The 126,619-nt window shown below is 43.8% G+C and overlaps 2 protein-coding genes and 1 pseudogene across 4 annotated transcripts; 1 reads left to right on the plus strand and 2 right to left on the minus strand.

The window, feature by feature from the left end:
• The first annotated feature begins 9,452 nt into the window (after window positions 1-9,452).
• On the plus strand, window positions 9,453-56,035 carry ZBTB44 (zinc finger and BTB domain containing 44). Of its 2 annotated transcripts, none has more exons than XM_080930233.1 (6): window positions 9,453-9,933; window positions 29,314-30,386; window positions 43,056-43,140; window positions 45,237-45,400; window positions 47,425-47,725; window positions 49,480-56,035. In XM_080930233.1, the coding sequence occupies exons 2-6, from the start codon at window positions 29,369-29,371 to the stop codon at window positions 49,760-49,762; spliced, it is 1,851 nt and encodes a 616-aa protein (XP_080786359.1). In that variant the 5' UTR covers window positions 9,453-9,933; window positions 29,314-29,368; the 3' UTR covers window positions 49,763-56,035. The 2 variants fall into 2 exon arrangements, with proteins under 2 accessions (XP_080786359.1, XP_080786360.1); XM_080930234.1 differs by having other exon boundaries at window positions 47,425-47,508; window positions 49,480-49,606.
• A 12,649-nt stretch (window positions 56,036-68,684) lies between these two features.
• Window positions 68,685-108,234, minus strand: ST14 (ST14 transmembrane serine protease matriptase). Its single transcript, XM_080929681.1, has 19 exons — window positions 107,991-108,234; window positions 84,287-84,446; window positions 83,853-83,980; window positions 83,638-83,708; window positions 82,420-82,577; window positions 82,192-82,227; window positions 81,708-81,948; window positions 79,675-79,814; window positions 78,928-79,025; window positions 77,331-77,440; window positions 77,088-77,218; window positions 74,585-74,689; window positions 74,148-74,258; window positions 73,933-74,046; window positions 73,019-73,141; window positions 72,205-72,391; window positions 70,432-70,706; window positions 69,487-69,623; window positions 68,685-69,224 (listed from the first exon to the last, which is right to left on the minus strand). Exons 1-19 carry the CDS (start codon window positions 108,069-108,071, stop codon window positions 69,063-69,065), a joined length of 2,568 nt encoding a protein of 855 aa, XP_080785807.1. The 5' UTR covers window positions 108,072-108,234; the 3' UTR covers window positions 68,685-69,062.
• Window positions 108,235-115,727: 7,493 nt separating this feature from the next.
• On the minus strand, window positions 115,728-116,217 carry LOC308430550 (small ribosomal subunit protein eS10-like; annotated as a pseudogene). Its single transcript has one exon. The product of its transcript is annotated as a small ribosomal subunit protein eS10-like (transcript).
• Window positions 116,218-126,619: the final 10,402 nt, after the last annotated feature.

The raw sequence follows: 126,619 nt of genomic DNA on the forward strand, positions 1-126,619 counted from the left end.
AAAAAACCAGCCTCCAAAAGAGACTAAATTTTTTTCCAGTTTCCTCCATCCCTTAGAGGGTCTTTTTCTCTATGTGCCTGCTTCCTGTGTGTGTTCTCTCATCCCCAGCAAATACCTTTCTTCAACAACTGATTCCAACTGCTGCTACGGGCAGCGTTACTTTTCTCCACTGCTACCTGTCACACTCCAGATTTTTTTTCTGCCTTTTAATTCTTTAACTGGCAGAGAAAACAAACCCAGTCAAGACCCCTAAACTGTATCACAAGGAAGGAAGGGTCCTCACGAGGCTCTCGTGAAAGCTAATAAATTTTACAAACCTCATGTGCCCCTATAAACCACACAAGCCTTGTGAACATTTCCCCCTCTCTTAATGAGAGAATGTCAATGGGTCCAGTGTCATGAGAGTTTCCTGTGGATAATCATATTACTCTGATTCAAGTTGATCATGTCAAACCCAGAGGAAATATGTATATATTACATCTTTTTTTTCTGGTTCTTTCTACCCCAGCTTCTTGAGCCTTAGAGGTAAGGATATAGGGATTACATAGGGATCATCTCAGAAATTATAAGTTTCCACAATCATCATGGAAATAAACTCCTATTACCTGCAGCTGTCAAGAGGGGTAATCTATAGGTATTAAACCCAGATGTTTAGAAAGTTTATGGGGACATCACATAGATTTAATAAAGCAACAGCAGCAGCCTCTCCATCCCTCCACCATTTTCCTAGCCATAATTTTTTACCTGCAGTTGTAATATGAAACATGAACTCTCCCCTGTGGAGTGCGCTTTAAGTCCAACCAAAAGACAGTCGGTTGCACCCACAGCAGTCATGGCACATTTAGCCAGGCATGGTGATAGTATAACATGCTGAGTCCATAGATGAGCGGGACCTTTAGTAATAATTCTATCCCAGCAGCCTGCATAGTACCTTCAGGTGCTATGCTAGCCAATAGAAGGAAGCTTCCAGCACAATCCTAGTCTTGATTTCTCTGTGCTTACAAGCATATTATATGGGGTCTTCAGAAATATAAACTTTCCGTTAGCTCTAGTGTATAACCAAGAGCATGGGCAATAGCTTGTAATGCGGTGTGGGTAGAGATCAGGGGCTTCCCTATACAAGGACATATAAAGGGGCAGCCCACTCTGTCACTGGCACCAATAACCTTATGGCTTTTAGAGCGCTCTGTTACATTCACACAGGGTGCCTTTGTTAACTTGTTTTTACTGTTCTCCTGAATGTTGTTCCAAGGCTGCAATACACTTAAGAGTTAGCATTATATAACGATACCTTTCTACAGTGGGTGGACAGGATATAGGAAGCACAAATGCCATTATTTCAAGCAAGTGCAAATAAGTCTTGGGACCTAGTGGCTAACAGGTTGCTAAAAACAAGTTAAGAAGGTCCAATATAGCATCAGAATACCTATCAGACCACTTGCGTCATGAATCCCATCCAGAGTGGTGCTTAATGCACTGCCGTGGATGAGGACCACACCTTTATTTAGATGAGACTGAGCATGCTCAGGGAAGTACAGCCACAAACATTCTTTGTTTACCTTTTTATAGTCCAGTTTACCTCCAGGAGCTGCCTGGTTTCTTTGCCAATCATAATTAGCTACAGAAAGGGTATGGTCTGTGCCTCATTTCACCCAAGCATGAATGCTCACTTCACTAGTTTATATACCCAAGTGAAAACTTCCAGTACTGTATGGAAGATGTATCTGAGCAGTTTGTGCACACTATGTACATTTTCACACCGATGAGAGATGTACACAGCACACTAATCTTTTCTACATGTACTGCTATCTTTCCACCAAACCTGCTGCTTTGGTGGGTGCTGTGGGTAAAGCTATGTCCAACATCTAAAGCCTTCACAATAGCAAGGAACCAGTGAATCCTATCCAAGTGAGGGTCTCTGGTTACTCTATACACCCTTCAGCTACTAGTAACTCATTAAGGGAGCAGATAGGATGGTTACCAAGCCACAAAGTCTTCTCCCTCAGTGGCTGGTACAGTGGGGATCATCTCTGCTTTTTAGTGATTCATCTTTTCAGTGATCTGACGAGGCTTCAAGGTCTTCCAGAGGTTCATAAACACACCATTCATCTTTTTATTCCCTCCTCCAATTGTTATCAAGGAACTCCAACAGATCTATTTTCTGATTTCCCTTAAACGCTTAAACTTGCCACTCTCTGGTTGTAAAAAAAATAAAAATAAAATGGAAACTGAACACTTTCATTCCTTCCTCTTTCTTAGCCACATTTCCTGCTAATAAGGACAATGCCTCCTGTATATCTATTTCCAGGTCAAGTTCCTGGAGATGGGCCAATTCCCTCTGGATAGACAGCTAAGCCTCAGTTTCATATCTCATCATCTGCAACAGGGATCATGGAAATGCAATTAGATGTGTCGGCACACTATTCTATATTGCATAGACGAAGGACACTACCCCATCCTGTACCTATCTGTGAGTCTGTCTGTTCCTTTTACATCCAAGGTATCATGATAATTTTCCCAGGGAAACTGTTCACTTACATAGAATGGGCACTAACAGACCAAAGACAGGTTCTCATCCAAGTCCAGACTGGGGACAGCGATTATATTGGTATTACCTGTGGAAGCATGGGTGGTGAAGGCAACAGTACTAGCAGGATGTCCCCTGGGCAAATATGGGCTGCTACATCCCTGAATAGTCCCTTCCTCAACTTAAGACAAACTGTACTATCAAGGAGTTCCCAACCCCCAGTCAACCTTTCACCTACTCTATAACCTTGGACAGTGAAGGGACTTTATGAAGATCTCATGAAGATTCATGAGCCCTCTGAGCTCCATTAAATACACTCTATGAACTTCCCCTCCTTCCAAAAAAGAACATTAATCTGTCCAAACTCTAGAGGGCCACCCCTGGGAGATCACAGCTATACAAGATGAAGATGGTCTCATACAATCTGGAGGAAACAGAGGGAAGACTCTTCTGTTGCTTTTAGGATTACTTTGCCCAAGGCTTTTGGAAGCAAGCATTGCCCCAAGCTAATTTCTTACATAACATATGGTGACTTCAGAAACTTTGAACCAAAAAGCAAAACAAAACAAAAAGCCAAACATGTGATTTTTACAGTTTCTAAGGTGATTAAATTTGTCTGTCTTGGGTTGAAAAATGACATGCAATTATACCTCGTTAACAGAGATTTAGGACATAGTGCTCACCACAGTAGCTGGCCACATCTCTTCATTGTTTCACAACGAGGATGTAGGGTTTCTGTTTTATATGGAGAAACTGTACTATGTTAGACAAGAGAATTTCTAAAATGAGAGGCATGAACAAAATATGCACACACAGAGAGGTAAGGTAGCATATAACTTTACTAACAGCTTATAGACATTTAAAAATATATATTTTACTTTAGCCCAGGGTTTAATACTAGCCTGGGTAGCAAAGTAATGCCCCATTTAAAAAAGTAAAATAAAGAAGGAGGAAGGGGACAGGAAGGAGGAAAGAAGTATGTGTGCTGTGCTCTCTATGAAATTATCTGCTTGGTAGGAGCCTCCTTCTGGAAGCTGCACTTTGCACCCTCATATTTGGAATGGAAGCTATACAAATTGATGGTACCTCAGCTGCCTTGAGCTCAGTTGATTGATCCAGAGATAAGGATCCAAAGGGACTAAGCCTGGAAACCTACGAGTGTGAGAGTATGAACTTGTCCACGCATATACATTTATGTGGTGAGTTCCTGTGGATTACAGCACATCAGGATTATATTATCTTGGATTCTGGGGACAAATTACCTATATTTAATCTTATTTTGATACTTAATATCCCAAGATCTTGGGAAAATGTCCTAACCTGTCTTCAGTTTCCTTATCTGTCAAATAGATAACTATACTATATATTCCATGTGTTTACAGAGCATAGAAAAGCATCTTGCATATGCACCTACCCACATATTTGTGAATATACATGCTAATAACATATACCCACAACAGGAACACACCTACTGACACATACAATAAGATAAGGAAGGGGGGAATCAGAGAAGGATTTCTAGATGGAGAAGGTTGTAAGTTTAATTTTTCAAACCCTAATTTTAATGATGGTTCTTAAACATTTTAATCTCCTTTAAGCTCGTCCTCCACTAGAGGCATTGGAAAAGAAAGGATATGGGGGAAGTTTATCGGAAAGGATATGGACATGTTTAGAAATGGTTCTTTGGAGTAACTCCCATCTGTGCTGTCTGGAAATCAGCAGTTCAGTTCACAGGTCCACAGTGGCAGCTTGATCCATTCCCAAACACTTCACAGAAGTCCAGTTTGGTAGAGTCAGGACAGCAAACTCGAATCAGCAGTGACATGACCTAGCAGAGACAGCCAGGCCTCAGCCTTGGCTGGAGTCTGCAGCGGGAAGGACCAGCAGGAATATCAGGAGAACTTCTCAGCTGTGCCTCTCAGTGAAGTGCAAGATCAGTGAAGACTTGAGACCAGCAAGCATTGCACAACTAGCTCTATGAGCAAGCCTAGCTCAGCCTCTAGCATCATCCACTGAGTCCTTTTTATACGCCCTCCAAACATCATGAGTCCTCCTTGGGTAAATCTTGCCTCAGCAGGTGTGTCTGTCTCAGCTGACATCACTCTGCCAATCAACCTGAGTCTGCTGAAGCAGCAAGGAACTGCAGCACACCACCAGAACTTTTTTTGTTTGTTTATTTGTTTTGTTTTGTTTTTGCTGTGTTTTCTCCATGGAGTCCCAACAAATGGAGCTCAACCACAAAACTTAAGGCACACCAATAATACACGTGTGTCAGCAAAGAATCCTTCCTCTTTCCTCACACTTCCTTTCATGTGCTTACTTTAGCAGAATATCCTTTCACCCGTGACTGCCTCAATAAAAACGTTCCTTCACTTGTCTGCCTTAGCAAAACACCCTTCAACACAACTGATTATCCAAAGAACCCTTAAGTTTCCACTTCAGAAGGCTCATGTACAAATGCCCTGAGACAGGAAAGATTTTGATGATGGAGATGAAAATGGGCCAGTATGAATGGGCTATGTGGTCTGTAAGGAGTCTGGAACAGATTAGTAGGTCCTGACAACTTAGGTAGTTCAGACCAAGGACTTTGAGTTAGTGTAATAGTAGTTGCGAGAAAGAAGTGGGCAAAGATGAAGGATATTTGGCAATAGGGGAAGAATCAAGCCCTTGGCCTCCTTTCCTACTTAGACTATTAGATAATCAACTAACAAAAGAGGAGCAATTTCCTTCGTAACTAATAAAATAAGACTAATAGAATTATATCACCACTTAAAAACCCTTAATAAATGAGTTGATATAGAATGACTCATCAGTGACTGCTAACATTACAAAGAGAAAGACAAGCACACATTTGTGTGTTGCCTAATGGAAAAGTGCACAGCCGCCTATGAAGTAATCGTGCCCTGAATCGAAATTGAATCTGATAAAACATCAAGATCACACTACTGATTCACACAAAAGTACAGGAGGGAAAGGAGCCTGTTATATGTCTCAAAGGTCAAATTTTACATTGTGGCAAAAAACACAGCATAGTCACTTACACCCAAAAGAGGCAAATAAAGTAGAGGCCTTAAACTCATACCAACCAAGAACAGTATAACTCAGCAAACTGGAAAAATAATGTATGTGAATGTGGGTGAGCAGTGGTTGCTCAGAACTGGAGAGCTGAGGCAGAGAGAACAGTAGCTAACAGGTCTGGATTTCCTTCTGGGTGATGAGAAAGTTTAAAAATTGACTATGGTCATAGTTGCACAACTCTGAAATATTAAGAATCTCTGAATAGTACACCTTAAATGTATGGATTATGTGGTAAGTTGTATTTTAATAAAACTGATAGACATAAATTATATATATATTATATATACAGCATATAGAATTTGTGTTATTATTATCTGGTATGATCTGAAGATGATAAGCAATCTTTCAGTTTTGAATGATCGAGTTTAGTAAGTATATAGCGCACAAAAGCAAGAATAAATAGAATAGCAAGTAGCAGACAGAATCCAAACATCATCCAGTTGGGCACTCCAAACATCCAGCAGAAACTGACTGGGAAAGGCCCATGGAGTCAGCCAGCTAGAGTTCCTGACTGACAAAGTAAAGTGTCCCTCCAGGTGAAGCTTCCCAGTGAAAGAACAGATAGCAGTAGAAAGGTAACATCATCCACTGGACTTTTAACACCATCTGGCTAAAACCGACTGGACCAGCTGAAGCAAGCAGCTGAACTTCCAGTTTCCTAGTCCCACCTCAGGCATTTTAATGCCATGGGATAGACAATAGTAACCTCTGTTAGAAATAGTTTACCTTAGAGCTGTTTTCAAAGTCATGGTGTTTTTTACTCTTGGGTTGTTAGGCTGTTTTCTTCTCCTGGTGTTACAGAGGTACATGTGCTAGGATGGCTGCCCATCCACAGACAAGGGGCCTTGGAGGATACTATGAGAAAAACATGCTTGCATCTTAAACAGGGGATGGGAAGGCAACTGCATTTCCAGAGCCAGCTTCTCAATGAGCCCAAACAGCATATGACAATTCACACATATTATGTATAATACAGTTATGGCTCAAATATATCTTACATTATTCAATGTATAATATAATAGAACTATCAAAATATAAAATTATAAAACTATCAAATATGTAAAAGAAGAGATCTGAAGATGTAGGAAAAAATATCCAAAGAATGGAATATTTCTATTCAGAGGAAATAATGTTATTCAAGAAAGACTGCCTTGTTTCTTGAAAGAGACAAGGACGGACCCAGACAGTAGTGTTAGGAAAGCCACAGTCAGAGCTTGGGACTTTACCTGAGAACAATAGAAACAGTTGGCTATTGAATGACATGGTTGCTAAGCATTACAATCCTGGCTTCCACTTGGACAGTGAAGAGAAAGGGTAACCAGGTAAGAATTATTACAACTGGGTACCGTCTTGTTATATTTTAGGATAGTGGCAGTTGGAATGAGCGTTTTTAATAGGGATTATCCAATTGGGTTGGTTTGCAGTATGGTAGGAAAGTGGCAACATTGACCTAACTAAGTGGAACACGAGAGACTGGCACGTTTCATGGTAAGGAAAGAGACTGGTTTTGGTTTACATAGTTGGAAGGAGCTAATGAAGAAGGAAGGCTGAATTTAATGGGCTATCATTGAAATAATTCCAGTCAGACTAGAAACCTTTCTGATGAGTATAAAGCATTCTTTCTGTGAAATATGTTTTGGTCTAAATAACTAAGTTTACATGTTAAGAGTCTAACATGAGAAAGTACCATCTTTTGCCAGAAATGAGTTTCCCAAACAGCTCATGGATAAAATAATCCCTTCTGGAATTTGAATTCCTCAGAATCATCTACACTGGGTTAATAATTAAGAGTTCCTCATACTGTCTAGTTTGTTTGTTTCACCTGTGTACAGGATTCTGATTTCACAAAATCCTCCCAGCAGAATTATTCAACCTGATGTCAAAGAAAGGTCTACCTATTCTAGCAACCCATGGGCAAGTCTCTGCTAGCTTAGGAAGAAAAAAGGTAGGAGGCTAAGAGGCCACAGAAACCGATCCTGCCCAAAACCAAAATACAGAAGAGGGTTCCAGCAATAACTAAGCTTTTCATTTTCTCTCACACCCTCTTCAAGCATCTAGAACGTTGCCTTTAAGAGATCAACAGCAACAGCTTAATAAATTCTTCAGACCTAGGGTGAAATGAGATGGGGGGATAACATTTTTAGAGACAAAATGAGCAATAGACAGAGTTTAAGAGAAGAAAGGAGAGGAGACAAAAGAATGAAAGCTCCCCCCCCCCGTGTGTGTGTGTGTGTGTGTGTGTGTACACGCATGCACACACTCCTGAGTTCTGCCTGTTCTATGAACATTACCTACCACCTCTGTCCCTTGAGTCACAATTAGAAATGTCCAATTGAATGCTCTTTTATTGACTGTCCTATTAAATGGACTGTCTACTTTATTCTTTATTCCCACTAGATTCTTCTCAAGTTGTTTCCATGACATGTTTTCAGTACATACTCCACCAACGGCCTTTAGCTCAGGCACCTCCCTGGTTAGTAAGATTCTTCAAATCTCAGTGTAAAGCCAGGTCCAATTTATTTTCTGATTTTGCTTATCACTGAAATAGAGTAATAAAAACATGATAGAATAATATTAAGAAGCCTATAGATTAGGTTGTCAAAGATTAAATACCTTCGAATACTTGAAAGCTTGTTGGAGCATAGACTTTGATTTTGTTGCCTTTATTTTGAAAGATTTCATTGCTTAGGGTGCTCTGGTCAGTGGCGGCCAAGGGTCTACTGACCTGGGAGGTCAGCCTACCTTGCACAAAGAAGTCTTCCGGTTTAAAAGCTGGAGGTATAGGTACACAGCATGTGTATGCAAAGGTCCAGTCCCCACCCCCACCCCGATTTGCCCAGTCTTGTCTGGCATCCTGCCCTCCTCCACTCTTCTGGGGCGCAACCTCACCTGCCTCCATGAGTAGCCAGCCCCTCCATCCTCAATCACCAAGTTTGATTCCGCGAGGTCTGAGGAAGCCACTGCTTAGGGTGTTTACCTAGCCTAAAGGCTGGTTTTGCGGCAACCAAAACTCAGACAGTAACCCTCTAGACAGTAACAGTCATTTTGGGGTGATCCGCACATTCCCTTCCCCAAGGGCAGCGAAGAGACTGTGTACTAGAATGGGGCTCACGGTTGGGTAAGGAATAGCTCACAGTTGCTTTAGATTTTAGAAGCCAGTTTGTGTTGGGACAAGGAGAAAGACATGGGAGCCAATTTTTTTTTTTTTTTTTTTTTTTCTGGTCATCTCAGAACTTCCTGCCATGGTAATCAGAAAAATGCTGGGGCAACCTCAAAGTTGATGGCGAGGATGCTAGTTAGATGTGCCAAGGCGCTCTGTAGTAACCCTTGCAAGGGATGGCTGCCCATCGTGGAGAAAGCAGGGGAACTCGCCAAGTTCTCAGAGGCCTTTGTGACCACGCCCTGATAGGCCTCAGTTTCCAAGTGTAAAAAATGGCCACACCACCCAAATTCCTTTTCCGACAGAGAAAGGCTGGAGTGCTTCCCTGCTACACAAACCACCAAAGACAGTTTCTTTCGGTTTTTAGCTCCAAGAAAAACAAATCGTCCTAACGCTTGCTTCCTTCGGCGCAGGATCAGACCACGGCTACAGGAGGACAAACTGGACAGGCCTCATGGCGCTTATGCATATGAAGCACACAGACAAGTGCACACACTGGGTCAAAGCCCGCTGTGCTCCACTGTCTGGCATGCACCACGAGCTAAGGACAGCTCGCACTACGCTTGCGCAATAGCCGCGCACTGCCTTCAGCCCGGCCCCGCCCCTCCCCTTCCCGAGCCCGGCCGTCCGCGCAGAGCATTGTGGGACACAAACAAAGTGCCCCCAAACAGGCTGGAGTGAAACGAGCGGCTACTACGGCGCCGGCCCGCACGCGCGCTGCGGCGGCTCCCTCCCAGCCTTCCCTCCTCTCCCCTCAGTCCCTTTCCCCTTCCCCACCCCGCCGGGCCAGCGCGAGCCGTCGCCCGCCCTAGGCAAACCGCCCCCAACGGCCGCCCGCGCGCAGCGGGCTGGGCCCCTCGCTCCTCCCCTCAGGCCCACGGGCGCCGGGCGCTCTTCTCCTCGCGCCTCGCACTCTCGCACCTCGCGTGCACGCGGGTGAGCGGCGCCGCCATGCGCGCCCAGTCCCAGGCTGCACACTGGCCTAGGCGCGGCGGCCCGAGATAGGGTCCCCTGAGCCTCCCGGGGGAGGAGAGGAGCCAGCCGCGCGCTCCGCCCCCTCCTCCCCGGGTTGCCGCCGCTACCGCCACCGCCACCTCGCCGCCCCAGCCTGGCGGGGAAGAGGAGGAGCAGTTGCAGGCCTCCGGGCCCCCCTCGCCGCCGCCCGCAGGTAATGGAGAGAAGAGGGCCAGAGGGGAGACGGTGGGCCAGCCCGGCGACTGACACCACTTGTCACCCACCTGGACGCGGGAGGGAAAGGAAACCAGGTTTGTCAACCTGGTTCGTGCCGGGAGACACCCACAGGGTTCCCCCTCATTGGCAATTAATCCTTGGAGGGGGACTGGCCTGGGTCCCAGCGGACCTGAAGCAGTCACCCATATCTTCCAGGGAACCATATCTGCGAGAAAATCCGCGCGACAACAAATGCTATGCTGGCGGGGTGTTTATTATCCGCTCACCTGGTCTACCCGAGAGCCCTAGACCTGTTTATTCCTTGCTCTCCTAGGCTGCCCCACTCCCCCGCATTGGAATGGTACTTTTCTTAAATGAGGAAGAGGATGCAAACACTTCTTCCCCTCCCACCTACCTGATCAGTCTGTATCTAGTCTTTTTATTGTCGACCTCAGAGAAAGCAAAGGGTTACCTGCAAGTGAAATGACAACTAAGTTATAACTGATTAAAGGAAATTGCATCTGTTTGATTTTTGAAAACCTTAACCAGAATCTATTGCAAACCGCGATGTTTATGTACTTCCGCGGAACTTAGACAAATTAAGACCAAAACTACTTTTTAAAGCATATAAGCATACTAATCTGTTCAATGTAGGTTTGGTTTTTTTTTTTTTTCGGAAAAATTCTCAACTTCCGATTATTAGTATTTTTTGCAGAGATAAGTTAATACAAAAAGCGAACTATACAATATAACAGATACTAGAGCCTGGATACAGGTTTGATATTTCCTTTTGCCTGTTTGGTAATTCTTGATTTAAAAAGTACTACATAGATCTTGGGATTTTTTTGTTCCTTTCTATTTAATTTTCAGTCGATTTCTAATATTCATTTATGTCTTTGTAGTTCACCCCGTGGAATGTAAAATGGAGTGTTTTCTTAATACATTTGTATTTTATGATGATTGTATTTATTAATTACAAAAACTATGTTAACTTGCTTTGTGCAGCAGTGCTTTTGCTTTGTTAAATCTGTATTCTTAGTCTCAGAACCTGATGATATAGTTACTTTTGAATTTTATAGAATTGACAGAAACTTAGTAATATTAATTGTTACTTGCTCTAGGTTACCCAAGTAGTAACTGGACAATTGAGCCCTGAAACAGTTCCTAGGTAACGTGTCATTTTCTGCTGTACTTCTCAGTAGTAATATAATTTATTTTATGACCTGAAAGTTTTCAGTTTCACAGAAGTTGTCAGGGAAAATACAGTGAACATATCTATCAGATTAGTGTTTTTCTCCATATTGTTGTCAGGTTTTTGTTGTTGTTGTTGTCATCGTTGCTTCTGTTGCTGTTGTTGAAATCCTTCTAAGTGCTGGATGGAATGAGATTTTTTTTTTCCCACCATGTTTAATTTTTCCCCCTCCCCATCAAGGCTTCTCTGTGTAGCCCTGGCTGTCCTAGAACTCACTCTGTAGACAGGCTGGCATTTAACTCACAGATAGCACTTGCCTCTGTCTCCCAAGCACTGGGAATAAAGGCATGTGTTGTGGCCACCACCACCACCAGGCTCCATGTTTGAGTCTTAAATATTTCCTAAAAATACCAAGTCAAATTAACAATGTGCATTAAAATTTGTGTATGCAAATTTACTCAGTAGTCCCAAAGTGTTTCCACAGCTGTAGTCAGTCAAGATTCTTGTGTTGCATTTAGTGATTAAGTACGCTTAGTCATACTTTTTGTTTAAAAGGGTGGCACCCAGACCACTTCTCCCTTTTCTGAGCACTTAACTGACCAGACCAACTGTTCTGTAGAATATGGCTACATTTGAACTTTGACATTGTCCTATGAATGTCAATTCATTTGGTTCTAGACCTGTCCAACTGCTGGTACATGGTGGTATCCAAAGACAAGGATATCTATGAATACAGCCCAACACAGAGTTGTAAACTGAAAATACTAGTTTTCGTGTGTGTGTGTGTGTGTGTGTGTGTGTGTGTGTGTGTGTGTGTGCGTGTGTGTGTGTGTGCGCGCGCGCTCATAACTTCATGGATTGCACAATTTCTTTGAAAACTTTGTAGATGATAGTGACATTTTGTCTAATGATTGGACATCTCTGGAACAAAGAATTAGTTTAAGTGAAACCATTTTTGGCAAGAATATGTACGTCATATTGCATATATTAGAATGTTATAGTTTCGTGATCCCACAGGGTTGATGTTAAATATGACTGCTTGGTTCTAGTGGTGACTACAAGGTCTTTTGTGGAGGTGTGGTTTGAGAGTTTGATTATATGTGGCCTTAAGGTAGTAACTCTGATGAGAAGCAAATAACTTGTTTCTAATTATACTTTGCTTAGTGGTTTTTAGCTCTTAATCAGTTACTTTATTTAAGTTCCCTGAAAAAGATTTTTCTTTATTGGGTATTATGCTGATGTATCTCTATTAGAACTTTAGTTCTAAAGTTCTTCCTAAAAATGCAGATTAAATGCTTGATCAGTTTATTGATTTTTAAAGACATGGGGAGATTGCATTATGAACATAGTTCTACCCCAGAGTTTTGATTTACTCATTTTATAACCAATTAGGATCCTTTTTGAGTGCCACATTGTTCCCACTTTTGGAGCTGAGAATCCTTTCAAACTGGCTGCAATGTTTTTTGACACTTAGGCAGGTTGTCCACCATCTTGGATCGCTTTCTCCTCAACTGCTTTTTTGGTACCATTTGGAAAGGGCTATTGTTCATCCAGGGAGTCTTGGTTATTTCAGTGAAAAATGCTACATACAAACGAGAATCTGAAAGTTAGGCACAGTCATTTCTACCAGTATTACTGTTTCTTGAAAGGCTAGAACTAAGAATTTAATTACTTAGACAGGGTCTCACTATGTATAGTCCTGGCTGCTCTGGAACTCAAAGAAATCCTCCTACTTCTGCTTCTCCAGTGCTGGGATTAAAGGTGTGGGCCACCACACCCAGCCATTTTGCATTTGTTTAATCCTGAGTTAGTTCATAGCTTGATACAACCAATTGAAAATTAACAGGACAGACTTTTTCACCTTAGATTCTTCTTTTGTCAAAAAAGCGAAGATCTTTCTAACAAGAATATGTTTATTTTGTTCTGCTCTACTTATGTCATTTTTTTAAATTGCAGTACCAATACTACTGATATTTATTAAAGGTGAAGATTTATTTAAGGAATTCTTTTTAAGATTTAAGAATTTTTATGTGTATAGGTGTTTTGCCTGCATGTGTCTATGTGCCACATGTGGACCTGGTGCCCTCAGAAACCTGAAGAGTGTGTTCGAATCATGGAACTAAAGTTACAGTTGTTTGGTGAGCTGCCATATTGGGTACTGGGTTCTCAAACGAATGTTACAAAAACTATGGCTTTAAAGACCATTCAAGGGCCAGAGAGATAACTCAGTGTTTAAAAACATTGGCTGCTCTTCCAGAAGTTCTGAGTTCAATTCCCAGCAACCCATGATGGTTCACAACCATCTGTAATGAGATATGATGCCCTCTTCTGGTGTGACTGAAGACTGCGGTGTACTCACATACATGAAATAAATAATTTTTTTTTTAATTAAGGAATTTCACTTGAGGGCCTTAGTTGAGGTCCCCAGTACTATCTTCCCACCCCCTGCGGAAAATATCTTGGCCCAAGTACCAGAGTTACAGCAGTAGAGAAGCCACATAGTAGTACTTTTAAGTATGACAATTACATTCAAGGCAGGGCAGTGGTGGCACATGCCTTTAACCTCAGCACTTAGGAAGCAGAGACAGACAGATTCAAGGCCAGCCTGGTCTACAGAGTGAAACAAGAACTACACAGAGAAACCGTGTCTTAAACAAAAATAAATAAAAACACATTTACAGTTACATCCAGATTCCTTTGGCTTATCTTTGAAAATTTGCAGAGAAGTACTTTTGAAGCTTGTTTTTGCAGATGTCATAATTTAAGTAACAATTTATGAAAGAAAAACTGCAACTCTTACTTGAAAAAACCCCTGTTTTATGGGCTGGGTATTGGCTTCCTGGTAAAGTGCCTGCTGTAGCAAGCATGCAAACCTGAGTTTAGATCCCTAGTGCCAGTGCATGGAGAGTTGGGAGCCCTGGAGTTTGTGCATGGGTAGAGGTAGCAGGATTCCCGAGACATGGTAGACAGCCAGTCCTGCTCGTAGATGGTCTCCAGGAAAGTGATAATGGTAGACAGGAAACTTTGACCTTACTTACACTCCTACCCAATCATCTTTAAAGCTGAATGTGATTGATAGAGGTTTTATGAATATTTGCTTTTATACTATACAATAAAACTGGCATCTATATGCTGTCTGCAGATATAAAGGCCACTTGGACACATAATTAGTGACAATAGCATATTTTATTTGGATTAGGCAAATTTACTAAAAAGTCATAATTATGTGATCTGAAATACTGTGCTCACATAGTTTTCAGAGAGTGCAGTGATTGTCTAAAGTAGGTCTGTGTGGCCATGCAGCAACTACAGCCTATTGTGGTATAAAGATAGTGATTGCTAGTGTCTGTATACCCTTCCTGTATACCCAGCTACATTAAAATTTTTGTGAATCATCTCAATTAAAAGCTCATTTTAACCCTTAGATTTTATTTTGCAAGTGAAAAAAAAAACATTCTAGATATCAATTATTTTCTAGAGAATTAAGTGGTATGTCTTAGATGTCACAGCTAGTGAGTGGCATACTCAGGTTTTATATTCAAATGTATTTTCAAAGTTAGTTCTTACGTACTTTCTGCATCTCACTACTAAGTGTAACAAGCCCTGACAGTGAGCTTATTTTCAGTCACTATACATAAAGAACTACATGACTCACATTTTAGATACACACACACACACACACACACACACACACACACACACACACACACACACATACACATGAGAGGGGAGTCTGGTTACAGGGTCAGGTCCAAGTTAGTTATCTAGGTTATCTAGATCTTGGGGATGAACAAGAAAGTAAGGGTTGAAGCTTAATATTGATTTGTTTTCGTGTCAAGTTGACAAAGAGTCGATTGTACTGGCTGGTTTTGTGTCAACTTGACACAAGCTGGAAAATCATTTTTCATATATGTAATAGTTATAAGGGCATTGCAATTATTTTTAGGAAGTTAATTAAGAATCTCTTAAGTAATGAGGAAAACTCCCTTTACAAGTTTAGGATGGGGCTAGAGATGGGTTGGTGGTTAAGAGCCCTCTTAACCCCTGCTGCTTGAGAACTTGGGTTTAATTCCTACCACCTATGGCAGGTGGCTCACAACCACTTGTAACTATATTCACATGCTCATATTCTCCTTCCCCCAGTATAATTTTGGTCCTGACTTTCTCTGGTGATGAACAGTGATATTGAGTGTAAGCTGAATAAACCCTTTCCTCCCCAACTTGCTTCTTGGGTCATGATGTTTTGTGCAGGAATAGAAACCCTGACTAAGACAAATTGGTACCAGCATAGTGGGGTATTCCCGTGACAACCTGACCATGTTTTGGGGAGGACTGTGGAAGGACTTTGGAACTTTGAGCTAGAAGAGCCATTGGCATATTAAGAGCTCTGTGGGATGTTCAGTAGGAGTTTGGAAGATAATGTTGAGAACAGTGCAGAAGATGGTAGGCCTGGCTTGGGAAATTTCAGAGGGAAGATTAAAGACTCTTTGATCAGGGCTATTGCTGTTTTGGTTGTGAAGATTCTGTGGTTTTGGTTAGCTGGGGCTGAAGAATCAGCTGTGATTAACAAGATGCTAGAGCTACTAAAGCAAAACCTTTGCATTACTGGGACTATTGATACTGGTCAGCTGGAGCTAAGAAGTGGGTGGTGATTAAGAAGAGATCAGCATCATTGAGGTGAAATCTTCTGGGAACTGTTTTCTGAGAACACAAAGAGGATGTGTTCCAGAGATAGCCAAGGTTGTGGCTGGACTTGGTAATGTGTAAGAGTCACCCAGGTGGTACTGGTTTTGAAGGAATGAAGGGGTCGTGGAGAGCAGCTGAGGCTCGGCACTGTAAGAGGCCATGGAAAGCTATTGGTGAAAGTCCCATCCTCAGTTAGTGCCCCAGGACTGACAGTGGTGTTTTGGAGATGCCAGTACCATGAGATGACCACCAAGAACAGCAGCGGCAGTGGAGAACAGGCAGCTGGAGCCTAAAAGACAAAGTGTGTGCTACAAAGGCAGAGCTGGAGAAGTGACTCAAGCCCTTGGAGGAGACCAGAAGTTCGTAAGTGGATTCCCAGACACTGGATGGTTAGAGATTGGTTTTGCTTTGACTGTGACTGTGCCCTGATATCTTTCCCTCTTGAGGGAAGAAGAGGAGCCCACAGTTTAGAGACTTTGAATTGTTAAAAAGACTTTGATTTTTTTTTTTTTAAAGAGACTGAATATTTTAAAGGTATTACAATTTTAAAATGTAAGAATTGGTAAAGACTGTGGGACTCTTAAGGTTATCTAGATCTTGGGGATGAACAAGAAAGTAAGGGTTGAAGCTTAATATTGATTTGTTTGCATGTCAAGTTGACAAGGGGTCAATTGTACTGGCTGGTTTTATGTCAACTTGACACAGGCTGGAGTTATCACAGAGAAAGGAGCCTCAGTTGGGGAAAAGCCCCCATGAAATCCAGCTGTAAGGCATTTTCTCAACTAGTGATCAAGTGGGGAGGGTCCAGCCCATTGTGGATGGTGCCATCCCTGGGCTGGTAGACCTGGGTTCTATAAGAAAGCAGGCTGAGCAAGTTATGGGAAGCAAGCCAGTAAGTAACATCCCTCCATGGCCTCTGCATCAGCTCCTACTTCTTGACCTGCTTGAGTTCCAGGTGATGAACAGCAATGTGGAAGTATAAGTTGAATAAACCTTTTCCTCCCCAACTTGCTTCTTGGTCATGATATTTTGTGCAGGAGTAGAAACCCTGACTAGGACAGGTAGGTTGATGGTATTAATGCTGGTTTCATTGTGTAGTATATATAGACTCTTTTGGCTCTCACTATGTAACCACAAACTCCTGGCAGTCCTACCTCAGTTTTCCCAGTGTTGAGATTGCAGGTGTTATACCACTGCTTAGTTTAGTCAATAGTGACTGCATGTATGTTTGTCTTTAAAAATACAAACAGGGGCCTCTTCCAGCAGCTGATGGAAACAGATGGCAGAGAGCCACAGGCGGAATGGGCCACAGTACAGGCAGGAGATGGGGGTGCAGAGGTGTCTTGTGGAAGAGTAGGGGATAGAGTTGAGCAAGCTGGAGGGGTCCAGAGCACCACAGAAAACCTGAGCCCATGGGGGGGGGGGCTCACAAAATCTGAACCACCAACCAAAGAGTGTACAGGGGCTAGACCTAGGCCCCCTACACATTTGAAACAGATGTGCTTTAGTCTTCATGTGGGTCTCCTAACAATTGGAGCAGGGGCTATCTCTTACTCTATTGCCTGTCATTGATCCCCTTTAACTAGCCAGACTGACAACTAGTCAGGCCTTAGTGGAAGACAATGGAGGAATATATACAAATACAAAGAAACACTAAATTTGAATTATATTCTTGTTTGAATGCTACATTAACTTCTTTACTTAACATTAGTGCCTTAGATGCTCTAGGCACTTGTTATTAGTGACTATTGTTACTGTTTTCAACAAAAGAATCATTTCTTACATTTATGAAATGTAACTCAGAAAGCCTTAGGTCATTCTTGCTACCAGTTTTGATCTCTGATTTCAACTGAGTTGTCAATGGCTCCTTGCCATCCTTCTGGTTTGGGTGGGTGGGTGGGAGGGTTGGTTGGTTGGTTGGTTTGGTTGGAGACAGTCTCACTCTAGACCATGCTGACATGCAGTACTCCTATTTATCTTAGACCACTTGTGTGCATTGTACCTGTGGAAATCAGAAGTGGATATTAGATGTCCTGGACAGTTGTGAGCTACCATATGGACGCTGTGAATTGTACCTGGATTTTAACTGTTAAGAGTTAACTGGATCTTAAGAGTTAAGAGCTCTTAACTGCTGAGCCATCCCTTTGTCCTAATTTTTGAGACAGGTTCTCTCACTTGATCTACAGCTCACCAGTATATCTAAGCCATCTGGCCAATGAAATGCATGCCACCAACCTTGCTTTTATCTGGGTTCTGGGATCCAGACTTTGGTCCTCATCCTTTCACTTTACCAACTGAGTCATCTTTGGGTCCCCCTGTGTATTATCTTTGCCCATTGTAGTTTTGTTTCTAACTCTATTGCTTTTTATGCTTTTATTAGTTCTTCAGTACTGTCCACTGCCTGCGTTAGGAACAAAAACAAAAAGACTTTGCTTTATATCTTTGCTCTATCATTATTTGATTATATTAATCACTCTTTGAAGTATACAGTCTGCTTGGCTTCTGGAATGTCACAGTACCCTGGTTATTAATTATAACTTTTGCCAGGTTTTCCTTCTGTTATGTCTACCCTCACTACTAAACTATCTTTGACCTGTTTATCTGAAGGTAATGAAAAGAAGAAAATGAAAAAAAAAAAATGTACAAGTTTTGAGCCAGACATGATGGCATGTGCCTTTATCTAAACACTTGGGAAGCAGAAGCAGATCTCTATGAGTTTGAGGCTAACCTGGTCCACATAGTGAGTTCTAGGCCAACCAAGGACTACATAGTGAGACCTTGTTCCAGAAAATAAGATAAGTTCTTTTTTTTTTTTTTTTTTTTTTTTTTTTTTTTTTTTTTTTTTTTTTTTAATGAAAACTTCTGCTGGTATTCTGATAGGTCCACCATACCAATCTTAAATTGTATTATTTCAAATAGGAGTACCTCATTGTCTTATCAGTTGTACCACACTAAAGCAGTTAGAGAATGGTCTTAAAGGAATCCATGCTGGGAACATTTATATGGTTGATTATAATTATCTGTGGAGAGGACAGAGCTGGTAAACTATATTGGTGTTGTGTTACATCCATAATCCAGATACAACTGTCTCAGGAGTTCTGTTCAGGGAAAGATGGCAATAGCCTAGTAATAAAATTAGGGTGGAATTTAATTAAAAGACAAAAGTTCTGAGTTTGATTTGTTTCACAGTGATGTCATAGGTTTTTAAGATGTGGATAAATTGAAAACATATCATGTGGTGGTTTGAAAGAGAAATGGTCCCCATGTGTTTGAATGCCTAGTCCCAGTTAGAAATGTGTAGGAGGGGTTAGGAGGTATGGCCTTGTGGAGGAGGTATGTCACTGAAGGTAGATTTCTTTCTGAGGTTACAAAAGTCCATGTCAGGTCTGGCTACTATCCTTACCCACCACCCCCAACCCCTACCCCATGCAACTTTCAAATGAGACCCCAGCACTCAGCTACTGCTCCAGCATTTTGCCTGCTGCCATTATGCTCCCTCCATGATGATCATGGAGTAACCCTCTGAGACTGTAAACAAGCCCCCAATTAAATATGTCCTTTTGTAAGTTGTCTTGGTCATGGTGTTTCTTCATAGCAGTAGGACAGTGACTAAGACACATTATAAATGGAAAGTGACACAGAAAGAAGGCATTGTGCTAATGTGGGGTAGAAAGAGCAAAAGAATAGAATTTAACCTAGTGAGAATGTTTGAGTACAAATTCCAAAAAGGATGCCGGAAGTTGAGAACTAGAAATGTATAAGTTGTATTTAAAGAATAAGGACCCAGAGATGGTTTTACGGAAGTAGAGTTCATATTCATATAAGGAAGGAGAAGTGGATGCCTAAAAGCATCTAAAAGAAGATTGGAGCTGATAGCTTATATGTAGTGAAAAAAAAAAACCTATCATCAAATATAAATTGCTGTTACTGTTCTTGTGATGTTTCTATTGTTCATTTTTCTTTTTTTGCAGTGTGTGCATGTTTCATGTACATGAGTGCTTTAGGCAAGCATGTGGAGGTCTGAGGATAACTTGTCAGAAGTTGGGTCTCTACTGTATGCGTAGGACCTGAAAGTCTGATCTATGGTCATCGGGCTTCCTTACAGGTTCCTTTATCCACTGAGCCATCTTGCCAGCCCTCATTTCTTCTGAGTCTCTATTTCCTTGCTGGTATAGTTAGAAATAATAATTTGTGTTAAGAATCTTGTATCTTGAGCAGTGGTGGCACATGCCTTTAATCCCTGTACTGGGGAAGCAGAGTCAGGTCAGCCTGGTCTACTAAGTGAGTTCTAGGACAGCTTGAACACACACACACCCTCCCACCCCCTCACCCCCAACAGCCAAAAAAAGGATCTTATATCTTAAAAACAGTTTTAAATGTTTCAGTTTATAGAAGCGCTGAAAAGCACTAAGTCCTAATAGTTGTTTAGTAAGTGTCTGTACTCCGTTGATTGTCTTATTTAAATAACAGTAGAGAATTTAAGTTTGAGAAAATTCACAATTGAGATACCAGTTGGTTGGAGGGTGTTCTTGTTTTGAGACTGGTGTAGTTCTGGTTATCCTGAAAGGTGTATGAAATGGCCTTGAACTGTCTGCCTCTCATTTGTTGTGCAGGGATTAAGGGCATGAACCATTTAAAGTAGCCACTGTTCTGAATATGTAGTGAAATGTTAGAATTTGATCTTTGTGTGGATTTCAGTCAAGTGACCAAGCCTACTCAGTAAGTCAGTGGGGTTCTCCAGTGGCGAAGATGATTAGACAATTCTGCAGCAGGACCCCCAACCAGTTCCAAGCTTGAAAGGCGGGTTTAATTTTTCCTAGTCTGTTTTTATACCATGGTAATTACATGCAAGTAATAATAAGGTCAGTTCTAGGTTAAGGGAACCATCAAGACAATTAAAAAAAAAAAAAAAGTCAGGGAAGGAGCAAGGCAATAAACAAAATCCTGAGATTACTGTTTCTAAGGGTTTGTGAAGATGACCAGGATTATTTGAGCCTATTTCCTTGTGCTAGGCCAAAGTTAAATCTTGCCTGAAGCCTACTTCTTTCTTCTATCCTAAAATCAGATTCCTGACTAAACTTACTTCCCTGTCCTGGCCCAATGTCACATTCCTGCCTGGAGTATCCCTACTTCCTTGTCCTGGCCCAAGATCAAATTCTTGCCAACGGACCCCAAAAGCTCTCCAAAGGCTATAGGAATGCATGGTTCTTCAAAGCACCTATCCTAAAGTCTAATTTGAGCAGAGCTCATTAATGGGCAAAAGCATTTGTGATATATATCCACACAACACTGTAAATTACTAAATGTTAGAAAGCAGGGAAAGTTTGATGAGCTGTAATATGGAACAATTATGCAGGTGACTACTTGAAAAACCTGAATTATAAACTCAGAGGCAGAAACTAGAAGAGTGTCTTCTAGGAGCCAGGTGAAAGGAGGACCAAATTGTTTCTTAATGGGTAATGTTCCAATTCGAAATGGTGAAAATGTTTTGGAGTTTTGGATGGTGATTATTGTCTCCCAGTGTAAATGTATTTAATGCCACTGTAATATAGACCTATCTTTATGGTCTACATTTAAGTGCTCTTGAAGGATAAGCTACCGCACCAGTCCCAGAGGAGATTTTTCTTTTTTTTCATTACTTCTTCTTCAGTCACACTGCTTTTTACTAGTCTATTGATCAAATTTGTCTGACTGGTCTTGGTTGCATGAGCCATTCAATATTCTTTTTTTTTCTTTTTTTTTTTTTTTTAGATTTTCCAGGTGTTTGGAATTTAAGTTTTTTAAGTTTTATTTAAAAAAATAATTGGAATCCATTGTAATGTTTCCCTTTTCACCTCTGAATTGTAATTAGAGTCTTCTCTTTTAGTGGTTAGCTTGGCTATGTTGATCTTGTTAATCTTTCTGGAACATTTACTCATTTATTTATTTGTTTATTTATTAGTATTGTTGTTCTCAGGATAGGGTCTCTTCATAGCTTTGGCTGTCTTGGAACTCACTATGTAAACCAGACGGACCTCAAACATTACACAGATCTGGCTGCCTCTGCCTCCCTAGTGCTAGGATAAAGAACCCATCTCTTTAATTGGTTTATAATTTCTTCCTCGTTTCAACTTCATCAATATTGCCCTGATCTTGATTTGAGTTGTTTTTTTTTTTTTTTTTTTTTTTTTTTTTTTTAAATTCATGTGTTTTTAGGCCCTTGTAACACAAGATTATTTATTTGGAACCACTCTGTTTTTTTAAAAAAATATTTTATCCTGGGGCAGGGAGGGGCACACAGTTGCTTTGTTGTGTGTGTAGAGGCCCAAGGACAGTACGTAGACTTGTTTCTCCTCTTCCACCTTTATGTGGGTGGGTTTGGGAGACAAAAATCAGTTATCAGACTTAGCAACAAGTGTTTTACTTACAGATCCTCCATCTCTTTACCCATGAACCATTTTGGTAGACACCTGGGCTTTATGGTTTGTTTGTTTGTTTTTAATGTAGTCACTTATAGTTATGGGTTTCCTTCTGTAGAACAGTTTTCATGGGATCCTAAAGGTATTAGTTATCATTTACATTTATGTCTAAGCATTTTGAATATACCTCCCTCTCAAAGTATAAGCCAAAATAAATCCTCTCTTAAGTTGCTTCTTATTAGGCATTTTGTACAGCAAGGAAAGAAATTACTAGTATAGAACAAGAATTACTAGTTTATCACAGTGTTGATGTGATAAACCTGACCATGTGATTCTTGGAACTGGTTTGCAGCAGGAATGTGGAAGAATTTGGGATTTGGGACTAGAAAAATGCTAGAATGCAGAAGATAATGGGCCATTCTGTTTGGAGTTGAAGAAATTAGAATGCTAAGAGAAATATAAGTGTAGACATCCATCCAGCACATGAAATTTAGGAGAGGAACAAGGTCACTATTGGGAAGTGGGCCAGACGCCATTCAGGTTATATTAGTGCTTGAGAGGGGCAGAGTGGAGATCATGCCTTCTCTGTGACTGTGGCCTGAAATTTTTAGTGAGGCTGAATTTTACAGTAGTGGGTTTCAGGTATTTGGTAGAGTTAATTTCACTGCAATAGTAGTATGCAGAGTATGTGGCATGGTTACTTGCTCACTGATCCTACTCAGGTCTGTAATTATACTGTTACTTGGGATTTCATCTAAGTCATGGATGACAATACCATGGGATTAGTAATTTAGTTCTCCTTGTTTTTCATATTACTGTGTTAGGATTATTTCATTGACCAGAATTTTTATTAGTTGTATTTCTTCAGTTGAAATGTTTGCAATGTTCAAATTGGGATAGATTGTAGAAGAGTTGAGACATATATGGTTCAGAAGTTATAATCTCAACCAAGGGCCCAGAGTGCTTGGTGCTTCCTGTACATATTCTCCCAAAGTAGAATTTTAACTTCAGGGACAACCACAGCTCTTAACTCTTCCCATTATCTAGTTGCCATACAACCCGGGGAACAACAGTAATCCCCGGAAAACAAAGACAGTTGGAGGCTAAAGGAAAAGGATAGTATGGTGTATGATAGGACTTTAGTTACTGAGATTCATAGAGGGAGAGGCTCAATGTGGGAATAGGGTAGATCAACTTTGAAAAAAATCAAAGCAGGAGAAAAGCTTGGAGAGGAAGCTTAAGATTATGTTCTGATCCACAGATTTTAAAAATTGTTAAAATTATGGGAGTTTTTTGGTTCGAGGCATAAGAAAGAAGTTAGGAATACCAAAGTTTATGAGTTGCACATAGGAATAAAGATGCCCAACTTTATAGATAGAACTGGATAGAACAGTCCTAAAACCTATCCAAGCAATTTTAAACTAAAGCAAGACTATTATGAGATATGTGAAGTTTAAAATATCTTAAAAACAAATGTAAGAATACTAAACCAAGAGATAAAATATAATAATAGATTACTTTTTTTTCCAACAGTGTTCTTAGTTGGGGGATGAGTTTTGAGTCATGAAGGTGTTCCACTTTCAATTTCAATTCAAACTTATAAAACCAGATTTGGGGTATGTACTGCATGGGAATTTAGACCAGTTAAGCTTTCTGGCACAGCTGTACTGTGTTGAGTGTGAGATTCTGTTTCATCCTTGGTGCTCTCTGAATGATGATGTTAGGGCTGGGCGTGAGCAAGAGCTCTTGATGGCTTTAAGGACCAGCTTTGCAGAGTAGCTCACTTCAGTCCCAGCTTCTACAACCAGGGAAGGCAGCTATGTAGAGCCCAGGGCCCCAGCCAGCTCTTGGCTCTACTGCAGTTCTGCCCTTGAGTATTATATAATGCTGGCCTGGGGGGTGGGGTGGGGGTGGGGTGTTAAGTCCTCAGGGACTTTTTTTTTTTTAAGATTTATTTATTTTATTTATATATGAGTACACTGTTGTTGTCTTCAGACACTTCAGAAGAGAGCATCTTATTACAGATGGTTGTGAACCCACTATGTGGTTGCTTGGGAATTGAACTCGGGACCTCTGGAAAAGCAGTCAGTGCTCTTAACCACTCTCCAGCCTTCAGGGACTTTTCTTAATCTTCCACCTTGGCTCCAGTTTCTTGGGTGTTCAGCTTCACAACATCAGTAGATGCTCAGCCTTTGTTCATGAAGCTGACTCCACAGGCTTGTTATGTGTAGAGGAAAAGCACTATCCCAGCTGTTCACTGCCCACATTGGAGCCTCTTGGTTCAGTTGATTCCCAGCCATTCTTGCCTGCATTCATTTCATGGAGATCTCACCTGACCTAACAAATTAATTTATAGGTACTGTTTCTTATAGGAATAAAGATTATTGTGTTTTATCTTGACTGTTTCTTTCATTGAGTATTATTGGTGGTATTTCGAATCCGCCATCTTACCCATAAATTCTGTGCTTGAATTTATTTTAGTTCAGATTATTGGTCTGAATATTGATAGGGATTTATCATTGAGAATTTAATATCAATGACTATTGTTTGAATGTGCAAAATAGTGTTGATAGTTACCCATTCTGTTGTTATAATGAGATGCCTTTTTTTATTTTACACTTTTTAAAAAAGATATGTTTATTTTATGTGTTCTGCTTACACGTATCTGTGTGTATACCACATGCCTGTCTGGTTCCCAAGAAAATCAGAAGAAGGTATTTGATCCCTTGAAACTAGAGTTAGAGATGGTTTTAAGCTACAGTGTGGGTTCTGGGAACTGAACCTGGGTCCTCTCTAAAAACGACAAGTGTTCTTGATTGCCATTTCGACAGCCCAGGGTGAGTCTTGTAGACAGGGATGTGAGAACATAAATCCACCAATCTGGAACTAGAGTGTTTTTATGTAGTTCATGCTTTTATGCCTTTTTGGTTAGTTTTGTAGTACAGAATGGAGTAACTTGTGATAACAAAGGGCAGGGAATTTCTACAGTGAATAAAAAAAGTTCAGGGCAGATGGTAGAGATAGTCAAAGTCATAATCTCAGCAAAAGAAATGACTACCACATAGCTGGAGATACAGAGCTCTTATACACTGAGCCAGGAGAAAAACAAGAGTAAAGGAAGGATTATTTAAAATTTAAACATTATAGTCATAGTTTTTATATTTTGTTATTTCATGTGTGTGGACATACTGTGTGTGCACTAAATGCATACAGGAGCCCAGAAGAGGACATCTGATCCTAGGGAACTGGAGTTACTGAAAATGTGAGCTGTCATTTGGGTCCTGGGGACCAAACCCAGGTTTTCTGGAAGTACAACCAGTACTTGTAACAGCTGAGAAATCACTCCAACCCACTCAGCAGTTTTAAGTACAAGGTTAAGTTTCTTGCAGGTGTACTTAGTCTTAGAGATGCCCCTGATGATATTTGTTCCAGGCTAGAGTTAGAGCATTCTGAATAGTCAGATCCATGGGCAGACTACTGAAATACTTAGAGTAATGCCCAAGTAGAAAGTCTCTTAAGACCTTTCCTGCACTTTCAGACATATGGGCATTTTACCTTTTTGAATGAGTAAGAAAGAGGTTGACCTGAGATATTCTTGAGGACTGACAAGCCTTCCGATAATAGAGCAGTTTTGACTGAAAGTTTATAGTTTAATTCATAGTTTGAGAAGTGGATAAGGGGAATATGGAGATTGTGAAGAGATATACACCCTACATAGAAGAATTATGAAGTCTGATGTTTACTTTGTTGACTGGAAGGAAGGATATGTCTTCTTGTAAGGAACGGCAGAATCATTCCTTATTAACTTCTGCTGTTGGTTTTTCCTAATCCTTTAGCCATACTCAGGAATGGCAAAAAGGAAGTGAATAGCAAGGCTCTCAGTAGCTGGTGATAAAAGAGCAACTTTCCTTCCTTGCTTGCTTGTTTGTTTTTAATCAATCCTGTTATTTTGCAGTGTTTCTAAAGCTTGATTCTTGGTGTTCTGTGCAATAGACAACTGCAGCCTGGCTTGATGTTTGGGCAGCTTCAATTAAAAGTCCCCTTCTAGGGCTGGAGAGGTGGCTCAGCTGTTAAGAACACTGACTGCTCTTCCAGAGGTTCTGAGTTAATTTCCCAGCAACCACATTGTGGCTTACAATCATCTAAAATGAGATCTGATGCCCTCTTCTGGTGTGTCTGAAGACAGCAACAGTGTTCTCACATACATAAAATAAATCTTTGGGGAAAAAAGTTCTCTTCTAGATTGCTGTATGTTAATACAGGATGTGGAAGGCATGTTAGGAGTCAGTATAGAAAGTTAAATCTTCTACCTTTTTCTAAGATGTGAGCTCTAGTTAAAGGCATTAAGTTATGTCTTATGGGCAGATGTTGTTTGAGGTTATGTGTATACCTACAAAAACTAAAAAACCTATGTCCAAACACAACAGGTATGTAACACCGTATTGTAAATTTATTATACATTCTAGCCAGCCTGTATAAAAGACACACAATCCAAACATTTTATTTACAAGCTATAAGCCTAGACTGGGCAGGGTTTGGAGCTATTCTAACTTACATCCCAGACATACAGTCTTTGTTACTTGTTACTTGCAGTTTCTCTTGGCCAATTGCTCATGGTCCATCCCCTCTCATTGAGGCTTCCTCCTCTTTCCCTGTCCTTTCTTCTTTCTCTCTTCTCTACCTACCTGAGACCTTTGGCCAAGTAACTGAAAACCGGCCTACCTCTATCTATTGCCCAAGCACCAGCTTTAGCCTTTATTGATCAATTAACTTGGGGAGTAAGATTCACACAACAAATGCTGATATACATGAGAATCTGCTTGTCTTGGAGCAAGCATATCTTGGAGTACAGAATTTAGCATTTGGTTACAAACAACCTCAGACCAATCCCCTACACCATATTCTTAATCAAAATTAGAAACAGAAAAAGATAATTCAGTGGCAAAGTGCTTGTTAAGCAAGCATGGGGATCTGAGTTCCACTTACCAACACCCACATAAAATGTTGGTCATGGTGTTATGTCCCTGTGATCTCAGAGCTGAGTATACAGAGAAATGAGGATTCCAAGGAGCTAGTTGTAGTTTCTGGACCTTTTAGAATTGGAAGAGACTACTACTATTCCAACTACTGCATTTCTCTGTTGCTAGTTACTATCTGAAGCATATTTGATTGTCCTCAGTACTCTGTGATAAAGGTTCTATTATCCCTGTTGTACTACTGCAAAAATTAAAGTACAAAGGTCAAAGTGGATAATCACTGCATGATGTAATCAAAATGCCAGTCCAGTATTGTGGTTCCATCCTATATTTTTAATCACTCCACCCTTGCTGCTGTGTACCATTGAAAAATAGTGGTATATTTCCTCTTCGTGGCTGGTTTTAAAAATCAGACTCGTCCTTTAGAGCTCTCCCAAGTATAATAGGCCCAAGATAAAGAGAAAACATGCTCCTACTTTTTAAGTTGAGCCATCAAGAGTGATTACTTTGATGGAAATCCTGTGGTTGAGGGCAATCACTTTTTTTTCCTTTTAAGAAAGAAGAACTGAATGGCATTTGGAATTCAAAACCTACTGATTATTGACAAAACTGCTTTTCTAATTTCTAGCTCTTTGTGAAAAAATGGGGGTAACACCAGGTTGGAAACGTTTTCCACTCCCTCCTTGAGAAAATAGCCTTGTACTTACTTGGAAAATAGCCCTGTATGTCCTTGGCCCATACAGTACCAGAACATCCACCCAGATCATGTTTGAAGTGTTCTCTTTTTAGCATTCTGTTACACGTTTTCAAACTATCATGTTTATTTTCTTAAATTTTTATTCAATGCCTGTGTGTCATGCAGATTGTCCCTGGGTCATGAGTGTCATTTGCTCTGAAGTAATACTGCTCTCAACCTCATGACTAAAATCAAAGCAGTCACTCTTGATGGCCCAGCTTTGAAACAATTGGCCAGTTTACTGACATAGAGCAGTGACTTGTTTGTGTGAGAGGAAATTATCAAATCATTTGGTGCCTAGATCATTCCTAACTATATTATCTCTTTGCGATTACTTTGTGGTTTTGTTTGTTTAAGTTTGTGTTTGGGAGTATTGTTTTGAGTTTTTGAGATAGAATCTTGCTATATACCTCTGGTGGGGCTGGAACTCATATATGTCAGGCTGGCCTTGAATTTTCCTAATGCTACTGCCTCCAAAATGTTAGCTAGGATCACAAGCATGTACTACTTCGTCTGTCTGCCTGTGATTACTTGTATTTAAAAATATGTGGAGCAGGGTTTCTTTGGATGTTGTCTTAATTGACTTTCTTCTTTAATCCATATAGCAGAATAAGTATTCCTAGAACAGGTTCAAATTTGGTCAAGGTCATTGTTTCTATGGCATTATTTCTCTTCTTAGCACAAAGTCCATTTCATGTTATCCTTTATCATAACAAAAACGGGGAACAGTTTTGTCTCCTGTCATTAGATTATTCAGTCTTTTTTTAAATCTTGAAATTTTTTCTTTATCACTTCTCATTTCCCCCTATACATTTATCTGAATAAAATATTTGTTAGAATTATTATATAATGCTTGCCTAACAATATATGCTGTATGTTTTCATTTAGAAGCAGGAATAATTATATACCTACTGACCAAGGTATCTTTGACAGTCAAAAGATTATCATGTATTAAATATTTACAGTAGTTTCTGGCACATAGAAGACTCTATAATTGTCATTTAACTGTTGTCGTAAATGCCTCTCATTAACATAGTAATTTATAGGCCACTGGTTGATGGTTTGGAGAATGTATTTTTATTATTAGAGAGTGACATTTTGTTTATATGACACAGGATCTTACCCTATATCCCAAGCTGGCCTCAGACTTACTTTATAGCACAGGAGGTCCTTGAACTTTGCCTCAACCTTCGTACTACTAAGATTATAGGAATTTGACATCACAACAGAGCAGAAAATTATTTTTAATACATTCTATACCTGAAGTTTTTCTCTCACAGTATATCATTTTAGGCTTTTTATTTGGCACAGTGCCTACATGAAAATAGTATAAATAGTTCATTTCAACTATTAAGCTGTCATTTGATGTTTTGTTTTCTGTATTTTTTAGGATAATTCTGATTTATCGCATCCTTGAAGAGCATCAATAGAAGAGGGGGAAAAAGATGGGTGTGAAGACATTTACTCACAGCTCCTCTTCCCACAGCCAGGAAATGCTGGGAAAACTAAATATGCTACGAAATGATGGACATTTTTGTGATATCACTATTCGTGTCCAGGACAAAATCTTCCGGGCTCACAAGGTGGTCCTAGCAGCTTGCAGTGATTTCTTTCGAACCAAACTTGTGGGCCAAACAGAGGATGAGAACAAAAATGTGTTGGATCTGCATCATGTTACAGTGACTGGCTTTATACCTCTGTTAGAGTATGCTTACACAGCCACTCTGTCAATTAACACGGAAAATATTATTGATGTTCTAGCAGCAGCCAGCTATATGCAAATGTTTAGTGTTGCTAGTACATGCTCAGAGTTCATGAAGTCAAGTATTTTGTGGAATACACCTAATACCCAACCAGAAAAGGGTCTAGATGCTGGACAAGAAAATAGTTCCAACTGCAATTTTACTTCTCGAGATGGAAGCATTTCTCCGGTGTCTTCAGAGTGCAGTGCTGTGGAAAGGACCATTCCTGTCTGTCGAGAGTCCCGGAGGAAACGCAAAAGCTACGTTGTTATGTCTCCTGAGAGTCCTGTAAAATGTAGCACACAAACAAGTTCCCCCCAGGTATTGAATTCTTCGGCTTCCTATGCAGAAAATAGAAACCAGCCAGTTGATTCTTCTTTAGCATTTCCATGGACTTTCCCTTTTGGAATTGATCGAAGGATTCAGCCTGAGAAAGCAAAGCAGGCAGAAAATACCCGGACTTTAGAGTTGCCTGGCCCATCCGAGGCAGGTAGGAGAATGGCTGACTATGTGACTTGTGAGAGCACAAAAGCTGCCTTGCCTCTAGGTACAGAAGAAGATGTCCGGGTCAAAGTAGAGAGACTAAGTGACGAGGAGGTCCATGAGGAAGTGTCCCAGCCTGTTAGTGCATCTCAGAGCTCACTGAGTGATCAGCAGACCGTGCCAGGAAGTGAGCCAGTTCAAGAGGACCTTCTGATTAGTCCACAGTCTTCCTCCATAGGTATAATGCTTTCTGTATTTTTTATGGTCAATTTAAACATTGAAGTTTTTATTTTATGGGCTCAGTCCTGTAGAAATAATTTTTTAAATGGAGTTAAAGCAAAATTGAGTTTGTTTGTTTTTGGAGCTGGGTTTCAGTGAATAGCCATGGCTGGCCTGGAACTCACAGAGGTCCAACCTGCCTCTCCTTACAGAGTACTGAAATTAAAGGCAGGAGCAATCATACCTGGCTAATGGTTAGGAATTATTATATATAATATATAATATTAGCACTATAAATTTTATGTGTTTAACAAGTTACACATTGAGAAAGAACAAAGTTCAATAGGATATAAGTGACAAATGTAGAAATAAAAATTATGAATTATCCTTTGTTTAAAGAGACAGGGTCTTGAATTCTAGTCCAGGTTGGCCTTGAACTAGTGATCCTCTTGCCTCAGACTCCTGGTTGCTGGGATAGCTAGAATATACCACCACACCCAGCTATGAATACTTTCAACACAAAAAGAAGACTTTGAAAATCTACTTTAAAAAGCTAGGCATTTCTTTAGTGATATGAGCTGTAATCCTAACACTAGCCAGGAGAATAGTAGCACACTTCCATTCTCCACTACATACTCAAGGTCTGAACTGTATTAGATCCTGGGGGATGGGGGGGAACTTACTTGTTTGTTCTTTGTTAAATGGGTAAGGGTATTTGCTGACATGTCTGAGAACCTAAGTTTGAGCCCTAGAACCTCTCTGATTAAAAAGAGAGAGAGAGGTCTTACAGGCTTTTTCTCCCTCTCTCAAAATTAATATATAAATGTAAAACAAAAACAAAAATATGTATTGAAAACTTAAACAGTGTGCCAAACATTCTATGTAAAGCGAAGATACTGTTCTTATAATACAGTGCTGTGTAAGGAGAAGGCATTCTGTTGTTCTTATAACAAAGAGGATACTCCCCAAATAGAGAAGCAAATATGTCAATAAGTTACTACAAAAAACTAGTAAAGATCCCGAGCCATACAAGTTAAAAGTATTGTTATAGTGATAATTAATCTAGTGCAAAGTCATATACAAAAAAAAAAAAAAAAAAACAGGAAGTCTAAAGGAGCTGGTAAGAACAAATTGTGGAGACCCTTGAACACTAGTTCCATTCAACTGCAGGTGATAGATCCCTTCAAGCAGGATCTTATTTTTAATTACATGAACAGGAAGTCTAGAATTGGTAATGTGGATCTACAATGTAATCAGTGTTTTAGGCTCCTTGTATATAATTTCCCATATTTATCAGTTTATCTGTAGGCTTATTTGCTTTGTGATTAAAAAAAGGTTCACTTCATCTTGAGATTTAGGTTCTAGAAAAGGATAGTGCTTATAATCAGAAATGCACTATTAAGGTTTCCCAGAGGCTCTTTAAAAACTCGTGTTGGTCTATACCACATGATCTTTCTTAGCCACAGAGAATCTGAGAAAATGATTATTTGTTGAGTACATGAGTGCTTTGAACAGAATCAGGCAGAGTGGTGCTAGGTTTAGTACCATGTGCCCTAACTCCAGTACCAGGAAGGCCGGTGCAGGTAGATGGATCTCTGAGTGTGAGATACATAGTAAGACCATATCTCAAAAATAACACCAACAATAATAAAACTTAGTGGATAAAACATAGTGAACTATGCTTGCATTACCTACCATAGATATAGGCTAATCTTAAAAAGCCTGTCTTAAAGAGTTTTAAAGTGTGCAGATACTTGAGGAGAATTAGTTTGCTTTTGGTATTGGTATGCAAGAGATATGGCTCAAAAACCTGTTAGAGCAAGAGACTAAAACTTTTTTAATTATAATATTTCATAAATAATAAACCAGTACAACTTAGTAATATGGACTATGTGCAGTGAGAAAAAGGGATTTAAATACTCAGGATAAAATAACTGTTTCTATTGTATTCACAGTTTCTGAGTAACAAGATTTCACTTCATAGCATATCGTCTGAATTGTCTTACAGTTGATAATCTGTGCTGTTATTTTTTTCTTTCTTAAAGGCATAAAATTTGATAATTATAAAATGGATAGAATTTTTTTGTCTAAATACAGTAACTGCAATATGAATATTGGTGAGAGAAGGTAGGAGCCTCATTTTAAATGTAATCAGCAAGACCATTTATATGTAGATTTTGCTTGAATCTGACCAAGCAATGTCAGGCCACAAATCAAAAGGTGGGATTGGTGATGTTTACCTATTTAGGACTTTACAAAACTGTGTGAGAACCAAAACCCTTGAAAGATTCCTATATTTATGGGTGGGAAGTGACTTAAAAAAAAAAAAAAGTAAAGATCTTTCTAAAGGTTAAAAGACCAAGAACATAGTAGCTTTGTTAATTTCTTGTGTTTTAACTCACTGTTGAGTTTCCAGGGCTGCTACAACAAAGTACCACAAACTTGGTAATTTAAAGCAGTTCAAATTTATTTTCTCACAGTTTAGAAGGAAAAAACTCCAAATTAAGGTGCCAAAAGATCTTTGTTCCCTTTAAAGGTTTGCGGGTAGGAGGAATCCTTCCTTTCTTCAAGTTCTGACAGTTGCCAACCATCATTTACATTTCTATACATTACAAGTTTATTATTATTCTATCTTAACATGACATTCTTTGTGTGTCCAGATCTGTCCCTAAATCTGTCCTTATGAAGATAACAGTCATGGCCATACAGGACCTCACCTAGTCTTATATAATGACATTTTAACTGAATATATCTACAAAGATCCCATTTGCAAATAAGGTCTTATCTTTAATCACTAAGGTAGGACATCAGCTTTTGGGGAACAGTTTTATATACTTAAGTTTGACTCAAAATTTTTTAGAAATTTGAATTAATATAACTAATAAATAATTTAATGTGCACAGATCATAGCTATTTTGAGTTTTTAGTCTTAAAACTGTCTTAGTGCCTTCTAAATAATATTTGAAAATTTAGAAATCAAAATATTTAACTAAATATCTTAAACTACACTGAAATTTTCATTTTTTACTTCCAAGTATATTTTCTTAGTTAATATTTTGCCTTACAATCTTACTAAATATGGTTATATAGAGAACTTACGAATATAAAATAGGCAAAGCTTTTAAGTTATGTAAAAGTTTTTACCTGCACAATTGTGGATTCTATAGCATGAATATAGGAATATCTGATCTGAATATCTCAATACTTGAAGTGGATTTTTTTTTGCCTTCATATCAAGTGTACTAATTACTCATCTACAGATTTCTACATTAAAATAAATTTATAATGAACAAAAAAGTAAATTCCTCAGATGTTGAGGTACTCGATAAATGTTCTATTTTTGGTACTTTGTTCTCTGTATTTCAGAAGAGCATTTCTACAAACATTTTATTTTACTTAAATTCCTTAAAGAAGATACCAAAGTGATAGCTTGTCATTTTACTGCCTGATAAACTTGATACCTAATATAGTCACTCAAGTGAATTTTTGTTCCCATTTTTGCCAATTTACTTAGTAAAAGCTTATAAAATCTTAATACCTTGCACATGGGATAAATCGGAGCAATAATTAATAATAAATCTAAAGAAAAATACCATTATCTTATTATCCAGAAAGATAAGGCTGGGGCTGGAGAGGTAGTTCAGGATTAAGAATGCTTCCTAGGGGACTCACAGCCTGCCTGCAGAGAGCTGAGCACCCAGGATCACTCTTGCTCCTGAGCCCACAGATGAGACCCAACTTTCTCTCCACTGACTATCTAGAGAGGGACTGCTAGGAATTTGCAGGGTGCAGGAATCACAGTGCTGTCTGGAACCAGATCCTTCCCATCTCCATCTGCTCCCAGAGATAGGGCCATCCCGCTGCCTTTGGGACCCACATCCTGCCTTCAGCAACAAGATCAAGTAGGGTCACAGATAACAAGATGACAAGAGGCAAGTGCAAGAACCTAAGCAACAGAAATAAAGAGAAAATACAAAAATCACTCAAAGAGCTACAGGACAACACAACCAAACAGGTGAAGGAATTGAACAAAACCATACAGAATCTAAAAAACGGAAATAGAAACAATAAAGAAATCACAAAGAGAGACAATCCTGGAAACAGAAAACCTAGAAAAGAGATCAGGAGCCATAGATGCAAGCATCACCAACAGAATACAAGAGACAGAACATCTCAGGTGCAGAAGATACCATAGAAAACATTGACACAATCTTCAGAGAAAATGCAAAAAGCTCCTAAACACAAAACATCCAGGAAATGCAAGACACAATGAGAAGACCAAACCTAAGATTACTAGGTGTAGAAGAGAGCAAAAATTCCTAACTAAAAGGCCCAGTAAATATCTTCAACAAAATTATAGAAGAAAATTTCCCTAACCTAAAGAAATGACCATGAACATACAAGAAGCCTACAGAACTCCAAATAGATTGGACCAGAAAAGAAATTTCTCCAGACAGATAATAGTCAAAACAAATGTACAAAACAAAGAATATTAAAAGCAATAAGGGGGAAAAGTCAAGTAACATATAAAGGCAGAAGATGAAATGATCTCCCATGCTCATGGATTGGCAGGATTAATACAGTTAAAAATGGCCATCTTGCCAAAAGTAATCTATAGATTCAATGCAATCCCTATCAAAATTCAAACTCAGTTCTTTATAGAGTTAGAGCAATTTGGAATAACAAAAAAACCCAGGATAATGAAAACTATAAAAGAACTTCTGGGTCAATCACCATCCCTGACCTCAAGCTGTATTATAGAGTAATAGTGATTAAAAATTGCATGGTATTAGTACAGAAACAGGCAGGTAGATCAGTGGAATAGAACTGAAGACCCAGAAATGAAACCATACACCTATGGTCACTTGATCTTTGGCAAAGGAACTAAAAACATTCATTGCAATAAAGACAGCCTCTTCAACAAATGTTTCTGGTTCAACTGACAGTCAGCATGCAGAATGCAAATCAATCCATTCTTACCTCCAAGTACAAAGTTCAAGTCCAACTGGATCAAAGATCTCCACATAAAACCAGGTACACTGAAATTAATAGAATAGAACAGAAAGTGGGGAAGAACTGAGAACACATAAGCACAGGAAAAATTTTCCTGAACAGAACACCAGTGGCTCATGCTCTAAGATCAAGAATCGACAAATGGGACTTCATAAAATTGCAAAGCTTCTGTAAAACAAAGGACGCTGTCAAGAGGACATAATGACAACCAACAGATTGGGAAAAGATCTTTACCAGTCCTACATCTGATAGAGGGCTAGTATCTAATATATACAAAGAACTCAAGAAGTTAGACTCTAGAGAATCAAATAATCCTGTTAAAAAATGGGGTCCAGAGCTAAACAGAATTCTCAACTGAGGAATATCAAATGGCTGAGAAGCACCTAAAGAATTGTTCAACATCCTTAATCATCAGGGAAATGCAAATCAAGACAACCCTGAGATTCTACCTCACACAAGCCAGAATGGCTAAGATCAAAACCTTGGCTTACAGCAGATGCTGGCAAGGATGTGGAATAAGAGGAACACTCCTCCACTGTTGGTAGTATTGCAAGCTGGTACAACCACTCTGGAAATCAGTCTGGCGGAAAATTGGACAAAGTACTACCTGAGGATCCAGCTATACCACTTCTGGGTATATACCCAAAAGACACTCCAACATATAAGGATACATGTTCCACCATTTATTTATAATTTATCTTCCAGGCAAGGGCAGTTTGCATCCCCAAAAGGGTTTTCAGTCTTCTGTATTCTCAAAGAGCAAATGCATGGCAGCTAGAGAATCTCTTAGACTCTTTCTGTTGGAGTTCTATCACCAAAGACCAGCTGCAGTGATTCATTGGTCCTTTGCAACAAGGGAGATCACACCACAACACTTTTAGAGTTTGGGTGTTTGGTAAGATGGTACATATGTAACAGCAGAGGATTTAAGCCTGAGGTAAGTGATTTTAGGGAGTGTTTCAGGAAGCAGAGTTTGCTTAGTGCTGTGGATACCAGGAAGCAAGCATAATTTTATGACTGAACTCAATAAATATCTTCTAGAAGTGCAGACTAAAATGAGTCTACAGTGTACATGACTTACTGGCTAAGAAAGGAGAAGGATATAGATATTTCTGTGACTGTAGAGTCACCTTGTTCTGCTTCAAGGTACACTTTTTCTCCTCGTTCTTGCATTTAATAAGAATCACAGAGTAACTCTGATGTCGATACCTTGTGAAGTTATGTCTAAAAATACTATGGGCTAGCTAAGGGCACTAGGCCTACTCCTGAGAGGATCTGGTCTGGTCCTGAGAGTTAAAGCTGCTTGGTTTTCTTTTTTTCCTTTGCTCATTTTAACAGTAGGCAGTGAATGTAGGGATTTGCAAACACAAAAGTTTTCTACCACTAGATCTTCAGCCCTCTGGTCCTTAACACACTGTTCTAAAGTCCTCTGAATTTATCAAATAACAATAATGTCACAGGATACAGCAGCTTCACTGTAACAGTTTGCCAGATAACCTTACCTACACTGCTAACATAAGGTGAATCCATGTTCTCATTTCAGTTTAAGAATTAATATTGCCTCTCATCACAAAGTACACAGTACATGTATGTATGCATATGTATATGTGTGTGTGTGTGACTTACAGAATGATTATAATAGGCTACAACAGAGTTCAAGAAGTCTCAGAAGTAGACTGATTGAAATGGACTTAGAGTCCATACTGATAAAATAAGAAACCAAAACAGCCATAGGAAACATTCTACTTCCACAGTCTAGAGACTTGAATGTAGAAACACAGAGTTGAGTCCACTGTAAGGTGAAAAGGCACAATTAGAACTGGATGGTTTAAATGGGACCAGGTGGATGGGCAGTCAGATAGGCTCTCAACTGTGGGGAGAACCAAACCAGGCTAAAGCCCTAGGGCAATCAGGGAGGAGGTGCCTGCCCTGTCCTTGATACACAGATGAGTTGTAGTGTCCATGTAGGGATGTGCCAGGCGAATACCACTTTATGGGCTATAAGTGAAGGAGCTTATGACCCCCCCTTTTTTTTATTTGCTATGTCTGATGAGTTCTTGATGCAATAGAAGTTATATTTTAAGCCAGTATTTATGTCAAGAGGGTGGGTTGATTTTAAAAGCCAGATCTTACCAAATCAACCTAATTGTGGCCAAAAATCAATTTTACTGTCTCAAGCGTAGGAGAGTCTGTCCAAGATTCTCAGCTGTGGTCACTGGTTTCTAAGAGGGAAGTGGAACCCAGGGCCTTTTGCAGATTTGACTCTACCACTGAATGCTATACCTCCAACCCAGAAATTGTATCAAAATTATAATTTAATAATATAAGAAACATTGCCAATAAATAATTTGTATAGCTTGCTGTTAAGTCATCTTATTTAGATTCTAGTTTATATAATTACTTGTTTGTGATTGGTGGAAAAAAACTATCAGGAGAAATTTTATGAAATTTATTTTTTGTTCATAGTTATATAAATAATATTTTCATACATATTCTAAAACTTTCACAATATAGATGGAGTTTTGAAGTGTTTCATTTTACACTTGATAGCTATACATAAGAATAAATTATTTTTTGCATGTTTACTATCTGTTGAATTATGGATTTAATGACCAAGATATAAGTGATTTTATTGTGTTGAAGTAGCCTTTGTTATTTCAGAAGTAGTTTTTACTCTATATGTGTTGTATGTATCATGTATGCATGTGTCTGTACAGACCTGAAGAGCATCACATTTAGACCTATAATTACAGGCTGTTGTGATCCAGCATGGATGTTGGTAACTGAACTCAGGTTCTCTGGAAGAGCAGGAAGCAAATCTTAACAGCTGAGCCATCTCTCCAGCACCTTGACCAGCTTTTTAAATAAGCTATTGACATTCTAGAAACCAAGATGCCACCCCCTCCTAGGAGTGTAACCTATCTAATGAAGCAAAGCCTGCCCTTATCATACCTGGTTTTGCCTTTGTTTTGCAAGTTTCTGCCTATAAACATCAATGCCATCTTCACTTATGGTCAGGGGCTTTTCCAGTTCTTGCCAAGACAAATGGAAATGTTTCTATTTAATTCGCCCTTCTTCTTCTCCTCCTCCTCCTCCTCCCTCCTCCCTCCTTCTTTCTTCCTTCTTCTTCTTCCTCCTCCTCCTCCTCCCTCCCTCCCTCTCCCTCCCTCTCCCTCTCCCCCCTCTCCCTCTCTCTCCTTTTAGTTTGGTTGAGGGGTGGGGGAATTTGGTTTTTGAGACAGGGTCACTGTAGAACTCACTTTTTAGACCAGTCTAGCCTCAAACGCATTCATACAGAACCACCTGCTATTAAGACCATTACTGTGAACCTTACCACCAACCAAGAGTAATATACTTCATAGTTCCTAAGAGGCCTATTGCCAAGAAATCCCAACTGGTAGGAATATAGCCAGTTAGAAGTGCTGATGTCCAGAACTCAAAAGCTTTGGACTCTGCCTCTAGTACCTGCTTGAGCATCACAGGTCTGTTTCTTGGCTACTATTCTTCATGTGATCTCTGACTTTGCTTTCTGTGTTGTAGTATCTACTCTAGGATTTTGTCACAGTGACCCAAATGGCTTCTCTTTTTTTTTTTTTTTCCCTGCTTCAATATTTTTATTTTTTTTATGTAATATTAGTTTTTTTTTTACTTTATTTTAAAAAACAAAGATAAAAGAAAAAAATTTTAAACATTTTTTGAATAAATGTATACAAATACAATTGTGTCAGTGCTTGGCTTTTTTTTTTTTTTTTTCTTTTTTTTAAGGTTTGATACTCTGCATTAAGGTCTTACTAGTTACAATGAGCAAAAAGTACATGTAAAACAGGGTGTAACCCGGAATTAGTCAATGTTTTCTTGGTGTGTAAGGATTGAGCATGACTTTTTGTTTTGTTTTCTTTTCTTTTCTTTTTTTCTTGAACTTCACACAGTCTGTGAGTTGTTTCTGGGGCAGTCCGAGCCTCTGGGGTTAGCATCCCACTATCAGTGATTGCATATTATGTCTGTTCTTTTGTGGCTTCTCATTTTTAACTCTCAGCAGCAGTCTTCCAAATAACCTACTGTTGATCATAAAAGAATACCTGGACATAAGAAACTGCTGTACAAGAATCATGAAAGCCTGTGTCTGCCAAGACAGAACCTCTCTTGCTGTATGCACACCACACCTCCATTGTGTATAGAAACTGTACATTAGGCTATTGTTGTTCTGAAATGGGAAGTTGAAGCAGCTCCACTTTAAGGCTTTAGCATTTGAGTTTTGATCCTTGAGGAAGTAGTGAGAAACATCAAGTTAGACAGCATGCCTATTGTTCTTTTCTGGAAGAAGTTGTTTTTAAAGCTTTCTCTAGAAGTTTTTCTAGTTCTCTAGAAATTCCTCCTGTGTCCTTTCTGCTGTGCCTTTTTTTCCCGTTCTCCATGAGAGATTAAGTGAGATTCTCTGTGTATAATTTACTGCTCTCCAATCACTGTTCGAACTTGTTAACTGTGTCGAGTAAGTATATTTGTTAGAAACTATTCAATTGCTTTCTGGTCCCTTCTACTCCAGGTTTTTGTCATCTTTTCCTTGTCAGTGTGTCTCTGTTGCTGTTAAGAGTTAAAAATTAGTAAATTTTTCAGTTGGGCATAAAAACAACATGCCTATACTTCCAGCACTTAAGAGGTGGAGGCAGGAGGCTCACAAGTTAAAGGCTAACCTTTGCTACTTAAGGAATTTAAGACCAGGAGGAGCCAGATGAGATCCCTGTGGCAAACAGACCCACACTGAAAGGGCCTCATTAAAAAAAGCACAACTAGTAATGGACTCCCCGTGGGGGCGTGAGTGTGGAGGACTTTCCCAACAGAGGGAAGGGGACAGAAACTAGATTTTTTTTTATGTATATTGAGTACACTGTAGCTGTCTTCAGACACCAGAAGAGGGCATCAGATGGTTGTGAGCCACCATGTGGTTGCTGGGAATTGAACTCAGGACCTCTGGAAGAGTAGTCAGTGCTCTTAACCACTGAGCCATCTCTCCAACCCCCAGGAACCAGATGTCTATACAAGCAAGCGAAGGTTTTTCAGTCTTAGAGAGGTTGGTCACTTTAGAAGATTGGGTCACTAGAACTAAACCTGCTGCTTGTCCTTGAAATCCAGACTATGTAACAGTCATTTTTGGCAGTGGACAGACTAAAAAGAAAGGGAACTCAGTAAAGCATTTGCCAGAGTTCAGATAACAGCACCCACATAAAACTATCCAAGCATCAAGACATATATGTAATTGCTTAGAAGACAGGACACTCTCCCCTCAACACCTCCAGAGCAAGTTGGCTAGCTACACTAGTTAAATTGGTATGTTCTAGTTTCAAGTGAGTTCAGTATATAATAGAATGCATTAAAGGAGGAGTGAGGTGTCTGCCTCTGGCCTACACACGAATTTACATGTATATCCAAGAGGAAGGTGGGGCACTTCCTGAAAAGTGATCACCCACTAGATCATTTGCACATACATCTTGGTTATACAACAAGTGGACAAGCCAAGTAATCACAAGTCACATGGAGAAGCAAGCATAAACCTTTGGGAGAGAGATTTACTTCAACCCCAGTAAATTGGTCTCTTATAAATGATTTTAAAAGACAGAAAACAAGGCCACAAACAAAAGGGGTAAGAAGGAAACAAGGCAACAGAGACACACTGACAAGGAAAAGATGACAAAAACCTGGAGTAGAAGGGACCAGAAAGCAATTGAATAGTTTCTAACAAATATACTTACTCAACACAGTTAACAAGTTCGAACAGTGATTGGAGAGCAGTAAATTATACACAAAGAAGTAACAGCAAATTTAGAAGAAAAATTCTAGCTAAAAACAAAATCTCAGTGAATATTTGGCAGCAGATTGGGTTTAGCAAAAAAAAAAAAAAAAAAAACTAAAGTCAAAAACTCATTTTAATATTTTGTTAAAGAGACAGGAAAAATAGAGACTATATTAGAGAAGGTAGGGTGTGGGCAAAATATATAAGGGAGAGAACATCAGAACCCTGTGGGATGTTGTCCAAAGAAAAGTAACTTTCATTCTAGATTGTTACATACAGAGAGTTCAATAGGGAAAATGAAGGCTCAGCGTGTAGCCCAATTGTAGAGTGCTTGCCTAGCAGACAAGTTTAGTTGCCAGTGCTACAGAAAACCAGGCATGGTGGCCTACTCTGTAATCCCAGTACTCAGAAGGTACAGGGAGAAATATAAGTCAAGGGCAGCCCAGGATACAGAAGGGTCAAGTATCCAAAAGATGAAAAGTTGTGATGCTCCTGCCTTCACCTTCTCAGGGCTTGGGTACAAGTCTGTGCCACTACCTACTACCAACTCAAACACTAACGTGAAGATGTTTTCAGATGGGCAGTTTTGTTTTTTTTTTTTTAAGTAAGTCTCATATTTAAGAACAAAGAGGCAAAATGCATGAAGAAATATAAATCAGCATTAGTTACACAACAGAGCAGTAATATCTGCAGGCCTAACCAAACAAAATACCAGAAAATTTGCTGTAGAAGGAAAGCAGGAAAGGGAGTTCAGGCTGTCGGCCATCCTTGTGTTATGTGGAAAGTTGTGAAGGTTTTTGTTAAAAGGAGCTGGAAGGAGTTGCTAAGGAACAGAACCAGGGCTTTCAGCATGCTAGGCATTTGATTTACCAACAAGCTACATCCCCAGCCCAAGGTATAAGAAATGACTAAGATAACCAGGCAGTACAAGCAGTGGGAAGTACATAATTGCCAATCCAATAGAGTAGGAATTTGAATTTTGCACATGTGCATTGTTACTTCTGTAAGAGCATTCTCAGCAGCAGTCCATAGAAAAATCCTACACTTCCCTCATGAGGGAATAGGTAATAAGTATTCTGTAACCGTGAAAACAAATATAACAATATGAATATGCCTACAGTATATGAAGAAGCAGCAAGAATATATACAGTATACAAATAAGTATGAATGCATAATTCAAGTTTATAACTAGACAACGCTAAACTGGAGTTAGGGCCACCATGTGAGTATTGGGAATTGAACCCAGGTCTTCTGGAAGAATAGCCAGTGAGTGATCTTAACTACAGAGCCATCTCTCAGACCCAACCCTTGACCTTTAAATTGTCTGTAAAAATTGCAACAATAAAGTAACTCTTAAAAGATACAAACCAACAATGCTTTTTAAAATAAGTATCAGTAACATTTAATTTTATGTGGATTTCAGTATGCATTTAAATTGTTCTGCTTATTTCCCATGGTTCCTATGAAAGAAATTTACCTGAGAATTTTAAATATTGAAGCTACATTTATTAAATCATCCTGCTGAACCTGTGTGGTTTACTTTTAATCAAAAATAAAATATAACCATGTGGTTTATAGCCAGGTGGTGATGGCGGCACACAATTTTAATCCTAGTACTTGGGAGAAGGCAGGTGGATCTCTGAGTTCAGGACTAGTCTGGTCTACAGAGTGAGTTCCAGGACAGCCAAGGCTACACAGAGAAACCCTGTCTCAACAAAACAAGTTGTGTGTGTGTGTGTGTGTGTGTGTGTGTGTAAAACATTACTACATTTAATAAGATGTGAGCACTAGGTAAATTAGAGGATTGGATATGTGACTTGCAGTTAACAGCTTGGATTATTTGCACCAAACATTAACAGCTGTCCCTTTTAAAAATTCTTTTTTCAGGCTCCGTAGATGAAGGAGTCACTGAAGGACTGCCTACACTTCAGAGCACTTCTAGCACCAATGCTCATGCAGATGACGATGACAGGTTAGTGCCAACATAGAAGTGTGTCCTTTCCTTATGAAGACTGTGTTAATAGCTCTCAATTCAAACTTGTGTAAGAAATTGATTGAAACTTAAATTACAATTTTGTACGTTTCCAAGACTGCCTAGTCTCCTGACCTTATACGGAATGACTGCTCTCGTTTGCCCAGTATAGTTCTAGATGCCATACGTGGTTTCCAGGGTCTTCATTCAGCCTCTAAGCTCTACATTATGCTTTTTGCTTCATCATTTCTCACTTGATCACCCTGAATCTAATCCTTATGTTTTTTCAATTCTGTATTCAGAACCCCTAGTTCACTTTTCCCTGCACTACTACTATGCTGGTTTACATCACTGCCATCTTTCTCCTTACTGCTCTAGTAGTTTGGAAATAATTGGCCCCTGATTTTTTTTCTTCCACTTCTTAAGTCCATTCTCCATGTACTACCAGATCATTATAGTTTTTACTTGAAATCTAAATTCCTGCCAGGCAGTGCTGGCACACACCTTTAATTCCAGCAGTTGAGAGGCAGAGGCAGGTGGATATCCTGATCTAAAGAGTGAGTTCCAGGACAGCAGAATTATACAGAGAAACCCCGTCTCAAATAACAAACAAACAGAATCTAAATTCATTACTTTTTGTTCTACTAAACTCTCATAGTCCTTAAAGTGCTCCATCCATATTTGTTCCTTTTTGGGCCTTTCTGTTTCATAATCTTTGCTTAAGATGTTTTCTCCCCTCATCTCTACTCACTCTTTTAACTCCTAAATTTTCTTTTATAATTTAATGTGTATGGGTGTTTAGCCTGCATATGTGTTTATGTACCATGTACCACATCTCTCCCTGGTGCCGGCAGAAGCTATTAGAAGGCATTAGATCCCCTGGAACTGGAGTTTCATATGGTTGTGAGGTACTGTGTGGATGCTGGGACTCAAACCCAGGTCTTGGAAGAACATCCAGTTCTCTTCACAGCTGAGCTTTCTCCAGCCCCCTCTGACTCTGACCTTCAGATCACTGACTTGCTGTCAGTTGTTGAGGAGGCCTTCACTGTCTACCAACCGAAACCAGCGCTCAGTTACTGTGGGGTCTTCCTAATTTAATTCTCTACTCTCCCTCTCTGCTCTTTTTCCCAATTTATTGTTTGTCTCTCACTACTGAATATAAATTCCACTAGAAGAATTGCTACTCAGAGTGCAGAATAGTCTTAACACCTGTACTTGCTGAAAACATGAAAGAGTCAAAAAACAAAGATGTTATTTTTGAGTAGATAACCCTGAAAGATTATGAACCAAAATCACTTGAATAAATTAGTAAAAGCATAAATAAGCATAAGTACCCTTATTCCTCAATTTAATTTTTTAAATAGTAATTAAGTTCTCTGTTCTTTATTAAATACTTTGCTAAGTCATAGAAGTATAGAAATGAAATAAATAGCCTTTTCTCTTGAGCTCCATGAGTTTTCAGGGAAGTAAAGAGGTTGAAGGTAGATAGGGTAATCTGCTGGGGGTTTGCCACTATCTATAGGAAGTTACCTACTTAAGCAATAGACCAATTCAGGCTTGCAGGAAGAGGAGGTGATTATAAAATGAGTAGATACAACCTAAGCAAAGAAAGTAGGTTCACAGTAGAAGTTCAGTAGGTGAAAACACAGCATATAAGCACACTAGAGGAATTATTTAGTATAAAGTGTATTTTGAGGCGTAGTGAGTGTGACCAGAAATTAGACTGGAAGGATAAAGTTCATATATGAGTAGTATTGGACACTTGCAGGGGTTGAAATTTTATTCTAACGAATACGGTTGTTGCAAGATTTTAAAGGGGAAATGATAAGGGTCTAATTTAAAACACTAGAAGAAAGGAGAGAATTCAAGAGATTGAAGGGTAAAGTAAAACAGCTTATGATATTGTGTTTTATGTCCACACTAAAAGATGCTGACATTCTGGACAATCACATTGCTTTATAAATTTTTCTAAATAAAAATCTGTTTTTAAAAGTCTTTGTTGTTTCATCCTTTGTTCATTTAAGAGTTGGGCTACAAAAATGTGTATTCAACTTAAACATCAGAGCCTCATTGCCTTCTTTGATTTATTTTTTTAGATTGGAAAATGTTCAGTATCCCTATCAACTCTACATTGCTCCTTCTACCAGCAGTACAGAACGACCAAGTCCAAATGGTCCAGACAGACCTTTTCAATGTCCAACCTGTGGGGTTCGCTTCACCCGTATTCAGAATCTAAAACAGCACATGCTTATCCACTCAGGTAATCTTTCCTTCCATGTGTGGTATAATGGGTTTGTGCCAAACAGTTTACTTTGCAATCCTGATTAAAATAGAAAGTAAAGACTTTGTGCCAGGCATAGTGACACATGCCTTTAATCCCACAACTGGACTGAGGCAGGAAGATTTAGAATTTGAGGCCAGCCTGGACTGTATAATGGACTCCATTCCATATAAGCAAGGGAAAGGAGTTTAGGGAGTGGGAAAAAGAAGTCGAGGCTGAATGGGATTAGGGAGATGCATGTGCAGCCCTGAAAGGTCAGATGAGACCAAATTGGCTGATTATGGTCTCTTTTTAAAATGTTGGGAAACTAGAATATTTTACCACAGATATCTAGTATTCTGATTAAAACTTAGAGGCAGTTGTGTATGGTAAATGTATAAGTTAACAGATACTGGATATATTAGGTATATGTTTCACAAGTGCAAATAGAGTAAAAATTATACATAGGTAATTCTTCGAATTTATCTGTAAGTTTGAAATTTTTATCAAATTTAAAAACCTGCTTAAAGGATTTCATAATTTGTTTTAATTCTATCAGTATCTGCTTTTGGTTAGTCATCTTTGTAGTATTTTCTGGATAGGAAAAAATATGTTAGATGGATATGTCAGCGACCTGAAGGCTGAGAGGGCGACTGCTGCTGTCAGCTGCATCTCGTTCCTCCCGCTGCCACCCCCTGCCATCTCCTCAAGTCCACAGGTTGGCTTGTGTTCCCCAGTGTTAGCCTCCTTCCTCCCAAATTGTGATAGTTATTATAATGAAACTGTTAATATCTTTATAACTCCCTTATTAATATCTAATAATATTAAATACTCAAGCTAATTATCATTTAATGAGCCCATCATGAGTGTTACATACATACATTTCCGTCTAAAATAGCATTTTAGTTTTTCTGTTGCTGTAGTAAAATATCCAGAAATTAGTAGCTTAAAGGAAAAAGTGTTTGTTTGGCTCACAATTTCCAGTCACAATAAATCCATCATGGCAAGGAAGTCATAGGCGCAGAAACCTGAAAGGATCAGCCATATCAATCCAGTCAAGAGCGGAGAGCAGTGAATAATGCATGCATGGTAGTATTCTTGCCCTCTTGCTGATATAGTCCAAAATTCCTGCTGAGGGAAAGATCCCACGGGCAATTAATGTAATCTTCCCACATCAGATAACTTTAATAAAGATAAACCCAGAGGCCCATCTTCCAGGTTATTCTACATTTTGTTAAATTGACAACACTAACCATCACAGACAGGTGATGGTTACACTTTGAGTGTAAACCTCTCTAGAAATTTGATTCAGTGGAAGGACCCTTGCCTAGTGTGCACAGGCTCTAAAGTTTATCCCAGTTCCCCAGACAAATGACATAAGTGATGTTCTAGTTTCCTCTCCACTGCTGTGATAATATTTAGCGAGGAATGGGTTTATTTCATCGTCCAGGTCACAGTCCATTATTTAGGGAAATGTGAGCACAGACTGACATGAAGACCATGGAGGAATGCTGCTTGCTGGGTCACTCACAGGCTCCTGCTTACCAACTTTTCTCATGTTGCCCAGAACCGCCTGCTCTGGAGAGTGGTATACTGCCTGTAGTGGGCTGGACTTCCTACACCAGTTCACAGCCCAGACAATCCCTAACAGGTGTGGGCTAATCTGATCTCAGAGTTGAGTCTCCATTCTGATATGATTCTAGGCTTTTGTCATGCCGACAGTTAAAGCTAATTAGGATAATTAGGTTTTGAAGTCTGGAAAGTACATCATTTAGAAGAACCTTCAGAAAATATATATATTCAATATATATTAATTACCTCATTGCCTCGTCCCTATCTTGTCCCTTTTTAAAGCAGTAGTGACTTCAAATATTCTGGACCACCTGTGAAATAATATGGAGTCTGTTTTTAATTGGCATTTTTTTCTTAATTAATTGTTATAAAATTGTTATTCAGAAATGTGTGATTTTATGACCTCCTAGTCTATTATTTTTCAGATGGTATTTTGCTGTTTTGTTTTATAGGAATTAAACCATTTCAGTGTGACTGCTGTGGAAAAAAGTTTACCAGGGCTTACTCGCTAAAGATGCATCGCCTAAAGCATGAAGGTAAACGCTGTTTCCGGTGCCAGATATGTAGTGCCACTTTCACTTCCTTCGGGGAGTATAAACACCACATGAGGGTTTCCCGGCACATTATCCGCAAGCCTCGGATTTACGAGTGCAAAACATGTGGCGCCATGTTCACCAACTCTGGAAATTTAATCGTGCACCTGAGGAGTCTGAACCATGAAGCATCAGAGCTAGCAAACTACTTCCAGAGCAGGTGAGGTGCACAGCGAAAACCCCATCAGGAAAAACTGCTTTCTAAACTCTTCCTGCTTTTAGGGCAGCCTGCTGTGTTTTTATCAGGTTGCCAGCTAATTAGTCACATCCATTTTAAATTGCCACTATGCATACTCTGATCTCCTGATCTGGTAAAATTTTGGTAGGTGTCCTAAGTTATAAAGTCATACTATATCATTGATACTTAAAATATTTCCTACAAAATAAATAGCAAAAATATCCCACAGAAGACTATTTGTCCTCTTTGGGTTTTTGTTTTTATGAAGTTAAATAAATTTTTATACACTATATATCATATATATAAAATCCTAATAAGATTTAACTAGATCTTATTACCAGATACACCATGTCACATGTATCTTAGTAGAGTACAGGTCAGCCTATAAATGTTAGCAGGGTTCTCTTTAAAATTTATGTATTTTAAGTTTAGTGGTGCATGCCTTTAATCCCAGGGACAGGCAGATCTCTGAGTTTCAGGCCAGCCTGGTCTACAAGACATCCAAAGCTATACAGAGAAACCATATCTGGAAAAACTAAATAAATAATAGTCTTATGTATAGGAGTACCCATATATCAGAAAACATGGTTTGATACCTGTTACCATGGATGTGATTAGATACAGTAAGTCTTCTGTTTTCTTAATTTAGCGCCCTGGCTTTTTAGCATTAATGATTCATTATAATAATATATTTGTGATTCATAGGTTATCCAAGTAAATACAATTCTATTTCTAGCTCTGCTGCTGATTGAGCATGTCAAGTATCATTTGAAATTTGGCTGAAGATAAAACACAAGTTTAACAGGATAGTATCTCAGTCCTCCTGTAAATAAAACTCTATTATGTTTGGTTGTTAATACTTCATTAGAATTCCCCCTCTGTAGGAATCCTTAGTTTCTCAAAAACTAAAATCCTTCTAAGCCCTTACAGTTTAAACTAATTTTTTAGCATCTTTTCAATTCTAAACTATTCATATATAGACTTTATTTTTCCCTCCAGACTAGGTATTCATTTTATTTAATCAGTTCTGATTCTGAATATATGGTTATGTCACAAAAGCTAAATATAGTTGTTGAGGAATTAAATAGTCCTGTTTCACCACCTGTGTGTCTTTCCCATATAGGGCCCTGTATCTTATAGTACTCTTCTAAACCCTGAAGACTTTTTAGGGAATACAGCACAAGACATTAAATTACTTTGCAGTCTTTGTCTATTAATACTGAATATTCCAAATATTAAGTGGTCACTCCAAATGTAATAAGAGACTTTTTCTAAATTCTTACTAAAATGTATTACTGTTTCCATACTTAGTAAGGTGAATACTTAATTTCTACATCTTTCAACTTCACATAGTAGAACGTGTGTAAAGTCAAGTATGCATAAAGACTCAGCGTCTTAGCTAACCTCTGTGGAGGTAGAAATACAGACATAGGTTTATAAAAACCTCTTGAAATGCCACTTACACTATGTACAGACTCCTATATGTAGATCCAGAAAGGCCTTTGAAGTGCCCAGAGAATCACTGGAAGTGATCATTAATCTTTTCTATTGCCCATAGGGAGATGGAATCCACTTTGGTTCTACTGAATGGCTTCAGTTGATATTTGGGAAAGCTAATTTATTAACCTCATTGAATAATTAGTGAAATGAAAAGTCCCAGTCTTGTTTTATAGATGCTATCTCTTTATTATAGTTTGAAATTTAATTTTGTATTTTATCCTTTGCTTCTCATTTAGTGATTTCTTAGTACCGGACTACTTAAACCAGGAGCAAGAAGAGACCCTTGTTCAGTATGATCTTGGAGAACATACTTTTGAAAGCAACTCTTCTGTTCAAATGCCTGTGATTTCACAGGTCTCTTCAACCCAGAATTGTGAAAGCACTTTCCCCCTGGGGTCTCTTGGTGGGCTTGCAGAAAAGGAGGAGGAACTGCAAGAGCAGCCAAAGACCAGTACTCATGATGAGGCTCCCAGAGGTGACCCCCCCAAGGCAGAGCTGTCTTCTATAACTATTGAGTGATTCTGTGATCAGCCTGGGTTTTGGTTTTTTGGAAAGTGCCTGTGCTTGGTCTCATATGTTTAAATTTAATTTAATTTTTTAAAGAAGGGTTCCCTTTGTAAAACCTGAAACTGGAGGGTTCTTTGTTTTTTCATAGCTGAGAGATTGCTTCTGTATGTACACAGTAAGGTAACACTGAAACAAAACATAAACTTTGAGACTTAAGGAAAAACAGCTGACTTAGAGCATGGCAGTTCTTCCTCCCGTTGCTAAAAGTGGGGCAGCAGCAGATACAAAAGAAATCAGGTTGTTGTTGACAGATAAGAGGGCTAATGAGAAGTTACTAAACAATTTGACAATGCCTAAGTAAATGTGTACTCCTAGATGCAGGGTGTTATAAGCCCTGTAGTTTTGGAAGAATTTATGGTAATATTTTTTTTTCAAATGAAGGTAAATAACTTCTGAAATCCAGTATATTCTTATTTAAGCCATTTTGAATTTTCATGGTGAAAATGAGTATCAGGCAGGCATCTTCTGTACCTTTATAGTACCACTCCAAAGGCTAAGAGGTGTGATCGGGAAGAGTCAGGCTGTGTACGAAAAGGCAGGGTGCAGAACAAGGTACGTATACCCAGCTGGGCAGGAACTCTCTTCAGACCGTTTCTCTGGCCATTGAATGCTAGCTGGCTAACTAGGACATTCCTCAGATAAGTGTCTTCGTGTCCCATCAACAGCACTTTCACTTGCATATACTCTTGTGCTGCCATATAAAAGAAAAATAGTGAAGATATTCTATATTTTATATATAGGTTTATGTATTGTTGGGGATGTTGATGCTGTGCTGTTTTGGACACAATAAAAATTCTGTTTTGAGGCTACATTCTTAACCCAATTAAGATTGTTTACAAAATCACATATGATAATATAATGTCCTTAATTCCAAAATATTTTGAGGTATTGCCAAGTTTGTTAAAAACGGCTGTCATAGTTTTCACGGGATGTAAGCAATAATGTGAACGCTGAGAAAAGGCTGTCAGTGATCATCTGTGACTCAGAAACTGGAGGAAGGTTGTTAAGACTAGAATCTAAAAGCTTTGCTACTCAGATGATAACATTTATATGATACTCTAGATTGGGATATACTTTTTTATGGGCTGCCAGTAAAGCCTCTTTGATCAGAAATATTCATGAATAATGAACTTTTGTGTAATTTTTTTATATAGAAAATAGCCCCCAGCATTTATCATTATGGTAGCCCCTGATGGGGTTAGAAGGTAAAAACAATATATGTTTTTTTGTTTGACTTTGGATATTTGTGACAGGATCATGGGTAGCCCAGGTTAGTCCAGAACTCATGATCCTCTTGCCTCAGTTCCCCCACAACTCTTGCTAACATACATTAGAGACATCACCACACCCGGATCAATCTATAGTCTTAGTCAAACACGTGATCTGACTTTTACCCCAACAACAGACTTGACTTTTTTATATATTATAGTAATTTGTTTCTTTAAAATTTATTAATTTTGTGATTTAATTTTTACCTCTGTCCTTTTTTCTTTTTAATACTGAGAATTAAACCCAGGACTTATTATGAGCACGTGCTCTATAACTATACACAGCCCCACCCCTTATTTCCGGGTTTGTACCTGACTCATGAGCTTATTTGCTCCCAAGCATAAATGTGTGGCTTTCAGAAAAATTAACTAGAAAATTCAGTCATTTTTATTTTATTATCATATATGATCTTTGAAAACTGTGCCTGCTAATAAATAAATCCTGAAACTCATTAGAATCTTATCTTGGTATGGTAAATGTTCTTGGTTCTAAATTGGGTTGCTTTGTTTTTAAGAGCTAAAAAAAAAGAAAAGGAAGAAAGAAGTATATCAGAGATGAATTGATTTGAAGAATTCTTTTGAGATTGTTTTGATTGAAAGTATTTCAGTATATCCTATCCTAAGTTCTGAGTTAGGACGCTCTGGTAGCCTCCCTGTAAAGGACATGCCTCACTGAATTTTCATTACTGGTGACAAATATTGTAGCCAACCTTCATGAGAGATTTGAATATACTATGAATACATAAATGGCTAGTTGCCTACTGCACAAATCTTTTTGATAAAGTTACCTAACCAGTGTTTAATATAAAATGATACAAAGGCCTTTTTCTGTTCCAGTGAGACTCTACTTTTTTTTTTAAGGACATTTTGTTTATGGGTCTGTTAAAGGAAATACAACTGCAAGAGATAATTATATATATAGTAGCAGTATTTAAAGTTTATTTAAAGTTGATTTACAAGAGGAATGCCTAGATGTATACTTTTCACCAGAACATATGGAAAACATTGTGAAGAGATGAAAGCCAGTTAATATGATCCCGTCATAGAAATCACCAGGGTAACTAAACCGAGAAGCAGTCTTGTTTAGGATATTTAAAGGTAGCTATCTTTCGCAAGGCCAACAAGGGTAACTTTGTGATATTTAAAGGGCTTAAATTTTATTAGATATTAATATTAGATAAATTACTTTTAAAAAAAAAACTAAGCATTTTATATAAGAAAAGCTTTGTTTTCAATTTTTTTTCCCTACCAAATACATAGGATGTGCTTTAGAAGTAAAGTTCTTACTGGTGTCAGAAGTTGTAGCTCCTCTTGTCAGTCTTTTCATTTCAAACTCTAGCCCTCAGATATCATGTCAGTAAATCACAGACACAAAGATAGAAATTTGACAGTGACTTTTACTTTGTTTATTTAAATTTCCCAAGAAATTGATGTGGATAAATGCTATTATCTACAAATATGTGAGCTTCTCTTAAGTGGCCATTTTAAACAATCTTAATTTTTATTTTGAGTTTAATTTCAAGTCTAACCACAGTTCATTATATTTTTGGGGTTTTTGGGGGATGGTGTTGTGTTTTTTTAAGTTCACAATTCTGTTAAGATAAAATGTACTAAAATGTTTAAGTGGCTTCATTTCAGTCTTATGTTTAAACATTTTAAGTCCCAATAATAGGATCCGTGTTATGATACATTCCCTTTGTTATTAAAAACAAACAAAAAATACTTGTGTTTTGTTAAAATGTTTTACTAAATAGAGTGAAGTAGTTGGGTTCTGATTCACTGATTACTAGTAATCCAGTTACCTTCTAACTGCTGAGCCAGGCTCTCCTAATGTAAAACTTGTCCCTGTTTCTTTGGAAGCTATATTAAGTCTTTCATTCTTTCAAAAAAAAAAAAAGACTCTTATTTTATTCTTGTAGTCTAATTAATAGAAGTCACTTATACTCACTTATATATGAGTGTCGGGTTTCAGATGATGCTTTAGTCAACCATTAGCTTTGAAGTTCCTGAGGTGCGTGACCATACAGTGTAAAATGCAGGTGGCAATTTGGCAACTCTCTACCGAGATCACAAAGAATGATTTCTTAGATGGCAAATGAACAGTCCTCAATTTTAAGTGAAGAGATTTTGGTTTGTAGAACTAATGAACAAGCGAATTGGAAACTCCCATTGAGCTGCATCACTCATCTGCCCAAAGGGTCTTCAAACTGAAGTGCACATCTACGTGAAAGAATGGTTTGGGAGTTCTTAACTGGGGGTTAGGGAAGAAACTAGGAAAACACACATGGAGCAAACAGCCCAAAGGCAGGAGAAGACAATAGGTTTTCACTGTAAGATACATTTTGATAGTTGCTGAGAGAACATGTAGAAACCAGAAGGCAGTGCAACAAAGGTGAGGGAGTAGAGAGATGTTACTGTCGTAAACACAGCAGTGCGGAACATTTATAATTAAATACATGTTTTAGATAAGGTCATCAAAACTAGGATTTCTTATTTTGCTTATACTGACTGGTATTTATCCACCCTTTTGTTTTTGATAGAATGTGGTGACATGGGATAATTTTTATGTGAAAAATATTTAGCAAAACAAAATAGCAATGGTTCACATGATCAATGGAGTGGAATTGAGCCAGTCTTCAAGCTGGTTAAGAAGTGGGCTCTAGATTTTCACTCTGTATTATACATAAATTGAGATTTTTGAAGTAGTCACTATAGAGATTCCAGGCAGTGCTGTTGGAACCGTGGCTTTGGCAGTGTCTAAACGTGTTGCTTCAACTTCACTAGTGCTCCCTCTGAGTGAGACCCAGGCCCTTCCAGCAAACACCAGGCTTCCTGTGTAACGGTTTACAACAAACTTGGAAGTTCAGAGAAAAAAAAAACATTAAAATTAATGTTTTTATTAATTAAAAATGAGAAAAATTAAGTTTTTTAAGTGCCTAATTTATAAAATTAAATTCTTTATTTCTAATTCATCAAGCTTTGCTAAGCCTAAAAACCCTGGGCTCAGTTGTAATAATTTACTAGTAAAATTACCAATAGTCATTTGAGGAGCTAGAGTGTCATGACTTTTACTGAATTCCTCATTTTCTCAGATGTGAATCTGACTATAAGTAGAGCTTGAAAAGTCATCCTGTGAATGAGTGTTCATTACCAAAGCGCAGCCTCTGCTAAAAAGTCAGCTGCTGTCTGCAGCAGGAGAGGTGGTAGTGTCAGCTTCAAGGTGGGGGAGCGTTTTCTGCAATTAGTGTGTGAGTGTTCTTTCCATGGATTTGTCACATTAGGTGGCAGTTCTCCGGCTGACAGCTGATGTGGAAGGTCCTGTTGCTGAGCATGCATTGCAGTTTTGAAAGCTGCACTGCTTTTCTGCCCCCTAGAGTGAGTGGCATTGGATATTTAGAAGTGAAGTCATAAACTTGTTATTTTGTTTATGCAAAATGATGGCTTCTGATGCTTATGTATGAAAGTATTGCTTAAAGAAACAACAGTCTCTGATAAGGTAAAATCTGGTTTTGACCCAAGTTCCAATGATGCATTTAGTTTATTGATACTGGTGTCTCCTGTTGCATCAGATAGATATTGCCTGCCTCTTTGTTAAGGCACCCTTGTGGCACCTTACGTTCAACTTGAAGGATGGTATGTGGCCTCTTTGTGCCTCTACTGTCTTTTCAAAAGCCATTTTATAAAAATCTTAGGTATTTTAATATTTAAATATATATATATATATTTGTGGAAGATACTTTTAGAATAATTTTTTTTAAATTTAAAATTCCTGTATTCCCATTTTTAAGAGTTAAACTAAAGATTTTCCAGGCTTAGGAGTATCTTTTTTTCAGAACCGTGATAAGAAAGTCAGATTGAGGTAATAAGCCAGAGAGTTTGGTGATAGAGGAAAAAGATGTCTGGTGGGGGAAGATAGATTTAAAAGTGAAAACTATTACTTTGATGTAACAAATGAACTTTTTAAATAAAGTTTTGTGGTTTTGCTCCTGTGATTTTGTATTTGCTGCTATAGTAGGTCACTATTTTATAGGGCTAATATATAAATCTGGCCCCATTTAAACTGAGGTCCTTCCTAATACAAGCAGCCTAGAAAGAGACTGTACCACGGTCTGCCAGGTGCTCCGTGTAGCTGACGCTTGCTTCAATATTTCCTGTAGCTGGCAGCACTGGGGTCAGGGACGCTGCCCACCCTGCCAGGTAGAGCATTGTGACTCTTGGGACTGGCATCTGGGAGACAGACCAAAGATGGAATCGCTGAGGAGAGATGTGAGTCAGTTCCATGGAGGGTGTCCCCATGTTCTCCATCACTCTCCTACAACAGTGCTGCTCTCCCACTGTGCCAGCCCCCACGTCACCAGCTCTGCTCCAGTTGTCATCTCATTCAAGCATAGCTTTACTTGGTGACAGTGGCCATAGCTAAATTACTTGGCATGTTTGACTTTCTACAATAACAAAAATGGTCTTAAATTTTTGTCTTTGTTTCCTAAAATAAAAAAAATGTACACAGTGTCATAACTTCACGTTTTATAAACTAGTATCTGGCTATTAGTATTTTACAGAAACCATGATTCTTGGTGACTACATATATATATATATATATTTTTGTGACTTTTTTGTAAACTAAGTGCCGTTTCAACGTTACAATCATTTTTAGAGTTATTGTAATCAATGTGAATATCATGTTTTTTCAAATCTGTTCTGAGCCTAGTGTTTGCTTTGTGAATATGTGTATTGTATATATTCTGTATAGTTATACTGTACTGAAATACTAGCTTGTTTGATATGAGAAAACGTATGTATTGAGTACCTTTTTGCTAGCCTGATTGCTTAATCTTTTTTTTTTAAGGTTTAAGTTTTTTTTTTTTTTTTTTAAATCTTTAAACTGGCCTTTATTAATGGTCACAAAGTTGCAGTTAGAAGGGATGGACAGGGAAAATTTAGTCTTGAGTGTCTTTGGATAGAAACATGAGACTAAGATTTGTTTTGGTTTTGTTTTTGTTTTTCTCATTAAAATACCTTACTGATGTTTCATGAAATAAGTCTCCTGCTGTTGTCATTGACTGGTGGCGAGCAGGAGGGACTGGTTCCTGAGTGTGTGCAGACTAGAGACTGTTACAGTGGACAGCATCCCTCAGTGCACATCCACCTCACCATGCCCAGGCCGGGAAGGGGTAGCCATCAATCTGAGAGCTACGAAGCCAGGTTCCTGGTTGCGCTAATATTTTTTTTTCTGAAGTTGTTTCGCATTTAATATTGATTGGGTAGAGACAGTTGCTGCTATATCAGTGGTGACTGACAAATGGGAAACAGGAGAGCAGCTCACTGCAGAAATGGTACATAGGGGCCTCAAAGAAAATGGCAGGATCATGTTAGTTAGGTTTAGAGATGAAGACAGAGGTTTTAAGTGCTTTTTGGTAGTGGGCATTCTTAACAAGTTTACCAGACACTTAAAGTCAGCAATCTGGTTCCTCTCTTTTTTTTTAAATTAGACACTCTGTATTTACATTTGAGATGTTATCCCTTTCCCCACCCCACCCCGCTTTCATCCCCACTCCCCCTCCCACTCCATTTGCCTTTACAAGGGTGCACTCCCTTCCAATCACCCTCTCCACCCCATTGCCTTGGCGTTCCCCTACGTTGGGAAAACATGACCTCCCTGGACCACAGGCCTCTTCTCACACTGCTCTCCTCAGCTACATATGCAACTGGATCACTAGGTCTCTCAGTGTGTGCTCAAAGGTTGGTGCTCTAGTCCATGGGAGTTGTAAAGGGTTTGGTTGGTTGATAATGTTCTTTCCATGAGGTATCTGGTTTCTCTTGAACCTGAACTATGGATGACAGGCCAAAGATAAAATTCAAAATAATTTTGACTTGCAGTTTTTGCATAAAAATTATAAATGGAAAGATGCTGAGGCTGATACTAAAAGTAGTTAACTAAAGATGTGTCTTCTAAATTGGTGGGATTAAAATGAATGATTTGGGCCTTCTCTTAGAACTAGAAAGTTTGTTTTAAGAAATGAACAGAGAAAGTTATCAAATTGCATAAACATACAAAACCTTAAAGGAGGGAGGTGTGCATAAATCTTTGTCGTCATTTGTCGGTTGCTGCGACACCTGTGGCTTCCTCCATTTCTCATTGGTGTTTTTGAGTTTCTTACCAAGTGTTTGTACTTCATAAGTAAGGACCAGGCCATTGCAAAGGCCCTGAGGAGAGCTGGCAGTACTTACACACAGGACCCTCATTTGTCAGTCCCTGCCTAGCTTTTCTCACGACTATAGTTTTAGCTGCTTTTTTTTTTAGCCCACAAAAATGTATTAGCATTGTGCAGCAGGCTCCAAGACCACACTTTGTTCTAGCAACAGAAAGCAAAAAGTAATGTGGCCGAGAATCTGGACGTTTAACTAGGAATGAACAGTGATCACCATCCCCTCAGAAGGAATGGCTGACATTTTTGCCAGATCTCTTAATTTCACCTGTGGTCAGACAGCCCCTCCCTCTTACCTCCTTTTCCAGTTTCTTGGGTTATTTCAGGGGACTTTTTCATGATACCTTTGTATCGTGACCTGATTGGTGGCTTCGGCCCTTCCCTAGTCCCTGATCCTAAGCCCTTTTGCTGTTTCTGACTGGAAGTTGTGTACTAAATGAATAAGTCTCATTTACCAGAGGACTTGAGAACTCGGGCAGGATCAATACACAGCTAATAAATATGTGGCCAGTTTCAAGTGAATCACCTTTGATTCTTACCATCTGGAGATCGTCCATTGGGAAAGTTGCTATAGAACACAATTTCTGCAAGGGCAGTAATGCACTCTTCAAAGATCCAAACATACTATACACATAGTGGGATTGTCCAGTAGAACTTGGTTTTTTTTGTTTGTTTTTAATGAGAGTGTGTGTCAGCTGGCTCTGATCTTGCTGTGTATCAAACTGGCCAGCTCAGAGGTATCTTAAACTTTTCCACCACTTCCTCAAACATCACAGTCCACACCTCTCTAGTCAAGGGAGCCTCCTGCACTCAAGTAATACTCCCCCTCACGTCAACCTAATGTTCCTTGACATTGACAACTGTCCTATTCACAGATGGCTTGCAGGCCTTTGGCTAACTGAACAGAATGCATGAACCCTTTTGGTCTTTTGGAGGCGATGGCAGCTAAAGTAAAGATTTTTAAAAGGAGAAAAAGGAACCAAGACTGGAAAAATGCCAAAGGAGACAGGGATGGAGTAGCTGAAGGGACAAGGGAAGCATGGTGGGGAGCCAGCACTTTCGTGGGCTCTTGAGAAAAAGTGTTGTACAGACAAAGGAGGGTGGTACTTCAGAGATCCATTCTGAGCCTATGGGTAGAGTGCTGAAAGAGTGGAAGGTAATTTGCTGGACTTCGTGGCATTTCTGAACGAGAGGAATGGAGGATCGTGTTAAAAGGTTAGCTAGGGCCAAGCCAGAGTTGTTCAAAGCTGTAGCACTTGCCCATAGTCCCAGCCTAGGACTGAGGTTGGGAGGAGCTTAAGGCCTGGCACCTTGGAGCAGGAGTTTAAGGAGTTCAAGGCCTGGGATTTTTGAGGTACTGTCTCCAAAAAAAATAAAATAAAAGTAGAAAAACTAATCACATTAATTGAACAAAAGATCAGACTCTAGAAAGATTTAAGAACAAGATTTGAAGGAGCACATAACAGACTTGAGTCCATCAGAGTTAGAGCCCAAGAAAAGGTAAGAGTAGGGCTGCCAGAGAAGCATCGGTTAGTGGGTTCACTGGAAAGTGGGCCTTGGGCTTCATTGTGAGTGGGGACATCTGCCTTGTTCATTCTATACCCACAGCCTGTCCCACTGCTCAGGTAACCTCGCTCTGGTTTGCTGTCATCATTTAAAGAAACTGTACAAAAGAAAGAAAACTAAAAGAATGAACTCTGACTGGAAGTCCGCAACAGGGTGTGCTGCAGGGAGTGCCAGAACACCTCCACTGCAGGTCAAAGGAAGGAGCTCATGTTAGGATAAGGAGAGTGTCCCTCCTTAGATGGATGTACAGGATTTCACTTATTAATGTACTTGCTTTCTAGCAGAATTCATCCACTGAATTGGGTTTATAGGATTGCTTATCCTGAATATTCTCAGTGGCTTGCAAGTCACTTCCTATTCATAAGCATTGAACTATCCAAAAAGCAGGTATACCCACCATGAGCAGAGAGAACCAGAGTTCTGGGATATAGGCTTCCACCCCATGTTCTAAAAGGCCACCTCTGAGTGTACTGAAGGTGTCAATAGCAAGAGAGGTTGGCCCTCTTGCTACAGCAGTCACCTGCTGTGGTTATTTACCAAGGAGAGAGAGACTATCTAGGTTATGTGAATCTATTGGGCAAGGATATATGGCACCTAACGTGTTTATTCTGTGTCCCTGAAGCTGGGTGGTGGTGGTGAAACACTTGCGCTCCTGAATCCTTTTTTTAAACCACACACACACACACACACACACACACACACACACACGAGTCTTGCCTGTATGGTTGTATGTGCACCACATGCATGTCTGGTGCTTGCAGGGGCCAAAAGAGGGCATTGAATCTTCTGGAACTGGAATTACAGATGGTTAAGTTGCCATGTGGGTGCTAGGAATAGGTCCTGCATCTTGAAGAGAAGCTCTTGCTCTTCTACTACTACCTACTGAGCCATTACACAGAATAATGATTTTAACTATGGCATTTCATACATGCTTATAACATACCTCATGTATGGTCACAATTTCACATCCTCTTTTTCTTCATCTTTGTACATCTCTCTCCCTGGGCTCCTTAATCGTCTCTTTTCAGGCTCTTATTTTTGTTTCTGCATGCAAAGATATCCTGGCTCCAGGTATGATTGGTTGGTTGCCATGCTGAGGGTAGAATCCAGAGCCTACAGCATGCTAGACAGTCTGCCACTGGGGTGCTGGGTACCACAGGCTGCAATGTTTATCTTTCTGTGCATAAGTTATTTTACTTACATGATACCCATCCCTTTTCTTGCAAATGACAGAATCTCATTCTTTATGACTGAACAATACTGTAATTGTGTATGTATGCATGTGCACGCGTGTGTATTACATTTTCATTATCCACTCACCTGTTAATAGGTATTGAAGCTGATTCTTTCTCAACTGCGACAGGCAGTACTGCCATGGACGTGGGAGTGCAGGGCTCTGTAGTTGGGCCGATGGATCCCTCAGAAGTGGTACAGTTGAACCATAGGGTAGTTCATTCGAGTTTAGGAAACTTACACACTGACTTCATGCCAGGTCATGTGCCAGGATGCCTTTTCTCCCACTTCATTGCCAAAATTTACTGGGTTTTTTGGTCACCATATGACTGGAGTGCAGTGGAAGCCCATTGTACTTTTGATTTGTATTTCCCTGCTGGCTAAACATACTGGAGCATTTTACCCTGTGTGTGTAAAACAGACATTTGTACTACCATGAAAAGTATTTAGGTCATATGAGATTTTAGAATCTGGTCCACCCTGCAGCAGCCACTTGTCAAATGAGTACCTTAATGGTTACTACGCAGTTGGCTCGGTGAGATGGGTGTCGGGGAGCTGTGCTCAGGACGATGACCCCGCGTGGGAACCGTGCTCCCTCTGCGCCTCACTTCCCATGTCACTTTGGAGTTCAGAGCTTGGGGAAACAGGCCTGGGACCTGGGAAGAAATTAAGTGTCTTGAGCTGACTAAATGAGATGGGAATGAAACGCTTTGGAACTCGGGCCACAATCACTTCAGTCAACCAAAAGCCAACCAACATGGCACAGGCCACAAATCCCAGTGACATGGAGGCTGCAACAGGAGAGTCACTTAGGCCCAGAAGTTCCAAAAGCAGTCTGGGCTACATAACCAGACCCTGTCTTTGAAAGGGGTAAGGGGACCATGTTGTGACCTTGTTATACTTTCTCGTCCTCAGCAAGGAGGACACACCAGTTAGGATCTCTTCAAACACTCAGACTCCTCCCAGCTCTAGAATGTTCTTTGAAGGCTCCAGCACTAGAAACGATGTGAAGAGATGCTTGGCTTACATGCACGTGTGCCATATCTTCAGCTTCCCTAGTAACTGAGCAGAGAGGCAGGCCTCCATGTATTGGATTCATTTATCCTTAGAGAAGAAATGCTTTAGGGAGCGAAGGTTTCCAGATATGTTTAGTAGCAAAACGAAGTGGGCCTGACCTGAGGAACACTTCCAGGTGGGCCATAGGAAAAGGAAGGGCCCATTGAATGCTCAACACATAAAGGTGTTTCCCACGAAGACTGACAGCATCCTATCCCTGGGACCCATAGTGTGAAAGGAGAGAGCTGACTCCTCCTAGTTGTCTGGCTACCAGTGTGCTGTAGCATACATACCAACCCCCCACCACACACACACACACACAACTGAATCAAAATGTTTTTAAAAGAATACTTAGGGAAACAGACACCGAGACCCACAGCCAAACAACAGGTGGAGAGAGAGCCCAAAGTGGGGAATCCCTTCAGGTTCTTAGGAGTTCAGGGAACCCCGCAGAAGGAGGAGGAAAAGGGGATTGTAGGAGCCAGAGAGGTCAGAGACAACAGAACTCAACCCACAAAATCAACTAAGCAGGCTCATGGGGGCTCCCAGGCTGAAGTGGCAGATTGCCGAGCCTGCATGGACCCTCTGTTATACTTGTCACTTGTAAGCATGGTGTTCTTGTGGGACCTCTAACGGAATGGTGGTGTCTCTGGTTGTTTTGCCAACTCCTTAGGGCCCCTTTCCTCCTACTAGGTTGCCTCATCCAGCCTTGATATGATGAGGGTTTGTGCCTAGTCTTAGTTGTATCCTGTAATGCTGTGTTCCTGTTAATGATGCCCTGAAAGGGAAACGGGTGGATCTGGGGGAGAGAGGAGGGAGGGGAAACTATGGTCAGAATGTGGTAGTTGGAATGTATTGAAAACAAGCCCCCAAAATAAAGAAAATTTAAAAATACCCATAAAAACATTCTCCATAGTTGGGACCGTGCACCTACTTTCCTGGCCTCCCACAGACTAACTCCAACCAAGGCATCAGCCAAGGAAGCTTGTATGATTATGTTCTACGACCAAGCCTCACTGTGTAGACCAGGCTGACTTCAAACACACAGAGACCCACCTTTCTGTGCATGCCAAGAGCTGAAATTGAAGGTTTATGTCACTACACGAGTGGAAGCCTGCATCTTCAACCCTTAACTGCCTCTGTCACAGCAGTGACGCTCCTTCCGCTGAACAGTGTTGGACGTTCAGTTCAAGAGTTTAGGAATCACTGCGTCTTAAAGGGAGTCTGCCAGGTTCCCTGCTCGGAAAACAACAGGCAGCCTGTGCCGCCTCCCTTGGGATGTTCACACGAGGGCTGAATATACAGCATGGGAAAGCTCATACAGCCAGTCACGGAAAGCCACTCACAATGACACACAAGTCCAGTGTTGCCCTTTATGGGGACAGGTGGCTGCTGTAACTGCCTGGACAAAGCTTCCTTCTGAAGGTACTTCTCAACCTGCCGCACTGCCCACACTTAGATACGGTGTGTGAGCGCCCCCTAGTGTTCTCACCTGGAGACAACTGCAAGGTAGTGACTAAAGTGAACTTTCTGTATTTGTCTTCTCAAAACATTTAAAATCCAATTAATGTTTCTGCTTAAGCACCTAATGAACTTGTCCAAACTGTCCAAATGTCACTTGGCTTTTTTTAAATCCCTTACCTTAATAACAAAATGGGGTTGTTTGGTTCCTTTACCCTAACAGTTCCATGAAAATTCTTGTTTCTCGGGTACAGAATGAAACCCATCCACATGGTTGACATGTTGGCCTTTGGAACCAAGAATATGACAAGGGGGACTACCGTAAGAGCAGTGGCACCCACTCCTGCTCCGGCAGAGGTTTTAACCATCTTTCCAGGCCTGACTCAAGGCAGAGGCACCTGTCCCATGGACTCTGTTCCCTTTGCAGAAGCATCTCCTGAGGCCAGTTTTCCACAGAAGCGTAAGGCTCAGAGGAGGCTGGTGAGGAGCAGGGGCTAGTCCTGAACTTCAGGATGGAACATGGTGTTCTGCTGCCCAGAGCCAAGACCTCAAGGAACCAGTTCTCCATCCACACTGCCCCAGGCAGAGTAGTAAGAGAAAGCAGATGGTTTGGCCCCTGCAAAAGGGAAATGCCCAGGAGCTACTGGAGGTGGCCAAAAGAATGGGGGAGGGAAAGATTTGGAAACAGCAGTGTAGCCCAGCTAGTGAACATTTCTTTTAGCCTTTTCCATGTGTGCCACAGCCAGTGGATTTATTGCCTGGGAAAAGAGTTCGGGCAGTTTAGAGCCCCAGGTGGGCATGGCCCGGGCTCTGGAGAAGGCCAGAACTCCACCGTTGCCCAGGCAACTATAGAACATCCCCTTGCTGAGAAATCTTGAGTAGGGCATGTACTAGGCATCCCTGGACCTGGTGCTCCTGTGAAGCAGGGAATAAACAAGGTGTTTGCCACACGCCGCTGGTCGCGCCTGCCACTTACACTGTGGAGAAGATGAGCCCAGGTCCTGTTCATCTCTAATACCCAGCAGAGGACACTCTGATCCCACTTGACAAGGGTAGAGGGACAAACACAATAAAAGTACAGTGAGCCCTCCGTCCAAGAAGCTCGCCTGCTCACAACTAGGGGACCTCCGGGTTAAGGTTCTTTGCTGATGAAGTGAAGTCTAGTGTTCTTTCATGTTACCTCGGAAAAGATGCCCCACTGGAAAGCTGAACGCTTGTATAAAAGTCCCTGCACACAGCCAGTGAGATGCCTCCGTCCATAAGGTCCAGTTGCCACCCACTGAGTTTGACAACTTACGTTGTCCTCTAACAAGTCAGCCTGGCATCCGGCGTCAAGTGTCCTCAGTCCCAATCGCAGTGGCCATGCTGAGTTAATGAACAAAAAGTCCTTCCTCCTGCCATGGCTTACATGAATAACGATTAATTTGGTTTTGCAACAATTAAATCTTTCAAACAGATTTCATTTTATTCTAAGGATGTTCCTGTGTTGTCCTGTGGACTGTCTAGGCTGTGGCCCTCCATGAGGGAGGGCTAAGGTGCCCTCTCCTTACGGACTGGCCTCCGAATGTCCTTCTATTGGAGTGGACCTCCGCCCTTCCCTGAAAGAACTTCTCTCATTGCCTCTACCGCTGGACACCATGTCCCTGGGCTTTTGGCTAGGCTGGACCTGAAGAATTCCCCTGTTGAGTTAAGCAGGACCATATGGAGTGGCAGAAAACTGGCGGAGATAAGCTGTCATGGATCACGGGTGTGGTGGAAGAAGCTACGATAACCTCGAAGGCAAAAGGGGGAAGCCTGTGAGCTAAGAGGAAGGGAAAGTTGAGCCCACGCCCCAGGAAAGCAGGGCCCTCCTGCTGGGAGATGCTGAGATAATGGAACAGACAGACAATGGAGCCTGTTCACCCACGCCTGGAAACACGGGCTTTTGAGGAAATGAAGGGAGATGAGTGGAAAGGGCACAGTGTGCAGCTGCAGGCACGGGGTGACACACTAGGATGGAGAGGCGGAGAGCAGGATGGTGCCCACTGGAACCTGAGTTAGGGGTCTTCATTAAATACTCGCCCTGCAGGCCTACAAAGCAAGCAGCCATTATTGTGATGTGCACACTACAGTCATTCTGAGTGTAGTGGGGCTGCCCTGCTATGTCCATTACAGTCATTCTGAGTGTACTGGGGCTGCCAGCCATGTCGCTCCCTCCACTATCTCTGTCATGAGCTCAAAGGAGTCAGAGCAGAGCTGGGCCACAGCTGTCACTAGGACTTGCTGGCAGTGGGTTTGCAAGCACCTGTGTCACCTTGGCACCTGCCAGGGTCACGCTTGTCACATCCTTTATGTATCAAGATCTGTAAAATGTGAGCATAGGACTATTGTGAGATTAAGCAAGATTCCATACGTAGGTCACTTGCACACTTGTAATCTCAGCACTTGTGAGGCTGAGGCAGGAGGATTGGAGGTGGAGATCGGCCAGGTACATAGCAAGGCCCCAACCCAAAGAACAAAAAGAAAGAAAGGGAAAAAAAAATAGGAGGTGCCATTTTTCATTAAGCTCTAAATTTCCCATCATTTTATACCGTCAAGAAACTACTATCTGAGGTCCACTGTCTGGAAGAACCATTTCCCTTACTCGGGTTCGGAGGGAAATACACAAACTCCAAGCCTGGAAACGTGAAAGCTGTACCACTGCTTCATGTGGCACAGAGTTAGACTCCATAGGCACCCTGCGAGTTGCTTCAGAGGAGGTGCCCTGGCCACAGCAGGTTTCTGACATACTCTAGTCCCTACATCCCTCAAACCACCTACCCCCACAGTGTGTGTGTGTGTGTGTGTGTGTGTGTGTGTGTGTGTGTGTGTGTGTACGAACTGACATGCCCATGTGTGGTAAGCACCAAGCTAAGCTGTGGCAGGCACCTGTTATGTCTCACGGTTACTGCTTTATCCCTGCTTCTCACTTAGAGACAACTCAAAGTCACATCTGTGCTGCCAAGCCTGCCTGGTAATGAGCTATCCGGATTCTAATGCTGAGGGTCAGTAGGTCCTGCCCGCAGACAGAGGGACTGTAGAGAAATAGAGAAAGACTGCTGGACCCCTTCGATGCTAACCCTGAGACCGGAACCAATTCTGCCCCGAAGGGTAATTAGAAAGTAAAGGCCCCACGTCATGAGGTGCTCTCACTTCTGTGACAGCACAACATCGCCACCATGTGGACAAAAACTGTTTACCAGCCAATTCTGCCCTCTTCTGCTAGGTTTTTGTTCTCTTACCTTTCCCGGTGTCTCCTGCAGAACCTTGACAGAAGCAGGAGCAAGCAGGATCTGAGTTTGTTCATTAAGACTCCAAGGTTTGGATCAGTGACCAAAATAATTGATATGCAAGGCAGTTTGGGAGGGACCAGAAAATGAATTGCTTTGAGAGACCCAGCATAAAATGGTCAGCCAGGGAACAGACTCCATTGCGTGCGCTGAGCTGACGAGGCCAGTCGTAATGCTGGACTGTGTCCAGGAAGCCCAGCTGCACGGTTTTCTGTGAACAGGGAGGCCGCCAGCTTTGCATTGCCACTGGCTCCACCTCTTCCCCTCATACAGATCCAGCCACAGCCAGGTAACCCTACAGCGCGGGATCTTAAGGTACGTTCATCTGTGTGATGTGACAGAAGCCAGGTGGTGAGATATCAGACACCACGCCCACCTGTCATGACCCCGTCGTCCAGCCTGCCGGTCCTCAGTCATCCTTTACCCCAGGCTGCCCAGGGAACCACACAGGGTGCAGGGCTAGCTAGAGTCCATGGTGCAATATAAAATGCACAGAGCCTTGTTCAAAGGCAAGAGCAGAGCGTAGAACCAAGTACGGGCGCTTCTAGGCATGGAGCCCAGTGCCTTTACAGGCACAGCGGAGACAGCCCTGCCGAGCCGAGCGGCCTTGGGTAGAGTAAAAGCCTCTCTAGGCCCTCACTGCAGTGGCAGTAAGCGGTCTCACACACACCCCCCCCCCCCGCCTTGGCTACAGCTACTGCAGCCTACAGTAATTAAACTGAACCTTCTCCCCCCCACCCCCCGGTGCTGAGATCGTGGATTGAAAATGCAATGATGTGCAAAACAGCTTGGGCCACAAGCCACCTCTCTGCCCGGGAGAGTTAGGATGGGCTAGTATCCAATACCATTGCAACCCTGTGTAGCCGACGGCTCCCCTGTGTCTCTCCAGCTCTTTGGTGGTACTAGTGATGAGTTCCCGCTGGCTCTGGGTCCTTGGCCTGCTTTAATCTGTCCACAGAAAGGCCAGGCCTGGCTTCCTAATCTGCATGTAATTTTATTTGTTGTTCTCGTACGTTTCTCTGTGTGTCTGCCATAGCGCAGGTAGATGGTAAAAGGACAGCCCGAGGGAGACTTTCTTCTTTTTAATGTGTCCTCTTTCCTTCATTAAATGTGGATCCGAGGGACAGAATTCAGGCCGTGAGGCACTTTCACCCACTGAACCGTCTTGCCAGCCCCTCATAATAATTTTTGGAGGCATCAACATTTGGTTGACCCCCTAGGGATTAAATGTGACTGTCATTCCAAGAGGGTTTTCAGGATTCACCCAACACCATGGGATCAAGAGCACCAGACCTTGTGCAGGGTACCACGTGGGTCCCTCAATGGCTATCACTAGTCCATAGGAGGTCGGAGTAACATGGAGCCCTGCTAACAGGGCTGCTCCAGCCCCGACCCATGTTGGTGACCCTCTGGAGGCCTCCAGAGTCAGCTGCTGCTGCTGGTACCTCCAAATGAGGTCTCAGGAGCTCTATGGAAGAGTGGAAAGTTGAGCCTGTGAGTTCCACAGGATCTCAAAGCTCCTGCCCAAGGACCACTCTCTGAGAACTACTGGAGGAGAGGAGCCCTGAAGGGTAGTAGTTCCCAGGTAGTCATCATATAGTGCAGTGACTCCATTAACCTAGGACACTGGGGCTAGAGACAGCAAAGTCACAGGGTGACTTCTTACTGTGGAAGACTGCTGAAGTGCTATGTGGGTGGCCCAGGCTGTACCAGCCTCCCTGACATCACATGTGTGAACTGGCTATGCATACACACACACACACACACACACACACACACACACACACACACACACGTGGAATCAACCCATACATGTATCCTGCAACTCTTAACATAGTCCCTGGCTCAATCCTTCTGTCCCATATCACTAGGAAGGAGCAATCATGTCTGGAGGACAGGAATGACATTTACACGGCGAGTCTTCCTGGAGAATATTCTGGCTAGAATCAGACACAGCGCAAATACTACATGAGCAGTCAGAACGACTGTCTTAACTCTGTGATAACCAAGTCCAATGGTATGTAACGGCACGGTCCAGGAGCATCTGAGCTGGGGGAAAGTGGTGGGCAGAGCTGGCTTCCTTCATGACACTGACCTCCAAGTCTACCAGAGGCCACTCCTCCTTCAGCCTCAGCCCATACAGGGCCCCAGGATGCCTAGAAGTGCTGATATCACTGTCTCCTGAGAGGCTCTGCCAGAGCCTGACAAATACAGGGGCGGATGCTCGAAGCCAACCATTGGACTGAGCAGGGGGTCCTCAGTGGAGGAGTTAGAGAAAGGACTGAAGGAGCTGAAGGGTTTGCAACCTCATAGGAAGAACAGCAGTAGCCAACCAGACACCCCAGAGCTCCCAGAGACTAAACCACTTTCCAAAGAGTCCACATGGACGGACCCATGGCTCCAGCTGCACATGTAGCAGAGGATGGCCTTGTTGGGCATCAGTGGGAAGAGAAGCCCTTGGTCCTGTCAAGGTTCGATGCCCCAGTGTAGGGGAATGTCAGGGCAGGGAGGCAGGAGGGAGTGGGTGGGTGGGGAAGTGGGTGGGGGAGCACCCTCATAGAAGCAGGGGTAGGGGGAATGGAATGGAGGGGTTCTGGAGGGGAAACAGAGAAAGGGGATAACATTTGAAATGTAAATTTTTAAAAAATCCAAAAGAAAAAATATATGGATGGGGGTATATTGGTATAACAAGAAAAACAAATTACCTAAAAAGAAATAAAACGTTTTACTCTCAAATACCCACCCCTGGCACCAGCAAATTAATTTCAGCCTTAGATACCACTCTTTCCTGAAAAGAGTGACCCTGCGGCGCCTCCACCCATGGGGCTCCCAGAAACTCAACAATAGTTTCCTTTAGAGTGGGGAGGCTCCAGAAAAGCATCTTCTTCACCCAGCCCAGGGCTAGAGGGGAAGGCTGCCATCAAATCTCTGCCCCGCCGCTGGGCCACTGGCACAGAAGTTCTCTGTGGCAACTCCTGAGGGGTCCCACTTTGGAAGTTCAGGGGAAAACTCTGAGTCCTGGGGATGCAGTTCACAGTCTGGGTTGTGGGGGAGAGACCACAGCATAAATGTCCTCAGCGGTCCTTTGCTGTATCCAGGTGTGCGTGTGGGGGCATCCCTGTGGGTGTTCGTGGTCCGCTGCCTGTCCGTGCTTCTATACCCCGGTATGCTCTTTGATCCAGTCCCGAACTACAGGGAGCCTTGTGTACACTCCTGGCTTGTTCCTCTGAGCGCAGCCTTCGCCCCAGCTCACCACACCAGCCTGGAAGATTCGCCCATCTTTCTCCACGCTGGACAAAGGGCCGCCGGAGTCACCCTACGGAAAAGACGAATCCTGTACATGAAGCCCTTACCTGAACTCTTAGTAGCTGCCTCAACCAAACTGGACTCTCCCAGCATCTTTACCTCCCTTGGATCCTTGCTTACCCCTGCCCAGACTCTCCCCCAGCCCCACCTATTCCCAGCTCCAGCTAGTTAGACCCCTCCTTCTCCCCTTCCCCTGCCCTGCCTTTCCTTCCCTAGCCCCGCCTCTTTCCCTTCGCAGTCCGCACGGCTTCCTCTCCCGTAAGCCCGCGTACCTGGCAGGAGTCCACACCCCCACTGAGGAAACCCACACACATCATTCGCGGGGTGATCTGCAGCGGCATGAGGTCCTCACAGGTGGTCTGGTTGATGACACGGATCTCACCCTTCTGCAGGATCAGTGCTCCAGTACCTGGGGGAGGTGGGCGTGGGGAGTCAGCCGGGGACTGAGGCAAGCCGGCCAGTCTACCTGGGGAAAGCTCACTGGAGATACTCCCCACTGGTCAGGTTTACAAGCCATGCCTGGAAATAACCCAAGAGCCTGCCGCTGATAGATAAATAGATCGGTAGCCGATAACACACGGCATTATTGTGTAACCACTAAAAGTAACCACACTGCACAGAGCAGCAGCTGCTGCTGGGCCAGATACACAGCAAGGTGGGGGATGGGCCGAAAATCCCGCCGAACGCCACAGCGACTCTGTCCGTAAAGGAACCTCTAAGTCATGGTTTTACTTTCTGTATGAATGTTCATCACCATGAGCTACGCCAGTCTGGTAACAGAGCTTCTCAGTCTAAAGTTTACCTACAAACTGCCGGTCCTCCACGGGGCACAAGGACGCACAATGGGTAACAATATGCGGGCCCAGATCAAAAGCCCGCCCCCATAGGAAAGGAGCACCCTCACGTTCATTGAACATGCTTTTGCAGATGAATAGCCACAGTTAATAGATTAAGCAAACTGGTCACCCAGGCAATTCAGTGGCAGAGTCAGGGCTTCGATCGAGTCCAACCTGCAAGTCCTACACTTTTCACTAGGAGCCTTCTTTTCCTTTCCGCCCCCAACAGCTTCATGAGACGTTGAGTAACCCCAAAGCCCGGAAGCCAGAGTGGACTCTGTAGCCGGGATCCCAGAAGGCCGCAGGAGGTGCTACCATAACACCATGGCCTCGCAGGAAGGCCTAGGGCTCTCTCAGCTCCTGGTCCTGCCTGAAGCTCACCTCCCTCTTGCGTGTGCCCCCAGCCTGTGACCCAGATGGCCTTGCCGGCAGGGAAGACGTGAGTAGAATCAGGCAGGCAGATGGGACGCACGACGGTACTGTACTCCGCCGGCTTCTCCAGCTCCAGCAAGGCGATGTCATAGTCGAAGGTGAAGTCATTGAAGGAAGGGTGGGTGATGATACTTTTGAGCTTGTGCTCCTGCACACCAGAGGCACTGCGCTTGCTCTGGTCCAGCAGACCCAGGAAGGCCGTCCACTTTGTGGGGTCTGAGTACCTGGGGGGGGGGGGCATAGAGGAGGCAGAGCAGTCACAAGTCTGTGGGTGGCTATGAATGCGCAGGCAGCACTCTTAGTTTAAAGACTCGGAAGTCCACCCATCATAACCAAGGCCTTGAGCAGCTGCCGAGGAACAGGAGGTAAAGGGAAGCTCTCTTACTAGTAAAAAGTGTTGGATGTCCCCACCCCCCACCCCACCCCCGCCCGGAGCTGGTGTCATAGGTAATTGTGAACCACCCAATATGGATGCTAGGAGTTCAACTCTGGTCCTCTAAAGGTACATTCTCTTAACCACTGACCCACGGCTGCAGCCCAAGGGTCTTTCTAGTGCCCTTCTATTCATCCTTTATCCTCATATCTATCTCTCCCAATGATGCACTCCTCCACCAGTCTGTTCATTCGCTCACTCAGTTGTGAATGGACATCTACGGCGTCCCAAGAAAAGCCCTAGGACCCATGTCAAGTTCAGAGTGTACCAGAGATGAGAACCCATCAGAGCATCCCACAGAGGACAGGGTGGTGACACACACAGCATAGGAGGTGGGGTCAGCAGACACGAAGCACAAAGGGAAAGTTTCAGGAGATGAAACTGAATATGGAACGGGACAATTCTGCTTCCTGCTGGAAGTCTCCTCTGTGCAAACGGGTAGTCGCAGTGGCGGGGGCTCACATGCCCCTGAGCTGCCTATTACAGAAGGCCGTGCTGCTGGCAGGAATCCTTCCAAGGATGGGCAAGTCTGAGGAAATTCCCCTGCGTCTGTATCCTCTTAGACCCCTGTAGCCAATGGCCAGAGAGCCTGAGGTCAGACACAACCCCAGCCTCAAGCCTATCTACCTGTCTCTGCTACTTCTCTGACCTCGAAGACTGACACCTGCCTGCCCTGTCCTGAGAGACCAATTTGAGCCCTCCCTGCAGACACACACCTACTGTGTCCTAGGTACAGTGCTGGGCTGCAAGTAAACTATCACCTTTGGCTACTCACTGCATCACATCGTCCGGGCTTAGAAAGGGAATCGCCTGCCCCAAAGTCAAGTGCAAGCCAGACCTGAGACCGAATCAAGGCTCATCATTAACCAGCCCCAAGGAGCCATGAAAAGCAGGAAGTAACCAGCAGGTGTTGGAATCTATGCCTGGGCTCAAGTCTGGCTCTACCACTGAGCTGTGCAAACCTACACAAATGCCCTTTTCTCTCCAAGCACCAGTGTCTGTAAAGTAGGGGCACATTTAGAACTATCTAATCTGTTAGGGGTGGCACACAGTGGACCCGACTGCGGGGCATGGTGCAGCATGCCTTAAATCCCAGCACTCGAAAGGCAGCGTGTGAGTTCCAGGCCAGCCTGGTCTACACAGTGAGTGCCAGAACAACCAGGGCTATGTAGAAAGTGCTATCTGGGATGCCCATTCCTCCATCATCCTGCTCTAGTGCCAGCTTACCCTGGCCAAAAAAAAAAAAAAAATCAGACATGGGACACCTCACTGCACACCTGGATACTTACTTGAAACTTTTTTCATCCTGAAAGCAATGAGCTGCAGAGACCAGCCAGTCAGGAGAGATGAGCGAGGCCCCACACAAGTGGCCCTGGCCCTGGGCGTGGAGGCTCACCTGCCAGGGCCACTCGCCCTCGTCCGCATTCGTGCCGCCAACCACTCGAGCCTGTTTGGTGAAGGACCGCAGTCCACAGTCTGGAGAGGGGACAGAGAACCAAAGAGCAGCCACTCAGCATCAAAGGGGCGTTCCCTATGCACAGAGAGACCCAGCTCAGGAATCTCCACTGGGTGTGCACTGCAACACTAGAGGAGATGGGTCCCTAAGCCTCACAGATCCACCATCCTTCCCCATCCCCCTCTCCCTACCCCATGTTATACTGCACAAGTACATCCAGGACCTAGACACCTGCTGCTTTCTCAGGCCTGATCTGCTATCACTTGCTAAGGGATCAGCTCAGAGCACAGTGCATGGAGACATAAAGGCAATCCAGCCAGCTCTTCTAGGACACACATGCTTAAGGCGAAGCTTGGGCAGCTGGGCTCTTTCTCCTCCAAGCCACTCACCCATGGCTATCTGTCTGTCCAGGGAGCAACCAGTATGTTAGCTATATCCTGGAAATGCTGACATGCTGGCTTCCCACAGAGCTGTGTGTTCATGCCAAGTGGCCAAGTCTTCCTTTCCTCCAGACAGATGTGCCCTCTGAGTGGGTACTGGGCTGCGTGAGTGAGGTCCTGGTAAGTTCTCCACCCCAGGGTGCTCTCCCAGATGTGTACCTTGCACAGTAGACACCCTGGCCCACCACGCACAGTTGCCCTTCTTACCACAGTTTTTCTCATCCGAGCCATCGCTACAGTCCTTCTTCCCGTCACACTCGGGGTTGCCCTTGCTCAGACAGAGGCCGTTTTGGCAGCGGTAGGTATATTTGGTGCAAGAGACAACATTCACTGTTTACAGGAGAGGATGGACATATGTCACCACCGTCCACCTTGCTGGCCCCATTCATCACACCCATGTCCGCTGTCCTTTCAGCCCTGCTACAGGCCCTCCACCTTCTAGAAGATTCTCCCCAGACTTAATACAGAGGAAAATTGGGTTTATATCTCTGCAAGAACTCCATAGAGCCTGAGACAGGCTGAGAGCCTCCTAAAACCTGGGTGTGGTTTTAATGGGAAGAGTGACCATCCCCACAGGAAGGCAGCCAGGGCTGGGTGTAGTGGTAAATAATTAAAAAAAAAAAAAAATGTAAAAAGTCACCATGCCATGCTACCTCCCGTGGCTATCTGGCCCCAGCAGCAATCTCACCAATATGACCAGCCCCATGCAACAACCACGCATCTCGAGGTTAACTTTCACAGACCCCTATAGCCCAGTAAAATCAAAACTCTAGAGGCTTGTAATTTATCAATCAGATTTCAGTACATCAGTAAATTGTCACCCCACAAAACATCCACACAATAAGCTCAGAGCCAACTGATATTAATATAAACAGCCCACCTAGATAAGACAAATTGTCCTGTAGTAATCCATCCTTTATAAGACATTCATAGCTACCTGTGGCTGTTTAAAGCCACATGGATCTGGGTCCTGTCCTTCTCTTCCTCCATCTTCCTCTCTTCTCCCTTCTCTCCAATCTCTCCTGCCTCTCAAAAACTCTGCATCCACCCTCCTTTTCTACTGTCCAATCACGTGCCTGCCCTCACCTGCATATAGACATCAATCTACAGCTGAGTCTTACCGCTGTCACACGAGGCCTCATCCGACCCATCTCCACAGTTGTCCTTCCCATTACACTTCTGGCTCTGGGGGAGACACTTCCCACTGGAACACCTGAAACTCCCGGCGGGACAACCTACGGAGATGCAGATCCTTAGCAACCTCCAGCGCGCCCTGACCCGCTGGGCCGAATGCACACTAGGGAGCCAAAGCAGCCTCCCACCCCAAGGTACTCACTGCACCCCTCCTCATCGCTGCTGTCCCCGCAGTCATTGACACTGTCACAGACCCAGAAGAGGGGCTTGCAGAATTTGTTCTTGCACATGAACTGGTGGGTGGTGTTGCATTCTGTTGTGGGAGAGCTAGAATCAGCTGGGGGCTCCCAGGGCAGCCTGGGCAGTCACAGTTGCCAGAGAAGCTGTCTCATCTGGAAGACACTGCGCTCCTCCACACCAGCTGTCACTGCTGACAGGCCCTCGTCTGCTAACCAAGATTTCCAATGGCATGGGTCGGGGGCAGCAAAAGGGTGAGAGCGGGGTCTCATTGCCTTGTGTCTGTCTGCACAGAACCGGCTAAGGAAAGGGTCATGCCACCGGACAAGAAAGGGGTAGGAGAGAGTAGGAGGGGGCAGGAGTGGGAAAGGGGGGCCTGGGGTAGGCTACAGTGGGACTCACGGCAATGACGTTCATCACTGTAGTCAGGGCAGTCTGCCCAGCCGTCACAGCGCAGGTTATTGCTGATACACCGTCCGGTCTTGCACATGAACATCCCTGGGCACGCTGTAGGGATGTAGAGAGAGGGATGAAGTCCATGGCTGGCCCCTCTTTCCCTAGCAGCCACCTCACAGCCCCACTAAGACACCAGCGTGCAAGCAGATGTAGACACTGAGAGCTAAATCTGACAAGGGGAACTTCTATATCTGCAGCCAGAACGGCTAGCAGGTGGGGGGGAGAATGGGTAGTAGGTGGGGGTGGGGAGAATGGCTAGCAGCCGCATGTGTGGTCTTCCACCGTCCTCTGTTACCCCCAAACAGAGGCCTGGGACTCGGCACACTGCCTGTCCCTGATCACAGAACAGTGCACCCATATGTCACAGCCAAGTGAAAAGGACATCAGTGTTTCCTTCATGCTAATGCTTGATCTGAAGTCCAACGTTCCTGAAAAAGGGAGAAAGCTGACAACTATTCCTTGGGTAGAGGACCGAGCTGTTGTCACTGCCCCCACATGAACACAACTTCAGTCACAAGCACACCCTTGCATCTAAGCTATCCGGTCATCCAGAAAGGCTTTTGGAAGCTATCCAGTTGCACTGTGTTTTTAAGGTTTATTGGCTTTCATTTTATACTTGTTGGTGGTCCCCCCCCCCCCCCCCGCGCGCATTTATGTCTAAGGACCACATGCATGCAATGCCCATGGAGGCCAGAAGAGGGCGACATATCATACGGAACTGGAGTTAACAGGTCCTTGTTAACCAACCACCTTGTGAGTGCTTGGAGCCATACCTGGGTCCTCTGCAAGAGCAACAAGTGCTCTTAATCACTAAGCCATCTCTGAGGGGACTCTAACAGGCCAGGAGATGCCAAACACAGGCCTGAGCATGGGAGACACTGCAGACAGGTTTTGCCTTTTTTACCCCTTTCCCTCTCCCTTGCTAAAAATCATTACATTCCTAAAGCTAGCTCCAAAGGTCCAGTCCCTCATTTGGCTACTTCCTCCTCCTGAGGCTGACCACCAAGGTCCAAATATAAAAGTATTGAAGTCTAGCAATCAAACACCCTCTTTGGTTCACCTAATTAACATGCCCAACTAAAACATCTCTTCCTAACACGGGTTTTCCCCTTGGATGTTTATAAAACCACCATTGCCTATAGGTTACATCTGTCTCCTCTCGGTCTAGAGACAGCCCTCTGTCCCTGCAGAGCAAAGATCCCTTCCCCTCTCCCTTGTTCCCTCCTTCCTCATCCTCTATCTGCTGTCTTTGTCTCTTACTCCCTGCCCTTTGTCTCTCTGGGGCAAATAAATCCCCTTTGGTCTGAGAACTTGATCTTGGGCGTCCTGAGCCAACTCTGACCCTTACAGTCTCTCCAGCCCCTTCTGTTACATTTTAAATTAAATGTGACTTTCAGTACTTGAAATGCCTTCCAAAGGGTTCTCCAATGCTACAGGGTTGAAATGAAAAGTTGCAGGTTGAACATCCCTCCGCCAAAACACCATGGCCCAGAAGGCTGCAGAATCTGATGCTTTTTCAGAGCTGACACGATGCCACCAGTGGGAAGGCACATACCGGACCTCATGTGACCTCATGTGACTGGAGAAAATATGAGTGTGCTGATGTGGCCCACAAGAAAAAACCTGAGCTTCGTTTTGTGTGTGTGCTGTGTGTGAACATATTCCTGTGCCTATGGGTACACATCTGTGTGTGCACAGGAAAGCAGGAAGGCAATGTCAGGTCCTCCTCAATCATGTTTTACTTTTTGGGGGAGGGCAGACGTTCTCATTAAACCTGGAGCACATCAGCTCACTGTATCGGCTAGCAAGCCGCCTCCGATGTCTGCCTCCACCGCTCTGAGTTATGGGCACACAACCCAGTTTCTGTGTGGATACGTTTAGACTTGGGTCCCAGTTCCAAGATCCACTGTGTATATGCAAGAATTTTTAAATCTGAAGTCCACTACACTTCTAGTCCTAGACACTTAAATACAGTACTCTGTGGCCATCGAATTACTGTTCAAATAGCTAATGGTGTTTTCTAATGTTTCGATACGCCAAATTAATCCTAAAAGTGCTAATAGACTCTCAAGGGAAGCGGATTCCCAACGTCACTGTAATGGTGAACCAAAGAGGTGTGGCCCCAGGAAGTTGATAAGGAGGATTCTGGAGCTCCTTTGCATCGATGTGGGATGCAGCCCTGAGAAGCTCAGGAGGTACCCGTGTTTGCTCTCGTTCTCTTATTCATGTGTCAGGGATCGAACCCAGAGCCTTGCAATCTCTCAGAGCCACACCCCAGCCCAGCCTTTTTTCCGTAAACAGACTTGCTTTCCTCTAAAGCTACCGAAGTGAGGTGCATCTGACCCTCCGTCCTCTCTCGGAGGAAGTACGGAACAGAACAAAACAGAGGACTTCCTGCACCAATCACACCAACCCCAACTGCCAACCATCAGCAGCCGCATCCACTCACGGTCATTGGAGTCGTAGGAGAGGTACTCAGCTAGGAACCCCGTATCCGTGTACGAATGGTCGGAACGGAAGTGAACTGTAATCTTGCTGCTGTTGCTGCTCACCACAAACTGGGGCTTCTCACCACAGTACCTAGAGGGCAAGAGTGAGGCTGAGGGCGATTCGGCTAGCTACCAGACAACTGGGGGTGCCTGGGACCAGCCCTCCCAACATCCAGGATGATGGTTGCACCCCTGGGGCTCACTTCTCCCCGTTGATCTCCACATAGTCCTTGGTGCAGGCGCCCACTGGTACGTTGGGGTCCACCAGAAAGAAGAGTTTGAAGCGCACCTTCACATTCCGGTTGTTGGGCACCTGAACAGAGAGATGCTTTGGGGACTCTGGCTTCTTTGGTACTTCTTAACACAAAGGATATCCATGGGAGGGCAATGGAACAGGATGGAGCACGGTCCTGAACGAACCCCAAACACTCTATGACTTTTCTTCTCACATAAGTACATACATACGATAAATGATTCTCCTGTTTTTAAGTTTTAATTATTTTAACTGATATACGAAATGATAAAAATGATATACATTATTATTACATAATCCTTAAACCAGGTTAAGTATATTTACCTCCTTGAACATTTATGATGTTTTTTTATGAATGTGAGTACACTGTCGCTCTCTTCAGACACGCCAGAAGAGAGCATTGGGTCACATTACAGATGGTTGTGCGCCACCATGTGGTTGCTGGGAATTGAACTCAGAACCTCTGGAAGAGCAGTCAGTGCTCTTAACCGCTGAGTCATCTCTCCAGCCCCACAGGATGTTTTTTTTAAAACAGTGAAAACTTTCCTCTGGCTTTTTGAGGTCATAGTAGTTCCTGGTATCTCTAGTCAGTCCCTCTGTAACACACGCACAGTACCTGGCTCCTGTCTAACTGAACATCATCCCCCAAACCTTACTCAGCCTCTCCCACCCCTTCTCACTACTCTCCAACCTCTCTGGTAACCATTACTCTCTCGATTTCTAAGAGGCCAACCTTTGGGGGTTCCACCTCTGAGTGCAGTGAGGTCATGTGACCCTTGTCTTTCTTGTGCCTAACACAATGGTCCACAAGTCTTGATAAACTCAGCAAAGTGGTTTTTATCATTATTCTCATGAAATCAAAATTTTATATTTTTCACCTGAAGGAGAGACTTTGTAGCTTTCCTGTGGCTTGTCCAAAGAGTTAATATTTGAGAGGGCATTATTAAATAAATAAGAGTAACTGGAATGCAAGCCCTGTGACACACAGCGGTCATTGTGATAACCCGAAGGACGTCAAGTGTTGCACACAGCATGGGCATCTAAACATTCTTCCCACCCATATTTACTTCTGGAGTTTTCCACCCAACATTTTCAGATGGTGATTGACCATAGACAACTGCAACTTGGAAACGAGAGCCACCAGTGCGCACGGGTGGGGAATTTGTGCTCCATTACTTTGAAAGGCTAAGATGGTGTCTCAGGCATCTTTAAGGAAAGACCTCCGATTGGAGGGTGTGAGGCACCCAGAAGCACCGCCACTATGTGAGGGCTTGCTCTCTTTCACATTTTCTGTGAGATCATCCTGACAACCCCTCTAAGAAACAGATCCTCAGCCTCACTTTACCCATAGAAGACGAGTAAATAGCCCATGTTCTCTCAGTTGCCAATCAAAGAGCTAGGGTATAAGTCAGGTTGTGACTCGTCCTGCAGCAAAGAGCCTAGTCTTGTGGGTCCCATTAACGTGGCTCTTTGGGTTGTTAATATCATCGTCCGTCCCCTCCTGCTTTTCCTCCAGTCCCATGGCACTCACCACCACCCCCTCCTACCTTGATATTCCACGTACAGTTGATGTTGGGCGGGTAGTGACCTGGATAGTAGGGGCTGCTAAACGTCCCTTGCGCTTCACTCAAAAAGCCGCCACAGCCTAAGAGGAAAGGGAGAAGAAAGGAGGGTATTTAGGGCCTCCTCAGCCACAGGGTGTGGGAAGAGTAGTACAATCTAAGGAGAACTCAAGCTTGGCACCACGTGTCTTCAAACAGGATGCTGTACTTTGGCAAAGTGCTTAAAGCCATTTGCTTTTAAAAGTGGTTCCTTGGGACTGGAGAGATGGCTCAGCGATTAAGAGCACTGGCTGATCTTCCAGAAGACCCAAGTTCAATTCCCAGCAATCACATGGAGGCTCACAACTGTCTGTAACTCGAGTTCCAAGGATCTGACATCTTCGCACAGACATGCTGGCAAAACACGAATGCACACAAAATGAATAAAACTTCTTTTAAAAAGTGGTCCCTTCGTTGGGCATGGTGGTACATGCCTTTAATCCCAGAGACAGATAGATCTCTGTGAGTTGAGGTAGCCTCTTCTACCTAATGAGTTCCAGGAAAGCCAGAGCTATACACTGAGACCTTGTCTCAACTCACACACCCCCATTAAAATTTTTAAAAAGAAGACAAAATGCCTTTGGTCTCAGTTTCCAGCCTGTCTGCAGAAGGGCATGTCTGCCAATTTCCTGGGTACAGGAATTCCTCTAAGGCCTGCCCTGTCTTTAGCCTATTGACCCCGACCGCTCTTACTGCTCATCTTGGGCAGCTGGAAGAAAGTGGCCTCAAAGCCAGGATGTCGCCGGTCAGTGTTGGTTATCAGCGTGACAAGGAAGACGTTCTGGGAGGAGAGGAAAGTCAGGTTGTAGGAGGGCGAGTAGGTGCCACATAGCCTGCAAGGCAGAGGGACAGAGTTAGTGACAGACCAAGCACAGACCTGTCACACACAACTTAGCTCCCAAGTAGAGAGGTCAGAGGACCCCACTCCTAACCCTGTGAACACACAAGGGAGGGTCAAAATAAGTCATGGTAGTCCACACGTAAAGCCCCAGCTATGGGAGGCAGAGGTATTAGGCAGAATTAGGTATAAGCCAGAAGTAAGACCATTTTGGGAAACAGGTCTCTCTGCATAGTGCCCAGGTTAGTTTTAAATTCTCATCTTTCTGCCGCCTTCTCCTGAGTCCTGAGCGTGCACTGCCATGTCAAACTAAAACTTACTTCTCTTTATTTTATTGTTCTAAATTATTTACCAGACATAAATTTAATCAATATTACTTATTTTAGTGGCTACAGTGCAGATGAAGTATCTTGTGCCTTCTGCGAGTGCATATAATAAAAAAAACCAAGCTAATACAGTATAATCCCTTCTTTTTTTACAGTAAGTACTTTTTTTTAAAAGATTTGTTTATATATTTATTATGTATACAGCATTCTGCCTGCAGGCCAGAAGAGGGCACCAGATCACATTATAGATGGTTATGAGCCACCATGTGGTCTCTGGAAATTGAACTCCGGGCCTTTAGAGAGCAGCCAGTGCTCTTAACTGCTGAACCATCTCTCCAGCCCCATATAACCCCTTCTAAAACCATGCACAAACACAGCGAGTCAGGTTGAACTTAAGAGTGGTTGATCTTAGGTGGGAGAAGAGGCGTCACTGATGATTAGAGTTATCAACCTGATAAAATCTAGAAAGAGGGGTAGGGGGAGAGATCTCACACTCTTAGCCCAGACTGTTCTAGAACTCACTAGGTAGCTTTCTGGATGCTAGGACTCAGGTCAAACCAACAGGGGGTAAAGAGAGCATTCCTTTATTGCATAATTAATAGATGGGAAAATGTTTGCAGAGAAATGAGAAAAGGGCTTAGTCCTGACTGTTCAGCTGTGGCAAAAGATGGTTTGGATCAAGATGGATAGAAGACTTTGACCTGCACCAAGGAGAGGCTGACCATCACCAACACCCTTGAAAGAGTGAGAAGAACCCCACCCTAACATGGGGCTTTCAAGAGCACCCATCTTGGGCTACTCCAACCCCTCCCAACAGGTATATTAATGACACCTTATTTTCTGTAACTCTGATGCTCTGACAGCCGTGACTTTGCCTTCCTGGTACCAACCAATCCCTAGAGACTACTACCAACATCTTTCAGATGCCTGCCAGCCAATCAGAGCCCCCAAGCCCTTCCCACCAGGCTGTCACATGTGGGGCCCAGGAGCAGACAGCTAGCGGCAGCCCAAGCTCCAGAGTTTACTGAGATGATCCTAATGAGCCGATTTGAGGCCCGTTCCTCGTGTTGGCTTCGTTTCTTAAATAGACCTTCACAGTCTTCCTTACTCCCTCTGCCTCCCAGCTGACCAGGAGCTTCCGGTGTATGTATGGAGCTCCGTATGCAGAGGTGAGCTGTGCTGTGCTGAGCTGCGCTGTACCGTGTCCCATCTGCTCGGGAACTGTAACCAACCTTTTCAATGGGAACTGTCTCCAGAACTGCAGGCCTAGGCATACCTGCTTTACCATATTCCCGCCTCTCCCGCAGCACTTAGGGAAGCCTACATTTCTCCGCCCAATGTGCATCAGCCTTATCACAGACAAAGCCAAGGATCTCCTTCCACTCTCTGGAGCTCATGCAGGTGCATCCCATGACTGCCCCCCACAGTCTATTTCACAGTGGCCTGCGGCCAACTGTCACCAGCTATATCCCAAACCTATTTCACAGTTCATTCAAATGGTTGGTCCCAGCGAGAGCCTGGCTCCCTCAGCCAGAGCCTCCCCTACTTTCCAGGACACTCACCTCACCACAGCATGGGGCTCCATGGGGCTCAGACTATCATACACCGTGACCAGGTCACTGCCTCGCTCATCACAGGGAGCGACATCAAAGCTTCGGAAGGTGAGGCTCAGCACCGAGTCGGCGTCCCCCCGCAGGACCCACTGGCAGCGGGCATGAGCTGGGTAGGGACTGTTAGGGAAGCCAGGGGTAGTGAAACGTGTCACCGCCCCACCGCGGGCATGCAGGGCAAAACTGCAGCTGCCTGGGGGAGAGAGAAGACAGAAGGAAGGTGTGAACCCTGCAGGCCCCACTCCGGGCCTAGCTCCACCCCCAATACTTCTCAAATCACTGCGAGCTCTAGTAGACCCAAGGAAGGGGCTTTGGAGGGGAAGGGAAAAAGAAGAGATGCTTGTCCATCAGTACCATCTGACTTCCGGGGACCCCATGGCTTAGAGCATTTAGCAAGACACCTTTCTTCTCCACCAGAGGTCAACATTTTACTTACTGTCCTGAGTCTTCTGCAGCATTCTGGGGTCAATGGCTGAAGAACAAGAAGGAAGACGTTTTACCCAGATAATTGGTTTCCTTACTCTTGCTTCCTTATTACCCAAAGGAAGGTGCCAGCCAGTAAGCAGAGCCCTCCAGGACCCCTGGGCCTGTGAGGGCGGATCTCCCAGCCCACTGCTCTACAGGCTGGTCCACACATTCCCACCCTGGTCTGCCCCTTACTCACGGAAGGCCACCACAGAGGTCAGCACAAAGGATTTCAGGGACCGTGCTCGGGGTGGCAACGTGACAATTCGCTCCACAGCCATGGCACGATCAACCTCTTCCTCCAGGTGTGGGGGGATGCTGAACTCTGACCAGTAGTAGGCAATGACACTGCCCTCACTGGGGGGAGACAGGGGAGAGCCTAAGATGGGGAGCTCCAGAGACAGTCTCACACACACACACACACACACACACACACACAGTAGCTCACACTAGCCCTGCCTCAGTTTCTCTGTGCTGCCCACCCACCATTGCCCTGCCTCAGTTTTTCTGTGCTGCCCACCCACCACTGCCCTTGGCCCTCTGCTCTTATGGTCCCAAACCTCAAGCAGACATGTCCAGGGGCCAGCTCAAGTTTAAGAGTAAGGAGGAAGCCTGGGCTAGGCTTGAGCCCACAGCACCTCAAACCATCCTGGCTCTGATTGCCCATTTGAGACGGGGATGAGAATCCACTCGCTACCCTGTATTACGGAAGCTTCAGCTGAACAAGCAAAATAAAAGTACTTCGGAGCTGGGTGTGGTGGCACACACCTACTATTCCAGATACCGAGTCAAGCGGGCTACAAGTCTGGGGGCAACCTGAACGACTTGAGAAGGTGATGTTTCCAAAAAGAGCGAAAGCAGAGCTTGTCGGCTCAGCGGCAGAGCACTTAGCATTAATAAGGTCCCGTGGTCAACTCTCAGGACAACACACATGTACACTGGGAGCCAGGCACAGTGACTAAAGCCCACAGTCCCAGTTATTCAGGAGGCTGAGGCAGGGGGATCACCCAGATCCACAAGTTTGAGGCCTGTGTAGGCAACACAATGAAAGCTTGTCTCAAATATGGGGGTCAGAGGAACTGGAGTGTGGCTCATTGTCGTCTGCCTGAGGTATGTAAGTTGGTGGATTCTATCCCCATGGCCGCAGAAAGAAACAACGAAAGCAAATGAAGTTTGCATACAGCCTTCCTGGATACCCCAACTCCATCAAAGCCACATTTGGAAAATCAGTGTCTGTGTGAATTCAGTGCATGGGGCAGCTCCTGTGAAAATGGTGTTTGTGGCCTTTCCCAGCCAGCACCCAGTCCCTGCCCTGGAGACAGAAAGACCGGGCATCCTAAGTCACTTGCACAAAGGGCAGACACAATGACCCTCTTCCCAGATAGCCAAAGCCACCTCACCAACCTCCAGCACCCACCTAAAGGCTGTGACAGCCGATTTCTTATGGTAGGGACCCAGGACAGGGACTTCACTGTACAGCAGCTTCAGCTGAGGGGGGAAAGACAAGGCTTAGAGCTGGCTAAGTAGTAGAAATGACCCCTTCCCTAGACTGCTCCCAGGCCCCACCCCACCCCCAGCCCGGGGATCTGGGGACATGGCAGGGCGCTGAGGCAGGCAGGACAAAGGACTCACCGCGTCTTTCACCTGGTTGGCCAGGCTGATAAACTCCTCGGAGGTGGAGTTCTCATACGCATCCAGGAAGATCTCGTTTGTGATCCTCAGATGACCATTGAAGACCTTTTGGACCCGTACATTCCGGTCTGCCAGGGACAAGGAATGACGATGGATGAGCACGTGACTCCACCAGGCCCACCCTGCTGCCCTCAGCAAGGAGGGACAGATGCCAAGAGGGGCCAGATCTGACCAAGCTCCCATCATGCACCATCACCGTCTGAAATGGCTCAGGGAGAAAGCGCACTGGACTTTTCCCACATGCCCCTCTCTTCCCATGTCCCCTCATCCCTGACCCCATTATCTCCTGTCCGTCACAGGTGACCCTTTGGCCCGCCTACCGAGGGGAGAGGGAGAGCTGCCACTATGTCACCCTCCAAAGCCACTGTACTCACAATGGAAGTGCCACACCAGCAAGCCAGCCGCGATGGAGAGCAAGAGGAAGCTGAACAGTACAGCCAGCAGCACCACCCAGCGCCTGGGGCCTCGCTTCTCCACTTTCTTGGCATTGTTCGCAGGCAGGAACTCCACACCCTCCTCAAAACCATTCATGTTCTAAATACAAAAAGGTGCCAGGACTCAGAAATACGTTCACAATGGCTTCCCACTCAAGTTCAGTAACACTTGTGAGCTTGGGGGAACCAGGTCTGCGCAATGGAGAAGGGGCTTCACCCAGGAGTGCAGTCTCTACGCCCAAGGGCCGCCACCTGTCCCACGATACAAATCACCACCCCAGCGGAAGAAATGGAAGTGCTTCTTTCCGTATCCCATTGGCTGGTAGGCATGAACTGCTCAACAAAACCCAGAGCAAGGTGGGCAGGCGTATTTCTACGAGTCCAGGACTTGGGACGTGAGGGAAGAGGATTAGGGGTTCAAGACCAGCTTCAGCTACATAAGGAGTCTGAAGCCAGCCTGAACTACATGAAACCCTGTCTCAAGATAAAAACCAAACAAGTTTAAGATGTCGGAGTCTCTGCACCCAGCGCTGAGGATCTGGAATTGTGTAAAATGTCTTTGGCATTAGTGGCTGCCAGGAATAGGCAGAGCAAACACCCGAGGAACACAAGTGGCCTTGTGGACCCTCTGCAGGGACTTCTAAGGCCACCCTCAACTGTACCCAATGCAGTCCTCTTGGTCAACAGAGCCAAGAACCTGTGGACAAGATGGAAATTGCCCACCCTGCCTATCAGCTTTGTCCCTGATATTTGCAAAGAAAGTAATGGCCCCACCTTGACCACCTCAGCTACAAAATGGTTTCAGGTCTCGGAGACACATCTTGTTACCTCAGTACTATATGTCAAGCTCCAACAGCAAACATATCTTTTTCCAAGTGTGTGTGTGTGTGTGTGTGTCTGTCTGTCTGTCTGATGCGTAGGTCAGAGGACAACTTGCAGAAGTCAGCTCTTCTGCTTCCACCATGTGGGCTCCAGGGGCTAAATTTAGGTTGTGAGCCACCTCAACAGTTACACACACGACTGTGGTACATTCTGATGACTCTCTCTCTTCTCCCTCCCATCCATCAATCTCCCTTTGCCTCCTTACGATCTCATTCTCAGATTTACGACTTTCCGTTCTGTGACCCGATGCCATGTGCGTATGACCCTTGGATGGGAACGATCCACTGGAGACTTGGGAGTCACCAGTGGGTGTACAAATGAGGACAATGACTTCTCCTTTCCCTGAGACTATTGGGTGTTCATTCAGGAATGAGAAGTAGGGGCCCGCAGCCCCTCCTCCATCCATGCCCGACTGCTCAATGCTGATTGTGGAGACTCAGCTAGTCACAGCCGTGTCTTGCTAAAGATGGCACTAGGCAGCCCTCCTGAATATCTGCCAGCTCTTACATGCTTTTCTCCCCCTTCTAACTCAATGTTTCCCTGGGTCTTGAGACTTAGGAGAGCAGTTTACATGTCTTAGAGCTAAGCACTCATCCATCTCTTACTCTCAGCACCTAGAGCAGCAGTCTTTGCGTTCACCACCGCCTGAACCAACATTTGATGTGTCACTTTGTCACAGTGATCAGCCCCACTCCCTCCACACTGGAATATTTATATCTCAGAGTCTCAAGATTTTAATCAATAGATCCCACAGATGCACACGTCACAGGCAGGCACTTAAAAATATTTCCAGAAGTCACTATATAGAGCAGAATGACCTCAAATTCTCTGGGATTCCCCTGTCTCTGCATCTCCGGGGGGGGGGGGGTTAAAGGGGATTAAAGGCATACACCCCCATGCCTAGCTAATGTTTTGTTGTTGTTATTGTTGTTGTTTTAAGACTCATTTATTTTATGTACATGAGTACACTGTCACTGTCTTCGGACACACTAGAAGAGGGCATCAGATCCATTACAGATGGTTGTGAGCCACCATGTGGTTGCTGGGAATTGAACTCAGGACCTCTGGAAGAGCAGCCAGTGCTCTTCACTGCTGAGCCATCCCTCTAACTTCACCTAGCTAACTTTTAAAAAGTTTGTGTAAGTGTGTATATCTGTGTGTGGATATGTCCATGTGAGTGTGAGCACACAAGAAGGCTACAAAGGGGTGTCAGATCACCTGGAGGTGAAGCTACAAGCATTTGTGAGCTGCCTGAGGCAGGTGCTGAGAGAGCAGGGAGCGCTCTCTACTGCTGAACCCCGATTTACTGATTTGATAGTGTAAATCATAACGTCCTCCCTTCCTTTCTTCTCCTCTACCTTCTCAGTGTTGTAGAATCAATGTATGCATATATATAAGCCAACCTGGACGATATATATGCACAGCAAGACCCTGTCTCCAAACAACTCTCCCAAACAAAACAAACAACTAAAAAAATATGACCAAACATGTGTACCACAAATGAGTGAAGACATAAATATATATAAATCTTCTTGTTCTTTTTATTAGACTATTCCATTCGCTATTGCTTTCTCTCCTGTATAATAATTTGTTTTTATCAATACATTCAAGTTGGAACATAACTGCTAAGATCTTGTATTCTCAACCTTCCATGTATGAAGTCAGTCAAATACACACTTTGTTTTCTCCCTGTGAGCCCCTCTCCCAGTGCTGTCTGTCTTATACCTGTTGTGAATGTCCTTCCCCACGACCTGCAAACATCCTTTGCCTTTGTCTTGCTCTGAATCCTCTGTTTTCTGAAATCCTGTCTTCATCTCTTGTGGCTTATTCTACCTTCATTTGGATTTTCATGTTTTGTTTTTGGTTTTTATTAGCTTTGTGAGCAAAGTTCACAATGATGTAGCCTAGTCTGACCTGAACTCACTATTTCGCCCAGGATAAGCTTGACCTCAAAGATTCTCCTGCCTCAGCCTCTGAGTTCTGGGCTTGTAATCATGGAGTCACTCTGTCTGAAGCTTACTCCACTTTTAAAAGCTTTCTGAGAAGGAAAAGTATTGATGCTTTACAGTTTAAAATATAGTTTTTAGTTCTTTTGTGAGTTTGTGTGCCTGTGCGTGTGTGTGTGTGTGTGTGTGTGTGAGAGAGAGAGAGAGAGAGAGAGAGAGAGAGAGAGAGGAGGGAGGAGGAGAGAGAGAGGGAGAGAAAGAAAGAGAGAGAGAGAGGAGAGAGAGAGGAGAGAGAGAGAGAGAGAGAGAGAGAGAGAGAGAGAGAGAGAGAGAGAGATAGAGGAGAGACTTTTAATTCCAGCACTCAGAAGACAGAAGAAGGTGAACTTCTAAGCTCAAGGCTAGCCAGCTCTACATAGTGAGTTCTACAATGGTCTGGGCCTCATAGGGAGACCCTATTTTTAATATATATATATATGTTTTTATGTATGTATATGTATATATACTTTTTCTACAATCATATTTGTTGATAGTTGAGGTGAGTATAGAATTATAGAGTTAAGATCATTTCCTTTTTGAACTTCGAAAACACTGTTTCTAAATTTGCTTCTGAGAGTATAAATCTGTTACCTGACTTGTCTAAATTGGCTCTGAATTTCATTACACTGAAATTGCCATATGGCCCCTGAATTTGAAAATTTCCATGTTTTGATCTGAGAAAGTTTCTTGTGCTATTTCTTGTGATATTTTCTCCTTTCCTTCATTTTTCCTGATCTTTTTTTAACTATATTAATTCTTTCTTATCATTTCCCTGTATTAGCTGTCTCATTCTTTAACCTTTTTTTAAAGATTTATTTATTTATTATATATAAGTACACTGTAGCTGTCTTCAGACACACCAGAAGAAGGTGGTTGTGAGCCACCATGTTGTTACTGGGATTTGAACTCAGGACCTCTGGAAGAGCAGTCAGTGCTCTTAACCACTGAGCAATCTCAGCAGCACCTCCCCCCCCCCTTTTTGAGATTTCTCATGCTTGCTACCAAAACTTTAGTAGGGTTTTTTCATTTCTTCCTCTTTTATTATATCTTGTATTTATTTTGTAGAAGTATGCTTTTCTATTTATATTTCTTTTGAGTATCTTTGTTTTAAATTGATGTTTTTCTTCAAATGCTCAAGGATCCCTCATTGTGCATTTCCATTACAGAGTGGGATCCTAAAGGCTGCTCACACTTCTGCATGCAAATGTCTAGTCAGATTTTCTACTGGCATTTCCAACAGTATCTTGGTCATCCTATGGTATGGTTTAATTGCTCCAAAGAAGACACAGCATGCTGATCTCCTAACTGGATTTATACATGACCGCTGGCATTCAGGAACAGGTGGGGGAGTAAATCCATCTTCCTTCTTCCACTCTCTACTATAGCATCTTCTGACCTGTGTTCTCAAGCCTGAATGTTCTCTGGTTAAATTTCTCCAACTATCCTTTCTACACACGACGGAGGTCTGGAGGGATAGATGTCTCTTTACTTGAGCAAAAAGTAAAGATTTTGAGATTCTGAACTAAAACATTTCCTAGTCTCATTCACATTTTCTATAACTTTTAGGCCTAGGGACTCAGTGGCTTAATACTTTCCCAATAGTCATAGGGTCCTGGGAAGGAAGGAAGGAAGGAAGGAAGGAAGGAAGGAAGGAAGGAAGGAAGGAAGGCAAAGAGAAAGAAGGGAGGATGTCTTAGTCACTGTTCTATTCTGTGAGAGCCACCATGATAAAGGCAACTTTGTAAAAAGAAGCATTCGACTGGGGCCTTGCTCAGTTTCAAAGAATTAGTCCATTATCATCATGGCAGGAAACAGGGCAGCACACATGGTGCTGAAGAATTAGCTGAGAACTACATCCTGATCAGCAGTCCCAGAAAGTATGAGATGGCCTGGTGTGGGCTTTGAAAAGCTCAAAGCCTACCTCCAGTGACACACTTCCTCCAACAAGGCCACGCCTCCTAATCCTTATAATCCCTTCAAACAGTTCTACTCACTGGTGAGCAAGTACTCAACTCTATTAGCCAATGAAGGGAATTTTTACTCAAACCACCACAGAGGAGGAAGGAAGCTGGAGTCCAATTCTGAGCTGGCAGAAAACACATTGCCAATAAAATGACAAAGGCCATGTCCAAGATCTGAAGATACAAATAAATCTTCAAGTTCACAGGACTCACAAATGTTGAGCAAGATAAAGACAAAGGTATAAATAACTCAACACATCGTGATGACACTTCAAAACACCAATGGTGGAGTGCATGGCACCTCTGTCTTGTTCTCCCTCGCTGTGTTTTACATCATTTAGCTTTTTCTGGGAGCATTCTAAGCTTACTCCTGCAAGCCTTTTGAGTGTCTAAGACACGTCACTGAGACCACATGATATATAATCAATGATGCCTCATTTACAGCATTGTTATGGTTGGACCTAAAGTGTCCCCCCACAGGCTTGTGTTTTCAGTGGTTGTTCCCAGATGGTAGGCTATGGGACCTTTGAGAGATGGAGCCTATCAAAGTGGGTGGAAGCTCATTATAGGAGCTTAGGAACTGGCTTCTGTCAAGTAGTCTGGTCACAGCAATGAAAATCTAGCAAATACAAACATATATTTATACTTGTGAAACCAATGTCACAGTCAAAATAATGAACATGCCTCCACCTTTAAAAGCTTCCTTCTAGGCCCTTCCCTGACTCTCTGACCTGTCTCCCAGCAACCACAATTTACTGTCACTCAAGATTCATTTGCTCTTTCTAGAGTTGAACATGTATTAGTTACATTTCTAGTGCTGTCATAGGACAACGTGACCAAGGCACCTTGTAGAAGGAAAAGTTTATTCAGATTCTGGAGGGATAAGAGGAGAAAACACGGCAGCTTGAACTTTAAGCTGAGGATTTGTATCTCCATACATAAGCAGGAAGCAAAACGAGAGGTCAGATTGGGAATAGCACGCAGCTTTTGATACCTCAAAGCCCACTCTCCGGTGTCATTCTTCCCCCATCAAGGCCCCACCTCTTCAGGCTCTCAAAACAATGCTCCCAACTGGGAACCACAAATGGAAATTACTGAGAAAATAGGACAAGGGAGGACAACTCAAACTACCACACTATGTTAATGGAATTTCTCAGTAGGTACAAACACCCCTGTAAGAAATCTTGGTATTAGATTACATATCTCTCTTTGTAGGGTGATAATCTAACTGTGGAATGGTGCATCTGTCGGACAGGTGCATGTTAAATTTTGAGGAGCCACCAAAGTGGCTCTTTCACAGTGTAGCTGTGCCATTTTATACTCTCATCAGCAACTGTGGAAAGTCTAGATGTTAACACCCTACCTAGTACTCGGTGTGGCCAAATGGGCTGCTTGGTTTATGTCAACTGGACACGAACTGGAGCCATCAATTCCCTCAATTGAGAAAATGCCTCCATCAGATTGGCCTGTGGTATGTCTGTGTGGCATTTTCTTGGTAGATGGTTGAAGTGAGTAGACCCAGCCCACTGTGGGTGGTAGTCTTGGGTTGTATAAAAAAGCAGACTGAGGTAGCCACAAGGAGAAAGCTAGTGGGTGGTTTTCTTCCATAACTGGGACTCGTAAAGCAACTGAACCCTCTTCCCACCCACACTGCTTTGGGTTGTGGTGTTTATCACAGCAGTGAAAAGCAAACCAGGGCAGCCAGTTTTTGAATTTTCAGATGCATGTGGTTTATCACAATGGCTTAAACGGCTTTTCTCTGATGGTTGATAACACTGAACAACTCTTCAGGTAGGCCACAGCCATCTGTTTCAGCTTCTCAGCTCAAGTGTTTAATCTTCTGCCTATTCTCGTAATGCCTTTTTTATGTTCCTGCCCTTGGATTTGAGGATTCTTTACATGTATTCTAGATGCAAATACTTTATACATTTCCAAAGACTTTCCTTCTTTGTGGCTTGTGTTTTAATTTCTTTTTTTTTTTAATTTATTTATTTAATGTATATGAGTACACTGTAACTGTCTTCAGACACACCAGAAGAGGGCACCAAGATCCCACTGCAGATGGTTGTGAGCCACCATGTGGTTGCTGGGAATTGAACTCAGGACCTCTGGAAGAGCAGTCAGTGCTCTTAACTTCTGAGCCATCTCTCCAGCCCATGTTTCAATTTCTTAGCAAGGTCTTTGATGAGTGTGGAGTTTTTTTATCTGAGGATGACCAACCTGTCAAATGTTTCCTTCACTGGCTGTGGCTTGGAGTTCTTCCTACATTTTCTTCTAGAAGTTTTATGGTTTCAGGTTTTATATTTGGGCCTACATATCCAAGAATTCCTGTGGGTCTTTGTTTTCATGATGTAAGGTATGGATAAAGTCCTTTTCATTTCATGGACATCTCTCCAATAAATCAATCATAGTTTATTGACAAACTATCATCTGTCTTCAGTGCCACCTTTGTCAAATGTTCATGCAATTAGCTATCAATTTATTTCCAGAGTAATTGGTTCCACCCAGCTACCGCCTGTTCTTGTGTGATTACCATGCTATGAGCCATCAAAACAACACAGCAGGTAAAAGCTCTTTGTCACCAAGACCAAGAACCTGCATTCTAGCCCTAGAACCAAGTAGTAAAAGGAGGGGACCGACTCCTATTCCTTTGATCCTTTGATCTCCACACACCACTGTGCCTCGTACATGCCCCCCCACCAATCAATTGATCAATGTAACTTAAAAATTTTAAAGAAAAGTTATTGAAATCATTTAACAAGATGGCTGCAGAATTTTATTAAGATCAATGAACAAAAAAATCTACTGTATTTCTGTATTTCAGCAAGGAACAATTGGAAAGTAATAGTAAAAGTTACCGGTTACAATAGTTCGTTCACAAAGACAAACTCCTCAGGGGCAAGTCTGACCAAAGGACGTTCAGACATGCACACTGAAAATACAGAATGTCAGTGGGAGGATCTCCAGAGACAAATGAGCTGTACTGCTCTTGGCCTCTGCTCATGGCCTGGAAGGCTCAATATCGATAAGGTATCTAATCTCAAATGTATTCATGACTCAATACAATACTGATCAAAATTTCAGTGCATTTTCTAAACACACTAGTTGACTGAAGGTGAAATTCATATATAAATGCAAAGCCCTTGAAAAAGAGCAAAACAGGAGGACTCCCAGGATATGACATCAGGGCTAATTGTAAAGGCGATGTTTCGTTCCAAAAGTCAGCCATTTCTTTCAAAGAATATTTTATTCCTTGAAGAGTAGCCATCTGAGCATATTTTGTTAATCATCTGAACTCACTGTCTTCTTGCTCTTTCTTTCTTAGAATACAACTGTTTTTAATTTAGCTCCTTTTTACTTTTCTCTTTCAGAAAATAAGCTTTCTATAGCTGTAGAATGGGCCTCAGTTGTCTAATATGTTTATGAATGAAAAGCAGGGGCTAGGGAAGAGGACCAGGGAACAGCGAACATGCTGTGTAAGGAAGATGACCCCAGCCTGGGTCCCCGGCATCCACACAAAAGCATGAGGGCGGAGACGAGACGAAGCCTGGGGTTCACTGGTCAGATAGTTTAGGAGAAGTGGTGAGCTGCAGGATCAATGAAAGAACCTGTCTCAGAAAACAGAGAGGTGGCCCAATGGTTAGGAGCACCTGCTGCTCTTGCAGAAGACCTAGGTTTGGTTTCTGGTACCCATAATGAGGCTCACAACCATCTCCAGCTCCACTTTCAGGAGGAGTTGATGCCCTCTTCTGGCCTCCACAGGCACCCCACAGGCACCCCACAGGCACCCCACAGGCACATAATGCACATCTATACACACAGACAAAACACTCCCACATACAACTAAATAAATCTTTAAGTTGGAGAGAAACTGAGGAAGACACCTGATGTTGACCTTTGAACCTTTGCACGAATGTGAGCACACATCCATTTGTACACACACATGCGTGTGCATCAACATACATGAAGACATGAGAAATGCTATTTAGAAAAAAATCATTGTGTTAAAGTGCATTTTAAATTTATAGAATATTTTCCCACCTATTTTCTTCCCAGACAATATTTCCTCACAATAATCCTAGGAACCTTTCAAGACTGGCGTTGTCACCCTAGTTTACAGGGAAGACAGGGACAAACAATGGTCCTGCAAAGTTACATAGCCCTTGGGGAAGATCTGTAAGTTAATTTCTGCCTCCCTGTGTGGTCTCCTTCCAGAAATGAGGGAGCAGATAAAGAGTCCTGGGGTTCTTCTCAACCCAGATACAACTATTTAATCAGTAACTTGCCTGCTTTTTTTTTTTTTTTATAACCACAGCTTTCTGACTCCATTTTCAGGCCTGAGAGAGGTCCTCTTACATAACTCTATCAATTATTGAAGAGGAAACTGAGGCTGAATGAGAGGGAGCGGCCTGACCAAGGTCTCAAAGATAGTAAAGTTGAAACACTGGGGCAAGAGCCAAGCTCTTCCCACCAGAGGCAGGATTTCTGGCAAGTGTGTGCTTGGCCCCAGAGTCCAGTGCGGGGACCAAGTGGGGAGGAAAAAAGGGGGCAGAAAGCACTATACACCCTGCTGTAATTCACACATGATCTCTATACAGCCAGGGCCAACAGAAGAGAAAGTACACCTGTGTCTGTTTCTATTCATTCTATGCAGAGATGTAAACATATCTGCAGGTGCACAAACAGAAGCCTGGTAACTATGGTGGCCTCTTCCCACCTACAAGCTCCACTTTGGTGCTGGCCGAAGTAGCCAGGAACATAACATGGCCCCAGGGCACTAAGACAAAGGAGCACAGAACAATTTCCAGGAAAACAAGAGCACTGAATGGTTTGAAGTGAGTAACCCAGTACAGACCCTGGGGCACGAAAGGGGAAAGCCCTGGGCTCAGGTAGCAAGCATGACCTCAGAGTATCTATTCCCATTCAACTTCCTGGAGTGAGAGGGAGCCTGGTCCAGAAACCAGGAAAGGACGAGCACAGAAACCCTGAAGGAAACAGTTTCTTTCTTTGGAGTGGGTGATGTGTACACGTATGTACACATGTGTGTGCAGGTGCATATGTGTGTGGGTGCGCAAGTATATTCAGACATGTGAATGCCAGAAGACATTGGGTGTCTTTCTCGTCACTCTTACCTTGTTTTTTAAAGATGAAAATCACCAAATCTGGAGCTCACATATCTCACTGCCCCGGCCACCAAACTCCAGGGATCAGCTCTTCTCCTCAGTGCTGAGGATCCAAACTCAGGCACTTTTACTAAATGACCCAACTCTCTGGAAATGACAGTTTTCTATTATCTCAAGCACACAGGTCCTCAAGACCAGAGCTCGTCAAAAACAAACAACAAATCAAATCCTCATTTGTATGTTTTATTTGCTTATAATAACAAGAACCTCGCAACCACCTTACTCCATTATGCAGGAAACAAAACACGGCCGAATGCTAAATGTTGAACCAACAATACTGTTCAAATCAACTAAAGGATCTTCTCATTAAGAGGCTCCCTCTCCTGGTTCAGACTTATCATAAGGGTACAGCCTATCTGAGGCTCACAGTGTCCCTGGTTCTGGATCCAGAAAATCAAGGCAAGAACTTGCCATGGTTAACTCAGACTTTGGTCCCTGTTGGAGAAAAAGCAACTAGTAAGTGATTTTATGTTTAGAAACAACAGTACTACTAACTGGAGAGAGGTTATCACCATTTAGAGACCAGAAGGAAAAAAAATGTCCCTATCAGGGAATTTAAATAATGCAAGCCTGGTCCAGAGAGCACCCTTAACAGTGCCAAAGAAGAAATCGGAACTGGCCAGCACTACAGATGCTGTCTGTAAACCCAGATTTCCCCAGTCAAATATCAACCAATCCCGAATGCCCTCATTTGCATGTCAGGTGGTGATTGGTGGGCTTCAGGATGGTTCTCAAACTGAAGCCACCACCAGTCAGTGCAGCCAACTGCCCAAGGCAAGTGCTTCTTCTGTTACTTCCCTGTCACATCCTAGCAGTGTGCTCTGTAAACTTTTCTATTCCGGTCTGATCTGGGTGAATTCTTTCACTCCCTGTCAATTCCTCATCACACTTGACAAGTTTCAAAAGAAATCCGCCCCCCTACCCCAATCATAAGGAGAAAAGTAAGCCTTCACTGCAGACTCGTAAGTTGGGTGTGGCGTACTGGAAGGACAATCATGGAAACCTAAAGAGGTTACTCAGACTCTCAGGGAGGGTGAAGGGCAGTCACATGATAAGGGCAAACCTGTCTCTGCTGCTGGAGATCAAGGTCAAGGGGCAGATGTGGTGATGTCATCTTTTCGGGGACACAGGTGTGTGGCTCAGATCTACGACTAAGTCAAGGGTGGCTGATGCATGAGCCTCTGCCAACTGTCACTGATTTGTGGCAGACAGTGTTCACTTAAGTAATCTGTGACTCAGTGTATCAACTCAACAGGCGAGACAGATTTCAATTCCATGATAAATAATCTGGGCTGAGAACTGTAAAATATTCCCGTGACTCTCAAAGCAAGAAATGGAAGTGTGACGGGAGATGAGCCCTGGGGTGGCCGGCAAGGCAAAAAGACAGCTGCAGTTTGAGGACGTCCGCTTGTTCAAGAATGGCCTACCCAAAATCTTGCCAACCAGATCTGGGCATCCTGGCCAGAGTCCCCCGAAATGCCAGAGAGCCAGAGGCCACCCCAGTCAATGGAATAGAGAATGAACCCTGAAACGGAACCCCAGGGTTTGTTGTCCAGACGGGAAGTGCTGAACCTGGGGGGGTGTGGGCAGTTCTGAAAACAACAGAGGTGGAGTCACAGCAAAGCTGAGGTCAAGTTGCAGAGGACTGGCGTAGCTCATTTTATGGCGATATACTTAAGATATGGTGCTACTTACAAACTGAAGGTAAGGTCACCTTCAATCTGTGGCCACCATTTTTACAGCAGCTCAAACAGTCGTTTACATTTTTTAGCAAGAATGTTCTTAATTAAGTTATATGTTGGTTTTTGATTGTTTTTGTTTGGTTGTTTGTTTTTGTTTTTCTTTTTTTTTTTTAAGATTTAACAGAATAAAAAGGAAATTAACTTTCATATGTACTGGGAAACCAGAATGTCTACTGGGACATTCTGGGTTTTCTGGGTTTTGTTTTCTTATCTTTTCTTTTTTTTTTTTTTTTTTTGTTTTTTGTTTTTTGTTTGTTTGTTTGGTTGGTTTGGTGTGTTTTTTTTTTTTTTTTGCAGGGAGTTGAACTAAACCTACAATCTCCCCCAAGACTTTCCTGCCAGAACAGCCCTGCTGAGGGCTTTCTCCAGTGAACCAGCCAGCCACCTGCTGGCTTCCGATATCAGACTTCACCCAACCATCACTGTTAACAGTCCAGAACCCAGCACAAACTCTCATCCAAAGAGGAACTCAGCCACACAAGAGAAGGAAAGGCACACAGCTGAAACCTCCCACCCAACCATTAGCCACAGCATTAGATAACCGAAAAGCCCTGCCTCTTCGCTCACAGGTGCCTCTGGTCCCTGTTGCACCACCAGCCAGCCCTTCCCCAGACTTGTCTAGTAAGAAATGATACCATTCAGCATCGGGACTCCCCGGCCTCTCTCCCAGTCTGCAGACCTTGCTGCCTTGCACAGGGGCCGCGCCTGGGATCTGGAAAGGTTTTAACAAGTGCCTGGGTCACTTGCGCAGGTGACACTTGAGAAACTCCACCCACACTTCCCAGTTTCTCAGCAGTCAGACTCGCCCACTTCTCACCACTGGTGAAGGAAGTAGCCTGGCTTACCAGCACCAACCAGTCTATTTTAAGCTACCCAGAAAGCAAGGTACCTGTGCTGTGGGTTGGCTGTATTTCCTGCCATGGGGACTCTGCCATAACACTTAAGGCATCATCCTCAAATTCCTTGGGGCTACCAGGGAAACACACATTTCCCATTCACTCAGCCAGCCTCAGGCCTAGCCACATGGTTGGGGGGCAGGCTCCCTGAACATTTTCACCATTTTCACACGCAGCACCCCATCTTTGCTCTCTGACCCCATGACTGGTTTCCACTGTCCCATAAGACATGAATGCCAGATGCAGAATTTCTGTCCATGTATCAAGTACAACCCATCAGAACAGAACACCAACAGAAGGCCAGTAGCACTCCCTGAGTAAACAGAAAGGCTCCTTACCTGATTTGATCATGAGGGAAAGTCCCCAGGACCTACCTGACTGTCCTCAACACACAGAAACAAGATTCTCTGCCAGGGAACAGCTCCTCCTATGCCTCTACTATGCCTCTTCTCTAAACCGAAGCCCTCGGTGGCCGCTGCCAACACAGCCTGGGGACAGAAGCCATACATCCCAGCCACGGGACACCTTCCTTCTCAGAAGCCACTCAGAAGAGAAGAAACGTGGTGTGGGGAGAGCTGCCTAACATAAATCTTTTCCCTTTTTGTGGGGTAGAGTGGGTGTGACCTAGATGGGGATTCTGGGCTGAGCCCCCCTAAGCTCTTAGGGCAAATACTTTTCATTGGGCCTCAGTCTCCCACTCTTAAAACTGGGCTAATGACCCCTTAGACAGCATAATTAGCTAATTCCTGCTAATGACAGGGGCCTCTCTACTGTGTCCCTTTGATTTTTATGTCCCCACCCACCACGCATTCACCCACCCAGAGCAGACCTGACAGGCGGGGGGGGGGGGGGGGTGGGAACCAAGCCCAGGTGTGGTGTGGGGTGCTCATCAAAAAAAAAAAAAAAAAACTGAGCCCCATGCACCTTCCTGAGCCATGGAAACAGAGAGGCCTCTTCTACCACCCCTCCCTCATGGCCTCCATCCTCAATCCCACCAAGACTTATCACTTGACTCTGGTTTGGGGGTGGGAGGGTGGGAGGAAGCAGTAGCTAGAGATTGAGACATGACCTATCCATCTCTCCATCCTCCCTGCCCAGTGTGGCCAAGTGTAACAGCACAACCTGTCTGACCTAACTCACCAGACCTCAATCCCCCCTCCCCCCAAAAAAACCTAAACAACAGAGGGCGAGCATCTCTTAACACCTTTTCATTTACTTTCTTGACTTTTCACCGAATCTACGTCCCAATTTCACAGACTAGTGTGTTTTTTATTATGGCAATTTTCGTTGAGATAATTTAGATTTCTGCAAAAGTGTAAGAATTAATGAAACTTCAAAACACTGTACTAGTGTGGCATTGATATACTCCACAGACCTCACCCAGGTCCCCTGCCATACTTGTACATGTGTGTGTTTTCATGTGCTCTACCACTGGGGTAGGTTTCTGTGCCCACCACGGACAAGGCTGTGTCCTGCCTCCAACACAAAGTTCCCTCCCATTGTCTTTTTTTGGGAGGGAGGGTGTTGGGGTTGAGGTAGAGTATCTGGCTGTAGAGTAGGCTGGCCTCACACAGAGATCAGTCGGTCTCTGTCTTGGGAGTCCATTAAAGGACTGTGTGCCACCACGCCCAGCCCATTGTCTTTTTAAACCACACCCACCTTCTTCCTGTCCCCCAAGCTTCTCAGCCCCTCAACCACTAACATGTTTAAGCTTCCCTGCCGGATCGTCGAAGGACACAACATACAGGGTTCTGAGAGTGTTGGCTTTTTTTTATATATATACACAAAGTTTAGGGTATCCAAGGAGAACCATTCAAGGCATTGTTTCTACATGAGATCAGTGACTTTCTTGTCTATGGTTGTGAGACAATCCATGGTACATAGATACCACAGTGTGAGTGTGCCTCGGGAGGCCCCAGGGGATCTGCAGACAAAACCCTCAAGCCTCCACAAATAGTAAGATTCAGAAACATGTGCTCTGTGGTTCCCAGGCCCCTAATTAAGCTGCGGATCTGAGGATAGGTTGGCTTGAAAGGATTGGAGATGTAAACAGGGAAACCCTTTTCGCTGACTCCATAATTCCCAGCCAGACTCTCTGAAGGCAGCTTGGAGGATCTTCGGAGTTTCATCCTCAGAGAGGGTTAGCAGATTGGAGGGAACATTCAGGAAGCTATTTGCTTCTCCGGGAAATCTCGCTCTCACGGGACACCAACATTACGAGGTCTTCCTCTCTCCAGTGTGATCGGTTTCGAAAAGACCGCTGTTGGCGCTAGATCCAACCAGTCGATTTCTCTGGCTCAGGGCAGCGCCTGAGTCACTCAGTGTTTGTGTGTGTGCTTGCTCTGTATTCCCCTAGCTAACCATGCTTGATTCCCCCAATCAGTCAAACAGAATGTTACCCAAACCTCTGGCTTAACCTCCGCATTAGTCATATTCCTGTGAACATGATCTGAATGCGACACCATTGCACACAAGCCAGTGGGTTCCCAGGTGCTGCGGGGTGGGGCAGGGGGTTGCATTTCCATTAATCATCCAATAACACATACAAGTTGCTCATCTAAGCAATCAAAGGAAAGGAATAATACAGCACCAAGGGAAAGCTTATGTGATCAACCAAAACGTCCTTTCAAAGAGTCGCTAATCAACAAAGAAAAATGGACATGGTCTGAAACAGAAGTCATATTCATCTGGCATAGGCACTGGTCCCCATCCACAGAAGATGAATTTCAGGTGTCACTGGGTAAGTCCCCAGGTCAAGTCACTTGTATAAAATGAAGTACTGTGTGCACAGAACTTTTGCATGTCCTTCTGCATACCTCAAATCATCTCTGCATGTAAACATGTGTGAACTGGTATCGGGTTATATGCTTCAGAGAATAAAACCAAGAAAAGCATATACAGGTGTACTTTTTTCTTCAAATATTTCAGTGGTCGGTTAGATCTACAGAACAGATACAGGGGGTTATGGATAATTCTTTCTTTATGATCCATTATATGAATTCTCTGGGACAGATCCCTTCCTGGACTCTCGAAATGATGGGAGAGGGAAGGAGAGGCGCTATGGTTTAACTCTACAATTTCCGTATGGCTTAAGAGACCCACAGCCAAACATTAAGCGGAGCCCAGGGAATTTTATGGAAGAAGGAGAGGAAGAATTGAAGGAGCCAAAGGAGTCAAGGACACGGCAAAAAAACACAGAAGCAACTAACCTGGGCCCACATGGGTTCACAGAGAATGAACCACCAACCAGAAAGCATGCATGCCTAGGACGGTCCCCTGCACATGTGTGACACGTGGGTGGCTTAGTCTTCCCGTGGGACCCCCTAGCAATTGAAGCAGAAGCCGCCTCTGACTACTACCTACCTTTGGACCCTTTTACTGTGGCTGGGCTGCCTTGTCTAGGCTCAGTGAAAAGCAAGGCACCTGGTCCTACTGTAGCTTGAAGTGCTAGGCAGGTTGAAATCCATGAGGAGAGAGGGGGATGGGGGGAGGGGAGGTGGGGTGGAGGGACCGGGAAGAAAGGGGGTGAGGGAGAGGCTGCCATTGGGATGTTGGGTGGGTGAAGAGATTAATAAGGAAAAGAAAGTGCATAAAAACAAAAACAAAACAAAAGATATTTAATAAAGGCCAGTCACAAGGTTCAGAGGATAAAGATCCTCGCTGCCAAGTCTGACAGCCTAAGTTCAATCCCTGGTACCCATGTGGCAGAAGAAGAAAACTGATTCCTGTAAATGTCCTCTATGCAAGTGTTTGCCATAGCGTCTCCCTAGAAAATGATAATACATCAAAAAAAAAAAAAAAATTGGGGCCCTTAGAGGGTACCAACAACTATAGCATTACTCACAGGATCAACACCTCAGGGAACAGGGCTGGAGATGGCTCATTGGTGAGTACCCACATGGGGCGGCTCACAAGCACCTGTAACTCCAGAGGATCCCGTGCCCTCTTCTGCCTCTGAGAACACCTGCACACACATATCTACGTACACAGCGAGGCACACTCGCACACATAAATAAAAATCATTTTCACACATTTCAGTCATTACCCTGGGGAACAAATTCCAGAAAAAAAATTCACTTTCTCATCTGCTTCCTTCTATACTCCTGACTTTAAACCCCTCCCCCAGCTCTTGTAATCACAAACAAACCTTAAGAGAACATAAATATCCAGCACTCTGGAGGCAGAGGCAGGCAGGTGTCTGTGAGTTTAAGGCCAGCCTGGTGCACATCGTGAGATCCAGGACAGCCAGTCTCCATAGTGAGACTATCTTGAAAACAAACAACAAAACAGAGAGAGGGAGGAGAGAAAGATGGAGCATGCATAAACAATAGCAAATTGCCAGAGTACTTCTGCTCATTTAAAAATTCTGACTGGCCGGTCAGATGGTTCAGTGGTCAGAGCACCTATTGCTTTTGCATAGGACCGGGATTCAGCACCCAGCAACCACATGGTGGCTCACAACCATTTGTAATTCCTGCTCCAGGGGAAGTCCAATACCTTCTGCTCTCCATAGGTATTCAGCCTGAGCACACTACGCATACATACATACATACACACATACATACATACATACTTATGAAACACCCACACTACACATACATACATACAGACATACATACTTATGAAACACCCACACTACACATACATACATACAGACATACATACTTATGAAACACCCACACTACACATACATACATACATACATACATACATACTTATGAAACACCCACACTACATATACATACATACAGACATACATACTTATGAAACACCCACACATAAACGGAATGTATCTACTTAGAAAAATAAAATAAAAATACTATCAAGGCTGAGCATATTTTCTTTGAATGTATACTAAACTTTCTAAACCTTCTAATTTTTTTTTTTACTTATTAGTGTGGGGGTATAGGGTGTGTGTGAGGATGTGCCTGTGTTGTGGTGCCAGTATGTGTGGGAGTTAGAGTGTATAACTTCAGGAGTCCGTTCTCTCCTTATTTTGGCTCTTGCTTTTTTTTTCCCCCTGCTCTGTGATACACTGAGAGTTAGCTGGCTTTCTTGCTTCTGGCAGTTTTTCTATCTCGACATCCCATCACACGGGGAATGCTAGGATTACAGATATGAGCCATTACATGTATAGCTTTTGTGAGTTTCAGGGATAAAACTATGGCTTGTTTGGCAAGTGATTTTACCTGCTGAGCTATCTCACTGGTCCTCAAAAATATTCTTTAACACATCCAGATAAATATGGTGTGGGAGGGTTTAAAAAAAAAAAAAACAACTCTCACCTTGGATTCAGGACAGCCACTTGATAAATGACAAGCCTGGCCCATGGTAAAATCACTGTCACCTCAAAACTCTGGATGTACTGGGGTGGAGTAGGCTCCTCACCCTGAGCCACGGAGGGAGGTGGTTTCTGTTTCCATCTGGGAGAATGGTGTCACTGGGCAGCTTTTCATCCAGACCCAGATGGACACGTTCTGTTTCGACAGTCCACCCAGAGGGCCAGCTAGCTCCATCTGAGTCATCATTAAGCCATCAGTGGCATGGACCTTTCCCTCCCAGCTTACTGTCATCTCCAGAAGCCAAGAGGCCAATGTCCCAAGTCTGAATGTCCCATCGGAATTGTCACTAAAGAGGAAAAGGCACAGTGCCCAGAAGGAAATGGGACAGCCCGAAGGCCACCACCCAGAGGGACCCTCCTTAGCACAATGCTCAATCATTCACAAACCGACCTTAAGACTGTCAGTCCCCGGTCCTCTTTGCTGCTGTGCCTTTACCAGACTGTTGACTTGTGCAGGACAACATTCTAGATAACATTCACACAGCAGCTGAGGGCTGGGGCAAGGCGGAGGAAATGGACTGAGCTGATTTGTCAGCGGGGGTTGGGTGAATTGTTTTCCAGTTTAAAATTGCACCATGATATTTAATGTGCACACAATAAATGAAGGTGCATTTCGTTGAAAGCCACGCTGCAGTCACCTCTGCTGTGCTCCTGGTCTCGCAGCTAGGTCAGCCCATCAAAAGGAAAACCAGACAAGCTCGGAGCGAGATGACTTAGGTGCACTGGGTTGGCGCCTGGTGATCACCACCTCGTTTTTATGTGCTCACAACGCCCTAATGATCTGTCCTGGGATTTGCTGGGGATACGCATCAATCACCCCTGCCTTTGGAACCCAGTTTTATAATAGCATTGTGGTTAAGCTCATGGGCTTTGAAGTCCCACAGATCAAGGTCTGAAATCTTTCTCTACCTCCCACTGCCTTTGGGCAGTTTACACAAGGCCTTTGAGCCCCAGAGTTTTCATCTTGTAAACTATGCTTCTAGTTTCTCCCCATCAACGCTGCAGCGAGTGAGACAACGGACTGAAGCTACGGTTTGAGGCAAGGGTAGAAAAGGACTCCTCCACCTTTCCTCCATCACCGTCATGATAGTCATTATAAACCCAGCAGAGGCCACTGACAAAGGGACCCGAGATGCCAACCAGTCAGACAACAGTCACAAAACCCCCTGAGAAAACCTGCTACACCCTTAGGCTCAGGCACAAAGAGCAAAATGGGAAGGCAAGCACCTTCAGTATGGACCTGACTCTAGAGAAGTTGTCTGTTATTTTGTCTTTTTTTTTTTTTTTTCAGAGCTGAGGACCGAACCCAGGGCCTCGCGCTTGCTAGGCAAGCGCTCTACCACTGAGCTAAATCCCCAACCCCTAGAGAAGTTGTCTGACAGGCAGGGCGGTGGTGGCACATGCCTTCCATTCCATTACTTGGGAGGCAGAAGCAGGCAAATCTCTATGAGTTCAAGGCCAGCTTGGTCTACAGAGGGAATTCCAGGACAGCCAGGGCTACACAGAACCCAAGTATTGCTCCGAGTCAGGACTGAGCAGACAAAGGTCTGGGCTTAATCTTTAACACTACAAACAGCTACTAACAAATAGAAATTATCAATAAACAATTAAATAGAAACTGTGTCTGCAGGGAACAGGTACAGACATTTGCTTATCTCTAATATAATGAATATTTACGTTGTATTATGTAAGTAACTCAGAGATGGCCTGAAGTACGCGAGGGATGTGTTTGGTTTATATATGAATTATCATCCCACAAAACACAAACTACCACATACAACAGCATATAGCATACAGCTCCGGCATGTGGAAGGGTACAACATATCACCTTGTACAGTCAATGTTTACACTTTGACCAAACCGCCTAATGACAAAGGTCTCAGAATGTCTGTCTACTGTGAATCCAAACAAGGCCGTTCAAAGTCCCCTTACCTAAGGAACATGAGCACTTTTAGATTCTGAAATTCGTGAAGCAATCCCCCTTGGATACAGAGGAATGTTGTGAACTCAGAGACGATAGTGTAAGCTACCAAGTACTAGCAACAAAAGCTAAGGTTGCACGTGATCCTGCCCTGTGGTCACCACAGGGAGCCAGATAACATCTTTAAAACCTGGCTTCTCTCCAGACTCTGTCCGGTTCTCTCTCCCATTTCAATAACACACTTCATGATTAAGGTGAGAAGAACCGACAGCCTGGATAGAAACACACACTAGGGAACAAACAGACACCAGGGGAACTCAGACCGCAGCACTCTGAGGCCACTGTCCACAGAGACCAGGGGAGAGAGGAAGCAAGATTGCTTCTTCTTCCGTAGCTTGTGATAATGACACCTTAGACACAGATGGCTCTAAGCAAGCCCACTGGGAACAGAAGACTCGGGCACAAAGAAGCAATCCTTAAAGTTGAGTGGTCTCCTCTGCCTCAGCTTTCCAGGCCCCTAAATGACATCAGTAGGACCTGGGGTAGAGGTGAAGGGTGGGTCTTCTGATACCCACTGGAGAAAACAGTCTTCCTTTCCCCTCACAGCACCTGCTGTTCCTCACCCACGCAACACTCCATCACCCAGCACCCAGTACCTAGAGGTTTCTACAGGTGCACTTTGCCTGCTGAGAGAAGAAAAGAACCTGAGAGAATCAGGGTCAGCAGGTCACTCATTTCTTGCCAAAAAAAGGGGGTGGTGTCTTTTTCATAGAAGCTGCGGGGGAGGGTAAAGGGAAAGGTGAAAGGGCTCAGCGAGACGGTCTATACTGCAGAGGGCTGGGGTGTGGCTCCCCAGCACACCCTCTATGAATGGAGCATGGCCCTGTGCTCAGCCAGGCAGCCCAGGACTTCTGAAAAATCAGGAACCCACTTAAGGCAGAGGCTTCCCCCTTCAATTTGCACCTCCAAATATATCACTTTTCTTTGGTCTCGGCCTTTTAAACTAAAAAAAAAAAACAAAAAACAAAAATAAAACCAAAACAAAACAAAACTCTGATACTCTGATTGTTCTGAAAACCACTATGGCTTTACAAAGGTTTCCCATGCAAAGCACCTCTTTAAATCCTAGGAATAATCCGGGGTCACACGTGCCATCCCATTTCCTGGTCAGGAAAATAGGTTTACTGGGATTGCATAATGTCTCAGATCGCCTGGCTAGGCAGTGGACCCCTGGGTCTCGGCTCCACGTTGTCCTCCCTTGTCACTACATCACGGATGCCTGCAGCCCAAGTCATCTGCCCTGGAGACCAGCTAGACAGAGGTCCCTCGAAATGCCCACTCTGAGCTTGTCCATTCTGCCCATGGTGACCCAGAAGGCAGGGACTGTGACTTGGATCCTTCTCAGTACTTGGCAAGTGCTTGATCACTGGGTACTTAGTAAACACCTCTACTGCCAATAAATGACTGAATGAAATGGTGAATGTTTGAGCAATTAGCAGATGACTCTAAATATTCAGGGCTATAAGGCCTAGCTCCTAATATTGACCCACACACAGCATCTGTAAGTTTTCAATCTGTCTCTCTATTGTTGGGGACTACTCAGTCTTACCTAAGGAACTCATTACTAAACATATATGCATATGTTATGTGCATATATGCAACTTCATAGCCACCATCAAACATTCGACAGTTTGGTTAAGTTTGACCTAACGAGTGAGACAGGCTTCTCGGTTCTCATTAACGGCCATAACAACTGCTGTCTGCAGACCTGCTCATACCTGGGCAAGGCACACACAGTCCCAGGGTACATGCCACAGGAAAATAACACAGTGGAATAACTCTTACCCTCTGTTGGAGCCATGAGGGACCAGCAGAATCAACCTTGGGAAGGAGGCAGACAAGTCACAACCCAAAAGCTGTGGTAGTGGTGCCCACAGGACCCAGCATGACCTCAGCCAGTCTCTGGGACAGAAGCTACCCAAGAGACAGTAGCCACACAGTCTGGTCAGAGAAAGTCTCAGGACACATCTGCAGACCCCAATTGTAAGCAGACACTCCTGGGAGATGCAGCCAGGAACACTCAAGCCTAGGATGGAAGGCATACTGGACGATTTCCTAGAGATATAAAAGTGAGCTGTTTCTACTCTTGGAAAACACACTGCACGAGGCAAACTCTGTGTGTGTGTGTGTGTGTGTGTGTGTGTGTGTGTGTGTGTTCACATGTCCCGAAAGACTAAGTTCCTTAAATGAACCAACCACATCCTACTGCTCGCTGAGAGCCCCTTTGGGCACTGAGTGCCTGACCCAACACTGATACAGGGGTCGTTCAACCAAACTGGAAAAAAGACAGAATGAACCACACATGCGAAAGAAACCGGAAGGAGGAGGGATGGAAACTAGATGAATGGGGACCTAGCGGGAAGGCAAAGTGGGGTTACTGGTGAATAGTAATCTAACAGGAGCCCAGGGACCAGAGCGGTGAGCCCCACCCCGCACTCCCCCCGCCGCCCCCTTCCGTCTGGGAGAAACTTTGTGCACCCCAGCCGGGAGGTACGTAGCCTAAACAGGAGACTGAGTTCAGTTACCAGAGGACCCACTTTCAGTATCAGCATCAAGTTTTCGGAAGGGACGTCAGGAAGGGCAAACAGAGAATGAAAGAAAAACAGCCCTGAAGACCAAACATCAAACAACAGGCTACCTGCCGAGGAGGCAGGCAGGCAATTAATTACTAAGGGCTCACAAACACCCCGATTACAGAAAGAAAGAGAAGGCGGCAGCAAGTGGCATCTCACAGCAGGGCAGAAGCACAGGTTGTAGGGGACTCTGGATGCAAGGGGTGAAAAGTGCAGGCATCAGAGTCCAGGCTCGCTCCCCCCACCCCCACCCCGGAGATCTGCTCCTCTCCGAGTCACCGGAGAAGGGGTGCATGAAGAAGTGGCGGAAGGGGAAGCAAGCTCGGCTCCAGGAAACTGTCTCTGCCAGAGCAACCAGCCTCGCTCACCAACCTCTTGCTGCGGTTCTGGAAAATGCCTGGCCGCTAGTCCCACCAGAGCACTGCACCACCCTGTCCCCCGTGTGTCTTTCAGTAAGGTAACTAACGCTCTCCCCCTCTGTTTACTGGAAAGTGAAATACTTCTGAGGTCTTTCAAGAGACTTCTCTTGCTTCTGCTTCCCGCTTACTGAGGGCTTCTTCCAGAAGGCTCGGGACACAGGGCTTCACCACGACCCAGACAGCCACCTCCTCAAGGGCCAGCAAGACCTCGGCTCCACAAAGCTCTGCTCAGAGTTTACCCCTTACAAAAGATCCTAAGCACCTCTGACCAGGAAGACTAAAACCAGTTTCTGCAGAGGCCAAGGACAGACAAGTCTCCAATTTGTCCTTGCCAAAGCCCAGGTCACATTCGAAGCACTGATAGCCCAGAGCAATGGGGCCCCCACGGAAGTCCTCTTTTCCAGCCATCGAGAGAAGCGAGGGGACAGGAGGCAGGAGTGCCCCCGACGCCTCCGGGCCCTGGGGCTTCCCTCCTCCTCGGTGGCCGAGGTCCGACCGGCCCCGCCCTGCCACCAGCGGCCAGGCACCCACCGAACAGGAAATTCCACCTATGCACCCGAGCTCCGGCCACCCACGGGCCGTAGAGCGGAGCTCGGGCGAAACTGAGGGCCTCGCGAAGGTGACGGTGCGCGCGGATCGGGACCGTGGACGCTCGGCCCCGGGTCCCCAGCCTTCACCCACCTCGAGCCGGGAGTTGTACTTGAGTCCCGCGCTGAAGTCCTGTGAGCCCCCTCCGGCCTTGCGGCCCCGATTGCTCCCCATGGTCTCAGCGGCCCGATCGCCGGTCTCAGACGCGTGGTCCCTGCCGGCAGCCGACTACCATGGCCCGCGGGGTGTTGGGGGGACACGAGGGACGAGGGGTGCGAGGGGAGGCACGGGCCAAGTTCCGGGGCAGGCCCAGCGCGCCCGGCCGGCGGCGGCGGAGGCTCCCGTTCTCATCCTTCCTCCCCGCGCAGGTAGTTTCAGGGTGTGGCCTCCCGGGTCGCCCCGCCCCGCCAGCCAGCCAGCCCCGGCGACCGCACACCTGTCGCGGCCAGTCCCGCCTTCCGCCAAGCCCCGCAGGAAGCTCCTCCTCTCCCGCCAGTACCCCCCCCCCCGAATAGGAGCACCAGGCCGTTCTGGCTCTTTCTTCCTCTTTGTCACAGGTGGCTCTTTCTCCTAGAGCACGGCCCTTCAGTCCCGCCATCTCTTCACCGCGTCGTATACAATTTTAATCTCTCTCCCCTGGACCTTACCCTACAATCAGTCATCTTGCCAGATGCCTGTGTCTCCGTTATTGCCCCCCCCCCCCAAACCGTAGCCAGTTGCTGTAAGACCAGGCCTTCCCCGTGTGTCATGTCCTCTTCTGGGGACAGCCTCTTCTTCGCCTCGCCGTTGGAGCCATTGACAGTGGCCTGTGCCCAGAGAAATGATCGCAGGTCCTCGGGGTCTTTTTCCAACTGTTCGCAGCATCAGGTACTGACTGCTGCACATCCGGTCTTGAAAAAGCGCCTTTTCTGTATGTTCATTATCCTTCCTGACCCGTAGACAGACGGATCGCTCGTGTCTCCCTGTTTTCTCCACTCCCTTCCTTTAATTTGTTGACGTTGTTGCTGCTGCCCTGTTTATTTGTGTGTTTGAGAACAACTTACACGATGTCTGGCTTCTCCTTTTACCTGGTGAGTTCAGATAAGAGCCCTTACTGGCTGAGTCACCCTGCAGGGGGCCTCCGCTTTCCTTTAGAGAAACCTGTCTTCCCAGCACAGACATCAAACGTGCTCCCTCTGCTTTAGCAATCACCTGGTGGTTTCTCCACTGATATTCTGCACTATTGCACAGTGAGCCAAAACTACTGAGTTAGACATAGCATGCGCTGTCCTAGCCCTTGGGAAACAAGCATGAGCAAAATGAAAACCCCCTACTTTGAAGTTAACAAAGCCCCAAGTTTCCAGCTAGAACCACCCCACCCCTTCTTAACATAATCTGTGAGTCTGTGAGGCAGAGCCCCCGCTGATGTATTCTGGGTAGAAGTGAGGTAACAACTCTGGGGATATTAGACCAAAAGAGAGATGCCGGTTGTGCTTACTGACATGGACCACGACTCTTCCTCCCTGTGAGCCAGAACTGGGTCTTACTGTGCCTCTGTCATTACACTACTGTGTCTCACTGACCGGAATCCTCTGGGTAATAGATCTGCCACCACACTGCATGTAAAGCATTCCACAGCCAAATGGAGCATATTGAAAAATAACTCCCTGCTTTGGATTACCACTGGTGCAACACCCTTTAATTAGTGAATGACTGGAAGTTAGTCGGGTTGGAGGCAGCAAAGACCAGAAGGGACTTGTGGGTTCTTGAACCTGCTATTCTGTTGAGAAAAGAATGGCTCATTTTCTTTCCCAACCTCTTACAGTTTCATCCTTTATCTCAGGAAGCCACATGTGTATCTAGTCTGTGAAAGGCACCCATCTGGTCATTTGAATGTAAGGCAATGCCACAAATCTGTTGTAAATCCGGGGTAAGAGTTATCGTCCTGTGTCATGCACACCCTACGTATAAGCCTATGACAACCCTGTGACCTTCAACAAGACAAAGGAAACTTTATGCTAACATCTTAAGCCCGTTTGGTTTAATCCTTATAAAGGAAGTATATATAAGGCAGGTGTGATGGCAAACACGCGGGCTAGCCTGATCTACATAGTGTGCTCCAAGCCAGCCAGGTTACATAGTGAGCCCTGTCTTGATAAATAAAAAAATATACATAATGTTAAATATGTTTGTCTCTAAATTGTCAGTGAAGAACCCCAAGAACAGCCGGTTCAAAAACCCAAAACCAGAGATGAATCTCAGTGATAAGAGTATGTCTTATGAGTATTTATGCATTTGATACCCAGCATTACACACACACACACAGTCTTCATCATCTCCCATTGTACAAGGCTATCTCAGAACCAAATGAGCCAGCCTTCACCACATGCCTTCCTCACTGCACAACAACCATGGGCTTCCCTGTGTTGGACCAGCTTAATCCAAAGCTTCTATATGGTCTCTTTCTGGGTTTCCCAGAACACACTGCCTGCTGGGAAAGTTGAGTTCACGTTTCTAGGACCTTTTGAGGGTTTCTCCAACTCACTCATGTCCTTGGGGCAAGTCACCTAGAAGGTGAGCATATGTGGGCCTGACTCAGGCTGAATTACCTGCTAAACCTGGTCATACTAAGGGAAGGGGGAGGGGGGAGTCACGGCATGTAAACCTAGCTCGAGTTTAAAGCCACCAAGACTGTTAAGCAGCAGGACCAGGAAGTCTGAGGGCCACTCCTCAAGGAAGTGGAAAACCCTGCAGCAGTGAAGATGTGTAGGAGAGATTTAGAATGAGAAGAACAAGCTACAGACCCCTTATCCGAGAACGTCTTTGTGTCTCCTGCCATAAGAAGGGTCTGACCAAGCTACTGGCTAACCTGTGCAAGCTGATTTGCGTGGTAACACTGCACTTTCAAGGGCCAGCTGTGCAAACATCTCCATGCTAAGTGTGCTCGTGCCCTTCACACCCCCTACCCCGATGAGCCGCTTGTCTCCAGCCCTCCCCGTTTACCATAACCACTTTGCCAATTCCTGGTGAGACCCAATGTCACCTGGCACATCCCATCTGTGACCTTCCCCCAAGCATAGCCATTCTCCTCTTCCTGAAACTGCTGTGTGGCTTACAGAATGTTTTTATTGTCCTCCTGACTCTCAAGCCCTTGTTGCAAAATGGAATACCTGAGGACTGCTCAAGAAGCTAACTATCGGTTATGAAGCCCTCGCCCGAGCTGTGGTGGAGTTGTTTTTCAGTTACAGTTTAGAAACAAAAGCATACTGTAATTTTATGGGGATTAAGGCAAATGGGTTGAACTTGATGAGTGAAAGGCTAAACTTCTGTCACGCACAGAGTGTACTCAGTATCTTGATCCCTCACAGTGATCCTTAGGAAGGACCTTGGCTGACATCTGTAGTGAATGCACTGTGTTCAGATTGTCACGTGAGTGCCTTCCCTGGGCACGACACCTATGTAGTTCTATGGACTGAAAAGCAAAAGCTTCAGAGACCCGAGGTGGGCTCTGTGTACAAAAACCTGCACTTCTGAGCTGTCTTCTTGTCTGTAGCTCTGCGTGGCGGTGACTCTGGATGGCCATCTCACTAAATGGTTTCTATTCAGTCAGCCTGTGCTAAAAGCATTGCCCACTTCTTTCTTTTCTGATCCCACCCACCTACAAACACCAAATGCACTAATGGAAAAATGACCGTCCTACTTCCAAAATATGCCTGCAATCTCTCTGCTGTCTTCTGCCACGCCCCACCCAAGCTACTACCATCTCCTCCGGAAACGCTCCATTAGTCCCAGAAGGCCTTCTTTATCTACTTGGCTCCACTCTAATCCATTCGTTTCCCTGATGGGGCTGGGAATCTCAGGCTCTCTTCTATTGTAGGTCAGCATCCCATCAACGGAGCCTCATCTCAGCTCCAGTCCGGAATCACAGTCGGAGACAGAGTGCATCCTGGGAGTGTCTGTGTTCTCAAAACACAAAACTCCCAAAGGCAAGGATTAGCATCTTCTCCCCAGCACACGCAATGAGTCATTGTTATTAAAAGGTGAGCGTGCAAAAAAAAAAAAATGACAATAAACGCTTTCTGTTTTTCTATTACCACCTAGCTTTTCAGGAATAAATGTGGTGAAAGTTCAGAAGACAGTATAAGACGGACAGAGTCCACACCCCACCGGCTACCTGCAAGCCATCACTCCTGTGATGGATAACGGAATGAGCAGATGAAGGTCTCTCTCCCTCATTGGAAATGCCTGGGCCCAGAATTTTCTGGGATTTGAGGATATCTGCTTACATATGATCCTATCTTAAGGACAGAATTCATTGACTTTTCATACATATCTGTGTAGCCGAGTGTAGGTATTTTATACACTATTTTTAGTGTGTGGAGTTTTTCACCTGTGGCACATTCATGCTTAAAAACATGCTTTTCTTTTTTAGAAGAGGGTTGTGCTCGACCTGTAGAGTGAGTGAGTGAGTGAGTGAGTGAGTGAATGAGTGAATTTGAGACAGAGTCTCACTTTGTAGTCCAGGCTAGCCTGGGGCTCACAGAGGTTCTTCCTGCATGTTGGGAGTAAAGCTCATGTTGGGATTAAAGACATGTGCCACCATGCCTGACAACCTAAGACCCTCATCACTCCCCCTCAAGCCACACACCTGTCCCCAAAGGAACCTCTTCTTTAAGTTTTTAAGAGAAACTGCTGTACAGTTTTTCTGATTATTTCTTTGGTTTTTACTTAGTAATCTGTACTTGAATATCTATATATTAACATTTATCTTTGGGTTTTGTTTTGTTTTGTTTTTTTAAGACAGGGTTTATTTCGGGACAGTATTTCTCTATGTAGGCTGGCTGTCCTGGAACTTACTGTGTAGACCAGGCTAGTCCCGACTCACAGGAGTGTACCACAACAGCCTGGGTTATTTGTTTTTGTACCCTTCCCTTTACAGGGTGTTTAACAAGTTCCCCCATTGTTCTGTGCAGACTCTCCTGCAGTTCCATCGTTTTCCCAAAATGTCTTTAACGCTGGAGTCTTTTTACTGGGTTCCCGGGACTGTGATTTTCCCTAATAACCATCCTGTTCAGAAACTCACCAGACAAAGACTTATTTTCTTTCTGTTCTTAAACATTTATTTACTTTTGTATGTGTGGGCTTGCTCTGCCTCAGGTGGCACACGTGTAAAGGGCAGAGGACAACCTGCTGAAATCTGTTCTCTCTTCCCACTATGTGGGTTTGAGGGATCAGATTCAGCCCATTAGGCTTGGCTGCAGACACCCTTACTCAGTGAGCCATCTCACAGGCCCAGAGATTTGCTTCCTTTACTTTGGAGAGAATTGATTGCACAGGGAGTGGAAGTTTCTTTGCTTTTTCATATTTAATATGGATTTCCTATCTGGTTGCTTCTTATCTCCTAGTGTAAGCTCTATGCTTCAATTCTAAATTCATTAGGAAGTGGGAACAGTAATATTGAATCCATCATTCCTGCCTATTAACTTGTTGAATACTTAGAAAGTAAGACTTCACAACATCGGTTTATGTTAGCACACATGCAAGCATGCACGTGTGTGCGCGCGCACACACGCACACACACACACACGCACACACACACACACACACACACACACACACTCACACACACACACACACACACACACACACAGGGAAGGCAGGAGGGTAGGAAGGAAGCCTTTGCTCATAGTTCCCTTCATTAACTGGTTTAAAAGGTTGATTCCTTCATATCTTCTGAGGGTGCCCGAGCTTTCTGGCATTGAGACCAAACACCAGACATAATCAACTTTGACTGTTTCAGCACATTCTCAGCTGGCTGCGCTGCTTTGGGACCTGGAGAGATGATGCTCCAGCACAGTGGGAGCTCCTCAGGCCAGAGTCACACAATCCTTTCCAAGGGCATGTCCCCAGAGAGGGAAGACTTCCTATTGGGACCCACCTCTTACATTTTCCACTGCCTCTCTTTTCTTTCTTCTTTTCTTTTTATTTATCCTCTCCCTCCCTCCTTCTCTCTCTCTCTCTCTCTCTCTCTCTCTCTCTCTCTCTCTCTCTCTCTCTCTCTCTCTACATGCCCTGCCTCTCAGCAGCACCAGTGGAGCTGCAGCCATGTGGGGCCCGCTTTGTATCCAAACTATTAGGGACTCATTAGTTTTCTTTTACTGTTTTTCAGGGTTGGACTTGAGCCCAGAGCTCTCTATTTGAATGCTGCACCCCTGAGCTCCACTCCCAGCACAACCTGCTACTTTTCCAGGCAGGACCCTGGGGATTTACATGACTTCCTTGGTTCACTGACTCATGTACCTTTAACTACCTTCTCTTTGAGTGGCGAGAGTCGCTTACAGCTTTTGCTTTCAGCTGCTGAGTCCTAGGCTTCTTCACCTATCCTTACGCATACATTGCACATTCCACGGAAGTGAGCTGCCTGACTCAGTCCTAAGCACCATTACATACACACTCCACATTTACAGTGTACATTGCTCACACTACCCATCAGCCATTTCTTTAACATATCCTGAGAATGGAATGTCAAAGTCTTCTGCCTCTGCCTCCCAAGTGCTGGGACTGAAGGCTTGAGCCACCACCCACCCTGCTTGAAATGTCAAAGTCTATGCCTTGGTCCCTTGGTCATTGTTTCTTGGACTTTAGGTAACAAAGGTAGAGGCTTTTATTTTGTTTATTTTTATATTGGTGCTGGAGGCCAAACCAAGGGCCACACTTAGGCTGAGCTGTGTGCTGTAACTCAGAATTGCAACCTTGGTCTTGGGAAGCTGGAACCTTTAGATACAATGAGGTCCTCCACAAGTTCCAACTGAGACTTCCATGTACAATATAGGAGCACACGATTGCACCTTATCCTATCTGTAATTTTCTCTCCACTCTGAGAGCCCCCACGTGACTTTGTTGCTCTATCAACCCTGAGAATTAAAGCTGAGGTCTCATATTGGGCAAGTTCAGCCCCAGCCTCACCTTTTAAAGATTTATTTATGTATATGAGAACATTGTCACTTTCTTCCAGACACACCAGACAAGGACATCGGATCGCATTACGGATGGTTGTGAGACATCATGTGGTTGCTGGGAATTGATCTCAGGACCTCTAGGAAAAGTAGCCAGTGCTTTTAACCACTGAGCCATCTCTCCAGCCCCTTCACTTCGGTTTTTGACCTTAGCTTTTTACTTTTTTTTGAATGTTTTGCTTGCATGTATGTATGTATGTATGTATGTGTGCCATGTGTGTGTCTGGTGACCACAGATGCCAGATGGCATTACAAGATCCCCTGGGACTGGGGTTACCAATGGTTGTGCACCATGATGTGGGGCCCAAGTCCTGAGACCAGTACTTTCAATTGCTGAGCCATATCTTAAGCTCACTTAACCTTCATTTAAAAAAAAATAAAGGCAACAGGTAATTTCTTCCAGAAGTGGTCAGAGAATTTGTTCTTACTAGGGCTTTGTCCCCTAACCACTTAACAAACAGAACACTCTGATATGAGCAAAGACGGGTGGGGAGTGGGGTAGGATTCTTTCCTGCTTAAGAGTTTTATTTTTTTTTTTTACGATTTATTTTATGTATATGAGTACTCTGTCTGCATATACACCTGCATGATACCCAGATGAGGGCACCAGATCTCATTACAGAGGGTTGTAAGCCACCATGTGGTTGCGGGGAATTGAACTCGTGACCTTTGGAAAAACAGTGAGTGCTCTTAACCACTGAGCCATCTCTCCAGCCCCTTGAGTATTCCTTTTTTGTCGGTTTGGTTGGTTTTTGGGTTTGTTTGGTTTTTTTTTTTTTTTTTTTTTGTCTTGTTTTTTCTTTAAAGTTTATTCAATACATCACCATCTTCAACTTCACTGAGGTGGCTGACCACATCCATGACCGAAGCAGCCTCTAAACTGGAATTTCGTTGCTGAGCCAGCCCTAGCCTCAGCTTTCTTGTCAGCTCCAGGGGCACAGCACTCCTTCTATAGGTGTCTCTGCCTCCCCTTTTGTGAATTTTGCAGGCTGCTCATCCTCTGGACCTTTGGGCCAAGGCCTGCCAGTCTCGGGACAGCTGTGGCACCAGGCATGATCTCCAGAGGCAGGTGCAGGTAATCTCGGAGATACTGGATGCCCTCATCCATAAGGTACCAGCAGACATGTCTCCAAGCAAACTGCTCCTTCACATAGCCTCAAGACTTGAGAGACTGCATGGCCTTCATGACATGAAGGTTGGGTACATTCTTGTCTACCAGCTCGGGGTGTTTGGGCATGTGGACATCTTTTTTTTTTTACAACCATCACACCTTCCTTAAAAAGGAGTTCACAGATGGCAAACCTATCCTTCTTAGGCACCAACATCGGGGCGGCTGCAGAGTCTGAGGTGGAGGCTGGACCCCTTGAGTATTTCTTAAATGCATAAAATGTGTTTTAGTCAGGGCCAGAGAGATGGCTCAGTGTTTAAGAGCATTGGCTGCTCTTCCAGAGGTCCTGAGTTCAATTCCCAGGAACTACATGGTGGCTCCCAACCATCTGTCATGAGATCCAATGCCCTCTTCTGCTGTGTCAGCAACAGGGTGCTCACATACAGCAAGTTAGTGTGTTTCAGTAGCTTTACCCCATTCCTTCCCTTTCATTGTTCTAACTCTCCTCCCCAGTGTTCGAACCTCCACATTTCACGCTTGGTTTTCTAATCCACTGAGTCCACTTCCTGCTGCCAATATGTGCACGGGTGTAAGGGCAGCCACTGAGCATGGGCAGCCTGAGGCTGCGTTCCTGAAAGGCACTGCCTCTCCTTCTCCCAGGAGCCATCAACTGCCAACTAACTCCTCAGCAGTGGGTGGGACCTCATGACCTGCCTCCTCTACACTGAGATTTTGTCTGGTTTCATCTTCAGGTCTTAGGCATGCAAATCACAACTGTTGTGAATTTGTATATGCAATAGCTCTGTTGTGACCAGACTACACTGTTTTGCAACAGTCATCGCTGCCTCTGGCTCTTCACACTTCCTCTTCTACGATGATCCCAGAGCTTCCGGAGAGGTCTCTGTGTCCCATTTAGAGCTGCACACTCTGAAGTCTCTTACTCTGTGCATAATGACCGGTGGTGATTTAATATTGTATCCATTTAGCAACCAACAGTGGTAGTTCTCATCTAGGGCCCATGATTTACCCCGTTACTGTTGACAGATAGGAATCTCTCTGTGGAGTGGGTCTTAAATTCAAATGAAAAAGTAGTTGGTTATTTCCATAATAACCACAGGTCATTCGATTTCTACCTCACAGGATTCACACCTGGGTAAGACCCTTGGTTTCTTTTCTCCTCCATGGGTGTACATAATATCTATGAAAGCTGACCAACAGCTTCTAGGTTAGTACCAGTTTGGGTTCTCAATGCCCTATAACTCAAGTATTTGGTATATTAGGGTCTCACCATCAAGTTCTAGAAGGTAATGGCCTGTTTGGGGTCTATAGAACCCCATGGGCCAATAACTGGAAAATAAGCAACCTATACCTGATACTTGACCTTTATTTTTTTTTAAAGATTTATTTTATGTATATGAGTACACTGTAGCAGTCAAAAGACATACCAGAAGAGGGCGTTAGATCCCATTACAGATGGTTGTGAGCCACCATGTGGTTGCTGGGAATTGAACTCAGGACTTCTGGAAGAGCAGTCAGCACTCTCAACCGCTGAGCCATCTCTCCAGCTCTTGACCTTTATTTTTGAGACAGGGTCTTCCAAAGTAGCCTTGCTTGGCCAGAAGCTCACTATGGTAGACCAGGCTGGCCCACAACTAACAGAGATCCACTTGCCTCTACCTCCCAAGTACTGTGGTGATTTAAGGTGTGTGTCACCAGCACTAGCATGCTGTATCTTTCACCTGGTACCCTAAGGTATCTTGGAGAGGCTTTGTTTTCCTGTTATAGGGTAAGTCCTTTAAGGTCCAAACGCATGTATATATTTTTTTTTAATAGTACAGAATAGAGTTTATTCAAAGTCATGGGAGAGTTAAGAGGGTAGTAGAGGCAGAGAGAGGGGGAGAAGAGGAATAGAGAAGTAGAGGCCGGCCATGAGCACATGGGGGGGGAGGGAAGAGGAGGGGTAGGGGTGGGAGAGCAAGAGAACCAAGAACAAGAGGCATGCGTATGTATTCAGAAACTGTCTACAGTATTTGGTTTGCAGATGGCCTTTTCAGGGGTCTTTAGTGTTAGTTATCCCTTCCTATGCTTTCTCCTCCACCCTGCCTTCTCATACCACACTTCATTTAATTCTTCTTTCACTCTTCAGGGGAGGGGACAATTAAATGATGCTAAGTCACACTCTGCCTTAGAGTCAGAGAGGCAAGAAGGGCAGGCACATCGAGAACAAGACCGCTACAGTGAAACCTGCACTGAAGGCCCTTGGCTCCTACCATTCCAGTTCATCCTGCAGAGTCCAGAATCTGGACCAGCCGGGCCACTGCAGCCCACAACAGCAGGGGCTACTTCCTGTACTCTCAGAAAGATTACCTGAGCACCTGAACCCTTCTTTGTTCCCTCTTGAAAGTCTGTGCTGGCATGGCTCACTGTGCTCGTGACCTATGTATAGGTGAGCCCAGAATTTTTTCTAGCCAGGACTCAGTTGGTACAAATTCCCCAAGTAGAAGAGGGCAACTCAAAAGCCAGAGAGCAGAAATGCCAAGGATTGCAAAAGGCTCCTGGGTGGTGGTGTGTCCTTAGCCTGTGGTGCCATTAGGAGGGCTGGGACCTTTTGGACGCTTGTCCTTGAAGGGAATACTGGGACTCAGGCCCTGTTCTGTTTTTCACATTCCAGTGAACAGCAAGCAGTGAAGAACAGATTTCCTCCATCACTCACTCCCACCTTGATGTATTATGTTGCCACAGGCCACAAGCACAAGTCAAACAAACCACCATGGGCCAGAACAGTGGCTCTCAATCTCTAAGTCCTCATCCCTTTGGGGGGCGGTGCATGTCAGATATTTACATTATGATTCATTTCAATACCAAAATAGTAATGTCGCAGCAACAAAATGTTATGGCTGGACTTCACCACAACATGAGGAGTTGTGCTACAGGGTTGAAGCATTAAGAAGGTTGAGAACCACTGGGCTAGAAGCTCCTGAAAGCATGGACCAAAATAAGCCCTTCCTCTTTGCACAGCAGAGAAACTGAACACATCTGAAAAGCCTGCTTGGGATCTATTCAGAGCCTATCTAGACACGCAGCTCACTCTGGGATACTCACCGTTATCCTTCCCCGGCTCTTCCTGCCCCGTATATCTCATTAGCACAGCTGAGCTCATCCTTCCTTCAGGGCAGTGTGTGTGGCTCCGGCCAAGCTACTGCCTGGCCCATAGTGCCACACAGGGTTTCATTAAAATCAAAGTCCACTGAGTCACTCCATGTCTTAGTCAGGTTTTCTATTCCTACACAAACATCATGACCAAGAAGCAAGTTGAGGGAGGAAAGGATTTATTCAGCTTACACTTCCATATCGATGTTCATCACCAAAGGAAGTCAGGACTGGAACTCAAGCAGGTCAGGAAGCAGGAGCTGATGCAGAGGCCATGGAGGGATGTTACCTACTGGCTTGCTCCCCCTGCCTTGCTTAGTTTGCTTTATTGTAGAACCCAGGTCTACCAGCCCAGGGATGGCTCCACCCACAATGTGCTGGGCCCTCCCCCCTTGATCACTAGTTGAGAAAATGCCTTACAGCTGGATCTCATGGAGGCATTTCCCCAACTGAGGCTCCTTTCTCTGTGATAACTCCAGCCTGTGTCAAGTTGACACAAAACCAGCTGGTACAGTCAATCACATGCTTCCACCAATGTTTAGGTTAAAATGCTTATCATTTGATAAAAACATGGCCAAATCATTTTTAAAATTCCTGTTTAACACACGCACACACACTTATGAATGTTTTATCTGTGTATGTCTGGGCATCGTACACGTCTAGAGCTCCTGCAGAGGCCAGAAGGGCATATTGGATACCCCGGGACAGAAGCTACAGTTCTAAGCTACCATGGCAGTGCTGGGAATTGAACCCAGGTCCTCCGGGAGAGTAACCAGTACCCTTAGCCACTGAGCCATTTCTGCAGCCCAAATATTTTTTAAGTCATTAAGACCCTGGAGCCATCTTTATAGTAGCCCCCACCTTAGCCTCAATTTCACTTTCAGATGCTTCTGTTTTCCTTAGGCAACTTTGGTCTGCAAATACAAAACAAAAAGTTACACAAACAAACAAACAAACAAAAACAACATTTTAAATTCTATACCATTTTGGGTAGCCTAATGAAATTTTAAATTATTCTACTCCATCCCACCTAGGATATGAATCCTTTCATTTGTTGTAAAAGATTATTTATTCATATAGGGTTTCAGATAGCCCAGGCTGGCCTCAAATCTGCTCCATAGCTCAAAGTGACCAGCTTGTCCTCTGGTATCATTCAGGGGCTGTAGTTACAGGTGCACACCTGGTTTATGTGGTGCTGGAAATTGAACCCAGGACTTCCTACATACTAGGCAGTCCCTTTACCAATCTAGCTGCATTCCCAGCCTGTGACTCACAGTATCAATGGTGTGTGTACCACTTTCCCATTAAGTTACTTAGTAGATATTGTAACTATTAACACCACAGTCATTGTCTCTGTTAAAGTAACCTCTAGTCACTATGCCCATGATTCACCTCACTCCATCTCACCACACAGGCGTTGGACTGTGTCACACTGTCCCCAGAGAAAGGGTGAGCACAGTAATGATACAACATTAGCATTACCACAGTAGCTGCAACTGCTCCATTCTTGTTATTCTCTGACTGGATGCAATTACTAGATTGAGCTTAATTCTAAGTATGTTGGGCACCTTTCTAGTGCTGTAATAAATACCTGAATATCAACTTCCAAGGAAAAAAGGTAGTCTAAGATGGGACAGAATTGCTTACCCATCACAAGCCAGGGAGAGAAAAATGAGTAAGCCAAAGAAAGGCCATGAGCTCCTTCAGGGACACCCCCTAGTGACCTAAGGACTTCCCACTAGAGCCCTCTTAAACAACCCATCACCTCCGAGTACTGCCAAGATGGGGACACAGGGCCGTTGTGAGAGATAAGGACCCAGACAACAGCAGCAAGTATGTGTGTGGAGGAAGCATTTTTAAAGGAGTTATTAGTACTTTCTGTGGTTTCTTTCTCTCTCTCTCTCTCTCTCTCTCTCTCTCTCTCTCTCTCTCTCTCTCTCTCACACACACACACACACACACACATACACACACGATGGGGGGTTTCCTCACTAGCCTCACTATATAGACCAGGCTAGCCCTCTCACAGAGACCTGCTTCTTAAGAGCGTCACTGTATTTTTTTAAAGTAGATTGGATTGACCAAGAGTCACTTCATGATATAGTGTATAAGGTTACTGAGTTTCCAGTGCTCAGCTTACTTTTCCTATTGCTGACAACCCACCATGACCAAAGCAACTCAGAAAAGAAAGCATTTCATTGGGCTTATGCTTTGAGGCCCGAGTCCACGATATTAGATCTCTAGAAGTATGTCAGCAACCAAGAGCTCACTCCTCATCCACAGGCCGGAGGCAGTGAGGACAGTAGGAATGCCATGAACTCTTTGGAAATCTCAAACCTTGGGTGCCTACAGAGCCTAGAAATGCTGTGTTCCCCCAGACTGGAATTAGAAGCAGTTGTCGGCTGCTCAATACAGGTGCTGGGCATTGAACACGGACCCTCTGCATGAGCAGTTTGTGATCTTAACCACTGAGCCATTTCTCTTTACTTCGTAAAGTACCTTTTTTTTTTTTTTTTTTTTTTTTGGAGAAAAAGGTCCTCTAGCCCAGGCTGCCTTCAAGCCCCCTACTTAGCTAAGGTTAACCTTAAACTTCTCATCTTCCTGCCTTCTCAGAGCTGGGAATACAGGAATGTGCCTGACTTTTGTGGTGCTGCCAAGTGATGAAACCCAGGGTTTCTTGCCTGCTAATCCAGCACTCTTCTGCCTTAAAAATGAGACAATAGCTTTATTGAGTGTTGCAATTTAAATATGAAATGCCCCCATGAGCTCATGTGGCAAAAGGCTTGGGTAATGGTGCTGAGTAGAAATGCTATGGGAGCTGGTGGAGGAAGTGGACACTGGGATCAAGCCTCTCGGATTTATTTTTGATATGGAGTGTCACTTTGTAGCTCTGGCTGGCCTTGAATAACCAAAGATGCATCTGCCTCTGCTTCCTGAGAGCCAGAATTAAAGGCACAGACCCAGAGTAGCTGAGCTTTGAGGTTTCATAACCTCTGTCCATTCTCTACTTCCTGCCCATGCCTTCCCCACCATGATGGGCTTCATCACCTCAGGAGCTGTGAAGCAGAACACAGCCTTTCTCCTCCAATTGTTTTGAGTCTGGGTACTCTGTAAGAGCAGCAGAGAAGCAACTTGTGCACTGCAGAAACACTGACACAGTAAGATGTCTGACCTAAGCTCTGACACATATGCTACCTGTGGGACCATTATCTAGAATGCTCTTTTAGTTTTGATGAATCATTAAGTACAGTGTTGCAACAAACTGACCTTAGGATCCCACTTTCCAGTTGCTCTACTTCAAGGTATCAAAATACAAGTTAAAAAATAGTAAGAGAGTACATTAGTCAGCCTGGCACCATTGTGATAAAACTCCATGTAAACAGCTTATAAGGAAGAACTATTTTTGTTGGTACTTTCAGCCCACAGTCACTTGGCCTTGTGGTGAGACTGAAACGCTCACGGCAGACATGCTGACTTCCTAGAGACCACGAAGCAGCAGAGGGGGAAGGAAAGGGCTAAAGCCCCAATGTATCTCCCAAGGGCACTTCCCCAGGGCCTAACTTCCTGCATCAGGTCTCAACAGTATCACATGCTAGAGGCCAAGCCTGACAAACAGGACTTTGGGGGATACAAACCTGAGAGTACAAGGGTCAAGCATGAAGCTTCGAGGTTGACATTAAGCTATATAAACCAGGTGGCACACACCTACAATTCTCATACTAGGGAAGTGGCGGCAGGGGGAAATGGAGTTACACATCTAAGGATCTCTCTTGGCTGTATAACAAATCTGTGGCCACCCAGAGCTACATGAGACTGTATCTCAACCCCTCTCCCCTCAAAAGGTGTAATAGAGAGAGCTTAACTCCCTGCTTTTAAATGTAAGTTCATTGTAACAGTACCTTTCCAAGGACAGCATTGTGGGGGAAGGGTAACAATTTTTAAAGTAGATAAATCTGCTGCCAGGCTATTCAGATAATGTAGACAATGATTGATCTGTGATTATCCATCGATGGAACTCTATCTTGGAAAGTAGCACTTGTTTAGTGTGTGTGGTGGCTTTTATATGCTTAGCCCAGGGAATGGCACTATTAGGGAGTGTAGCCTTGGAGTAGGTGTGTCACTGTGGGTGTGGGCTTTAAGACCCTGTCCTAGCTGCCTAGAAGCCAGTATTCTGCAAGCAGCCTCTAGATGAAGATGTAGAACTCTCAGCTCCTCCTGCACCATGACTGCCTGGATGCTGCCGTGTTCCTGCTTTGATAATAATGGACTGGACCTCTGAACCTGTAAGCCAGCCCCAATTAAATGTTGTCCTTATAAGAGTTGCCTTGGTCATGGTGTCTGTTCACAACAGTAAAACCCTAAAACAGTGTGTCTTGGGTTTGATCCCAAACAAAGACATTAAAGCAAAAAACATAACAATCCCCAGGGAGGCTTTTATAAGACAAACATCACGCTCTGGTGTAATGGTAGAACAGATCTTACAAGACAGCCAATTAGTACTCACCTGTTGGGACCACCAATGACGGTCACATCCTAGGAGAAAAAGTGAGCTGTAAATATAAAGCAAAGAGACCTGAATCAAGGATGGACAGAGAGACAGGGAGGGTATGCGCTTCAGGAGCACGCTACCTCACACAATGACAATGAGCATAAGCAATCATTCTGGCCTGGTGGGGAACCAGCTTTATGCCTGCAATCCCAGCACTGGGGAGGCGGGTGCTGTGGGCTTGAGGCTAGCCTGATCTATGTAGACACACACAGAGTAATATCTGGATCCTAAAAGCTTTATCTCTGCCTTATAAATTATTTGAAAAAAAATTATCCTATCTCTTTTCTACCTCCCACGTTTCCATTTTGGATTTAGTACATACATATTTTAAAATGCTAGAGGTTAGGCATAGCTCCACACAGTTGGAGGTGGGGGAAAGGAGTGGTTGTCAACGTGCTTGTTGTGTGAGCACAAGCATCTGATGGCAGCTCCCAGGACTCACACAGAGGCCAAAGGCTGGGCAAAGCGTACTGTAATCCCAGTCCTGAAAAAAAGGATTCCCAGGCCTGTTGAGCTGTCTAACCAAACGGGGAGACCCAGGTTTAGTGAGAGATTACGTGGGTTGGGTTGGAGCACTCGGCAGTTATAAGAGTACTTGCTATTCCTCCGAGAGACCGGGATTCAGTTTCTAGCATCCATGTTGGAAAGCTCACACACAAACCTTCTAACTCTGGCTCCTGGGTGTCTGGTGTCCTCTTCAGGCCTCTGCAAACATATACAAATCCAGCACATACACACACAGATTTTTTTTTTTAAGGTGGAGAAAGTAATTGAGGAAGACATCTGACATCAATTTTGAACCTCCAAGCATATGTGAATATACCCACCTATACATAAACATACACACAAATACATATACTTTGAGACAGGGTTTCCTATGCAGTCCAGGTTAGTCTTGAACTATGAAAACTAGGCTGGCCTTGAAGTAGTGGTCATGCCTCCGTGCACCAAGTGCTGGCATTCCAGGAGTGCACCACGGTGACTAGTATTTGACTTTAAAATTGTTATCTCAGGCTGAAGAGATGGCTCAGTGGTTAAGAGCACTGACTGCTCTTCCAGAGGTCCTGAGTTCAATTCCCAGCAACCACATGGTGGCTCACAACCATCTGTCATGGGGATCTGATGCCCTCTTCTGGTGTGTCTGAAGACAGCTACAGTGTACTCTACAGTGTACTCATATACATAAAATACACTTAAATACTTTAAAAATAAAATAAAATTGTTATCTAGATCTTGATTTTCTTGGCAAGAAATCTAGACTTCTCAAGTCCTCTTTAATCTAGGTTTTAGGGAAAATGCAGCCTAATCTCTGGGCTGCTTGACAGAAGAACTAACGAAGTCTGTGATCAAGAACACAAAGACAGAAAGACATCCCTATTTCATAGGCAAAAAGACAAGAGACATCAGTTTATTTTATAAACGAAGGAAAATATTCCTTTTGTCATAATCAGACCCCAGCTGTGTCACTAGGTGCAGGTGACACTGTGATCATGTTCCTGCTACAATCAAGATGACCCCTTTACTTCTTTCTCTGTCCCTGTTCATGACCTCTAAGAATTTGACACTGTGTTTCCATGAATATGCCCCCCGCATCCTCCATAATCTTAGGGATTTAGAGTATCGATTGTCATAGCAACCAAAAGTACAGCAGATCATCAACACAACACACCTGGGTCTGGAACTGATCTCAGCCATCGAGCGGACAGGTAGACAGGCCCTTCACACTTAATAGCAGCCAGCACCTGAGATTCACTGCAAGCTGGGTAGGGCGACATTCCCCAGAGGTTACAGCTTAGTCACCCAAGCAGAAACCAGGAGATGACTAAGTTTCTTTCTGTGCTCATGAAGGAGCCATACTAAGGTGACGTCAAAGGGCAGTTCCTGCTTTACATTTCAGTGGGTGTCTCCTTACAAAATTTAATCACTATATGGCTACCATAAATACAACTGCCTCTACAGTTTAAGTCGAATTCAATTAAACGAGTCAACGCCTTGCTGAGTGCAAAGCAAATCTGTACAGGGTGAGAGGCACACAGGCCTGGCTGCACTAATTCTTGTGTGCTGATACACCATAGCTACTGTGGGTTAGCACTATCCTCTCACAAGGCCTGACAGCTGACCAACTGGATAGAACCAGTCAGGGGCTGGCTTGCAAAGATGACCAACCCACACAATACTTGAGAATCGTGAGCAGACAATAGGCACCAAATAAACAAATCTGTATTTTGAATTAGACAGTAATTGGCAAAGTAGCCTCCCACCCAGACAGCAATATGGAGTTCAGTGATACCTCTTTAAAAGCACGTCAAATATAAAGGTCCCTCTTGATGACTGTCTTGGGCAGCAACCTGAGGGGAAATCGTAGAAGCAGGACAGTGTTGACTGTTCACACAGAATCAGAGTGCTGGCAGCACCCCCACCCAGGTGCTTCCTGGCTTAGAAACTCACACACTATGACCCCATTAAATGCATGTTTCATAACATGTATCAGCTCTAGGAATGGCAGAGCATTTAAGACTGAGTGCTAACACTGCTCAGGCGAGAAGCCCTGGAAGCAGCTAAAAACCGAGCACAGGTGCCTCCTAGTGGCAAGTCACTTAAACTCAGACACAGCTGCTATGGACAGCTTCCTGAAAATTCAGCCATAAGCTCTATTCACACCACTAGATTCTCATCATTGGGAAGAAGTCTTGACTTAAATTTTGCAAATTGCCACAGGCAGGCTTTCCTTTATCTCTCTTTGCTCTGGCCTTCAACTCAACAGTTTTTCTGCATCAGCAACCCCTCCCCCAAAGTACTGAGATTAATTCCACAACATCCAGCTTCTTGGGGGGCGTGGAAGTTTTACCAGCATGGAGGTCAGAAGGGTGTCAGATCTCCTGGAGCTGGAGTTACAGAGACCCAACCTGAGTCCTGTGTT

Source organism: Micromys minutus, assembly GCF_963924665.1.
Source record: "Micromys minutus genome assembly, chromosome: 16".
NCBI classification, from domain to species: Eukaryota; Metazoa; Chordata; class Mammalia; order Rodentia; family Muridae; genus Micromys; species Micromys minutus.

Excerpts from the sequence above, each read along its gene's own strand:
- ST14 (XM_080929681.1), bottom strand. The coding sequence starts at position 108,071 with ATGGGGAGCAATCGGGGCCGCAAGGCCGGAGGGGGCTCACAGGACTTC. Across the intron at positions 70,707-72,204 it reads CAGGATGAAAAAAGTTTCAA|GTACTCAGACCCCACAAAGT; the intron begins GTAAGTATCCAG and ends CCCCCCCCCCAG. Across the intron at positions 69,624-70,431 it reads GGGGCACACGCAAGAGGGAG|GTACTGGAGCACTGATCCTG; the intron begins GTGAGCTTCAGG and ends CACCTCCCCCAG.
- ZBTB44 (XM_080930233.1), top strand. The coding sequence starts at position 29,369 with ATGGGTGTGAAGACATTTACTCACAGCTCCTCTTCCCACAGCCAGGAA. Across the intron at positions 43,141-45,236 it reads CATGCAGATGACGATGACAG|ATTGGAAAATGTTCAGTATC; the intron begins GTTAGTGCCAAC and ends TTATTTTTTTAG. Across the intron at positions 45,401-47,424 it reads GCACATGCTTATCCACTCAG|GAATTAAACCATTTCAGTGT; the intron begins GTAATCTTTCCT and ends TTTGTTTTATAG.